General features: G+C 28.3%; 7 protein-coding genes across 9 annotated transcripts; 2 read left to right on the top strand and 5 right to left on the bottom strand.

The window, feature by feature from the left end:
• Nucleotides 1–3215: 3215 nt before the first annotated feature.
• On the top strand, nt 3216–19849 carry LOC136982115 (coiled-coil domain-containing protein 28A-like). 2 transcript variants are annotated; one of them, XM_067278538.1, is made up of 6 exons: nt 3216–3711; nt 8988–9068; nt 9154–9253; nt 10129–10189; nt 10259–10281; nt 18240–19849. In XM_067278538.1, the coding sequence occupies exons 1-6, from the start codon at nt 3393–3395 to the stop codon at nt 18283–18285; spliced, it is 630 nt and encodes a 209-aa protein (XP_067134639.1). In that variant the 5' UTR covers nt 3216–3392; the 3' UTR covers nt 18286–19849. The 2 variants fall into 2 exon arrangements, with proteins under 2 accessions (XP_067134639.1, XP_067134637.1); XM_067278536.1 differs by having other exon boundaries at nt 8922–9068; nt 18240–19846.
• Nucleotides 19850–22035: 2186 nt separating this feature from the next.
• On the bottom strand, nt 22036–25168 carry LOC136982114 (uncharacterized). 2 transcript variants are annotated; one of them, XM_067278535.1, is made up of 5 exons: nt 25015–25168; nt 24009–24076; nt 23707–23756; nt 22955–23609; nt 22036–22883 (listed from the first exon to the last, which is right to left on the bottom strand). In XM_067278535.1, the coding sequence occupies exons 2-5, from the start codon at nt 24046–24048 to the stop codon at nt 22198–22200; spliced, it is 1431 nt and encodes a 476-aa protein (XP_067134636.1). In that variant the 5' UTR covers nt 24049–24076; nt 25015–25168; the 3' UTR covers nt 22036–22197. The 2 variants fall into 2 exon arrangements, with proteins under 2 accessions (XP_067134636.1, XP_067134635.1); XM_067278534.1 differs by having other exon boundaries at nt 22931–23609.
• Nucleotides 25169–43478: 18310 nt separating this feature from the next.
• Nucleotides 43479–48287, bottom strand: LOC136982124 (uncharacterized). The gene is made up of 5 exons (XM_067278550.1): nt 48154–48287; nt 48053–48092; nt 43947–44027; nt 43656–43874; nt 43479–43579 (listed from the first exon to the last, which is right to left on the bottom strand). Exons 1-5 carry the CDS (start codon nt 48177–48179, stop codon nt 43493–43495), a joined length of 453 nt encoding a protein of 150 aa, XP_067134651.1. The 5' UTR covers nt 48180–48287; the 3' UTR covers nt 43479–43492.
• A 41-nt stretch (nt 48288–48328) lies between these two features.
• On the bottom strand, nt 48329–58012 carry LOC136982123 (sorting nexin-12-like). Its single transcript, XM_067278549.1, has 5 exons — nt 57996–58012; nt 57483–57699; nt 54092–54187; nt 53886–54010; nt 48329–48910 (listed from the first exon to the last, which is right to left on the bottom strand). Coding segments are annotated over exons 1-5 (546 nt in total). The 5' UTR covers nt 57998–58012; the 3' UTR covers nt 48329–48804.
• Nucleotides 58013–58685: 673 nt separating this feature from the next.
• LOC136982116 (myophilin-like) lies at nt 58686–60453 on the bottom strand. The gene is made up of 4 exons (XM_067278539.1): nt 60272–60453; nt 59521–59657; nt 59239–59449; nt 58686–59119 (listed from the first exon to the last, which is right to left on the bottom strand). The coding sequence occupies exons 1-4, from the start codon at nt 60323–60325 to the stop codon at nt 58949–58951; spliced, it is 573 nt and encodes a 190-aa protein (XP_067134640.1). The 5' UTR covers nt 60326–60453; the 3' UTR covers nt 58686–58948.
• Nucleotides 60454–66715: 6262 nt separating this feature from the next.
• On the top strand, nt 66716–90429 carry LOC136982125 (uncharacterized). Its single transcript, XM_067278551.1, has 4 exons — nt 66716–66841; nt 68180–68542; nt 76584–76744; nt 90146–90429. The coding sequence occupies exons 2-4, from the start codon at nt 68323–68325 to the stop codon at nt 90197–90199; spliced, it is 435 nt and encodes a 144-aa protein (XP_067134652.1). The 5' UTR covers nt 66716–66841; nt 68180–68322; the 3' UTR covers nt 90200–90429.
• On the bottom strand, nt 90425–110404 carry LOC136982126 (eukaryotic translation initiation factor 1A, X-chromosomal-like). Its single transcript, XM_067278552.1, has 6 exons — nt 110279–110404; nt 108018–108101; nt 103476–103579; nt 92554–92686; nt 92363–92451; nt 90425–91911 (listed from the first exon to the last, which is right to left on the bottom strand). Exons 1-6 carry the CDS (start codon nt 110292–110294, stop codon nt 91906–91908), a joined length of 432 nt encoding a protein of 143 aa, XP_067134653.1. The 5' UTR covers nt 110295–110404; the 3' UTR covers nt 90425–91905.
• Nucleotides 110405–118138: the final 7734 nt, after the last annotated feature.

The raw sequence follows: 118138 nt of genomic DNA on the forward strand, positions 1-118138 counted from the left end.
TTGGGGTAGTACGATGATTCTGTCAAATACACTAAATATCAAATTCAAAACTGTATTAATAATAATAAACTGTTTTTTTTTCATTAAAATTTAGTTTTATAAACAAATGGATGCATTTTTAAGTAACATAATTATGTTGTTTATCTACTAATTGAAAATGCTATGATCACAAATATTTCCATAAGTCCAACTATTTAGAACACATACAAATACGATACATTAAATAAGATATAGATTTTGATTATATTTAATACCTAATAGATTGTAATTGAATTAATTGAAAGTAATTCTTGCATTACTGAAAAGTAGGGTCCACCAGCGGCCAAGCGGTTCCGTTCTCTGAACATTGGGAGTTCGGTCGTGGGTTTGCACCTCGCCAGGACGGGCTGCCACGTGGAGTTTTTCGGGTTTTCTCCACGTCTGTAACGCCTGAACGCCAGTTACACTTAAAAAGACCTCCTGAAAGACATCGCCCAAGTGTTGCGTTGCCGTATCTTAACTAAACAACAAACATTATTTTAAAAAGGATGGTGGAGTGGATAAAACCACTGTAGTTAATTGATCGTGGGTTCGCAACTCGCCAGCGGCAACATGGAGTTTTCTTCACGTTAGTAGAACTTAAATATGGTCCAATTTCCCATAAAAGACATCCCGAAAGGCATTTCTCCTTGGTAGATTGCCTATGTGTCGCATTGCCGTATACGAATAAAACCAAAAAACCGAATAATACAATGAGAGTTTTCCTAGTTATCCCGTCACATAACGACACAGCTGATTTGAAAACGATGCAACAATGTAGTTCTCATCAGATTCTAACAAGTCAGTATCATTCTTGGAAATATGGTTGAATATATTTTTGTATTTTACAAAAACAAAAATATATATCGATTTGGATGTTTGTTTGAGGAAATGGATTGTTGAATGAACTCGATGAAGAGGGAGAGATTTGTGACAACTGCAATGTTAATGCAACAAAAAAGAGAGTGGTCGCATTCAATATACATTGGTTGATCAGTATTTGGCGAATTTCATTACCTTATGCCTCAACTTCTGACCATTGAAGAGCAATGCGATGCATAAAAGCTTCTGACGGCTGACGAAAATTAAACAGTGTGATCAGTGTGCTAACACACGTAACCCATGGCTAATGCCCTCTGTTGTCAGCATAATGTAAACGCGATAAAGATGACGAGTAGGTTTTTTCTGTAACACATTGCAACATGCAAAAGCATTTTTAACATCAGATAACGTCAGCGTAATCTGAATGCGGCCTAAGCAATGAGTGATGACTTATCTCTCATCACTTGGTCATCGAGCTTAGCATATCATGGAGGTAATGAGCTAAATGAATAGTTTTCCTAAACGAACTCGGCGATGATATCATTACATCTTAACCAATTAGCTATCGACGTGTTTCTATGAATGATTAAGAAGACTCTCAGTGACTCAAACTGACATGTGACTTGAAAATGTTTTATGAAACTACTTAGCTACTGTTCAAAAGTATTTTATTTGATTTTCATTTTCCGCGTTTTTGATTATACAAGTAATAAATTTACAATGATTAGAGACGCTAACATAGTATTTGTACTGTATAACCAATTATTAGACTAATTCCGATATTACTGATAGGAAGCTTTTTATCAATTAATTTTTGCAAATCTTAAGATTTCAAGAAGAGGATTAGTAAATCCTGTTCTCAAAAACAAAATATATATTCCGCTATATTTGATGATATTAGTGCATTAATGACGTGTAATCTTAAAATGATGGACCGCAAAGTCGACATTCTGTGATCTGTCGGATCGTCTTTTAGCGAAACAGGTCTAATGATTTTTCCAGAAAATGATTTTAGAATTTTAAAAAAGACTTTGAGACTTGTGATTTATGACTTGAAAAACAAGTCTGCAAATAACGTTTCCATTGTCATTTGCAGTTTCCTTACAATAATTAATTGGCGCTCTAAAACAAATTACACTACAACTAATAAAATTAAATACAAAATTTCAATGTTATGTGTGTAGCCTGGTGTGTAGTCCGGACCGTATCCAGGGGCGGGTCCAGGAATTTCATTTAGAGGGTGCGCTTCGTGTCGATATCGTTATACGTTGTACCGTAGTTCTATATTTTGTACTATGTACTGTACTTTGGACTACACTGTACTTTGTACTATGGAAAACTCTTTTCTACTTAAAGTTTTAAGACTTTAGGGAGTGAGTACGCACCCTCCGCACCCCATTGATCCGTCTCTGGTTTCGAATAATTTTGGCGCCTGATACAAGCACAAGAAAAAAAAACACCAATGCAGACCACTTGCACAATATTTCTATAAACATTACGACGCCTTTTTAGTATCACTTCCAATTTTGCGTGTGAGGGAGTGCCTCTTCGTCTCATCTATTAGCACGGACCCGTACATAATAGTGGGTTAATATCAGTTACTAAAATAGAAGTTACACGACAAATAAAAGGCAATTTGGATAATTAAACATTTTGCATTTTAGTAAAACTTCAGCATAATTAATTGCACTGTAAGGGATACACGGGAAACTTTTATAAGAATAGTTAATTAATGAGTACAGAAACTAGTTAATTCTTAAGCATATCACATATTAAAAGTTAAAGGTGAGATATCCCATGTATGTATGTATGCAAACAAAAAATTCGCACGTGTATCTGAATGACATGATACAGATGCAAATTTGAATATCTTCGCAATTTATTTGTCGATCGCGACTACCTTTTTTTCTGAATATGAAAAAAACATTGCCGAGAGAACAGAATTCCAGAACTCCCAAGCATAATACAATTAAGACGGACACAACTGGTTTTCATGCCAACGATGTCCGTCTTAATTGTATTGTTTGGAAGTTCTGGAATATTTAAATTGCACGTACTGTAGAACCACAGCAGAAAAATAACCAATATAGAACAAAATAAACGTTTCTAAAATCTCGTTTTCGAAAAATTATTGGAAAATTTTCTTTCTTTAGTCTGATGTCGATTCGATGAAGCCAGCGAAGACTTCTTGAAAATTATATTCTCTACAACAATACATTAACATATTACTCGTCCGTTTTCAAAATAATTAAAAATTATTTACTCGAATTTCATATATTTAAATAATATACTAAAGACGAATTTTATTTTTACACTTTACAATTTCCATAATAATTTTTTTTTTTTTTAATCTCCCTAATCCATACGAATAGTAACTCATCGGTTTCGAGATTTATTTCAGGAAGTAAACACTCGTCTGACAAGGATGCGCGAGAAAAAGTTTAAAATCGTAATCGTCATGTAAAATGATTTTAGTTAAATTTAATATATTTTGTTCGAATTCATTGAGCTAAAAGTTCCTAATATGTTATAATTAACTGGAGGTAGTAAAGATGGCTACCGATTGTTGTTCGGAGCCTGCAAAAGCCAAAGATTTCCCAACATTAGTTATTGACAAGGGAAAAAGTAGCGAAGGATCCGAAGATGAACAGCAGCATCCTCGTTCGTGTCCCGATACGTCTCTGTCAACGCCTGCCATACCTTTTAGTAATTCGACAGTAGAATTTCTCAATCCTTTGTCCGAGGGCTTTTTATCAACCTCCAGGAGTGATCAGGGACAGAGGAAAGTTAGTCCGGATGTGGAGGATCCGAAAGTGTCCAAATTTGATAGTAAATTTACTCCTAGACGAGTACCAAGAACTAATGGCAAAGGTTTGTGAGAATGTTTATGAAAGATGTGTTTAAATAATTTTATAAAAGAAGACGATACCTATGTGATGCGATTGCGGTGACCGGCCGACAGCGTTATATTGTTTCTGCTATAAAAAAGGATATAAAATAGCAGAGAAGTTTCGAGGTTATGTGGAAACTGTCGGTTGATTTAGGCGGTTCGAATGCACGTTGCTTAGGTATCGTGAGAATAAATTGCTGGAGGACGTCGGTTATTAATTTTACAAATGAATGACACTACGCAAACCCGATATGTTATAATCGTAAAGCCGACCGCTGACATATGCCTGCTTGTATGACGGCGTGTATGGTTCGACGCGTACGGCAGTGGTTGGCTTTATGATTATTAACAGTGGCATGCTGTCCGTGGAAGCTGTGGAAGAGCCACTTTCCTTGTATTCTCTAAAATATAAATACATATTGTGTGATTATTTTCATATTTTAAGGTACCTTGAATTAATTAAAATTAATATTTTATTATAACTGCATATGCGAAGATGTGGCAGAAGTTTTCGTCTCTAAAATGTGAGTGTTGAACATCGAGCACCACTATCTTGTAAGCGCTGCTCGACATTCAACGTTCATGTTTTAGAGATGAAAACTTTGGCCACAACCTCGCTATTATGTATCTTATTACAACTTTCTATATTACAGTGAAAAACAATGATAAGATTGCTATTGTATATTTGAATATAAATTCGTATTCTATATATATACATATATTCGTATTCGTATTTGTATATGTGCTGTATTGTCGAATACAGGATAGCTTCCTCGACGAAAATATCTGAATTGTGTAAAGCAGCCAGATTATATGCATTCGTGCATGCTCTTTACAGAGCACCAACCTCGCAGTTTAGCTCGTGGATGCTACACACCGAAATATCGTATAATTCTTCCGATGATTTTATCCAGGGCTGGCACAGCTTCCCTATCATCAAATGTCACTGCATGCCACTGATTATTAATTTTATATTTTTTTCAGGGAGTCAATTGTTGTTTGTAACTTCATTTTTGTCTCATTGAGAGTTTTCTTCGGCAAAATTGCTTAGATGCGAATGAGGATTAAATTGTAAAGCCATTTGCTGATGCCATCTCAGAGAAATATATGAAGATACAAATAATGCATATGCGCTTTCGATAGATTTCAAAATATATAACAATATTGAAATTAATTTCAGCAAAGAATAGATGGAGCATGATATACTTTTTCAAATTGATGATTTATTATTTATAGTATGATAGAGTAATCTATAGAAAAATATATATGTTATCAAATCCTTCAGATTTCTTTATGAAAATAAATTATATTATTATGTGTATAGTTATTGTATTTAAATTCTTTTTAATACAGAGATAAAATTATTATAAATGAAGAAACTGAACTGTATTTTAATGCATATGGAAATTTATAAATTTAAACATTTAAAATATTCTTGTTTCTAAATTTTTTTAATTATTCAATTGTTTTTGCAGTTTTCTTCAAAGAAAAAAAAATGAGATATTAATCTGAGTTTTCTTAAAATCATTTCACAATTTCATTTTTTATTTAATTCTAATTTCATTATTAATATTTGTAAGACTTTATTTTGCAAGTTGTTGTAATTTTAAGTCTATTAAAAATAATTTCACTTTAATACAATCTTGATCTACTTATTAAAGTCAGGATAACTACATGAAAATCCAAGAAAATTATGATATTTTATAGGATATAAGATGCAACTTTTAATCCAAAAAAAAAAAAAAAAAAAGGCTTAAAAATTAATTTTCTGTAGGCTAATGAATTTCCCAGATATCTTCAGTAGGCTACAGGTAACTGCTGTCTAACCCAGTCTTGAATAAAAATATTATTGTTTAATTAAACATATTATTATTATTTTTTCTATAGCTAAGCAGCTTTTCCAAGTATTTCATGTAGAATATATCAATGTAAATGACTTTTAAACTGCTTTTTTTCTTTGGAAAATAAAAGTGTGCATTTTAATTTTACTTTCTTTTTAGTAAAAAAGTTGGTACCATGTGCCAAAGTCATGACTTAAATACACTAAATACTTCTTAATACTACAATACAATATCTCAACTTTAAAAAAAAAACAGTGTTAGACCAGTGGTTTGCTCAGCCTTTCAATTATCCTTTCAACATTGATATGGAGGAAGTGCATAAACTCTTATAAACGATTATATCTTTCACTGTTATACATAATGTTAAGTTAAAGTTAATTTATTTAGGTAGTTAAAAAACTTTGTGAAAGCTAGTTTTGTATTTGACATGTCATTTTTAACATACAGGAAAACCTCTTAGAGCTATTAATTTTAATAACTTTATTTTTTATTTATTTGTATTTATAGTTTTTTTTTTTATTTTGAATAATTTTCAAAAGTATTCCAGTTTTTAATAAAGTCTTTACTGTTTAATATTTTTCAAAGTATTTGAATGCATAACAGTTAAAATCTGTTGGAAATGAGTAAACTACATTAACAGTATTTCATTTAAATTTAAGCAAATAATTGACAATCTGGTACAACAAGAAATCTAATGAAAATATATAATAAAAATAAATGACTGTAATGTGCAATTAAAAACATTTTCTATTGAAAAGATATAATAAAGAAGTTATTTAAATTTAAAATGTATAAATTATTATGGTAAATTTATCTTTTAAAATGAGAATTTCATTAATTTGATTAATTTTTGTGATGTAGAATTCTTTACAGTATAGACATCTTAAATATTTCAGTCTCATAAATTTTATAGTTTTCCATTAATAATATCAAACTCGTTTTTTCAACTAGGATATTCTTAAGGATATTATGATGATCTCTTTCATTTAAAGATTCTGATAAAGAATACAAAAAAATATTAAGAAGTTATAAAAATAGCAAAATAAAAATTACATTTATGGAAGAAACTATAAAAGTTAAAGATACTGCAAAACTGGATGAAATACATTAAAAGCACTTAAAATGAACCAATTTATTATAAGAACAAATGTTTTCAACTGTCTTCAACAGCCATCTTTAGGTCATGGAATATTACATAGAACAAAATTCAAACAAAATAGCACTTGTTAATGAGTTCTGTTTTATAAAATCTGACCTGAAGACGGCTGTTAAAGATAGTTGAAAATGTTTCTTCTTATAATAAATTGGTTTATTTTAACTGGATTACAAGTGTTAGTTGGTACTTTTAATATTATAGAAGTTATATTGTATTGCCATGTATCATCTCTTTATAGTTTAAAAGAGTTTTGATCTACCCATATAATATAATTAAAAATAATTTGCATCCACAACTTAATTTTTATGTTTTTAAATTTTAATATTTGATTTTATTCAATCTATATTATGATATTACGTACAATACGTTATAATTTGAATTTAACGTAATGTTTATGTTGAATCTTTTATTTAAGGAAGTTTATTGTGATTAATTAAGGGATAATCACTAAGTAAAGCTTTGAAAGTATCTAAATTTTTAATATTTTGTATATATTTATTATTATTAGATCTTCCATAGCACTAGAATACTGAAATGGGATATTAACTGACATAAATAGAAATCAATCACATTTAATGTGAACAATATCTTCTGCTATTTAATACATTTAATTGCATATGATTTTTATATTTTCTAATGTTTTTTTGATAAAGATTGCATATTATATCACAGAAATATTAGCTTTTATAATTAATTAAATAAATTAACTTTTAAAAATGTGTAGATATTTTTATAATCTGAATTTATATTCAATAAAACTCACTAATAAAATATGTTTTAGTAAATGTTGTGTGAACTAAAGACTTATATAATTAAAATAGCTTTGTAAAGTTACAAGGAAATATGTTTTAAAGCTTATTGATAGAAGAAGAATATTTACAAAAGTTTTTGAAATAGATTCATGATTTAAAATAACTTTTAAAATAAATTATGTAAGCTAAAATAAACTAGATAGATTGAAGGCTTAACATCAAAATTTATTTTATTCTTGAAAAGTTAAATGTATAAAGATAAAAAAAACTTTTAAAAGAAAAATATTATATATTTTGTTATAAAGTTTATATTCATAATAAATTAATTTATTCATAAATTATTCAATACTATATAAATATTTCAAACTAAGTTATACTTGAAATAGTATTAAAACATGAATTTTTAAGGAGTCAAATACGCAGCTTATTTGAAATAATGTATGCACCAACTAACTAGTTATCCTGACTTTAAAAGTATTTTTTTGTTTCAATATTGATTGATGGGCATTAAAGCAGAAAGTGACTATATTAAATTTTAATAGATTTTCCTGTTTTTTAATTTTCGTTATACACTTATTTGATTTTTTCTTTTAATTTCTTCATCTGAATAGTTCTGAACTTTTATTTTCATGATTAATGATATGATTTCATTTTTAGAAAAATTTACTTTTGAATATTAAAAAAATTGAATATTTCTTATTACATATAAATAGATATATATTTCATATGATTTATTAATTTTAGATTTTATTAATATATTGTTAATATATATATAAAAAAATTAAATTGCAAATATGATAATCCTATCTTGTTACCTAATAATATGTTGTCTCAAATGGACTATATAATATATAATGTGTATTATATACTGTATAATATGAAAAATATTTTAAAGTTTTATATTTTTAACAAAAACAAGATACCAGATAATAATATAGGATTTATCAATAATGCAATAAATAAGTTTAATAATATACATTTTTATGAAGTATTTAATATTAATGTCTTGAGATTTGAGTGATTTGAAAGCTTGTAAGATATTTATGCATGATATCAAGATTTATTTGTCTCAGTTTTTAGTTATCATTTCCAATATAAAATATTCTCACTTATATTGTGATAACTTATTTTGAATTTATAAATTTGAGAGTATGAATTTTATGCTTGTAGTATATTCATTTTGCATGATAAGCATATTCCTTGCATGATGGTTTATTTTTTTATTTTTTAATTACTATTAATGAAGGTTTTATTGAAAAGTTCAAGAAGCTTGGAAAAACAGTTTAATGTAACATCTGTTGCAGTTGAGTGTTTGCACATGTATTAAGCATGATTATTATTTTATGATTTGCATGATTTTACGTTTCCTTGTTTGAGCCACTTGTCATGCTTGTAACTTGTCACCCTTTTTGCATGTTCTGTTTTTCCTTTCCCTTTAATAGGTGCCAGTAAAATAAAGACCATAGTGCCTAGTGACAGTCCATGTCAACAACATTCCTTTCTCACAGACATTACGGATGTTCGACAAATGGAACAGGGACTCCTGCAATTACTGGATGATTTTCATTCTGGAAAACTCCAAGCATTTGGTATATATAAATTACATAAGTTTTTATTTTTCTTAATTCTTCATTTTCAAATATGTATTTACAATAATTTGTTTTAAATATTTAGGTAAAGACTGTACTTTTGAGAAGATGGAGAATGTTAGGGAACAGCAAGAACGATTGGCAAGACTTCATTTTGATTTAAATGCTCAGCAAGAAATTTATGGGTAAAAATTATTTTTGGATTCATATTATTCAGCAAAAATTTTGTCATTTAAATTAAGTAAATGTAAAACAGCTCAAAATTTTCTTAAATTCAAAATACATTGTTAATGTCTATTTGAATGATTTTAAATACAAATGAAATTCCGATGTTATAAAGAATTACCGTATATCTCAGCAGATAAAACGATAGTTGAATCATAAAAAAAGGCCTCCAAAATCCGAGATCATCTTATAGAACAGATACAAAAAATTAGATTGAAATTTATATAAATTAAAACCATCATTAAAAAATGGACAAACCGTAATTATTTACTAGTAGAGAGTAGAGTATGTGCACAAAATAGAATAGTCTATACGATGTTTTTGTGAGTAGTTAAGGTCATTACCCGAATGCCGAATCAGTGCGAATGCTTGCAACAATTGCAAGGCAGTGCTGCCAGATGCAAGAAAATAAATTTGTTCATTTGAAAAATTACAAATAGGACATAATTCTGTATACGCTATACAGTATTATTATTCAGATGATGATCGCTGATCTAAACTAAATTCATAGGCCGTTGATAGTTTGGGTCGTCTTATAGGACAGATATAAGCTAAAACTATAAAACTTTGATGAAAATTTATACCTTGTCTTATCTGAAGGTCGTCTTATCTGCCAAGATATACAGTAATTAATTAAAATTTTACAGAAAATAATTTTATTATTTTTAAGTATATGTAATTAAATTTTATCAATAAATATGAATAATTTTGTATTTTTCATTAACTTTATATGTGTAAATTATAATTATAAGGTATGTTGTTAGAAATGGATATCAATTTTAAAGTGGTCTGAATAATTCAATGAATATTATATATAATTCAAGTTATTTTTTAGGCCTCAATCAGATGAAGGAAGAAGAATGGCAAAAGAAAATCTATCAAAACTAATTGAGAATGTAAGTTCAAAAATACATTTTTTTATGTTTATTTTAAGAAACTTAAAAATATTTTAAAAAATTTTTTAGTTGCAGCAACTAAGCATGTCAATGTATCCTTTTTAGTTTTTTGACTTTTTGAAAATATAATTGTCTTTTGGTGGTATTAATAGAGTTGACTTAAGTTAAAACATGCAAAAAATAAAATGATATTTGAGTATTTTCTCATTTGTTCTTTGTCTGATAATGATGACTTTATTCTTTCTAAAATTTAATTGTAAAGTTTGGTGTACTTTCCCATATTCTAAGTATTTAGTGTTTATTGTTTATTGAAACATCAATAAGTAATTATTTTATATTGTTCAAAATTTGGCAATTCAATACATACATATATATATATATATACATTACATATACATACACATTTTTTTAGAATGAAATTTTAACAGAAAAACAATGAATTTAATTTTTTTTCTTACAATGATTAAAAAGAACTGAATTTATTGTTTAGCGTTTGCTTTTACTTTTTAAAAAATAGAGCATTTAGTAGTGATCAATTATGAAAAACAAATTATAGATCAATAGAAAATGGAATGTTTTTATAGGATATATATTGTAACAGGGAAAGTGGATTGTATTGTGAATGTGATCTATTACTACTGAAAAGGGTTTCTCATTTCCCAGTCTTTTGCTTGTCCTGGGATTCTGGGAAAAAAGTAAACTGTTTCCTGGGATCCCGGGATGTAACTAATTACTTTTAAAATATAAAAAATATCCTGAAATCGAATGATATAATTATTTTTCATTTTTAAAAGTAATTTAATACATTCTGCAACCTTCAAAATCATAATATTAATAATGCTGGTTAAAATATATATTAAAATTACCTTTGAATTATGTAGAAATTTTCACAAATAGAAAAAATTTATTAAAGTTTGTTGGAAACTGCTTACAAAACAAATGCCTTTGAATTGAGCTGAAAATTTAAAGAAAAAATGAACTTAGATCAAACTTCTAACTTAGAAGGTAATTTTCAGTTTTTAAATAAAACATAATACAAAATACAGTAGAGCATCAATTATCCAAAACAATTCGGGACTGGGGTTGTTCGGATAATCGATTTTTCAGATAACCGATTATGTATGAAAAAATATATTAACCTATTCCATGTTGAAATTCATTCAAATCCTGGCACATCCTTAAGTACCCTCTCATGGTTGTGCCAGTGCTGCCAGCTAAAACATGCACATGCACACCAACAAAAATAATATTGGAGTAGCTCAAGACATAGCTAAATATTGCAGCGCCACAGCACTAGCAGAAATTTAAATTTGCCGACTGGAATGCTTTCAGTTAACCGATGTTTCGGTTGATTGATATTCAAATAATCAATGCTCTATTGTATTGTAAATTTTTATAATAAGGTTTTGAAAACCAAAGATGGTCAATACTCCGATCACTGAATCTGGTTATTATTTTAATAATGAAAAGTCTTGCTACTGAAAATGCCCTTTCCAATTCAATGAATGTGGGTGGAATCATCTTTAATGCATTTAAGAGAAGACAAATGTTATAAATGGTATGTGTTTTTTCACCCGTAGCATCAAAGATTGCTAGTTTGTTTTTGAGACGTGTTGCAGTACTTCTTTTGCTCTCAAGCATTCTTGATTTGTCTATCTCAGCTGCGTTAATAGTGGTATCAAGCTGATAGCCTGATAATTTGGCAGTTTGTTTGGCTTTAATAATCAGGTTTATGAAGAAAAACTTCATACTTGCAGACTTCATACTCATTTTGTTCCAGAGGTGTTTGAAAGGATATAATGAAGATGTTTATAGTTTCTTCTATTTTTTTTTAGATATTAGTGTTGTTCTGACCAATGTGTTAATTAATACTTTTAAAATGTTTCAAATTAAATAATTTGCAAAACATTCCAACAGCTGCACAGAAATCTGCCATTTTGGAACTTCAGCATTGCTTTGTGTACATTGTTAAAAAAACCTTTGGTAGTGATTGCAACACTTTTTCAGTGAATGCAGCAGTACTGAATTTAACAATAACCTGATTGTATACTCTGTGTAGTGTGTTTGTTAGTTTGTTAATCTTTATGAGGTGAAAAGTAAATTTAAAATAAAATGAAAAATCCTTTTAATTGATGTTTTTATTTATGGCAGCAAGTCAAAGGGTTCTTACATTTAGAAGTATTTAGCCATTCTTTTTGCATTTACACTTCATAGCTGGACATTTCAAAGTCTAAGAACATTTGAAAATGTCTTGTCTGGTACTACAAAATTGAGAGATGCAATTATCTTTAAAGTAATAGTTTTGTTTGAGGGAACTTCACATTCAGCAATCAATTTTTTTGGGCAAGCCAAAAATTGGGTTTTTGTGACAAGTTGTTGCAAAACACCATCTCATCCTAATCAGTAGAAACTGTCTTCAGTTTGAGAACTGTAGCTAAAGCAAATTGAACATCTCCTCTTTCATGATTATCTTCAGGAACAGGGATTTTCTACACATGAAAGATGGTTATCAGAACTCTTTATTCTTTTGGTTTGAGTTGTAAGAGATGAGAATGTTGCTTCCCTTAGCTGTTTAATTTTTTGATTCATCCAAATTAGTTATCATAAAATCTTGATTTGAACTCATGCTAGTACCTGTTCTTTGAACAAAATCATTTCTGAATTTGTGAACATTTCCTATTGCATTTTCTAGATCTTTGTCAGACTGTATAAGCTTTAAGATTTCATGTAGAATGTCGGAGGAATCTAATCTACACTTAGGTGAATATTCAAACAAGGCTTCATAGGGAGTCCATTCTATACCACTGTGGAACAAGCTATTTTTCGAGAACTGAATGAACTTTAAATCTTGGCATCAGTATGAGGTATGATTTGTCTGCATCCAAGTAGTGAGCATGTTTTGTACTTCTTGGTTTCTTTTCCAATACTTCCTTGGCTCTGACTATGATTAGACTTGACATGAACTGTTTTAAAATTGAGCCAGAAATTTTTTAAACTATCCATAATTTTGTTAATGAATTCTTTACCATTGTCAGACTAGTACTGATGGTGTGCCATAAGGAGTGAAAATCTAAATGATCTTCATCTGCTATCTTTGATTTAAGCAGTATTATGAATTTGGTCAAGTGGTCTTGATGATTTAGTGTAAATCTAGTAACCATCTGGCTGTGACTGGAAGTCAATTAAGTTTATTTGACATCTAGAATTGAGTTCTTTAAACAATATTGGCTTGACAACTATATTCTTCCTTTTACTTTTCTACTTCTGCTGGCATATCAAGGAAGATTTGGACATCTCTATAAGTTTCATTTTGATATCTGTTTCACAAGTGTTTCATCATTTGTCTCACCCTCATGGCCAGTTAGTGTAGGCATCATTTAAGACATCAAAAAGTTTCTCATCATAACAAAATATTTAATAGTACTGGATTCTTTAATAGAAATTAACTTGTTGGCTTAATTCAGAATAAAGTGAACCATTTTTAAAACAAATGATATGAGCAGTCTTTTGAGATATTTATGAATATGTGTAGCTCAAAAGATTAAAGTACAGAGTATTTTAAATCACACATGTAGAGAATTAAAAACATCACTCAAATGCAGTAAGCCTCAATAACCTGCAGCTGTGCATCAGAGTTTCTAGATATTTACAGCTTTTGTAGCTGAATATTTCCTAAAAAATAGTCAAAAGTAGCCAACTCCATTGGTAAAGTTGAAAGGACAAAAATTCTTTATATAACTCAAAAGTAGCAAATTCACTAAATGCATATTTTATGCCAGACTCATAAAAGGTGCACAAGGATATTCATATTCTAGAACATACTAATGACAAGCAGTGGAAGTACACTTTTACTAGTAAATGTAAACAGATAACACTGTAGTACAGTTTTACTGATTACTTTACTGAAGGTGTACATTCACTAGTAGTAGTGTATGTTCACTGACTATCCACTTTCATTGTAACAATATATATCATATATTACATGACTTTTAGATCAACTAAAATAGATTCTTACATATAATGTTGAGAAAGTATTTTAAATAGTTTCTTGAAAATTTTATAGTATGAATTTAAATCTGCAGATAATGTGAACAATTATAGAAATTTATTTTAACAGTTTCTGACGGTAAAACACTACACTTTGTTTGTTGATCAATTCTGGCCTTTTCTGTTTGAGAATATTACTCAATTTGTTTACTCGATGGCAATACACTTTCGAATCAATTGTTAAATTGTCTGGTAAAAGCTCAAAAACAAATTTTTTTAAAATCCAACCATAGAGAGCATCTCTCTTTAATAACATGTGGAACCCATATATTGAGCTTCGAAATGAAATTAATTCGTTTTAAGTAATAATAAATGGTTCAATTTAACAGATTTAATCTCTTAGTGATTTCACGTGTTGTTATACGGCAGATTGCTTCAATCAGTACCTTTATTTTGTTTTCATTGGCTTCAAATGGCCATCCAGAATGTGGTGTATCTTTGATATTAAAATTGCCAGAATGCAATTTTAAACCAGTTTTGGCACTGTCTTTCTCTCCACACATCTTCTCCAAACATGTACCACAATTTTTTCTTGTTTGAACAGCATTTTGATTTTTTAGTTATAAAAAAGCAAAATATGCCGAAAATGATGCTTTCGATTTTCCATATTTGATGGGTCACCGAAAAAAAAAAAAAAACAATTGTACGGAATCAAACAAAATTTTTTACAAATAAGCCTTAAAATGTCAGCTGTCGAAGTATATAATGAAAATGTGGTTTAAAATAAAATTGGCTGGTAAAAATACATCTAATTGCTCTAGTAATAAAAAAACGAAATTACTTTCCGAACAACCTAATAATAAGTTATGGATTTTGACAATTATTTTTTGAATATGAATCTTTCAATTTGTTAAACAGCATTGTAAACTTTAAATAGTAAATTTCATCTTGCGTAAAGATCTACGAGAACAAATCAAGACAGTTAGATCTGTGTATTACAAAGAACCTTCTTTGTGCTGTCTCTTTATAAATATTTTTGCTTCTTTCGGATACAGGAAATCCTTGTTAATTCGAACTTGGCTAGTTCAAAATCCCGTAAGTTTGTAACTGTACTTTTGTCCCAGTCAGCAATATAGAGATTTACATGTTAAGGAATTTGGTCAGTTTGAAATACAACTACTTCGTAATTCAAAATGAAAATTCTGTCTGAACTGTGATGTGTGTATGTTAACTCATTCATTTAGATTGAAGTGCTTCCATGCAATAAGGGAACAATAGACCAAGAACAATTCTAATCTAGTCAATATAACTTTGCTTTTATAGTAACACATTTTTGAGTTAACACATATGGATTAACCTTTTTTCTCATATTTCATAAAATACAGCTGAGATTTGGGATTTCAAGATTGGGCTACAAGCCGAACCAGTTCTGATAGGTGTGCAGTGCATGCATGTACACAGATGGCCAAATTCTTAGCGTTGCTGATAGTGCACTTTGAAAAGTAACATTCAAATATAATTTAATATTATTTTAATATAGTGGTTATTGATGAAATAGATTGATGTTTGCATGACAAGTGATGATAGCTGTGCAGTTTTATGGGTATAAATATGCCAAAGCATACATATTAAATGTTTTGCTTCAGAAAACTTAAAAATGCAAGCAGCAGGTGATGGGGAATTCATCCGTTGAACCAGAGAAAAATTCATTAGTGGGAATTTCATGACCCCTACAATTGTTTCTTGTTTTAAATCACGTAAAAAGTATAAAATTTAGATTGTATAAACTTCCAAGCTTTGTCTTATTATGTTAATGTCTTATGACTAAGGTTACACTTACATGACTCATTGTGAATGGTTGCATTAAATAACATAGATACAAGATTTTACGTTTATGCTTAATTTTTATTGTGAATGGGTTTATATGTCCTTATTATTAATATTAAAATGATACTTACACCATTGTTTAATTGTTAATAGAGCCAAAAGGAAATTTAAATAAAGAAAGAGATGGATGTTATCAATTTAAATACAGTATTCATATATTGTATTTATATACTGAATAAGAAAAATTTCTTTAAATTAATTTTATTTTAATTTGCAAATTCTATTTTATGGTGGTGATAAAATATAACTTTGAAGAAAAACACCTCTCCAACTGTCCAACCATTACTCTAAAGCCAGGGCTACATAGCCTAGAAGCTTAAACCCTACGAACTCATAACCAACCAAAGACATCTGTTATTTGTTGGGTGACTTGATTTGAATAAAAATAAAATATTTATCAAATACTTTTTTGAAATTTTTTATCACTGTTAACTATAAGAAATCATCATGAAACATATCAGTAGGCTCTCGTGGATTGGGTTCGGTTATGAATTTATTTGTGATCAGCATTGATAGGTGTGACCAAATATCTATAGCACACAGGCAGCTAACAGTCTAAAACCAGCCCTGCATGCAAGTAGCAGATTGAGTTATTTATAGGGCTTCAGGCTATTACATTTGGGTGACACTACTTTTCAGTCAGTTTAAAAATAATTTGGGCTACATTTTGAGGAATTCTGCTTTATTTTTTATAAAATCTATCTAGCAACCTATGAGGTTCTCACTATGTTTACCTGCAGTTTATTTATATTATTATTGTTAATTAATGAAAATAGGATTTTGTGTAAGTAGCCATATTCCATTTGCTTAATAAATTACATCAGTTATGTGGCATATTATACAGAAATGTGTAAATTTTGGATAATTCAAAGTCATGAATATTTCATCTCCTGAATTTTGAACTAACGAGGATTTCCCGTATATAGCAACATGTTGCAGTAGTCAATGTAAATAATTGTTTTGGAAATAGAGGAATCATATCAAAATAAAAAGAAAATAAATTCAATAAAAGTTTATCTTAATAACTAACTTTTATGTTGTACCATAATTGTTAATTTTGGCATGCTAACTTTTTTAAAAAGATGAAATGTTGTCTCACTGGTGAAAATATTGCCAAAAATAATAAATATTTCTACAAGATCTCAAAGTAATATAATATAATATATATATTTGTAAACATAAATTTGTTGCACATTCTCTCAGATGGGATTCCATTTTATTTTGCAGAAGCTTTTATTTGATATAGGTCAAATTCAGTTTGATGTTCTTTGTATCTCTTCTACTCATTACTGCTCATATATTTGGGACAATTTTTTGTCACAAATATATGAGCAATAATGCCTTCTATGAAACAGACACTTATTAATTCTGAGAAGTTAGTCCATATTACAGGAAAAATCAGGCTTTTTATAATTATCAAAGTTCACGATCTGTGCCTAATCATGACAAAAAGAAATACAATCTGATGATTTTGCATTATCTAATATTGAAATTATGTTTCAATAATCTTTACCTAGTTTCTTTAGTCTCATTCATTTCACTTTCAACATAGAAAAAAATCTCTTGCTTCTTTTATAGGTAAATTGTTTAAAATTGCTCTTATGCATAGTATAAACATGAAAAATAATTCTTTCATGTTTATTTTCCTCCAGAAACTGTCACATGTAGAAAAACTCCTAATGATATTATTTGATGTATTAGCGAGGTTGAGGCCAAAGTTTCAACATGAAAATGTGTACATCAGACATTCAGCACTGCTTTAATGTAAGCCTAGAAGTTTTGTAATGGCCTTTGGAATGTCAAACATGATTCCACCGACTTTCCAAACACCATTGTCAAACTTCTAGGCTTACAGGGAAGCGGCGCTGAACGTCCGACATACACGTTTTCGCATTGAAAACTTTGGCCTCAACCTCGCTATTAAGTGCAAAATATGTCTTTTTATTTTAATTTAATTTAAATTAAAATGTTTGTGTTATGCTTTTTTATTAAGAGAAGGTGTTGTTTTGCTTTATCATCTTTCAACATATTTTTCTATTTGTTTATTCATATAATTTGCTTTTTGTAATTATCTATTTAGCAATCCTTGAATGATATAATTTGTTTTATAAAATAATTTTTGAAACTAAAATTTTTGTAAACATATATAATATATTTAACCTTAACTCATATTCAGTGAACAGTTACAATCTGGTAGCCCAAGTGTTCAGACTGATGTATGACTATGATAATTTTGCAATATGTTGGAGCCAAAAAAGAAGAAAAAGCAATTTTGTGTGCTCACGATTGCTTTATTTTCATAAGTTATTTATTAGTATATCACAAATTGAAGGACCTCAATTTTTTATATTTGTGGTTCACTATTCATTTTAACTATTTCAATTATTATGCAATAAGTTTATAGAATTTTTATAATTAATTTATATATAAACTTGAAACTTTGTATTATATTTAGAAGATTAGTGAAACTAACAGCTAGTCATTATTAGTTTTGTACAAAATAGCAGTTAATATTTGCTATTTTATAAAACTTTAGTTATATGCTTTTATTTTCTATAATCTGCACAAGTAGCAAGAAAATTTCTTGGTTGAATTATTAAAAATATTTGCAATTCACTGGGTGTATGGAAGTATTATATAATTTTTTTAATGAGTTAATAATCTCTTAAATTTATCTATAATTTTATAAAAGTCTGTTTCTTACAAGTATAAAATTTAACTTTTATGCTTAAGATGTTTTCACAATAATAATGAACTATTTTTCAAGAAAGCTTAATGCCTTTTATAGATATTAATGTACTTTAATAGTATGTTCGTACATAAAATTGTGATAAATACTGGAATTTGACTCACATATTTAAAATATGAATATATAATGTGTAAGTATTATATTTTAAATTAGATTTGGCATGAAAAATTTGTTAAAATAATTTTGAGATTTATATGATGAAAAGAGTGAGATAGTTTTTAAACAAGCGAGATATTTTTACTCATGTTATCTGGTTGATCAAATTTACATTGATCTAATTAGGAACTGTGACAGATTTTGCAGTCTTGTTTTATGTAACGTTCTTTGTATCATAGATGAAATTGGTAATTTGCTCAATATGCAGCAAGAATATATTGTACTGTTGATGATAATTTAATAGGAAATATGATATTTCAGTTTAACATACTTTCAAGAATGTTTTTGCAGTCAAATATTTCTATCTAGTATAGTATTAAATTTGATTCTATCTGCTATAACTGTTAAAACTTAGGGACCATCTCTTGTGATATTGAAACTTTAATCATTTAGCTCTTAATATTTTCACAAATAAATTTGATAAACTGTTTCTTACATGAAACTAAACTTAATCTATAACATTTAATGTTTTTCTGTTTAAATAATTAAGAGTATTATCATCACACTTATAAAAACAAAGCTGACTGACTGTGAATGATATCACACACTAATTGATTCTTTCAAGTCTCAAGGAAACTTTATATATTTCTAAAACAGTTTTTTAAGTTTCTAAGATTTGGAACATGAAAAATATTTTAAAATAATATATATCTCATCACATCAAAAAAAAAAACAAAAATGAGAGAGTACTTTTTTGGGTTTATTAAAATGCAGTCTGATTAATCTTAAGAAAAATTAGATTTTATTTTATTTGTGAAACATTGTTTTGATTGTTTTTTTACTATTTAAAAGTTAAATAGTTGAGTATTAGCAAGGTTGAGGCCATAGTTTTAAATGTGAAAACACGTACATCGGACATTCAGCACCGCTTTCCTGTAAGCCTAGAAGTTTCACAGCGGTGTTTGGAAAGTCAGTGGAATCATGCTCGACATTCCAAACACTATTGTCAAACTTCTAGGCATACAGGAAAGCGGTGCTGAATATCCGACGTACACATTTTTGCATTTAAAACTTCGGCCTCAACCTCACTATTTAGAAAAATTTGAAATAATTGGAAAGTATTTTGGATATTATTTAGAAGAAAGTTATCAAGAGCTATCTTGAATGTTTGGTTAATATTAAGCAAATGAGAATTTAAAAAATTAATTTAATTTGGTATATTTTAAAGCGAAACAAAATTAACTAAGTGCAAAAAAATTCTGCATGGTTAGATAGATATCTTTGAATAAAAACAATAGTAAATTGCTTGAATAATATTTACTTTATGGTCGAAATTTGATAAAGTACAAAATTAAAAAGTAGAAAGTTGATTCTTGAACATAGAAAGAAATAATATTTCAAAGTACACATCATGTATTGAAAATACTATTGGCATATGTTAATTACTTCATATAATTAATATATTGCATATATGTATGCATGTAAATATTACATAAATTGATTATCAATTATATCTAATAATTTAGTACAAATTGAAAGTATATTCTAAAAATTTTTAGCTGTAAATGTTACATGAACAATTTGGATGCATTTTGATTTAAGAATATTATTTCTAACATATATTGTATATTATTTAATAAAATTATTCTTTTAGCATCTTTCATGTATTTATTTTCATTCACAGTGATATGAATTCCTAATAAGATAGTTTGGTGCTATTCCATTCTTTATTCATTGACAAAGTGCAGTGTTATTGTGAAAATATTTTTAACTCCATTGTTAGGTGTAATCTACTTTTATTTATCTTGTGTAAGCTAACAAATGAATATAGTTTTGTGTGAATATTTGAATATCAACGTATGAAAATTTATAGGATTAAATTTAGTTTCTTTCAAGAAACAGTTTCTCTTAAATAAATGCTTATTGAACATCTTAATATAAATATGTAAAAACAAGAAGCATTTGTAATTTGATCTCTCTATGCTGCAATTATCATACTTTGGATAACTGTTTTCATTTCATTAGGCAGTTTATATTTTGTTCATTTTATTTTATATTCATCAGTTTTAAACTATAAATGAATTTACTTAACATCTGATTTAATTACTGAGAATAATTTGAATACAAATTATTTTATTGACATTATTAAATTATGTAAAATAAGATTAAAGACAATCTAATGTTAGTATTTCTATATTATTGTCTATATCTTACCTCATATTACATTTATTATATTTTCAGTATTTAAAAAAGAAAAAGATTCAAAACATTATTCAAAAATCTTATTTTCACAGCACAATATACATTGTTAAACACAATTATTTTTCTGATAGATATATAACACATGTCACTGTTAACTATCAAATATTCATATGCATCTGTCAAAATTTAGCATTTGATTATTTATAAACTGTAAATACATTAACACAAAAATTGTAAATATATAAATATATTCAAGATGCACAAATGTTAAACTGAGATTTTTCTCCAAAATAATTTTTTTATTCTTTTTTTGACAGTTTTCTTCTGTTAGATTATGTAAGAAAAACACATTCACAATTGTTAAATTAAGCACATGAAACTGAGTTACAATTTAAGCAATATTATCAAATGCTACGATCAAAACGCACTCGGTTGCAAAATTATTAACTTAACAAGAAGTAAAATATCTTCTTTTTATACATATATACTTATATCTGATGATGTATGTGCCTTTCTGAAATTAATAATAATTGTTTACCACGATAATTGTTGAATATTTGTAGGTTTAACTTTTTTATGTGTGTAGTAATTTCAGTTATGGCAGCAGTTCTTTATTTTTTTTCTGATAGTTTATAGTTTCAATTAAATGATGATAATTTATGCTCAACATATGATTATTATATATACTATATTCTAGAAAATAGTTTTGATAAAGGATAAATTATGTGTATTGTTATCATTGTTTTTGAAAAATTACAAAATACATAATTTGTATTGTCTTCCCTGTACAGTTCATATTGTATGAATAATGTATATTATAGATTCTATTAATAAATATAAATATATATTTACTCTGGTCAGTTTTTTTGGTATTTATAATTATTGCAATGTAAAGTTATTGCTGTTATAGAATTACAGACATTAATATAAAAAATAATCTTTATATATTCATAAAAACTTTAACAGAAATATTGAAAATATTCTTGAATAATACAAATAACACTTTTATATATATATATAGAAAAAATTATGCTTTACATATAATATTTTAAATTTAAAAGATTTTTTTTTGTTTTATACATTAATATTAATTATCAATAATCCTCATGATGGGCTTATGATAATTTAATAACTCTGGTTGATTTAACATGTCTGGTTTAAATTGAGTGATGATCCGTGTCTGCTGGATCACGTGCTGTACTCTGTTGGATTTGGGACGCAACAAGTCGAGCAGAGATTTTGGTCTGGGTGGTATTGGTTTCAATCCTTCAGGTTGATTTGGATATAAAAAAAGATATTCTGGCTCTTCTGATTTTGAAGTTTGTGGCATTCCAGTTTCGGATGGGACAAAAACAAATTCATCATCTGATGGTTTTTGCATTGGATGTACTTCCTGGGGATGATCTGGTGTTACAGTTGCAGGTTCAGTTAATGGATGTGGTAAAGGAAATGGTGGTGGTGAATTATACATGAATGGAGGAGGTGGAAGATGATAGTATGGGGCTGGATTAAACATTGGTGATGGTGGCAGAGAATGAAGTGGATGATAAGGTGGTAATGGCACAAATGGTGTTGGAGGAATGAAAAAATGGATGGGTAAATGGTGGTGGCATGAAGAAAGGTGGATGGAATGGCATAGGTGGAGGAGGTGTGGTGGTGGTGGTAAAAGTGAACTCAAAAGAAGTGGATGTGAAAGAGGACCAGAGAATGGATGTGAAAGAGGACCAGAGAATGGATGTGAAAGAGGACCAGAGAATGGATGTGAAAGAGGACCTGAGAATGCCTGTGAAAGAGGTCCGAGAATGCCTGTGAAAGAGGACCAGAGAATGCCTGTGAAAGAGGACCAGGGAATGAAGGTTCTGGGAAAGGAAGGAATATAGATGGAGGAGTAATACTTTCTTTCAAAAAGAGAAGGGGAGAAGCCACAGATGCTATCTTCTCTTCTATATTTGGTTGGTATTTATCAGTGAGTATTCTGAGCTTGGTACTCAGGATTTTTTTCAGGAAAGAAGCAGCACCAAATATATCCATAGGATTTAATTTAAAAGGACTTTCTTCACGTCTGAATGATTGTAGTAGATTTCTTACTGGAGGAAGAAATTTTGGGCGGAATCTTCCAAAAGGTGGAAAGCCTAGCTTTCTTTCTGGTTTTGTCTTGAAAGGAAATGGAAAAAGTGGAAATGGTGGTGGTGGAGGTGGTGGTGGAGGAGAGAAGAATTTCATTTCTTGTTTTGGTTGAAGATTTTGAATAGGAATTACATCATTTTTTGAAACTTTATCTTTGCCAGCATCCAACACAATTGTCATTATTTCATCCTTGTTATCTTCATTGTCAGCAAGAGGAGGAGACTTAGTTGATTCGGTTCCTGCTGCTTGAACAATTTCTTGTTGGTCATTGTTGGTATTCACCTCATCTACAGGAAATGCTAAGAAATAGGTAGAATCCTGAGAATCTGGTAAAAGTGAGGAAAGGACTTCAGATTCTCCTCCATTTCCTACCTGAATAAGAAAAAAGAAAAAAAAATTGAATTAGGCTTTCTTAAAATAAGAATAGATTCTTTCTATTTTCAATATTAAATTTTTAATAAAAACTTACAGAAGTAACTTCATCCTTTTGTTCAGTTCCAGAAGTTAAACAGAGAGAAGCTGAAATTTAAAAAGTTTAGTTAACTTTAAATATATTTTGCTTTTTATTTATGAAGAATTTTCACCAGAATAGCATTTTGACCTACATTACGACGCTTCAGGTAATGGAGGGAGGAAGAAAGACAGGATGCTTTATCACCGAAGAGGAAAAGGTGATGTTATCCAATAGAAGGTCAGTTATAACTGAATGATAAGCATTTTACTAACCAACTGATATGCATGCAACCCCTTATTTATAGAAAAAATATTTACCTATAGAACAAAGAACATATAAGGTCAAAATCCACCTCATAACTGGGTCTTGGGGTCAAATAGCTCGCCTGTAACAATCACAATAGTTATTTTTATTTATTGTTATTATAGAATTATTATTAAATGTATGATATCCATAAACAATATTTCCTATCAGGAAATATTGTTTATGGATATTAAAAGAATTCTAAAGTAATAATAAATATGATAAAACTTAGTACAATACAAAATATCAGCTAAATATTTAAAGGAAGTGTTGCAGTAAATCAGTGTGACAAGATATAAATTATCATGTAGATTTCTAAGTTATGTGTTTATCTATAAGATTCTTATTACTTATTAATATGATGTAAAATTACAGTTAACCTGCATTATCACCATCATCATCATATCTTTTTTTCTTTTTTTTTTTAAACTACAGTCTCCAGTTTGGATCCGGGTGTCAGGTTAGAGAGAGACCTCAGATGACCTAGAGTTACAGGATCTTATGTAACTGGTATGTTAGAAACTTTGTTATTTATTAGTGAATTGTTGTCAAGTGTGTGATTTTTTTTTAAACAGTAATATAATTTATAATCCAAACAAAAACATAAATAATATCCAGCTAACTAAAAAGAAATTAAAATTACTGTACTGTATTAATAATTCAATACACGAATAATTTAGTTATATAGGAACGAAAATATCAAAAATTTGAAGCTTTAAACTATTTGAGTGTTTTAGAATTAAATTAGATTCCCAGAAAAATTTTAAAAAAACTTAGAAATGTTCCACCCTTTCTGTTCAATAACAGCAGCGAAACAGTAGTAAAATATTTAATTGAAAACTAATCTAAAACTTGCGAAACGCATAAATTGAAACTGTTAAAACTATAAGCGAAACGAAATAAATAGTTCGACAAGAAAGACTAAGAAATAAATAAATAGTACAAAGCGCGAACAATATTAGAAATAGCAAATGCAGAGTGCGTATATATATGTAAAAAAAAAAAAAAAGAACTACTCACCTTGAGTAACTGTCAGGCGGCTATTGAAAAGAAGGAACGAGTCTCATCTGCAACGTCATGCCGTCTTTATAACTAGGGACGGGATGGGTAAGCGGACAATTGCGCCTTACGAGATGCGCAATAGAAGGTCATTTACACGCAGACCGGTCTGCAGCGAGGACGGAGATGCTTCCGTCTTTCAGACCTCATCCGAGACCTACTTCGATATTTTCCTGTCTTCCCCGCTTGCTAAAAATATGTTGTTTGTTAGCAATGGGGTCATCTTGCGGTGGACCGGGGGGGACCGGTTGACCCCGTTCCACCACCACGCTGCGAGGAAAACGAACGTAACTTACGAGTTACTCCGGCTTTTTTTCCAGTTCGTTCTTGCGAATAAACTGTGGTCGTTCCATCTCTTACATTTTTTATCGCAGTTTTCTTTCTTTTTTTTTTGGTAGGAATTTTCGTGTTGCTGTTGATTTTTTCAAGTTTGATTTAGAAATGCTTGATTGTTCGAGTTTTTTTGTTTTGTTTTTTTTTTCAAAGATTATTATTAATATTATTATTTTTCATAAGTGGAATATGGAACGAACATATAGAATATATAAATATGTTTAATCCAAAATGTTAAAATTTCGTGGTTTCTATCTGTTAATAGTAGTTAGACCTATAAAACAGCTGCATTGAGACTTTTCTATGGATGAAGCTTTACAGTTTTAAAAGTTTTGCGAGAATTGAAATCGCAGTTTTTATGGGATAATCTATCTGTAAATATATAGAAAATGTTTCGAATTCTAGTAATAGAAATTATAAATCCAGGTTGAAATGATGACTTTTGCGTGAGGTAATTCTGTATGAAGCACACTGTATCTAATGTGTCACGAAAGATCGTCAGTTAACTATTGTAATTTGGTAAAATTGATAATTTAATTTAAGACTATTTTTACAATAATTGTATCCTATTTTATTTTTATGAAAGTTAATATATAAATTATCAAATAGTTTCATCAAAAATGCTCTTTCCTGCCATACTAGATGTAGCTTGTCTCATCCAGAATGTTATACAAATTAGCAAGTTATCATTGCATATGTACAGTGTATACAATATTTATTTTCTCGTTAATAAAAAGAATAAACATTCGATCTATTGTGTAGAAAGCAACGGCGTAATTGAATGAAACTATCGTCATTTTCTAAGGTAATTTGATAGATTGATTCAGAGTATTTACGGTAATTTGGTTGGTTTTAATTCAATAAACTACTACAAGAAGTAGCTTTTTTTCTACGTTAAGAAACAATAAAATAAATCGAAGAGTAGAACGAAAGTAGTCTGCTTGTTTATTTTTCAAAATTTGGTTTTAATTATTTTTTGTTTGGTTTGTTTCATTGGCCTATGAGAAGTATTTAAATAAATTGCTGTTAATATTTACGAAAGACAACCTAGGAGATATTAATAATTATAAAAAAAAACTTTTTAAGGGGAAAACTTGCATAAGAAAAGGGAAACATCAAAGCACTTTTTCTTTATTTTTTTTAATTCTCTTAAAAAAAAAAGGTTTTTACTTTCTAAAACATATGCATCCTATGTTTTTGAACTGTTGACATAATTTCTTTACCGTTTTCCAATGCGTAAAAACAGACTTTAAAAATGCAAATTAGTAATTTTTTTTTTAAATTCAAGCAACGAAAGTTTTTATCACTTGATTTTTCCACAGTTGGAATTAAAAATAAATAAATAAATAGAGATATAAACCTCCTTTCTCCGATTTATTAAGCAATAAAGAGAGAATTAGTGCAAAAAAGAACAGAAAAGAGGATTTAAATATTTAAAAATGATCATTTTAATGGCAAACATCACAAGGCATTGTTTCGCTATTATACCAGGTACTGAACAACAAAGTGGAAAGAGGAAAAATGACAAAGGATCGTCCTGCAGATTAAAGTTCTAAAAACATTTTTATATTCAGTAAATAAATTTCAAAATTACGAGAAGGGAAAATTTAAAAGGTCAGATATTAACAAAAGATTGTTATTTTCCTGCATTTTATTTGTATTTAGCGCGCAGCATGTATTGTATAATTTGCTTCTATTTTAAATCATATTCTCAATTTATACGGATATTTTTTTTTACAGATAAACTTTATTCTAGTTTTAACATTGTAAAACTTTATAGCGTTTATTTATATTCTTTTTTTCAACTGGATTAATTATATATTTACAGGTTCCTATGAATTCTTCTATGTGCGCTATTCTTTATGCATTATAAGTCATAAAATTATTTTCTATGTTCTTTCCTTAGTATTGAAAATGATCTTTCGTTTGATCGCTTTCATTAATTAAGCTATTCAGAATTAATAATAATTAATTAGTTAAAATATATAAAAGTGCATTCTGTTGTTTGAAATTGTTTTTGTTTCAAGTTCAAAAAATGGTTAAATTTACAAAATCGAAGTTGACCGAAGTTTAGTTAAGTTGCGAGCTTCTTCGTTGCGCGAAATTTAACAGTTTTATTAAGATATTATGCTACATTCAGATAATTCATACTGATTTTACCTAAAATTTTAGTCTTAAATTATTTAAATTATCTGCATTTGCCCGGCATTGCTCCGGCTTTTGAGGAGTGAGTTCGAAGAGTTATAGAAACAATGGTCTTAGTAACTACAATGTACATTTGTTGACTTTAGTATTTACAATAACGAAACTGCAAACACAAAAAAATTGCTCGGGCTAAAGTTTAACGGGAGTGGGAGGACCCGACACAGACTTAACATTGTACCTTTGCCACTTCGCCACGCCTGAACCATTGCACCTTTCTCAAATCTTTCTTCAGTGGCATCATCTACAGTGTAAGCGTTCCAGATTTTGGAAAAATACTGCATTTTAGAGTCCATCTTGTGAACTTCATTATAAATTTTCTTTTGTTTTAACTAAAGCTTGTAAGATCTATGATCGATCCGCCCATCTAATTTTCATTTCGTTGAAATTTGGACATTGAAATTGTTTTGTAAACTCCCAATAGCCCAATAATTTCCAATTTTTCTCCTTTTCAACGTACCGTAATCGCATTTTCTTAAGCGAATCTTTCTGTCCTCTTTCAATTCAATTGTTCTGCGAAGGAACTCATAATCACATCCTTGTTCGACAATAAATAATTTACAAAAAAAAAGAAAATCTCAAAAAACATAAATACAAGATTTATTTATTCTTAAATTACCCAACCAAATTAGGTCATTAAACTTCGGTTAAAGCGTGTCCGTTTTAAACCGATAGGTATCTGTTACCCCCTGCAGAATTTAACACACAATTGAAGAGAGAAAACAAAATTTCGAAAGAGAACCTTACAGCATAAACTGGACACGAGTCGTAAGGTCAGAAGCATCTCCACGTAAGGAAGCTGTTGTGAAAGCTGTAATGGCACAAATACACTCGGGTCACGAACCCGTATATAGTACACAGCACCAGAAAGCATTCTTTGTTTTTTTCCAGACGACGACAATAAAGGAAGAAAGAAGAAAAACTACCGACGACATCGACCCAGATGTCAAAAGTCATTAAAAGATCAAGAAAACGCGAAAATAAAACCAGAATTAATAATTGCATAATTAGACAGGTGAGAGTTAATGCTTGGAGGATTCTCCCGTAACATCAACATTATAAAAGTAAGCCAGATGAAATTTCATCTAGATAATTCTCCATGGTAAAAGAACACTTTCCTTTTTCGGATGCATTAAAAAGTTTCGTCATTAAGTCCGCGAGAAATAATCATCTCGACCTCCGACACGCGGAACTACAGTACTACGATGGCTTTACTATTTATGTACAAACATTAGTGTATGTATTACGTCCGGGAAGGACGAGTGACAGGTGTTTTATTATTAATCTTGCGAAACAAGGAGGAGAAATGATGATGATGATACGTATTTTGAAAACATGCAATTTTGTTGTCGGATAAATAGAAAATTTTCGAAGAAATAAAGGAATAAATAGGACGACTCGCATCATTACTCATGTGGATTCTTTGGAAAAAGTGAAAAACTTGCCGTTTCTCCCGACTTTATTTTAAGTTCAATGCCAGCGCGATGTAGAGACCTATTTATAACAAGAAAAAAGGCTTCTTAAGATCGGAGCAAAGAACTCTTAACGGCATCGTTTTGCTCGTTTTGGAGAGTCTGAGTCGAGTTTGATGACATTCGGATCAACATTACTCCTGTGATTTCTCCATAATTCAAGAATCAAAAACGTAGACGTATTTAAATTGACACTAATAATGATGTATTTATTCGAACGACAGGCCCCACAATACCCGTTTTGCTATGCCAAGAGGCGTGCGTGTTTTAAAAATAGCTCTCTTTTAGTATCGAATATCATTGTAGCGGGATAATTTAAAATTCGAAACTCGAACGAATTCTTCGTCCCCCTTTAAATGTAACACTTCCACTTGTTCTCTTCTCTTCCGGAAACGTCAGCGCATAGAGTCACGACTCGCTCATCTGGGGTTGATAATCGTGCCCGCTCGGCCAATAATAATCGGTTAGGAGGTCTATGATCCCCCGTACGAGAGGTCAAAAGGTACTTTAAGAAATGTCTGCATCTCTGTTTAATTTGATGATTATCTTAAAGTGTAGTGTTCTTGTTTAGTAAGAAAATGAATTCGGTATTAAATCGTATTGACACGCGGTCGGTATGGGATCATTTAATGAAATTTCAGCTGCTACCTGTAAAATTTCAAGCGTTTGAATGAGCAGCGAAACTTATTTTCGGAGAAATTTTAATTATTTACTTATAATACCAACATCTCTCTATAGAAGTTATTTTGTAATTATCAAGTTAATTTAGCAGATTTTTATAGTCGTTCCACGAAGCGAATTAAAAAATTTTCATTAAAATTGTTGTAGCAACATCCTGTAATTAATTCCATAAAAAGATTCAGTTGCTTGTACTCGAGGATAACCGAGTAAATTAGCCGAAATCTTAATGGTTTTATCAATGAATAATTGATAATTACTAGAGAAGAGATTATTTTTAAAACTAATTCAAATGAAAGACGTTGATGACTTTTTCCCATGAAGTGAACAAAACAGAAAAATGCTTTCTTTACTTGAAAAACACTAAATATACCTTATTACCTATTGATACGTAAAATTAAATCGGAAGCAATGTATAAACATACCAAGAAACTATAAATTCAGTAATAGCTATTAAAATGTGCTACTTAGGAAAGTTGGAGCAATTTCATCCTACGTATAAGTGCTTAACCGAAAGATTATCCACACCTGACAACACGATTCACTAAGCAAGTGAACTTTGAAAGTTTTCCTACAATTTAATCTGCATACCAGATTCTATAAAATGCATAAACATCTATATTTAGAATCCATAATGTTAACATCCCAACGGACACAATAGACAATGCGCAATTAATCAGCGAGATGCGAAGAACGGTCGTACGATTTAAGTCTCAAGACATAAAATATCCATATCACGAGAAAAAAAATTAATTTAAAAATTGAATAGTTAAAAGACAATCTATTAATCTTACGTTCAAGGTTGCTGACACTATTTTTGGTCGCCAGAGAAAAATAAGAAGAAAAAAAAATATGGTCGGGGTTAATCCTCTTATAGAAAAGGGAGAAAATGTGGATAAAAGGCGTTGGTAGACATAGTTTTATTGTCTCAAACATTAATCGTTTCTAGGTTAGAAGATGTATCGGGGACAGGCCCTACAGCTATATTTAGAATTTTTCACAAAGGAACTATTTTATATAACTTATAATAGTAGCCTGTAGATACGTTAACCGATATTGTTAAATGATCTTTTTGAATGAGGAATTTTCCGTTTTTCGACAGTGAAAAAATTGATAGTTTTGAAGGACGAATTTTATGCCATTTTATTAACTCGACCTTAGATCGAACGGATGCTGTTCATTTGAACCGTGTCTGGATCCTTATGAGAGTGTGTCGAGTGTCGAAATTTCCGAAAGAGGTTAGAAAATGATGATAGGTTTGACTCTAGCAAATTTGCAGTTTTGTAAGTAGAAGGAGGCTTGAGAAATTTAATGAAGTTTAGAATCACGAAAGTCTTCGTTGCGAAGGGAAAGCTATGTATTACCCCCGGGGTAATTGCGTGATTTAGAAAACTTCCTCAAACTACATCAGACACATCTACGAATCTCGTTTTGCGCTAACAGATAGATGCTTTACAATCGAAATTTCAAAATAACTCAGAAATTTTTAAAATATAGCTCGATTCTAAACGTAAGACTTAATGGTGTTAAAGCTTTATTTCCGAAATAGCACTAATGATAAAACTCTGTTTTATACGATGCAACAAGAAAAAGCAGATAGTTGCATCTGTATTGTTCCTGTTTGGAACAGAGCAATTCGCTTACGTTCTATCGAAATTTTGAGATTATCTTTCGTGCATTTAGTCATATCTAAATTTATTTTTGTAACGTAAATTAATGGGTTAAAGTAGCCTTTCAGTAAATTTATTGTTTAGGAGTAATTTGTTTTCAATAATCATAGGTTTCAGAAGACCTTTTGCATCTTCCACAGAATTCAGAAAGGAAAAAACATCTAGAAAATACAAACGATTCAACTTACACAATGGTAATTATTTATTGGTGTATAAAACCTTGAGGAATTCTTCGAAAATATGAAGGAAAACATTTATAAATATCTGTTTACTTCTATAATTTTCCTCTTGTGCAGCAGATTTTCGTAAATTTAAAAGGAAATTCCCTCTTTCATCTCGATTGTTTCGTCTAAAAATTACATTTTCTATTTTAATAAATCATTTTTACAGTTTCACAATAGCCCTTGATTAGCATTTGATAACTTTCATTTCACCATCTTCATTTGATAAATTATTCGAATGTAAACCTAGATTAGCAGAATTTTACGCGCAAGAAAATCATATTTCCAATTAGAATATTTTAATATTAAATATGCGTGCTAATTAAACATCAGTTTTAATTAAAATAGCAATTTTGCAAACTTTTAGTTGACTTACCTTTAATTAGCATTTCCTTATATTTGATATTAAGTGGTACTATTTTATAATATATTTTTCCTTTCGTTATTATAGTTTTCCTTATTATACAATAAAATTATACCGTGTATACAAGATTCAATGAGCGAGCATGATCGGAGAGGGAAGAATTTCGGTGTGATAAAATCGAATATAATTTCCGCATTTGACATTTAAATTGTGTGATCTCAAATTGAATTCAATGTTTATAAAATTATAAAATTAGTTTCGTTCCGTTTTTTTTCGCGGATTTCGTGCATTTAGAGATGATATTTTCGGACATGGAAAATTGGGTCATTCCAGACTGGACTTTATCGTCTTTCTCACATTTTATCTTAACACTATCTTAAGTTCTTTCGTTTTATAGAAAGAAATGAAAATAAAAACTTGTAACCCCAAAAGCATCTACTTTAAACTGAAGAAGGACATAATTGTCCGAAATGCATATTTAATAAAGTAGAACAACCAAATAAGGTGGTATCTTGGTGTCAAAGTGAAAACATTCCCTAAAAGATATGATAAGCCATCAGACAAGAAGCTGATATAGAGGTTTGATAACCATAAATTTTCAAAAGGACAAGAATCAAATTTTTGAGTTGCAAAAACTTGTTTGACAAATTAAGTATTACATAATGGTTAGAATATTTAAGTGTGCAAGGAAGCTCGTTTAGACATCTTGTATGACGTTATTGTAGAAAGCTGAATTTATGGCACGTCATCTAGTAATGAAATAGGATTAGTGTATGGTTGAATTTTTTTTTATTTTTAGCTCTTCCTCGTGGGTACTTAGCCTATTCCCATGCCTATCGTGAGTTCGGCCAGATCCAGCGGGGTTTGGGATTCGCCTCGTGGCAATCACTTTGCAAACGAAGCCGGATAGTATTTGAACGTACCAAATTAATATCTAGACATTCTTTAGCAATTCATTAGTCCAACTTCATACATTAGGCCCATATACAGTAAGGAATAATTCTTTTGTGTTGCACTTATGTCAGTAACACAAACTGAAACATCACTATAGTTACAGATGTGGTTTGATCCTAATGATCTTAATATTACTCGCCTGTATCTTTTTGAATAAGTTAAGGTCCACGTAAATGGTGGTCACATCCAACAACAACTTGATCATAGTGGACTCCGTAGTTTATTGAATTGTGAAAACTACTACAATAACGATAACGAATATGATGTTTCAATTAACTCGTTGTTATTGTAAATGCAATACAATAATTAATATTTACTTTCAGACTTGTTTTTGTAATACGTATTTGTTTCATCTTGTAAATGCATTCTACGTACCTTGAATAGTTGTAACTACTAAGTTTCAAAATATTTTACACGGTTTTCGTCGTTCTTAAATTTAATATAAAACTTTTTCAAGTAAAACATTGTTTTATTTTGGTTGACTAACAAATTAAATGTTTATTGCAGTTTATATTTAACGAAATATTTTTCCTTTTTATATTTAAACAAAATGGACGACGAACAACTTTCTCAATTAATTTAAATGCAAGAAGGAAATGCTCTTAAATATCCTGTGCTAATTCCATATCGCCATCGAATTTCGGAGGCAGCTAATCTGACTCTAAGGGATTTTGGGTTAGATCCTCAAATTTTCCTGTACAGTAGAACCTCGATTATCCGGACCTCTATTATCCGGATTTTCGATTATCCGGATTGCTCAAAATAAAGATTGTACGAATTTGCTGATTTGCGACACTGTTTATGTATGTACGTGATGGAATGCATGGAACAAAATTTTGAAAAGACCATTAGTAAATTCCAGTAACACAGTAGAAAGTGGTATAGGAGACATTGCGGAAGCAGTAGCACAAATTTCAATAAGTGCTGAATGTGACGAAGAAGATGTAACCGTGTGGTTAAATTGCGATGCGAACGATCCTGGATTCCAAATTTTGAATGGTAAAATAATTAAAGAAATATCTGCCTCAGACGAACAAGATCGAGAAGACGAAGAAGAGATTTGCGAAGTAAGAGATATTGGTTCTACACATTCTGAAGCTTTTTAGTGCTTAGATGTCGCCATGAAGTGGTTTGAGAGCTAAGAAGAGTGTAACTCGGGACAACTTATATGGCTTAAAAGTATTCGCGATTTATCAGCTTCAAAAAGAACAGCTAGCTTTAAACAAAAGTCATTAATTGAATTCCTTAATAAAAAATAATTTAATATTGAAGCTATATGTAAATCTAGACAAATAAAAATTATTCATACTGTATGTACAGTACATGTCTTTCACTGTCAATTATTTTCGATTATCCGGAGTTTTCCTTATCCGGACTATCTTCATCCCCAATTAGTCCGGATAATAGAGGTTCTACTGTATAGTCTAGTGCGGACACGTTGGCCCATTCCTCATAATCCTGCCATCCCATTTCGAGAAGCGTACAGTTTATATTCAATAATTCACAGATATTGACCGAATCCACGAATTGATTTATTATAAAGGCTCTCTTGGTATTCAAAGATCAGGAAGACGAGTAATACACGATTATTATTTTTTTCAAAATTATTGTTAATTTTCACCTTCAGACATCCAATATGAACGATGAATGTGTAAAATCAATATTAATTTTGTGTTTTTAGACAATGTAAAATGATTATTTATTATTTATAATAAATATTATTTATTTATATTTTATTAAAATACCATAAACTAAGGGATTGATAATTTTATGTCTTCGTATCTTCGTATTTCAGGTAATGGAAGATAAATTCTATTATGACGACTCCTCAGAGCCAAGCAAAAATGGGATCGATAAGTACTGTATATATTAGAAAATTATTATATAGTTAATTATTCAGTTTATAATATTTCGACCAAAACATGTTTGTCAGTTTTATGGCCAAGGACTTAAACAGCTCGACGAATTGTTTAAGATAAAATACCGGAATCAGGGAGACCCCAAAAATGCTTGCAAGTTTTCGTGTGTCAAGGCAATTTTTGTTAAATTTAGTTAAAAAACTATAAGAGAAATTTTAAGTGCAAAAGTTGGTTTATTTTATAGAAACACGTTACTTCCATTTAGTTTATTATGACTAGAATATATATTATCTACCGAATTGAAAAAAAATCGGATGACGCTGTTTCTGTTCAGATACAGAAATGTTTACACTTATCCGATTGATTACAACAAAAATTATATATAGGTTATGTTTAAAGTAAATTAAATATTGCGTGTAGATCGAATGGGTGTTATTTTTTGTTTAAAATGCAAATAAACAAACATTTTTACATTGGAATTATACGCAAGAGCAGTCGTTTACTTGAATCAATTTCACATACTTTTCCGAAAAGTAAAGTTACATAATTCGTTCGACAGAAAACACTAAATAAGATCGAAAATTAATTATAATGGAAGTATGGAAAATATTTAAGAAATACAATTCTTGCTTACGATTTACTTATTGTATTATGGATTGTTACATAACTTTCTGTATTAGATATCAATTATATCAATACATAAAATGTGTGTGTTTAAGGATAGAAGTTAAAACTATTCACTTCATATAGTGCCTTTTTTAGCTCTCCGCCCCGTGGACACTAAAAGGGCCTTTTTAGCAAAAAGTCCATTATTGGTTTGGCCAGGCCCACAATTATTGGACGAATGAACCAACCTACGTAAAATTCCTGGTGTTTTTCGATCCCGAATAGCCTTTGAGGACCAAGCCATCCAGCCGTCTGGGCATCATCTAGAAAGGTTTCCCATCTGATGATAGCGCTATGTTAAACCGTAAATAAATTTAGATGAGAAACTAAGACGAATTATAATAAATTATATAAAGCAAATACTACATAGTGGAAATTCATTTATCCGAACTTAATGGGACCGGGAGGTCTCGGATAATCCAGAAACCGATTGTTTTTGTGTTTGGGTTCAAAATCAGTGCACTATGCATTTAAAGTTTCGTAAACGATCTCTTATTAAAGAAGGCATCGCCACAGTATTGTATTTCTAAAAACTACATCGAAACGACTACAGTTGGAAGTTAAGTCTGGATGTGTTTCAAATTCAACAACCGCTTCTTTGATACCGAAGACGCTTTATCATCAGCTCAGCTAGGGACTTGAATTTCTTAAAATGAATATTTTATTATAACCTCATTATGTATTATATTACAAATTTCTATACGTGTGAAAAACAATGATAAGATTGCTATTGTATATTCAAATATAAATTCGTATATGCGTAATCCCAATGGAAGCGCCGTATTATCGAATACGGGACAGCTTCCATGGCGAAAATATTTGAATGGTGTAAACACTAAAGCAGCCAGACTACAGGCATTCGCCCATACGTTTTACAGAGCACCAACCTCTGGCGGTTTAGCTGTTGGATGCTACACACCAAAATATCGTATAACGCTTCCAATGATTCCATTAGCCACTATTTGACTAAGTGCATTGTTTTAAGATTTAAAAAGTAAACAAGATTTTCTGTTATTTTTATGTACAGTACGTTTCTTTACAAAGCTATATTATAATTAATAATTTAATTATAATTATAATTGACAGATTTTCGGACATAAAATCTGTAGAAAAGATTATTACATTATAGACGATTTTACCCTTTTCACCGGGTGCAAGAATTAGGTTTACCCTCTTCCGAGACTTAGAGAATTTTTAGATGGGTCAAAAAATATCTTCGATTTCCTACAAAAAATGCAAAAAATCGCACGTAAAATAATTCAGTAGAAGCCGAGTTCTTCAGGATAATCCTTAAGAAGCTTCTTAAGAAATAAATATTCCTATAGCTAAAGAACATTTTCAAAACTAAAACATAAAAAATTCAACTATATCTTCAAATTATTCTGCCGGGTGGTGTTAGTCACGGAATATAAATTCTGTACGAAGCCACGTAACCATCGTCAAGGTTTCACCCTCCGTAAATTTTTTGTTTGTCCAGAATCGCCATTACGGGAATAACTGGAATCATCACATTTACAAATACAAATATTGTTGATATATTCGAAATCATCATGTAAATTCTGCATTCATACATTTAGAATGTTATGGAACTGGAATTGGTACACCATATCCAAATGAGAAATGCGTGATGGAAGGAATGCTTATTTTTCCATTTTCTGTCTTGTAACCATTAGGGCGCAAAGGAAAACCATGCACAAGCGAGAAGCGAGAAATAACGCTGGCGAGAGCGAATTTCTGGTTCTCGCACATATCTGACAGGTTTTGATATTTATCACGTCTCGCCTCTTCTCGCCACATATTCTCGCTCGCTGGCGTCTGCATAGTCGCAGCCTAAGCTAAAGTAGCATGGTTTTAATGTCGAGAAAGGTGTTTGTATAACATCCTAAATGGACGGTGGGCTGCCTCTCTGAGGAACAGTTTCTATCTCCAGTAGGGATACCAGTAAATATTTCGCATGGGTGATTGGTAGAAAACATCGATCACGGTCCCTCATCACTCTCCAACTCCCATTACAGGCCCAGCCAAACCCACGATGGTTACCTTCTTAATGCCCGCACGGAGGAATAGGTCTAAAGAAATTCAATTTAAAGAATTAAGTATTTTATAATTGCATTGTAGCGTGTTTAGTATGATGTATATTGAAATAATGAACTTATTAGTTTATTTCTAATTATTTTAATCTCAAAAAAATTCAACAAAAAAAAAAGCTAAGTGAAAGGAAAATTTTGAAAGTTGTGGCATAAGAATACTGGAAGCAATGTGAATAAAGTGCACATTACACAGGCTATAGGAAATTTTGGATGAAGCAGGAAAACAAGCATCGTCACAGAAAAAGGCTTCGAGCTTTACTTTGTGCCTTCAATGATGCTTCTTAAAGATGCTCTAAAGTTCAGCCAAATAAATGTACGTGCAACAACCTTAATATACTGTATTATAAATTTTAGTTCCATGTTGTTTGTAATTTATTCTTATTTTAGGCGTAATTAAGCAAATTTCGAGACGATGCCAAGAAAGAATTTTAATTCTTATTCAACAATTTCTTTTGTCATTGTTTAAAAAATCAACAATTCAAGTTTTATTAATAATCATCTTTCACAAAGTCGAGTCCACAAAAAATGTAAAGAGGAAAAAATATCAAAAGAAAGACAGAGTCGGCGCATCCCGTAAATAAAAAAAGAGTAAAGACAAAAGGGAATGAAGAAGACCAACAAAGAAAAACAGATGAAATTGCTGCACAATGTCCAGGAATTGAAATGGCAAGTTTCGAAGAAACCGAAAATAAATTAGTCAAAACGCGCGATTCTGCCGACGAAGGGACATCTTCCTCAAAGGAGAAGAACGTCACTTCAGAAAAATATGATAATGGGCCTAATGGGAGGTATTTTGCAGCAAGCGGAAACAACGTTGGAACTTATGAATCGGACGAAGAAGATAATACAAATTGCGAATACAGGTGCATTAACCGCTTATTGGCCGAAGCTCATTTAATGAGATTGCAGCGTTTGTCTGGAATTTCAAGAAAAACCTCAGAATAATCATTCATTTGAGACACTCGAAATGCTGATTTACAAAATTTCTATAAATAAAACGATCTTTTTCTGATGAGAAATTTCGTTTCTGTGTCTTGATATTTAATTTAAATTGTTAACTCTTTGGGGTTTTTTCTCACTAATAGATTATAGAATACATAAAGACAGAAATGGTCGGGGCGTAAGGAGAGTATAGGCTATGCTGCATCAAAACACACCAATTAACCAACCAATCATACGCGTAATGATAAAATACCATTAAATTTTCTATGGTAGCTGTATTATATGTTGATCTAGTAGTAGTCTCTTTAATCTGAAAAATTGACGGTAGACTGCCTCACAGCTTAACAGGTTCAAACTCCTTTATTGCCTTTTTACAAATGCATTTCGGATCAGTATTATTTTCTCTGACCCCTCTTCAGTGCTTAAATTCTTCATACACTCTTCATTATCTGCAAATGGACAAATAAAGAATGCACTACAGTTCTAAAACAAAGTCGATATGCCTTAATATGTGGTCCGATGACCGTATGAGACGACCTCCTGGACTATGGAAGGTGTAATCAGTCTTATGTCCGGGACTGGAGACACTGGATTCAGACCTTCCTGGACGATCGCCCTCTTTCCAGAGTCGATTGGGTTTTTATACCATCATTGTTGGCACTGAGCCAGTCTATTATTCAATGTTCGATGACTAATTTGCTGACTCGTGATGACTGTGACTTTTGTTTTCTCTTTCTGATCTGATCGCGATGCCTTGGATTTTTGTTTTCTTTTTCTGATCGGATCGGATGTGTAATCAACATCCGATCGATTTCCTATCGAACTTGCGGGTCATGAACCCCCTTTTAACTCTCGAATTTACGCCCTCAAAGGACTTCAAGAATTAAATTATCATGGTAATAACCAAACTTAAGTACATTCTTAACATTTATATTTGTATTACCCTATTTAAATTCATCACAAACTATATACTGATGCATTTGTAATCCATCTATAAGAATTAATATCTGAATAAATTAAATAATTTTACTCCAGTATCGATTTATAACGTTTTATACTCTTGTTATCCTGCCTTCTATAATTATGAATTACGAGGAGATTTTTATATCCATTAAAATCATATCATAAAATAATAGAATAATTATCAACATTTTCGTGACGTGATATCGAGAGCAACACAGCCTAAAAATTTGTTCAAATATATCAACTAATATTAAAATATTTTATACATATAAATTCACAAATCTTTGATATTAAATCTCTTCAATACTTTTAAATATGTTCATAATGTTTAAATAAAATATCTAAAATACTGCTTCGGTTACAGCAATGTAATAAATACGAGACGTCTTTTATTTGTAAGAATTGTACTTAATTTATTATTTTGTTAGATTTTATGCCAAACGCTACATGTAAAGCCAGAAAATCGAACGTATACAGAAATTAATCGATATATAGAAATACATCAATATTTTGGGGTAAGATGTATGACATTATCCAATTTAGAAGTATATAAACGTAATTTGCGAGTTTCGTAGCAATTAATCGAACGGCCTAGGCGTGTGTAACGAACAAACAAATAAACATCCTCATTATATATATATAAGCTATAGATAAAAACCTGGTTTTAATTTTACATACATGTGGTATCTTCTACATCAAATTCTTGCAAATATAATTTTATATTTCTTATACAGTATTTAAAAAGTAATAATAAGAAAATAACATCTACTGACATGGGCCCCCGCAGAAAATTTTCCGTGGAAGGTTTGTTTATTTAGTTAAGTTTCGTCAACGCAACACTTGGACGATCTGCCTAGAGGAAATGCCTTCCGGGAGGTCTTTGGTAACTGGCCCCTATTCAGGTGTTACAGACGTAGAGAAAACCCAGAAAACTCTACCACCTGGCGAGGCGCAAACCCACGAGTGTTTAGGGAACAAAACCGCTCGACCACTGGTGGGACTAATTCAACATCATAATTTACAAATAACGTTCTTTATTAATACTTAATTTTCTAAAATTGAGTGAATATTAATTCATTAAACAATTAGGTCTACTGTTTTTTTTTTTTTTTTTTTTTTTTTTTACATATTTTCAATTTAATGGTTAAGTTCTTAAAATATTAATTAAAAACTAGCACACGGAAAAACAAGTCTCCTATCCTTTCTGACTTCTGGAGGCTAAAAAATTCCAAGTCATTAATTCATTTACTCAAAACGGAACGTGGACTGGTATAAAAAAGCAAAAGAACAAACAGGTTAACGTTGAGAGAAAAATAGTTTTTTATTATTTTACACCATACTTAACCCTAAATGCATTTCGCCTTTATTGGCCTCCTCAGTAGGGTTTCTTACAAAAAGAATGTAATACAGGTTATCCAGCAGCAGTAGACACATCATTAACACAAGTACCATCGCGTTTACAACTATTATGTATGATCAGCTCTTCCCAGCATTCTGCGGGTATCACGCCGTTATTTAAATTCATAACATTATTTTGCATAACAATCGCGAAATGTTCTTTGAATTTTCTTTTTACTACATTTTTTTCCCTATTTAAGATCTTTATATTATTAATATCAACATGGCAAATATTCACGTGACAATGTAAAAACACTGGAGATGTATTAACTTTAAGCCTTATGTAACACTGATTCGTGACGAAGAGCAGGATTATGGTGAAATGGTTACAGATGTTTGCCGAAGTTCTCATCCCCTCATTCGTGATAAACCATAAAATTATTTAGTGAACGAGTAAATTTAATGTCAAGTAACCTTAACACCGTAATCGTTAGAAGTTCGTTCTGCAATCAGTCTAAATTCAAAATAATATCACTATTTTTCAAAATAAATGATTAAAAACCTTGCGTAAAATAACTTAATCACAGGCTAAGCTTAAAGGTTACTCCGCTACAATTATAGTATTCTCGAACGTTACGTGTACAGTTATTTGAACTATTTAAATAACTGAAATAACTCCTATCGAAATTAATTAGGATAAGTTTCACTCGATTGAGTGCATTTGAAACATCCTGGCTCTACGGCCATATTGGATTATCTGCCGAATCCGTGGCGGAACAATGTTATTTGTTTACGGCGGAGGGAGATACCACTCGGGAGGACTTTCTGTGGGAAACTGGTCCCTATTTAGGTATTTACTAACGTGAGGAAAATCTGGAAAACTCCACGTGGCCGACCCGTTGGCGAGGCGTGAACCCACAACTAACTACCAGTGCTCAGTGGTGTTACTCTCTAGAACACTAGTGGGCGATGCAATGTAAACAAGCGGGAGTGGTCTCTAGTCTTTATTTGCAACATAGTCTTAAGTGCTGCACTGCTTAGGAAATCTATCACAATTCGTAGTGCCGCCTCGTAGTTTATGGTAAATAGGTTTTCAGTCCCATTACAGACCAGCTCATAGATTTCTTAAATTAAGTAATTCTAAAATTTTTGTATTAAATTTTATACAAATTGGAGCTTAATTCTACTGTCAAATTGTGTTAATTAATCATAGCGTAAAAGTAGCATTATATTTTCGGCGATTCTTTGACAATTTCTGATTTCCGTTTTTATCACTAATTCTATCACAAAACAAACTTTATTATCGATTATTTATAAAATTTCTGTAAAATATGACAACATTTTAACGGATATTATCTTAAGTAAGGTTTCTCAAACGGGATCCCGGTTGTTTTTTTTTTAATCCGGGAAATTCTTCTCATCCCGGGAAGTCCCGCAAATTTTTCTTAAAAATTCACTGTTTTCTCATTCTGTATTAAGGTTGTGGAAATTTTGCAAATAGAAAGTATAATTAGCTCATAAACTGTCAGAGTACATTTATATTTATTAATTTTAAACTTACTTATTAGTTTTTTTTTTTTTTTTCCTCGTTATGGCATGTCATAGATTGTCAGTATCAATATGTAACTTATTTGTGGCAGGACTGAAAATTCTTTACTTGTCACAACCTGTATTATCTGGAATAATTGTGCTTAAGCTGTCTTAATTTTTAACCATTCCCAGTAACTTCAATAACTGCGTAACGCCAAATTGTGCAAATTGGGCAAGGATACAAACGAATATGAAGTCTGTTTATGAAGAAAAAACTTCATAAGTATGAAGTTTTTCTTCATAAACCTAATTATTAAAGCAGAACAAAATGCCGAATTATCGGGCTATAAGCTTGACGTTTCTATTAAAGCAGTCGAGATAGACAAATCAAGAATACTAGAGAGCAAAAGAAGTACTACAATCTCGAAAACGAACTAGAAATCTTCCAGGCTACGGGTGAAAAACACAACATGTTTTCTCTTAAATGTATTAAAGCAATAAACCAATATATCTTACACAGCATTAATATGATTTTGGAGGTTGCAGAACGTACTAAATTACTTTAAAAAATGAAAAATAATTATTTCATTTGATTTAAAGATATTTTGTATATCTTAAGAATAATTAATTCTATCCCGGGAAACTGTTCACATTTATCCCGAAATTCCGGGACATGCAAAAGACCGGGAAATGAGAAACCCTAATCTTAAGCGAACAACTTCTTCGGTCCTAAGAATATCCGCTAAACACATATTCTGTTATATACCAATATACTTATATAAGCTAAGTATGAAAAATTTTAACTTTTCATTAAAAATTGTATTAGCGAGGTTGAGGCCGAAGTTTTAAACGCGAAAACGTGTACGTCGGACGTTGAGCGCCGCTTTCCTGTAAGCCCAGAAGTTTGATAATGGAGTTTGGAATGTCGAGCACGATTCCACTGACTTTCCAAACGCCATTGCCAAACTTCTAGGCTTACAAAAAGCGGCGCTCGACGTCCGACGTACACGTTTTCGCGTTTAAAACTTCGGCCTCAATCTCTCTATTATCTTTTGTGAAAGTAACGACAGTAAAAATTAATATGGAAAGAGTCTACAAAAGCACAATTGAGAATATTGTTAAATTTATTTTTCTACTTTTTTCCCCAGCATTTTATACTAATTATTTTCATTTACTACTACTGAATTATCATCGCTGTTAAGATCATCGGATTCTTCATCGATTTGAACGTTTATTACATTGTTCTGTGAATAAACATTTCTCTGATAAGTTTTATATGATGTATATGTATATACGAAATAATAAGTGTAATAAACTAACATCATCATTATTGATGTTATAAGAAAAAATGGTTGGCGACTCGATTTCCGAATTTTTCAATCTGTCCATAATAATGTCCATGCTGTCTCTGTATCTGCCAATTGATGGAATTTTTTCATTGTATGAATTCGTGTTCATATTTTCTAAATTTTTGGCAAGTGAAAAAAAATTATAATCTGTTTCTGTAGCAGAATCTTTTAATTCTACTTTATTCAGCAACTGGAAAGTTCTTAAATTTATTAGAAAGAATAGTCTATCAAGGTTTATTTATTTAAAAATAATACTATTTACAATGTTCTGTGGTGGTCCTTCGCTAATTTCTTCGAGTTCTTGACTTCCTTCGCTATTTCTCCTCCCAAGGTTTTTTCTATTCTAAATGAGAAAATCTTTGTTATGAACTACCTTTCGGTTTGAAACTGCATTGCATTTTTAACACAAGTGGATACCAATTTTAATTTGTACCAAGTAAATGGGCATTCATTAAATTATAATTCTCAAAATTGTATTAATTGACAAGAGTTATGCACCTAATACAGTTATGTCTCAGACACATATGTCAATGACTACAGTTGTGGTCCGATTAATCACGATGCTAGTAGAAATTGTGGCATAAAATTTATCCCTCGTATTTTTTGTGTTATTTGAAAAAGAAACTCGCGAATGACTGTCACGTTATCTTGAAATCATTAAATAGTTTAGGTGTACCGTACATTGATAATTGGAGATCTGAGGATTATAACTAGGCTTAGTGTTTTTTTCTAAAATTTTGCAAGAGAAGCGAAAGAAGATCGCCAAAATCCGTAATTTTTTATGCCAGTATATTTATTATCGTAAAGCCTTATCAAAATGTAAGTCCATTTATAGTATTCTGTGAATCATCATTCTTTCATATTACAAACCTCTCCCACAGGATTATACGTGAGTTTATGGGCAAAATCATGGCGGATTCTGATTCTATGCCCTGAAAAACATACAAAAAACGTTCGTAATTTTGCCCAACAAACCCTAAACCTTGTTATAATCCTCGGGGCTTCAATTATGTTGTTGTCAATTATGAACGTAAAGAAACTATTTCAAAATATAACAAATTGCGAATTGAATTAACCGATATTTCAAATGAGCAAATATCAGAAGCCATTCGATAGCTGAGAAAAAGACTTGGCAATGATTTAACTGAAGACAGGCTATTCCGAAAGTGACAATATTATATTATTATATTGACTTTTAACCTTAGTTAACACGAAACTTAGATTATTTTATGTAAAAAAATGATTATATGTAATTTAAAGCATTTAACATGATCTCGTGGAGTCTATAATTTTACAATATACAGTATATAGAATGGCTGAATGGCCTAGTGGATAGGGTGTCAGCTTACTGCTGTAGGGCTCTGAAACGAATCCGGACGGATGAAAAATCCCAGGAATTTTTAGGTGGATGCCCCTAGGCCAGTTTTGTTTATAATGCGTCAGGGCCTAGAGATGCCACATAAATATATACACACTATAAATAAATTTATTAGAGTTTGCATCTCGAAAGATTTTCGATATGTAGAGAACTAACAAATGCAAAATACTGAAATCAGTGATTGTATTATAAAAAAAACTTATTGATTTCCTAAATAACTTGATAGCAGGAATCAATTTCGATAGAAATAAAACTAGTCAACCGATAATTAAGGTTTAGCGGCTTTGATTATAGGTATTTGCTAGACGTAGAAATTGATTCTTTCGAAAGAATAACTATAATCAATACTTTTTTCAACATTACTTCGAGAAATCTTGTTTATTTTTAAAACTACTAACCGGTAGAAGGAAATTATGAATAAATATCTGCAATTTTCTAAAGACGACTATTCAATTAGTGCAAGTGAAACTAGCCTTCTTTTTAGGAATTTATTTCTTGAAAGCTTACGTTCACATAGGCTTATTTAGTTGTACCATTAATTTTCATCTTTTGTTCAAAGCAAAGTCAAAGCAAGCTTTTGTGTTATACAAAGGAATTCTTAAAATATGACAAAGGCTCTTGCTTTGACTTTCCAGCCACTCTAATAGGAATTAAGGGGACCAATTTGATAAGTTTCAGTTATACTTAGATATAAAATTTAAGTCATAACAAAAGCTTAAAAGGCTTAAGTTTGTTGAATAACGATAAAAATAGCCCAGTTAAAATTGACTGGGGTGCCGCCTGTTACGAGATAATAATATAAAAGTTATTAATTATTATTAGGCAAAAAAGGCTTAATTTTGAGATTAGTGATGAGTTTTTAAAATGTTTTAAATGTCACTAACCAATACAATTTTTTATTTAAGTCTGACCCCACTCGATATGATACACGATCCCTTGTCCCTCCTCTATCTCTCCTGTTACTCCAAAATTTATGACATTAATGCCCTTATATACAAGTTACCATGCCAAATTCTGTTTCTTAATCTTTATCCCATCCTGAGATATAACACGTTTATGGCATTTTCTCAGATTTTGAAATATTTTTTTTGATATCAAACTAAGTATTTCACTTTCAATTTACACTGCTGGCCATTAAAATTGCTACACCAGAAAGGAAGGCAAATAGCAGAATCATATTTATAATACACATATAGTATATTGGAAGGAAGACATGATTCAATTGACAGGTAATCTTGATGTACGAAGCAACCAGCATGTTGTACTTTTCATGATAATTTCACATTTGTTGCCTGCTGCTTTCATGGTGTCGCAATTTTAATGGCCAGCAATGTATTTTTAAGATTGTTCAATTAAAAAGATAGCGTGAAAATGATAATTATCCATATCAGATGAACACTAAGGAGTGAGTTACTAAACATGTAAACCCATAACATTGAAGAAAAACTTAAATGATTAAACCATATTTGATTTTGTAATGGATATTTATAGTCAAACCATAGTCACATGTTTATCATTGTATATACTGATTTATCATATAAATCTTAATTCACGAATATTTAGAAATAGGAAAATATATTAATCTAATATTAAATAAATCGTTTAGTTAATAAACTTGTAAAAAATTTCATATTTATTTGTTTTAACTCTAATTTTGTATCTTCCCCACAAAAATTTTAAATAGTTTTGGTTTGGAAGAGCTTGCAGACCTTACAGTAATTTAGAAAATTGCTGAAAGTTCTCTGATTCATGAAGGAATAGATTAGAATTTCTGTACATTATACAAGATGTCCACTTAAACATCTATCCAGGGCAAGAGATCTTACTGACTTTGGTTAGATTACATTATATTGTGGACCACGGCATACACAAATATACTGGATGTTACATTGCCATGACATGCACCCATTCTGTTGCTATCTTCAATCAACAGAGATGATGCCACGAAAAGATTCAAGTGGTGCAATATCATGTTCAATTTATAGCATAATGAACTGCAACTCCTTTAGCACATTTTATGAGGCAGTTTTTCCAGAATAGTGTGTATAGTTTTCACAACATTCATCACTGAACACAGCATGAACCATGATGCATGTAACATATGCAACACAGTGTGTTTTATCCCCATGTTTCTCAATCTTTTTGAAGTTGGGGAACACTAAACTTTGACATTTTTTCCACAGAATACTTAAAATACACCAGCTTTAAAGCAGGGGTGGCAAACCTTTTTGAAATCAAGAGTGCACTCGGTCTGGTATATGACGTCACTGGCTGGCACTTGCTGATTACATTCCCATACAAAAATTGTTTTGCATTGTATTGATTTTTCTTTTGCAACAATTTTTTATTGTATATTTCATTTTTTCACAGAACACTTGAAGTGGCTTCACGGAGCACTCGTGTTCTGCGGACCATGGATTGAGAACCACAGTTTTATCCTAAATGTCTAGTGTGGAATTTGAGTTGAGCAGTTTCTTGATTCTGTATATGTTTTTAGCACTCTGAAGAGTGACTGATATCTGAACATCCTAAACAGAATAGTGGATGAATGGCTTGATAACTTTCCATTGGTGCAACTACAGCAGGTTAGGTATCGATATGATAGTACCTAAATCATTCCCAGTATGCATCAGTAACTTATAGGACATGTTCCCAGCAGTGCCAAGTATTACTGACAAACCAGAGAAACATGTACAAGAGGACTGTTAAACAATGACACCAGAATGCTGTACCATCTGGAACATCAATGCTCCGTTGTTTACATCTTTGTATATCCATTGAAGACAGTTTTGAACATGTTTTCTAACAAAATAAGTTCACTTTTTTTCTATCAATTTATACAATATTGTCTTAGAATGCACCAAATGCACATAATCATGCAATGCTGGAAAGATCTCTCTTGCTCCTGGATAAATGCTTAGCTGAACATCTTATAAATTATATATGTAAAATTTTACTTCTACTATATATGTTTAATTGGTTTATCCTACCTTTTTGAGACTTATTTGATTTCTTTTGTTAAATATTTCACTATCGAAATAAAGTATATTAATGGAGAAATTTGTATTTTAAATTATTTCTTAATTATTACCTGATTCCTTTAAAACAATTTCCCATTTTATTTCAATTCACTTTTCACTAAAAGAAATCAAAATTATGAAAAAAGCATTGTTAACAATAAAGATTGATTTGTACCTTATTGTTGCATCTATAATGTCAACAATTTGTAATTTTATATCACTTGAAATAAACAATATAACCTAGAATTAACAGAATACATTTTATTGTATATTCTAATGGGAATTTCACAAACAGTTGAGTTTTTTTACATTTTTTTTGCATTTTTTTTTATAAGTATAAAAGAAAACACTCCAAACTGTTAGCTTAAGTATATTTTCAATAAATTTTATCAAACAAAAAATTTATTAAATATTATATCTAGTGAGAATATGTATAATAGAAAATGAGTATAAAGAATTTTTAGGTTTAGAATAATAAATTAGGATACAGGGAAGCACAATACAATAAAACTATACAGTAATTAAAAAAACTTCTAAATAAATTATAAAATACTAATATACAATTTTTTAAAAAGTGCATATATAACTATTTCATCTTTTCTTTTTGAAACAGACTGCAATAACCAGTTGCATGGAAATATGATCAGGAGTAACAAACTATCACTTTTTGGTGTTGCCGGAAAAAATCACAAAAAATCTGAATTTAGTAAAAGTAAACAAAATCACGTATTCCTGATTTTTCCTGGTACATAATTTTTGTCTATGACAGGTTCTTGGAGAAACATGTGGAGACACCTCTCGTTCTGTGCTAAAGGATGACCTGCAACCCTGAAATTTTTATAAAAGAAAACACGATAAAATTCCAAAATACTAAAATTAAGATAAACAATATTATAATATGAACAGCAAAGAGTCAAACAAATTATTTAACATTATTTTCTTCTTTATTAAATATAATCCAAAATCAATTTTTGTTTTTATGCCTTTATGTATAAATAGAAATATATAGGCATTGTCCTTGCCAAAAAATCTTAATTGAGAGAGAGACAGTTTTATCCACAATACAAGATATTGTATTGTCCATAAAACTGCATCTCTCTTAATTGCGCATTTATATAATACGATACACTTAACAGACTTCAAAAAATTTGTTTCAAAATGATTGGCTGTTTTTACTCATCAACTACTACTACAATAAAAATTGTTCCTAACTGAAATAAAGACTAATTATTCCAGTACATTCTAAAATCTAAACTAGTCAAAACAAAATACTTATACAGTGGGTGATCAGTTAATGAACAGTTTGAACTATGAACAAATAGAATAACAAACACTTTTGCGAAAGCTTTTATGTTCGGATAACAAACATCTCACAGAACAAGCACAAGAAGAAGCAACATAAAATAATGAATACCAATTGGTCTTTCTTCCCTTGTCTTCGGGCAACAATTTGAATCTTTTTGGAGCGCAGGAGATGTCGATGTCGATGCTCAACCCAGTATATACTGATCGGATAGTATTCCTCTGAACTTTGAAACTCTCCCTTGTAATTCCAGCCTTTTATTTTTCTGACAAAAAATTTTTTTATAGTATTCACAAGACTGTCAAGCAGGCACTCGTTAAGTTTTGCATCGGTTTTTATTTTCGAAAGGTGAGAGTACAATAGCAAAGGTAGAGAGTGGGTTGATGTTGCTGGGCAGTATGGCTTGAACAGGTCTATAGTAGGCCACAGTTCAATCTCATCTAAGAAAGATACAGTATAATCAAGAAGATTCAAGCAGCTAAAGGAGTAACAAAAATCACATCTGAGAAATAAAGAACATTGAAGAGCTCATAACAGAACCTGAAACTGATCTGACGACAGAAGAACACCAATAACTCTTGAATGAAGAACATCAAGAAACTTGGTGAGATATGTTTTCTTCTGAAAACATATCTCACCAACAGAAAAAGACATGACTGATAAAAATGCAAGACAGTGTATGTGTGCATTTTTATTATTACATATAAATAAACATAGTAAGAAAGTATATAATTTTTTATTTTTGGGGGTCTCCAGAATGGATTAATTAAATTCCCATAAAAATCCATGATCGGTTAACGAACAATTTGGATAGTGAACACAGTCTTGGAATGGATTATGTTCGTTAACCAATCACCCACTATATTTGTTAGTGTATAATAGATGCGATCTAATTTTTCATATCTATGTAATCTTAGGAATAAACTCATAACAGAAAAATTAAATAAACCAAAAATATATTTAAAACATTCTATATTTAAGTTTTCGTGGTTATTAACATTGAAGTATTTTAATTCTATGAAATTCCTTTTAATTGTCATCTACTGTTAATATTTATCAAACAATTTCAATAATAAAACTAATAACTGTATTTCTATGATTCTAAAGATATGAGTTTAAAATCTAAATTTATGGTTATTTAATGAAGGAAAACATTTTAAAATAATCATGTTTTGTTAACTATTGTTATGTAACAAGCTAGTAAAACAATAAAAGTGCCTCAAAATGTTTGTGGTATTTTTTATTTTTATTTTAAGCTGTAGTTTCTTTATCTTCTGCATATACAACTGTTTTTTAATGCTGAATCATAATACATAATGCATAACATGCATAATAAATGTTAAAAAAGTTTAAATTAAATGCTTGTTAACAGCAAAGCTCACTTGAAAGTAATGTAACCATTTACTAATGTAATACATGGTCAACTTACAACATTATCAATTATTAGGTTTTGGACTGCAAAAACTGTGGGCACTAAAAGAGCTTTTTTCAGGCCCATCATGGGTTTGGCCATATCTACAATGGGTAAGATTGGTGAGAAATGGAACCCTTTATATCTGGGACAGTCCTCCTGAAATATTCCTGGGATTTGATCCCAGAATATTAAGTTTCCTGTTAAGGCAACAGCCTATGCTACTGATTCTAAGATGTATCTCTATTTCATAAGAAATATAGTTGTATATTTCAATATTAATATTTACAAATGATTTCATTTTATTTCATATTTAACTTTACTAAGAAAGTAAAAGATAACATAAAATTTAATCTAAACAATTCTAAACAAACACTACATATTGAATAAAATAAGTTGTACTCACTTGTTACACAAGATGCATTGTGCAGCAATTAAAAACAGATGATGATAGTAGTGGTTGTTTGTTAATTATAGAATGCTTAATTTTTTTATAATAAAAGAAACAAAGCCTTGTGATATAAAGTTCATAAGGTTGTCATCATAAATAAGTTCAAAATACAGGACAATTGTAGTTTATATACGGATTGTGTTCTTTACGTGCACACAAAAATTTGCAAAATTATTGCATAGAAATATATGAAAATTCAAAAACATGACACAGAAATCAACAATAATCTACTGGCAAAATAAATATATAAAGATATTTAGTACATTTCTAACAACATAGAAAGTAATAAAAATGTGAATATGTTAGTCAATTAGTAAGTTGAAGAAAATCTTTATAAATGAGTTAAATACTTGATGCTCAGAATATTATGACATATATATCTTATTCTTGATAATACTAGTATTCATCACTATTTATTTGCCATTCTTTGCATCTGAGATAATATACATTGTTAACAAATTCATTAAACTGATAAATCAATAAATACACTCACAACAGCCGTAAATAAATGGGTTAAATTTGGTACAAGAGCTAGGCGTTAGGCGCCATGATGGCGCCTAACGCCTAGCTCTTGTACCAAATTTAACCCATTCATTTACGGCTGTTGTGAGTGTATTTACTTATATTATCGGGTTTTGTTGATGTATATTTGATAAATAAATCTTCCAAATATTTCAATTCAACAAAGAATACGTATCATTGAATAATTTTGATTTTCCCCCATTTTTTTTATCATCTATAAAATAAATTTTCACTCATCATAAGCAAACAATAAAATGCATTTCCAAACCCTGTTTATAAGCCAACAACATTTGTTTTCCATAAACTGTCTTAATTTCTTTCTTTTCAATAAAATAATTTTCTCTTTCTTCATATTATTGAAGTAGTTCTTGGATGTAGGTCAATACTGTACTTGCACTTCATAATATTCCAAAATTCATTTATTAAACATGAATTTAAGAAGTATTGAAAAACACTGACACAATCATTATTACATGTAAAAATGTTTAAAAATCTATTTAAAACCATTAACTGTTTCATTAATTAATGGGTCTACTTTTTACTGTTCATGTTTAATTACCTTCAGATGCTAAAGGAAGAGAAAAATTTAATATTTCTAAAATTCAACATTAATAAAACTGTTAATTTTGTGAAGTTATTGATAATTCCTGTTTTTATGAAATTTTTCATAGAGAATTTCTTCTATTTATATCAACTAAAACTGTTTAATAATTTGATTTGTGGCATCATCTCTATACTGCTAAATTAATTAGTAGCACAACTAAATATTGAAGTTCAGAAATTAATTTCTATCAATTTTAACATTTTTGATGATAAAAATATTGAAGTTAAAAATACAGTCTTTAATTTTATTCTAAAATAAAATCATTTTAATTTCACAATGTAATTCAAATATTATCCAAACGATATTTTTCTAGTTTACTATAATCTTGTGTTTATGTAAAACAAGTTTTCACAATAGTCCAACTGTACTTTTTATATGAAAATACAACTGTTTGACTCATTTATTAATGTGTAATACAAACAATGAAAAACTACAATGATAATGTAAATTATAAAGTTAATAAATCTAAATTTTTTTTAATAAGACGCTACAAATAAGAACCAGAAGTTATTGAATTTGAATAATCTAAACAACATTCTGATAAAGTATTCAACTATTTGCAATATCAGGCCATATTCTAACCTTTGTAGGTTAAATCTCACTAATTTAGCATAGATATTTTCCGAATTTTGTTTCTATTTTAAAAACCTATAGCTGAGAAATTGTATAAACTATAATAAAACAGTATAATTAACTTCACTCATTTAAATATAATGCATTTATATCATATGATTATAAATTTATAAGTGTATTTAATTATTTAATATATTAATCCTTTTTTTAATTAATATATTAATAACTATATATACTTTAGTAAAAAAATAATTGTCATCAAATATATACAATGAAATTTTTTTTACATCAATCAAACTATTGTTGAGGTCATCATAAAACAATTGGCAAAATGCAATAAATATAATAAAATACTGTTGTTTCTGACTAATCCAGCAGCATATACAACAAATGAAATTTTTTCTCTTCTGGATAACAATGAAACAGAAAATTATCATTATATAATTTAATAATTTATACTCAGATAATCATATAAAATTCTTGATAACTTATTCATTTAATGCAACTTAAAAAAGCCAGATTATTTTTGAAAACTGGAAACTTTTCATTTTTAATTGATAATTAAATAAATGTATTCTATAATTCTTATTTCAGAAAAGCAATTCTTAACTTATGTAACTGACGTGTTAATGATAAGTTATTCAATCTACATAAATGATTATTATAGTAATGAATTACATAAGTATAATTTAGATATTGAGATATTTGATCATATACAATACATACTTTTTTATAGCATTAAAGTATTTTTCTTCATGATCATATTTGAAATTGTTTAGTCATCAAAATAAATTATATTCGTTTGATCTGTAACTTTGAAAGACTGAATTTTAATGAAGTTATTGCTGATGAAGTGTTTTTCTTTCAAAATATATCATGAGAACAAATGCATAAGTCAAAATTTGTTTTACAACATGCAACAATAATAAATTTTCTTACTTATTTATAAATAATTCAAGCCCTTTCCTCCTCTCTTCAATAAACTCTTCATCAAAAATTCCATCATCTGATCTGAATGGTAACTGCCGTTTCCATGCCTTTCCTGGCAAAGGTGGAACCACAATCTTCAAAGAAAAATAAAATCAAATTATAAACTGAAAACAAATAAAAGAAAATTAAAAAAAGAAAATTCCAGAGATATTTACTTTGCTGTCCCTTTCCAATTCATTTCTTAGCCATTCAAAATCACTGTAACGTCTTCTTGCTGTTGATTCTTTCAACTTAAACACTGGAAGATTTGTCTATTTAAAAAATAGTTATTAAACATAATTATTAGTCTGTTAGATACAAAAGATTTAATTACATTTTATCAACAACTCTTTTTAATGAAGATAAAATCATCCCTCTAATCAAATACTAATATACTTTCTTCTGAGTATGTTTAGTTATAAAGTGTAGCCTCACTTTAACAGACGTCAGATTTAACGAACAAAAAATCTGTCCTATAAAAAAAATTTAAAACTATTAGAGCACGCTAAAAAGTCTGATCAACGTTATAATCAGTATAAATTACTCAATGTACACTCTATTATTATTTTATTCATACTTATACTTTGTAACATTTTAACCGAACTTACAAAGTTCATTATTAATATGTTTTTAAAACACATTCAATTTAACAGATTTTTACAATAGCACATTTCTCTTCATCCAATTAGTCTGTTAAATCAATAATCTACTGTAATAATTAATAATGTAATTAAATATTAAAACATATACTGTAACAATAATGTCATTACATTAGTTTTATCAAATTTGATCCATTTGAATTGGTGGCAAACTCAAATATTTATACCGATAAGATAAAAATAAATTCACACTAGTTATCTTAACCATACAACAGACATAATTCTTACAATAAAAGTCAAATAGAATCTAATTTATCTGCTTTTACATTATAAATATTGTATATATATATATATATATATATTATATATAATAAGTTCTTCATTTTCCTATTATAAAAAATGGTTTAGTTTATTTGCTATAATTTTGAGGCACTAAAATTAAGTCTGAATATAGATGTAGCATTCTTAAATATATCATTTTATTCTAAAATATAGAAAATAATTTAACAGTTAAAATAGTTAATACTTGAATATTCTTCCAAAAAAACAAAAAACCAAAGTGGAACCAGGTTAACTCAAATCGGTCAGGGAATAAATTTGGACTTTGAGTTATCCAGGTATGAGTTAACGAGGTTCCGTTGTATTACTAAACAGAAATCTTACATTCTGTTATACAAGTGTTAGCTTAAGTTTACTTCATTGTAAATGACTTTGCACATACACATACATTCTTATATATATAAATTCTCAACAATACGAATAGCAAATAATTTTCTAGAATCTGATTTAAAATCATAACTTCCCCTTGAATAGCATTAATATGAAATTAGTTAATGACGACGATGTGCCAGTTATTTGAAAAATATCTTTGTTAGTTTATGCAAATGGCCATTGAAATTGTATCTGGCATAAAGTGAAAGTTACATTCATTATGAAAGACAACTATGTTTTAGAATGTCAATTTCTCCTATACAATTTTTCTAACAATAGCAAGGTTGAGGCCGAAGTTTTAAACACGAAAACGTGTATGTCGGACGTTCAGTGCCTCTTTCCTGTAAGCCTAGAAGTTTGACAATGGCATTTGGAATGTCGAGCATGATTCCACTGACATTCCAAATGCCATTGTCAAACTTCTAGGCTTACAGGAAAGAGATGCTGAACGTCAAATGTACACATTTTCACATTTAAAACTTCGGCCTCAACCTCGCTAATAATATTTACAGATAATTTGAATACTATAATTTTATACATCATAACGTAAGATAATTTTAAATGTTTTATATTTAGTAAAATACTTTCTCAAAATAAGGGCCATCAAAATATTAAATTTTCATATAAATTATAGCCTAATGAAAATAACCATAAGATTCTAATGGAATGAAAATTTTATAATACACATATAATTATGAATTTACTTTTTAGAACACTCATGTTAATTGAATTTGTCGAAATGTTTTCTCAAAATTTTTTAAGAAATTATGCCAATTCTTTTAATATGTATATATATATAAGCACATATGCCTGTATGTATAAATAGTGTTACTTATAAGCAATAAAATGCATAAAATGTTTATATGCAGTTAGATATGATAAAACAATTGTACATTAACAAACTTCTTAAAATTATTTATTGCAGAAAAAATATATAATTGATCTAATATTTGTATCAAGTGATCAATTGAGAAAAATTAAATAAATAAGAGAATTTTATATTTCACAAAACAATTTACAATATATAATGAATATTAATGCAACCATTACTTAAAGTACTATTTAATAAATGTGAATAGTACTTTAATATGTTGTATACGTCAAACACTGATTGTAGTATTTACTTTGTAAAACTAAATATAAAATGGCATTCTAAATGTAATTGAAGTTTTTAACAAGGAGAGAGAAATGTTCTGTTTTAGTTAGTGTTGTATTTTTCAATATAGGGTTATAAACCCCAAAAATATTTACGATTGCTTATACGGAAAAGACCAGCAATCTCAACGCGGACTGAGAAGGCAAAAAGTTACCAAAAACAACAAGTTTTATAAATAGCGATATTGCCAGTCTAAATAGTAGAATTTTCGTAAACGTGTTTTATGTGAAAATTCGTATATGTATTAACTGAATATCAATAGTAAATATTTATATTTTTAGTTAAATTTTAATTTAAAAATATATACATTGGCTGCTTTCAAGTTAATGGTATTCGTATCACAAGGTTGCAGAGGCACCTCGGAAAAAGGGGGTTATATTCTTTGCCAACACTCTAAATCGACGACATTATCAAGCGTCGCCAGCAATGGACGATAACTTACTCAATCCTAGTGTTAAAATTATAGCAGTAAAAATTAGATTACACATTTTTATCTTTTGAACCACACGAGTTTTGTTTTACGGAATGTCAAGCTCCAGGACCCTACCGTAATTATGTATAACACTTATTTTTTTTGTATGGAGTTAACAGGAAATTTTAGATGAATGTTTATGTAAAGCATATCTTTAAAACTGAACAAAAATATTACACATCAACTAGTAGTTGTTTTCCAACCAAAATATCGTATAAAACGGGAAACAAAGATGCAATTTAAAACAGGAAACTATTCAATTGAAGTTCGTTAAACAATCAGCTGATAAATTTCTTTGCTACTTGAATATAACGATTAAACAATGGAAGGATGAAACCAATTGCCCATAACAAAGATATAGAGGGGGAGAAAATGGATATTTTATATAAACGGCTGCAAATACCTTTCGAGTTTACAAACTGAATCAGAGATTAATGTGCTCTTTCGGTACAATAACAATGTTAAAATGCTGTCTCCGTGTTCGAGGAGTTAATTGCCGAGGTGTTTAATTCGTTGTCTTGTTTTCGCTTTATGATTATTTAAGGTGAGGTTTCGAGCAGAATTAAAAAATGCAAATGCCAAGACTGCGTCATTTAAAATTGAAAACAGAACATTCTCCATCGACTTACTCTCATGTGCACTTCGTAATCGGTATATCTCTTTCTGGCTAATCCGTGTGTTATGGGGCTTCCTACGTCAATCTCGAGAAAGTTAGCCGGCGCGGCGTAAGCATCGTCTAAAGTTTGTTTCTTTGTTTGAAGACGTTTCGTCGCATCAAATGGTTGATGAGGGATATCTGTCGCCATGACACTACGATGATGTATAATCCGATCTTTCTCTAACTGCCTGTAGATGGCGTTATTAATTGCATTATTTATAAGCAAATTTTAAATATGATGTAATAAAATTAAATATCTAACTTAAAATAAATAATTATGCATTTATTAAATTAAGTTAATAAACAAATACCAAGTTAATAAATTAAAGTAGAATTGGAAAAGTTTGCAAATTTATATTTTTTTAATTATTAAAATTATATTTGTTTTTATCGTGCATTAATGTGGCATATTTACGATAAAGTAATTTTAACGAATTTATTGATTTATACTTTTTAAAATTTTAAAATATATTTTAATCTTTACATTTTTGATTATAGATGTCGCTAATTTCCGACAAGAGGAAGACGTTGCTATTTTACCTCTGCTGCCATCTAGGAGTGTTCTCCTAAAGCTTAGAGAAAATTCGTTTAAGGCTTTTCTTCTTCCTGATTTTAATTAATATATAAATGAAAAATAGACGAAAATACTATTTTCGAATGACTCAATTTAAAAAAAAAGTTTAAATTGCCAAACAGTTTGTAATACAACGAACCAACTTTTTTTTTTACATAAATCAATGAAATTTTATCCACCAATATTTTGCTTAGAAATTTTTTTGTAAACTGATAACCTGTTTGCAGGTTTCGTATTTCGTTTCAATTCTGATTCATAAGCGAAACACTAACGGCAACTATTTTGTACACACTCAAAACAATGCTCTTGTCTGAAAGCAGCTGTTTGGATTTTCAGAAACATCTGCAGAACCTCAACGATTCGATTTTAACGTGACGCGACTATGACACTAGACATCGTAATTCATCGCATCAATAACAGAGCGAAGAAAGATATAAAGCCGATCAATCCATTATGACTTACTCAGAACCGAATTAAATAAACTATTGATAGTTCAACTATTTTGGATCGTTAATGTCAAATATATTTAAACGTCACTCTTACTCTCTGCTGACCTCTAAAATTAAAAATTAATATTTAAAAAAACACATCAAGCCAAGATAGTAAAAAAATTATTTAATTTACTAAATTCGAACCAGATTAAGACAGTTTAAAACTCATTAACAATTTTGAAATTTCAAGTATTTTTGTAAATATTACTAATAAAATTTCAAAATCTTCATAACAATTACAAAACTAAGTCACGTTAATTTGTACAGATAACATGAAACTGCAGAAAGTACAAAAACATGTAAAAAATTCATTTGTTTAAAAAAAAATAGAATATAAATATAGATTTTTAGGAATACATTCTTCGAGAAGCTTTACATATGACGAGTATTTCCGAAATTAATTCCGCTTTGGGTTGCGCCTTTGTTCGATCCGTACTGAAGCCCAATGATTGTATTTCCAGCTTTCAGCTGTTCGTCCGAAAACTGACGAACGTTGCTGTCAGCTTCTTTAGGACCGATACTCTTCAAACCATATTTGGAAGCCTGGAAGAATAAAAAAAAAAAAAAATTATTTGATAAACGACTACTAGGAAATTTGTGATTAGAGAAGAAGATTGAACAACATTTAATTAAGTCGAATTTTATACAAAAACTTAATTTACCTTTCTAGCTAATGATTGAAGGCAAATACAAACTGAAGGAAGATTTTGTTTTTCCCATAAATCTACTGTCTGGAAAGTTTCTTCCGCAGGTACACCTAATCTGCGAGCATGTTCTAAGAAGTTATTAATGTTCTCCATGCATTTGAACGCCATTTTTGTATTGTTGATTTTTTTCTCGGGAATACTACCAGGTTGGAAGATGTTGATCAACCTAAATTAAAAAAAAAAAAAAAATTAGAACCCCTACATACAAAAAGCAACTTGAAAGGCTCGAATACTCACCTGCATAGAACTTGTCCATCTTTTAAGATGGCATAGAGATTATCCGGATTGCCATCGGTATCAATGTCTATGTCCATAACATCTTTTAACCATCTTAACAATTCGCCGGCTAATTCTACATCATATTTAGCTTGAATCTTAAAAGTAAAGATATATTAATATACACAATTGTTTTTTTTTAAATAAAAAGTTATGTATTCATTCGATTTAAGCCTTTCTCGGAAACCGCAATTTTCATGTTATTAATTTTGTCAACCCACTCAATAACCGAAAAAACTTGAAATTGTGTTTAAAGTAAGATTATGACAGATGGGAAGGGCGGTTTACACTACGTCTACCTTATCTCCACTCCCATTTCCTTCTGAAAGAACTGGTAGTTCCTTTTAGTCGTGACAGTTCGAGTCAGATAAAAATTTCAAAGTTCAAATATCAACTTATGAATCATCCGTTTCGCAATTTATTTAAAAAAAAAAAAAAAATTCTCAGACATGAATATTTACTTAATGCACTTAACTTTGCATATTTCGAGGAAGAAAAATAAGAAAACGAAGCTGATAAATCCACACTTAAAAACGTTAGCGTTGTGTAAACACGCTAAATTACTTAAGAATTTAATTAATTATATTAGCAAAAATTATAAATAAACTAAATAAAACTTTTAGCTTAATTTTTTATTTAAGTTTGCCGACTTTAAAAGTAAATAATAATATTTTAAAAAATAAGTCAAAAAAGGTATTTAAGTAATACTTACTTTGCTATGAGCTTCGGCTGCTAAACCAGATTTAGTAGCTCTGTTTTCCGCCATCTTTATTATTTTTTTTTTAATAAAATACTTGTTTAGACAAAAATCAGGGAGCGTCAAAGAGACAACAACTTCAACTTCTTTCTTCCAACGTTTACTTTGCTTTTGGCTCTGTGGATAACTTCTACTTCAAATGGCACGTGACGCCAGCTTAAAAGTCTAATTGGTCAGAGCTCTTACGTCATCGGGACTGTTACGTGTAACTAGGACACGTGCAGATAACGTAATTCACGCGAGCGTTTTTGACTATATATGGTAAACCACCCACTGTCCTAATTTTTTACTAAACTTTCGATAATTATTTGATACGAATTGAAAAAAAAATTAAAATATCGATCAAGGATGGATAACACAAATTTTAATTTTCTTATCGGGGAAAAAAAATTAAAGAAGATAACAATAACCATTTTAAAATGTTAAAATTTAACTTTTATTAATACTTAATAAAAATATTATATTTTCAGGGAATAAAATTTTACGTTTTATTAAAAAATTTTCTAGTAAAATAATATTAAATAAATGTATTTTATTTTTTAATGCCAATTATTAATAACAGATGGCGCGTTGAACTTGTTTTTTTTTAAATTTAAATTTCATTTTTTAAAAACTTGCTATCCATTCTTGCTTCTTAAAATCAATTTTAAAAAATATTATTAATTATCGCGTATTTTAATGAATTGATTCCTAATTTGGAAGTGAGAACTTCGCTGACGTCATCATCATTACGAATAATAAAAGAAAAAAAAATATCATTATCGATTTATTTATACCGATGTCGCTCCTGTATATTCAGAATAACAGTAAAATAAGGTGTAAATAATAAGTTTAGTGGGTCGTATCAATCACTAATTTTGAATATACAGTAGATAAGGTCACTGCAATGAGGTCAAAAATTCGTATTTAGTTAGCAAAAATGTAAATTTTTCTCCCCTTAAAATGGTCTGGCGCCAGACGTTTTAAAGGGGAGTTTATGTCCATGTTAACTGCGAGTTATCTATAAAGTAAGAGTCTGTTGATCACATTCTTGACTAGGGTTGCATTACTTTATATTTACTGTGTCAACACAGTTTTGCCCAATATGGCTGGGTTAAATAGATATGAGTCAGTAAAATAGGGTGAATTCACAATTGACTCCAAAGAAATGTAATTCATCATCTTTATATGAAAATTTAACGTTTCTTTATAAAAAATCACTTGTAGATTAAATTGTATTTGTGTTAAATTAAGCCCATTGCTAAAAAAAACGAAAGATTTATAATATTAATTTATAAAATATCTTAAAAATTCATACGAATTAATTTAAATAACAAAAAAAAACATGTATTTTTATCTTGATAAAACACTACATCCTGCATTTTCTGGTGTGCTGTTACGTTAGATAAAAGTTCTATTAACTATTATTATTAATATTATAATTTTTTATTTAATGAACGGAAAAAAAATCTAGAATTCAATTTTAAAATTCATGATAAAAAAATAATAATTTATAAATATAGAAAATCCTTTATATGGAAGTTAAACAAGACTGATGAGGTCACGGCATTGACAGATTACGTTAATTGTGACGACAGTATTGATAGGGATTACGTCACGGAATTTGACACCAACATAAGCTCTTCTATTCACCTAATATCTTTAATATTAATGCGCGGAATGAGGTTGGGTGAAGGAAAAATATCAAGTTTTGTAAATAATCCTCTTTATATTTTTATTTTTATATTTTTGATTAATAATAAATGACAACTTCAAAAATTGGATATTTCATAATTTCATATTTTACTATGTTATAGAAATGAAAATAAGAAATGAATTAAATGAAAAATAAAATAGAATAATTCAGCATTTATAAAATAATAAATCATAAAAAGGCTTCAACTTGAACTATTTTCCATTATATTATATTATATAAAAACCACAACTAAAACGGATGTTAGATAGTAAAATTGCTTGTTAAATTAACTTTAAAGGATATATTTTATTATAAATTGTTCGCATATAAAATATTCGTAACGATTTAAAAATTTATTTAATTTTTTAAATAGAAAGTCATCTGTGGTTTCTACAAGTCAAAGTACTATTACTGCATAATAGTATCCTTACAATACTAAACAGATAAAAATAATTTAATACTCAAATAGTTAAATATTTAATTATAAAATGAAAAAAAATTCATCTAATTTTATTTTTAAAAACTAGTTTATAAATTTACGTATAAAGTAATTGCTCAAAAATACTTCCACAGAATCGAACTGATAATAAAAAAAAAAAGTTATCAGAGATTAACACATAACACAGGCTTATCAACATATTTTAATACTTATTAAAGGTATTTAACATTCAACATTTTTTTAAGCATAAGATAAAGGATTTTATATAAATTTTTATTGTACTTCCGAATAAAAACGCCCATAAAAGGCAAAGTTATTGCCTTCTATGGGCTTCTATGTTAAGGGTGGATGGTGAAAAATATCAATAAGTTTGTAATAGTAAGATGCAGGCCTTTTTTGAATATGATACGCGAATTTTACTGAAATTAAATATTCTTTTTTTATTTACATTCTATTTTTAGAATGCGATTGAAAAATAAAATCATAGAAATATAAAATGTCAATATATCGTAAAAGATGAAATTTCATATTCTTCGTACGTAAACATGAAATTTATCTTTTATTATATGGAATTAATGCTGAATAATAAATTCCTTCCGTCTATCCTAAAGAATATAAAAGAAAATATTCTATAATATAAATCGATTAGTAATAATATTAAATAGGAAAATGATATGTACATAAATATTATCGAGAATTTAAAATTAGACAATAGAACTATTGTTCGATGATGATAATAATAATAATATAGGCCTATAACTTTGAAGAAGAATATAAAATAACGATTGAAAGTTTGGACAACTCGGGAAATTTATTTTGGAAAAAAATATAGATAAATAATTAAATTATAACGGTTAAAAATTTATAAAATTATTGCCATAATATACAGAAATTTAAAAAAATAAAATAAAATAAAATAAATATTCATCTGTAGTCATTAAAATTAAATCCTGTTACTAATCAAAATTATTCAAGTACATATCTTATCAAAGGAAAAAACTATTTTATTTAAAATATTTATAGATAAAATGCCAACATTTAAGCGTTGAGCAATACGATATCGATATAAAAATAACAATAAAATCGTTACATACAAAAATTTTTTGGTATGGAAACTTTATTTGAATAAAATTCCGACTGAATTTTTATTTATTTATTTAATTATTTTATCGTTTTCATATCAAAAATTTCTATATTTAATTTTTGTGACGTAATTCGTGTCCCAACAGAACGCGATTAGACAATCGCCTTTCCTCGTGACGTCATATAACGTTATATGTATGTATATAAAGGGATTTGACGTGTTGTCAACTTGATTTTCAATTTAAATGAACGTTTATTTCTTCAAACAATACTTTAAAAAATTAAAAAAAAATATGGAATACTTAAATTTTTAATCATATATTTATTTTTATTTTAAATTTTAATAATTAAATTTCATATTTAAAATAAAACTATTATTGTTATTATTATTATTATTAAGGCGTAAGGTATTTACAAATTTAATTCTTTATTTAAGTTTTCTTAATTCAATATGGCGTTAGTAAAAAATAAAAAAATTTGAGGAATTTATAATTATTCATTTAAAAGCTGAAGGCGTTTTATTTAAAATGTGATTAGGTTAGTTATTAAGATAATCTTAAACAAACAGGAAGCAAGATAGAGTATAAATTACTCGAATCCATTATTTTTCATTGTTAAATGACATAGCGAAAAGTTAAAGTTGGCTTGAATAATTAAATAAGGGTCAATATCTTCCCCCATCGAGTCGTTGATGTCAAAACTAAACATTCATTTCCGTTTGTCTCCCGAGAATCTGTCCAACTCTTGAAAGATCAAAGTTCATCTTATGTTCTAATTTAAACCATTTTAATGGATAGAAAGAATATCTTACCTTTTCTATTAAAATGATCCTCTTTAAGTTGAAATAACGTCCAATTTTTCAGAATAAAAATAGTATACAGCGAAGTAGAGTTTTCTGTTTATGTGACTTCTGCTAGCATTCTGATATGAAGATTTTTAAAAATTATTTTTTAATATTGAAATATAAATTTACATTTAACTGTCACTGTGATTTATATTTTGTAAAATTTATAATCTATACATGAAAATCCAAAAATGTTTGTAAAGTTTTAATAACATATTCCCTTCCTTTACAGACTTATGAAATAAATTCCCTATGTGTATTTATTTATAAATTTATTAAATAAATTACCTTATATGTTGTTATTTAAAAGTTTATGAAAATAGTTTATATTGATATGTCTTTTTCACAGATCTATAAATAAGTCTTATTTAAATAAATCTACTCATATTTACAAATTTATAAAGAAATCTTATATTTGTCTGTCATTTCTACATTTATAAATATCTTATTTCCATATTTTTGTTTATAAAAATTTGAAAATTCTTTCATATCGTCCTCCGCATCTTTATCAGGATCTTGATTTTTATTCATCTTCTTTAGAGCTTTATAAATAAGACTTAGTATTTCCCTTTCTTACTGAATACTTTAATAAAACTAAAGAGAACTTTTTTTTCTTTACAAAGTTTATATCTGTTGTAAAAATAAACCAGTAAAGATAAGTCATACTATATAAACAGGTGGTTATACTCTCAGTTTATGGACTTAAAAGGACCCACTCAACTTAAAAACTCCGTCTTTCTAACTTACTAAAAGAGGTTTCCTTCAAGTAGAATGGCCCATTCTCCTTTTGTGGACCTCTAAAGAAAATATAGGATTCACAGAATGTGTTTCCAATATAAAAAAAAAATGCCATAGTAAAATCTCAGTTATACTATTTTTACACTCCCTTCCTGTATAAAGTTTAAGTCCAGAAGATCCATGCTCAATCATACCAGCCTATTGATGCGTTATTTAAAAAACAAAAAAGAATACGTTCAATTGTTGTTTTCGTATATATATAAAAAGTAAATCTGAATTATTGATTGATCTATTTTATAGTTACAGCTCTCAAGAGAGAATAAAAAGCCATCAAATAGAGTAAATAATTAAGAAGAAGCGCTCTAAAAATGTTTATGTAACAAAAACAACACAACTAACGCCATCTCGTAGCAATAATAAAATTAAAACAATACAAAATACAATACAAAGTTGAATTTAAAAATAACAATAATTTATTTTTTAAAAAAAACTATATTAATAAATCGTATGAATATCGATTTTTAATCAGAATTTTAAGTGTGTGTATTTTATTATTATTATTATTATTATTTATTTTTAAAAGTAACTACCAAATCTTGTCTTAACGAAATTTATTCTTTCAGTTATTTATTATTATTATTATTATTATTCAAGTGAATAATAAATTCACACGTGTGTAAATACAAATTTACATATAATCATCAAAGCCTCTTGCAAGTATAGAATGTTAATTACACGGCTTAATCGAACATGTATACAGTTTATTTATTTTCGGGATGATATTTTCTCAAAATAAAAAATTAAAAAAATATATTCATTCTTTTATTTATTACAATGTTTACAATTAAAAGAATAATTTTAAAATATTCTTACGTAAATAATAAATATTAAAATAATTTTAATTTATATATATATATACTGTATATATTATTCATTAAAAAAGTAAGAAAGTTATAGATTTTAATTAAGTTCATTTATATCAATAAAATTATTTATAGATTTAACTTACTATTTTAAGCATATCAAATTATTTTATATTATAATTATATTTATTACTTTATTTTAAATTTATAGAATTTAGGAATATTTAATAGAATATAATCGAATTTAATTTCTGTAATGTGTTTATCGCTTCATATTGATTTTTTTACTCTATTTTTTAATGCATGCTTTATAATGTAAAGAATATAATATAAAAAACTAAATATTAAATTACATATAAATCAATTTAAATATATACTTTTAAAAATAAGAGAATTATTCATTAATTAATAAGAAACATTAAAAACAATGAAAGGTTTGCATGTAAAGCACTATTAAAACATGTATTTTTAATATAAATTTTACTGGTTTTAAGCTAAAATCTTCCATTCAATTTTAACTTTAGAATGTATTTACTCATATATTTGAACTGGAGTATAGAGTTAAACGTGTACAAATCGTAGATTTGTATGTTAATTTTACGCTGTTCATCGTAAATAAGTTATTAATATTTTATATTGAGTTTGATTTCAGTTTTATGTACGTTTATATGTATTTACTTTATATTAGAAAAATTAAGTTTCAGCCTAAACATTTCAATTTATTAATATCAATAATGTATATACTGTATTCTACCCTAGAAGAAGTAGTAGTAGTAGTAATAGAAGGAGATGAAGAAGTAGAAGAGCTTTACTCAAAGATAAACTTGGAGAAAAGAAGAAGGAGAGGAAGAATGAAGTGGAAAAGGGATGAGATAGGAGTAAGGTAAAGAGAAAATGGAGAGAAAGACGATTATGAGGGTCGCTGAGCTACTGAGTCCACCCATTCCTGCACAGATCTGCCCGCAAAATTTCTGGATTCATCTTAAAATCGCTCGATTTTTTACTTAATAATAATATTAATAATATTAAAAACGTAAAGAAGAGATTAGATACATTTGGTATTTTTAGAATTTGTTTTTATATAGGAATTTAAGTGCATTATTTGGATAAGTAAAGACGTAAGCAAAACAGTTTCTAAATTAAGAAAAGTTAAATGTTAATGTATAAATTACAATATCATTTTTGATACTTTACATATAAAATTATAAGAGCCGTAATTTTAATACGCAAGTTACTAATTCGGGCTTTAATTTTACAGGCAAAGATTAATTTTATGTGAAAATAACCAAGAGGCTTAGTTTTAATATGTAAATTGTATGCTGGATTTTAATGTAACCTGAAAATTTAACGTATTAGTTTCGAAATTTTAATTACAGATTTGTTTATCTGTAAATTACTGCTCGATTTTAACTTTGGAGTAAATTACATCTGTTTGGTATGTGAGTTACAAAACGAGTAATTTTATGTATAAATTGTTAATTCCGACTTTTAATACTTACCGTAACTTAATGACGGCTTAGTTTATACGTATGAAATATATATTTATGTATGAATAAATCAACTTTTTAACTTTATAAGCGTTATAAATTGGCTTCAGTTCTATGGAATAAGAATTATAAAAAGGTATTTTTAAATTTTTATATTCTAAAAATTAAACAAATACTTTTTTTATTTGTGAATAGAAGCAAAAATATTTTTAATTAATAAAATATGTATTACAACTTTCCTCACTTTACTAGCTAAAATTTATTGTTAACATTAATAAACAGGTAAGTGTTTTATATTGTAAACTGTTTAATTTATCGTATATTTTGTTTTTATTACTATTATATTTCATTTATTTAGGCGAAATAATTATAATTTATAGGAGAAAAAAAAATTAAAATTTTTATTGAATTTCCGTAAGAGATATATTGTTTCACAAATAAATAAATAAATAAAAAATAACTGTAAAAAAGAGAAAATATAAAAAGTATCGATTATTCTAAAGTATATAATAATAAATAATATAATTAGATATATTTATATTAATTAGGAGTTACTAAATAAACAAAATTCTACCTGTACATTTCTTGTTATGCTTTTATACTCCAAAGTTAAATATAGACACATCATAATTTGATTTTATGATAAATCCTGATGTTAATATGACAATATAAGGTAAACAATAAAGGTTAATTTGAAGTTATTATAGTATTTATTGTTCTTTTTTTCTTGTCAGAACCTCTAACTGAATTTAACAACCGTGTATGCGTGGGTGGACCTAGCTCTATCAGCTGATTCATTCAGTATCGACCGAACCAATAGAAGGTATAGTAGCTAAGGTGTACAGTTATGTTAAGTTGACCTTAGAGTCTGATCATCATGTATTTACACGTATCATCATATCTACTACTTACTATGACCTTCTGTTGTGGAAGATCGGTGCGCTTATTTTTGGATAAAAACTCTGACGAAGATATGATACCGGCTATTCTATCTGAGTTTAATAAACATATAAGGATGGTTACATTCAGCAGACAACCGAGAAGAATTAATTCTAATCATGAAAGTAACTCCTCAAATTACGACATACCGGTAATAGGTAAGTGCAAGTTACAATTTTATATTACAGTATATTTATATTCTTGTTTCGTGATCCTCAACAGGTGTATCATTCAGCCTTTTCTTATCGGCTAACAATTAGAATGTAAGTGATGCTTTTTTAATACGTGCAGATCGATTATGAAACCTCATAAACGTAGAAAAAAATAGAAAGAAAAGTAGATAAATTCTGTTTCTGATAGGAAAAACAAGTGAAGACAACAAACCTCTTCATTTCTTTTTGTGTTATCCCTCCTACTTAAGATTTATAGCTTTAAATTTTAAATCGGTGTAAGGTGGGAAGTACTTAGGAGATTTGAAAGATGATTTTATAAAGAAATATTATGCTATTTTACACCTCATCTTTCAAAATAAACCGTAAAACATTCTCTCTATTGTTAGCAGACTATTAAATAAATAAAAGAGAATGATGTAGTAACCCTATAATTAACCTGATTCATAATTTACCTAATATTTTTTGCTTCTTATCTCGACTTCAATTCACTGCTGCTGTTATAATTCATTTAACAATTATTTTACTTATTTCAATATTTTAATAACTACAAATTTAGAAGTAAATTAAAGTATTGTCGTGGAGCTAAAAACAAATATTATAAAATAATTAATAAAAGATCGAATCGATCTTTTTTTACTTTCATCACTTCTAACATCCTAAATTTCGATTAACATTAATAAACTCGAAATAATATTTAAGATTTTAAGAATATCGTTAGAAAGTTCTAATTATTTATTATTTTTAATATTTTCCTCTCTTTTCCCTTCATTAAAGTTCATTTTATAACTTGTTTAAACAACAAACATTTTAAAATAAAAGTGTTCAACTACATAAGAATAACAATTGTGTTATAAGTCTCATTTGCAAGTCGCAAAGAGACTCATTAATAAAGTAGTAAAGAGTATAGTTATTCGAGATGTGAGTTTTTTAAATAGTAATTTTTTTTCAGTTTTAAATAGCTGCGTGTAAGAGAAAGAAGAGAAAATTTTTAATTAAAATATAATGACTTTTATAAGCTATTTACTTCGAAAAGGGGAGTATAAAGTCATAAGAGCAAGACTCGTCACTAAAATTATAAATTTTTGTTAAATCTTTATTATTATTATCGTTTTTAAACACTATCAATGCTGATGAGGATAATACTTTCTAAATATTAAGGTTATCTAAGGCTGAATTACAATTTAGCACTTATATAAACTTAAATAAATATAATTTAAATTAAATATATATATTTATATTGTTTTTTTGAAAACACTATACTCTGGGAAATATAAAGTAATAATAGAGATTGATTAAATAAAAATAACTTCGATTTTCCGGATTGAAATGTTTTATACATTGTATTTAAAGAAAAAAAAAGAAGGATGAGAAAAATCGAATTGTTTACCAATAACATGTTTTCTAAAAGAAACAACAGTGGGCAATAACAATAAAAAAGAAGATAAGATTGAATCTTCAGTAGAATTTACCTTTTCAACCTTTACTTAAAGCAATAATTTAGCTTTTATAACATTCATAATTTATGTGAGTTAAAAGAAATATTTATCGGTATATTTATGAAAATTCAAGTCGAATAATTCGTAAATACCAATGTTTTACATAGAATTAATTATAAGGTTATATTGTATTAATATATTCTAAATATATATAGTAAAAAGTCTTACGAAAATATAATTTAAAAAGGAATCTTTTAAAGTTATTTTTTAAGTTAAATAAATGAATATAAAATTTTTAATAAGTGAACGTTCGGTTAATTTATAAAAATTGTTATTTTAAATAATAAAAAGAAGTGATTTATTTATTCTAAACAATTTATAACCGTTGATGAATAAAGGTTAAATTGATTTGAGTGTTTATGGGATTCTAATCCCGACCAAATCTCTATGGCATTACAGAGTATTTATTTATTCTAAATTTTCTATTTTATTGTCTAAGAAATTTTAAATTGATTTGAAATATTTAGAAAATCATACAGTGAGGTCGAATCACTTTAAAGATTAATCCATTTTCTAAAGAATTTGTATTTATCGATAAACGAATATCAAATGAATACTTGTTAAGAGTTTAATTGAAACTGAAAGTGAACTGTTTAATTTTACACGTTATATGAAATATTATCGAATAAATATTAAATTATTCGAATATTTTTAGAATTTTCTAAACCAAACCAAAACTATATGTCAATTAAAAATGTTCTATTCATTTTTAATTAATTAAATTTATATTCCAAGTTAATATATTAAAAATACAACCCAGTTCTAGAAAACGAACGATTATTGTTATATTTTAGATAATGTATCTCATAACTATTAATACATTAACTTTATATTAAAACTATAGAAATTCCGGAAAATATTCTAGAGTATAAACAAACCCATTTATTCTAAATAGCACGCAGAATATTAATAAATAAACATTACATTTTGTTGAATGATTGTCAAATTGTAAATCCAATCTATGGCGTTAGTAAACCGCTGTTTGTTATGGATAATCTATTTTAGATTATTTAGAATAAAGACACTTCGACTGAATTGAAGTATTCATAAATTTACTTTCCAGTCATATTGGGATTTTCAAGATATTAAAATAGATTCAAATCCGTTTTCCAGGATAAATACATCTTCGGGTAATGGAAGCTTATAGATTAAATTATTCCAGACGATTTAACTCACTTATTTTCCTTTAACAAGTTATAAATTATTGATAAACTAAACGTTGAATCGTTTTGAGAATTATAACAATTGCATCGAAATTGGACTTATTTTTTTCAAAGAAAAAGAAAGGTTTATACATTTAAAAAAATTAAAAACAAATTAAATTTTCATAATAATTAAAATTATACAGTTAAATAAATAAATTAGAATTAGAATTTAATTTCTAAAAAAGAACTTAAATTGAATTTACAGACGTGAATAATTACGAAAATATCATTCGATTTAAAGTTTTATTAAAAGATACTTACAATGATAATAATTTTAGTCTGAAATGAATTTCTAGTTCTTTAAAAACGTATAAATGAATTTAAAATTAATAAATATTTATAAAAATATTCACGAATAACCGCCTTTATGAGTATTTTAAAAGTATTATGAAGCTTATATGATATTTAAAACCGCTGTAAATCTTAAATTTTGGAAATTATTGTAACGTGTCATTACATAGTTAAGAAATCATCGTTAATATAATCCACTAGTGTGTTTACCATTACCATTTTCGTAAGCTAATCAGTATATTTTAACTGGTATTTTATGTTAAATTTTTACAGAAAACTTTAAACTATTATTATTAAATACTAGTTAAAGAATTTCTATTTGTATTTTGTAACATAAAATACAATTCACATTCATTATTTTATACAATAACAAGTGTTCGAACAGTTATTATATTATGCTATAGCCTAAGGCTTATAGCCTTGCTTAGATATTCTATAATTATAATGACCATTGCTTAAAATATTATAATTGAATTGAAATTTTGTAATTTGAATCGAATTATAATTTTATAAAATTTTAAAATTATTTATGTAAATTTATGTAGGTTTCTATTTATGAATTTGTGACTATGAAATTAATATGCAAATAAAGTCAATTTAATAATTAAAATTACATATGTCTATATTTATTCTAAGAATATACTTTATTAGTATGAATTAATTTATTATTATTTATTATTATTAAGTTATTATTATTAGATTTCCAAATTAATTATTAATCAAATTAATATTTAGTATGAATCTTTCCATAGAATAAGAATTGATTCTACTTATTCTTGATTCACTAAAAGTGTCGATAACTGTTGACAAAATTTATACGGAAACTGAATAACAATAGATAACAGAACATACACTAATCTCGGTTATTTATTTTATTATAAAATAAAAATTAGTTTATCTATTTATGAAATTAATAATGAAATTATATCTTTCTAGAGAATAAGTTCGAATCAAATATTACAGACAATCCATAGCTACTAATGAATAAATATTGAATTGCTTCGAGTGTTTATGATATTAATACCAAAATCAAGTTTATGTAGAGAATAAAAAAAATATCATTTCTTTTCTTTTTTATAATTTACAATAGTTAATCTCTGACAAAATTTTTGTAATTAGCCGTCAAACTATACATTCTATAGAATAAAATGAATTTATTTATAAACTGCTGAAGGGTACACGACAGACTTGTTGAAGTATTTATAAAATTAATTAAAAATCGAATCTTTTTAAAAAGTAGGGGGAAAAAAAGGAAAAATCTATTATTCCGAACAATGTCTAACCGCCGCGAATAAAACTTAGTTTGATATGAGTGTTTATAAATTCAATAATCATTCAAATCTTCATAAAAATAATCTATTTATTCAGAAAAGTTTTGAAAACCACCTTAAGTGTTTAGAAAATTCATTTCTTATATTAAATCTCTCTATCTTTAATTAAACTATTCTTAATTATTCTATTTACGAATATTCTTTATAGTTGAAGGATTTTCCTTTATAAATTATCAATTAAACATAGCCTATATACTACAAGGAAATGAATTTAATCGTTAATTTAAAAAAATCGATTAACTCGCTTGAATGTAAAATATTTGTAGACGATGTTTATGAATCTATTAGAAAAATTCGTGAATGGTTTGCTGACAGAAATATCTTATATCTGACTACGAATTACGAAATCGTTTTAGATATTTTGAAAAGATCCAGATCATAAAACTTCCTTCGGATAGCTTACGGATACTCAAACTTTCAAAAAACAATGATTTATGAATTCATAAATTTTCAACATCTTCTTTAAGTGATTTACTATTTATAAAAAGAATGAAGTTTTTAAGGGTTATTTAATTGGATATTTGCATTAGGAACCGGACAGATTACCAATCTTTTTCAAAAGAACAGACATTGAAAATTTTTAAATAAATCTTTGAATTTAATAAATCCCTACGCTCTTGCGTTTTCTCTAAGCGATTTTTTTAAAAAAAAACTAAAATTCTATTGTTTACAAGCTTATTACGTAAACTTTAATAGAATATTTTAAATAAAATTTTAAGAATTTACATCCTAAATTAATTTACAAATCAATTCTAATGTATGTAAATAAGAAAATAAAATACGAAAAAAAAAATATAATAAATCAATAATATTGAACGATTTCGTTGTTATTTGCTCTTAGAAAGTTTGTTTTTAGATAATTGTAATCTATAGAGAAAACTGATAAGATGATTAAGAAAAACGGATTAAGAAAAGGTTTCTAGATTAGTATAAAAGAATTATTAAGAGAAAAAATCATCATTCTACTAGACAAGAAGAAAAAAGTAATAAAAAACAATGCTTGATAATTTCAAATGTAAAGTTTTATGGCCATAAGCAACTGGAAGCATCTTATTTATAGTTAATATATTTAAATATTCCTATAGTGTCATAGAAAAAATATTTATAAAACGTTAAGGGAATATAGAAGAGAATAAACAGATAAAAAGCAAAGATGGTAGGAACAACAACAATTTTTCATCATTCATCATTTGTAGTATATTCTGGATAAATGACAGAGAAAAATTTTTAAGTATATCTTGAAGAATATTTAATAAAATTTAATTAAAAATAAACTTTACAAGAAAAATGTTTATTTTATAATTCGTAAAATAACTGTAAAAAATCAATTACAGAAAAAATTTAAATAAAGTAAAAATTTGACCGCTTACTTTTTTTTTAATTTTAGATAATTTTATTTAATATCTTGAATTTATGACATATGATATTGCATAAAATATAATGGATTATTTTTTTAAATCTAATTTTTTTTAAATAATCAAAAATATAATTAAATTTAGACAAAATTTTCTTTCTTTTTTTAAAAAAATAAGAATAAAAAAATGCGTGTCTACTTTTTCAAATTTGAAATATTGACGTTGTATAATTTAGTTGTAGTGTTTCGTATCTAAATGAAATTAATGAAAATATCGATTTAAATGTAATGTAGAAAATGATTAATCCTTTATAATCCTAGATAATAAGAGGTGTTCTATAATCATATTTAATTAAGTTAAAATTGATAAAATAGTTTATAAGATTTAATACAGACTTGTTTAATTAAATTAAGGTAATTTATTAATAATGTATTAATATCAACGTCTTCGACTAGTTGAATAACTAATATACTGTTAAATTTGCGAATGAATAAGCAAAAAAATAATAATAAAATATATTTAAGTTTAGCACATTAGTAGTTTATTTAAACACTCATTTATGTAAATTGTGCCATCAATCGTTAAATTTCAGAATTAATTGATTTAAAATAACTCTACTGCCATTGTAAAATGAAATTCTTTCATTGCTGAACATCAGAGAAATTTATTTTAATACAGATTTTAAATTTAATATCTTTTATTATGCACAGTTAATGTAATATAAGAGAAATTGTTTTTAGTTTTTACTGTTGAATTTTGAGCTATTAGATAGGATAGGAATTAGGATTTTTCGAATCTTTGAAAATATTTAAGAATTTCTTTGAAGTCTTTCCATCCTAAAGGCTCTATCAAGCTCCTTTCACAGACAGATATCGATGGTTAAGATTACTTACAAAACAAACCAACTCCGAACAATATATCAATAAGTCATTTTTAAAAAATATATATATACAGTATATACGGAATTGATACAATCTATTTTGGGAATAACTTATTGATATATATTGTTCAGAGTTACCTTTCTTTCATATATATATATATTATATATATAATTTTTCCAAAACAAATTCCGCCCACATTAATTTCCTTTCTAGTTTCTGAGAAAATTTATCTTTATCTTTACTCCCACGCACAAGTCTTTTTATAATGGACGATGGGAACACCTGCTTTTTTATATCTGGTAGATGTTTCCATAAATTATTCACTGTATCTTAATTAAGAATAAAAATTAATATTAATAGTTAAGAATAGTGCTAATTTATGTTAAATTTGGCACAACTTCAACTCTGTTTCAACCACGCCCTTCGTTATGGGGCCTTACCTCTATATGATATCAATGGGTTAGAATTTTATAGCCAGTTCTATTTAAATGAGTGTGGCGACAGTTCCTACTTTATACTTCCTTTTACTAGTCAGTTTTTTTTTTTTTTTTTTTAATGTTTCTTCGCAACAGATGCAAATTTTACTCTTTTTACGACCGAAATGGGATTTAAATGAATATTTAAATCCCATTCATCTATTATTAGAATATGTTTTATTTCTTTAAAGCGAATGTGCGTTGTTGTCTACGTCAAATGTTTTTACAATACACTTTCCCCCCCTTTATTATACTCAATTTTTGATTTTAAAAAATTCGAAAATTATTAGATATTTTAAATAAAAAATAAAATTTTGCGTCATTTATAAATTCTCCAGCGTAATTGGCTATTTTTAAAAACTAAATTGACACAGTAGAAGTAATTCCGAAGCTAATTTGCCATCTTTCAAAGGTCAAATGGATTTTAAAGTATATTGTCATTTATTAACCAATAAACGGCAAACATACTTTTGAATGATAGCAAATCAGATTCGAAATCGCTTAAGATGTCAGTTTCAATTTTGAAAATAGCCAATCACACACGCGAATTATATTTTGAAATGTATTATAAAGCCATTTTGAAATATTTAGTGATACAAATAAACTTATAGCGTTTGTTAGAAATTTTTAAAAAAAATTATTTAAATTTCTTCATTTAAAATATGTTATTTATAATTTTACGTTATGGTAATGCTATAATTTTTATATTAAACTAAAATTTGAGCGCTATTGGTTTATTTTTAAAAATACCGTGACGTAAAAGGGATTGATAATCAATCATACAGCGGGAGTCGCGACGTCATATTTTCTCTAGATAGAAGGATAATTATAAATTTATAAATCTCCTGTTTGGAAAATTTGATATCTCCATTAATAATTCATGCGATTAATATATAAAAGAAATAAACGATTACTTTCTGTTTACAGAAACTAGATTAGATCATATAATAAAAATTAAAACTATATAATTTATATATGATTTATGTAACAGAATGCCCACCCGCTCCAGACGGAATGCAGAAAATTCCATGTCCGAAACCGAATAAAAATGGACGTTATATCTGCGTGGATAATCGTGTAATATGCGATGGATTTGTCGATTGTCCCAATGCTGACGATGAAGATAGAATGTCCTGCATGTTTTATAAAACGGTAATTTTATTATATTTAAATGTCTATTAAAGTTTCACGCAAATCTTCTAAAAGAGCGTTTTAAATAGAAATTTATTTAAAAGTTGCTAGAAGGAGAATACCAGACTTGTATTTACCATCGCCATTTTTAAATTTTATTAATTATTTTATAATTTAATTCCCGAATTGTCTATTTCTGGAATCATATTAAATTCTTTATCGAGTACAATTAAAACTTAATTAAAATGAATTTTTTTTTGTATAATTTGTTACTATTAGCCTAATTTTATATTAAATAAAATACAGTACAAAAAATATTAACCTTTTAAAAGAATTTTAACTGAAAATATTAACAATTTTTGATTTATAGAATGTTATATAAACTTAATAGTAAGCTTAGTTCATAACAAAAGTTTTGTAAAGTGTAATTACTATTAACATCAATGAATTACTTGCTCTACAACAGAACTTCCATTAGTGTATATTTAATGGATACAAGTGAACAGCAAATAATTTAACATCATTATAGCTATTATTGACCGTTACAGGAACATTTTATAATTTTGTGATTTTTTTTAATACGAGTTAGTTTTTTTTCCTATACAAAATATTTTTTTAAAGAGTAATTATATCTAAATTGAAAGCTTGGATTTTTTAAGAAATGAATTGACTATATCATGTTAATAATGATTTAGGGACATCAACGGAAAGAATTAAACAAAAAAGGTATCAAATTTTGACCTTGATAGTCGGGTATTATTAGATAAATAAATGGTTACCCGCTGTGATTAAAAGATTGCATTCCCTACGTGATGTAGCTTGATCAAATTACATCAAGACAAAAGCAGCTTTATGAGAATGCTGTTGACGTTACACTTGTATGGAAGAACCCCTCTTCTTCAATATCGTGTTCTGAAATAGTGTAAGAAAGAATGATTGAGATTTGCCTGCGAATAGATAACATTTTCTCGTGTATAAAAGATATTTGTGGATTATAATAATATTGAAAGTTTCTAATAGATTTTTCATATTGAAATAAACTGTAAATAGGTTACTCTATATAAAATTTTCTTATCGACATCGTAATAACTAGATCTACTTGGGTTAGTGTGTCGAGGTCTTATTGAAGTCAACTAAATAAATTTCATAATTTATGTAAATAGGATTTAAAATTACGAAAATTGAATTTTGAAAATATTACATCAAATAATTCATCTTTAATTTATGTATATACATTTAATTTTTAATGATAAATTACCTCTATTCATTTATTCCTAAAAAATTTCTATGTTAAAGATTTTTATTGTTATGATTCGTGGAAATGAATTATCATGCTAATGGCATTATTAGGCATAAAAATCTAAAAATATGCCTGTGTGTACTTCCTAAAATCAAAAATTTATGCATCGAAGCAATAAGTAAAAGCCTTATAAATTTATTTTATGTTATATTTGTTCTTAATAGTTATATTAATTTGGCAACATGCCTCCTTTTTTAAATGAAACCTCGATTCATCCGTACGTTATATTTTCATTTTTTTTAAAGTAAAAATAACTAAAATTACAGTTTTATACTCCAAAATAAGTAAGGATTTAAAATTGTTTATTTTAAAAGAATATTTTTAATAAAATTTACAATATTTTTAGTGCAATAAAATATTGTTCTTTAGCCGTGACCTGATTAATGTATCGTGACAACTGGCAGTTAGATCTTCTCTTTACTTTTAATGCAAGATGTGTAAAAACTCATAATCGTATACGCTACTTGAATATTCTACTAATTACGTTAAATGGCCCACAATCTTAATTATCTTATAGTTTATGAAAGCTTTCCGGGTAATGACGCTAATGCTTAATTTTACATAATATAAAATACTTTTCTCCAAATAATTTATAATTTAAATTGGAGTTTTTTGTACTGTATATTAAAGATAAAATTATAACGCGAATATATATATATAATATATAGGTTATTTCAGTTGATAACGTAAAATAAATGATTAAAATACTACTTATTTAATATTGTTGAGTAATCGTTTACTTTATATAATAATTAAATATTCGATCTTTTAAAATGTAGATAACTGCATCGTATTTTAGTTAAAAATTAATTAAAATTATAGTTTTAATGAAATTACAATTAACTGAATAAAATTGAATATCTGTTAAACCATTAATAATTTTCCATTTTACGAAAGTTTTTAACGTATTTGCATATTTAAATAGCAAGAATTTATCGATTAAAATTTATTTTGATAAACAGCGTGATTTATTGGTTTGTTTATTAAATGAGTTAAAATTTAATTAATTTTTGTAATAAAACATTTTACATAATCACAAATTCCTGTTTAAATAAATAACTTTTTCTGTTTCCTTTTCAGTTCCAAATGTGTTTTTGACCCAACGTATATTGTCTATTTTTAATTCTTTTGTATAGGTTTTTAATCAATTAAAATATTAATTTCGATTTTTCTTGTAGTTTACTCTACTGAACGGAATAGTTTAAGAAGATATCTCACAAAATTATTTTGAATTGTTATGCAAAGAATTTTACACCCTTATCATACCCTTAATATTATACTATCGTACATATAATATTTTATTAGATCACAATTAATTACAGTAAGTTATAGTGAAAGAAGTAATCATACACTGGCTAAAAATGAAAGTGGAACAGCTTGAAAGATTATCCATTCGTGTTGAAATTTTGTGAGTTTATAGTGTTTATGCAAATTGGCGTTTTAACTTGATAGGAAAAAAATTTATTCGGTATATAGGATGGACACTGTGTGACATTAGCTGATTAAAATCGAGTGTTTGAGTACAAGTCCTGATTCTGTTATAAATTACGTTCTAGGAAAGTCAATTGATGTAGTTGTCATCCAATCATGATCCATACGTGCTCAATAGGAAACATGTCTGATGATCTTACAGATCATGGAAGGACATTTATATTCCGAAGAGTTTGTCTAGTGAGGTTGGCTAGGTGAGTGTAAAGCATTGCCTTGTTTATGTTTGTCAAAAATAGAGAATAACTGGATTTATAATATTACTGGACAGTAAAAATGAGCCTTCAAGAATACAAGAAAATATTTTGGGTCATATCGTATGTCATAAGCTGGGGTGTGCAATTTATACAATGTTCGCTCGCTCGCTCTCTTGGGTGTCTTCTAATTTTAATTCGTCTTTCATTACACCCCAGAAAGAAATGACTTTCATTACTGAACACTATTGACTACTATTTCTCTTTCTAGTTAAACTTGTCATAGAACTTCTAATGACATTCATGACGATAGGTTGCACGCAGGTCAATGGGACACGTGATCTTAAAAGAAATAAACACTTTTAATCCTACTAATAATGTACAAGCTACAGAATTTCTTATCTACATTGCAGTTAATATTTTTCTTATAATTTCATTCATCGAATCTTATTATTTTACCATCTGTCTGTTTGTCATATGGTCCAGAATCTGATGATGGGAAGCAAACTCTTCTTTCATTAGCTGGCACTAGCAACAAAGCGCTGTCGAAACTTCCCTGCAACTTGGCGGCAAAGAATTTCTTGGAATGACATTCCTCTTCATGTAACCTAATAATCTATCCACACTCTCAATTCAGAGAAATACGTGCACAGTATGGTCTCAGTTTAAAAGATCCCAATTTAGCGGACATAAAATTTCTATTCTAAAAGAGAAATTTAAAACTTTTATTCGCGAATAGAGTACTCTAAAAGGTTGAGTCAATGCATTAACATCAGTGGAATGGAAACATTCTATTAGTTACATTGTATAGTTTTTTTTTGATGTATTTAATTAAAATGAAGTTTATTTCCTGTCATGAATTTATTTTTAAATTTTTAACAGATGTTTTACTGGCGTGCTTAAATTATTCAATGTACATTACAATAATATTTTATTCATTTTATTCATACTTTATTCACACATTATAATAAATTCTGTACATTGTAAATTCGTCATTAATATATAGACCTATATATTTGTTTAAAATACATTCGATTTAATGGATATTCGCAATAGACGATAGGCCCGTAGCTAGACAGGGCCAAGGTGGCTCAATCATCCCTGTTCATTGTTCCAAATGACGAAATTCTATTTATAAATTTTTAATGTTTAAATTTCGAATATTTTTACAACATTTTTGTATACACATTATTTAATAGTATTATATCATGAAAACAGAACCCATTAATTATTCTTTCTGCTGAGAATTACTAAACACTTTTGGCTGTTAAGTGTTTAGTGTAATATTTAAAGTTTAATGTTCTATATTCTGTACATAATGTATTCTATTTCAGAACAGTTTTTAACTGATGTTCCAAAAATCAGTCACCTGAGGATAGCCTATACGTTAGGCTGTATAATTAATGTATAAGCAAATAAATGTTTCTCAGCAACCAAAGGTGTTTAGTGATGAAGTATTATATTTCAAAGATTTTCTGGGAGAAGGCCTAAATCTTCTTTCTCTGAGGCACGTGAATGAGAGACTTCCAGTAAGGCCATCTCAAAATTTGCTAGGGCCATCCCTACTATAATCGATCTAACTATGCCTTCGTAGACAATATTACTTTCCTCATCAATCCGTTAAATCGAGGACCTACTGCAATGGCGCACTCAAAATTTAATCTTGGGGATACGAGTTGAACAGATAAAAAAGTTTTTAATGCTAATTCAATAAAATTTCCAAGTCATGCGGTCGCTGATTCATAAGTAATAAAAAAACACAAATAAAATAATTTTATTTAAGAAAAAACTTTGCCAGAGAGGTGCCAAAGCCCCTTGGCCCCCTGTGAGTGAGCCACCGGCCTAATGTATAAAGAAATTCTGGTATATTCTAGCTGTGTGTATATTTAATATATTGTACGGAAGAACTAAAGTAACGTTTTTAAAATTTTGTAAAACTAATAGTAAATCTGAAAAATATACTATTTACTCATAAATAAGACTGTTTCATAAACTGTTAAGTGCTGCTGAAGATTTATTCTTATCAGATCTCTTAACATTATCACCAAGTATGGTTAAAATTGATCCATCTCATGATGTTCGCCTTCAATTTATGCTAGTGTATTTATTATGCCTCGTAAAGATAACATTACAACAATTCATTACAACGGTGGAATAATATAAGTTGAGGAAGAATCGTAAGGATTTGACATTGCGTGATATTTTCGCATTCAAATTCATCGTATGTTTCATTAGTTTGTTTATTTTAAAGTATAAAATAATTCAAAACGAAAAACCATAACCGGAATATGCTGCTTTTTGTCTTTATATGTCTTATTATTGTTGTAAGTAAGTTTGATTTTAATTTATATTTGATTGTTTTCTCTCTTTCGACTTGATACAGCATAACTTCATGGTTTGATCTCACTGGGGATCCGGGATCGAATCCGTGCGAGCAACTTCCCAGGAATATATAGGTTCTGTCCCTCACTTCCCAGTCGCCCCTATTGTGGGCCTAGTTGAACCTCAATGGGTATGGAAGAAGGCCCTCTTAGTATCCAAAGGGCTGAAAAAGTTTTTAAAAAATCATATATGGTTCAAAATGCCTTACCGTCCTTACTTCTGATTTATTTTTAATTGTCTACTTGGACGTTACTCATTAGTAGTACTTTATACTGGTGTTTAAAATTTGACACAATAATGAGAGTTAGTTTAGAAAAAAACAAATTTTCTTTATTATATCACCTGTAATAGTAATTTTTTCTGTACACTTATACGTGTTTCGGGCTAACATACCTTGTACAAGGTATTAGGATACGTTTTCACTGTAAGTTTTGTTTTAAAAAAGTGTTTTATTGTCGGGTATTTATTATACACAATATCTTATTTATTTAATTATTTTTAGTGGTTTGTGGTAATACTGCTGATGAGGGGCAGGTTGGCCCGAAACACGTATAAGTGTATAGAAAAAATTACTACTACAGGTGATATAATAAAGAAAATTTGTTTTTTCCGAACTAACTCTCATTATTGTGTCAAATTCTAAACACCAGTATAAAGTCCTACTAATGAGTAATGTCCAAGTAGACAATTAAAAATAAATTAATATACATTATTTTATAAAAATTAGTTAAAAGATTATTAACCTAAACTGTGCTATTAATTGTAGATGCGAATTTAAATTTATAAGATGTTTACTATTATTGGCCTGCGATTTTAAACTTGCACACCTATAAATTCCCACTAGCATGGGTCTACTGTTTGTCCTTCCTTAATCTCGAGAACGGAGTTAAATGAACTAGATGAAATTCGAGACCAGATAGGGAAAGCTTAGGACCCCGTGGCCGCGATTAAATATATACGAACTTAGACCGGAAGTCACGTTATTTCAATTAAAAAAATTTTTTTAGAACAGTTAGATAGATTCAGGCATGACTCTCTTCTTTACTGGAAAAGTATGTTATACAGGGGCAAGACACTACTAAAATCAAGATCATTGTGCATCGAGATCTAAAAATGTGGAGTCCGGCGTTATGACGATGTCACAATAAATAATTGTTCGTTTTATATAAGGAAACAAATGAACTAAAATTGTTTCTTAAAGATTAGAAACTTGGAAAAGATTAAAAATAACGTTAACAATACTAAACTGCAGGAATTTGCTGATTACCAATGTTCTCGATAAAAGAAAATTAAATCAAGATATAATATAATTAAATAATTATTTTGTTTAACCAAATTAATGTGTAATTAATGTAATTTTATAATTATATTATTATTCAAAATAAATATCAATGATGCTAAGGTAAACTGAAAAATCATATAAAGCAAAGAAAAAAGTTTCGTCTAATTTTTTCATTTGTTTTTTTGTCTTGTATTTTCAAATGATAGGGAATTTTAATAGAAATCAATACTTTTAAATTATATTTTAAGATTTATAATAAAAAACAAAGAATGAATCTGGGTAGATTTGGTTGAACCTTTGATATTTTATAGTTTTAATAGTCTTGATCAAAAGTTTCCGTAGACACAAGATACAAAAACAATATAATTCGCGTATTTGTTATGAATATTACAACAGGAAATCCTCGTTAGTTCGAAATTCAAGGGACGAAATATTCGCGATTTCGAATCGTCCGAAATTTACATATTACAGAATGCTATTTTCGTTAATTAATAATAATAATACTAATAATATAGGTAAATAGCATGTGTCCGGTGAGAAGCTCACAGGTCGCCAGATAGATTTTTATAAAAAGTAAAGCGGAATTCCTCTAAATGTAGCCTAAATTTCTTTTAAAGAGGCTGAAAACGTAGTAAGTCGTCCAAAAATAGTAGCTAGAGTCCTGCAGGTATCTCAATCTGCTACTCGTAGCCCAATCTTGCAACCCCGTAACTTAGCTGTATTTTATGAAATAAGAGAAAAAAAGGATAGTCCATATGTAAAGTGATACCCGAAAATGTTTTAATATGAAAACAAAGCCATATTGACCAGATTAGAATTGTTCGTGTCTATTGTTCTCTTATTGCATGGAGACACTTCGATCTAAACGAACGAGTTTTTTATCAAAAATTTTAAATTCTTTTTTATTTAACAGAAAATAAATTATTGTTATATTAAGCATCAAAAAATTGAATTCGGCTTTCATTAAATGAGCAATAATATCCTTTTTTAGCTACACTTGCAGTCAATGAACTGTAGCGAATTTCTTGCGAGAGGAAACAGAAATCTTGACTCGCATAAATAACCAGTAAAAATATCCATAAATAACCAGTAAATATCAATATGTAACCAGTTCAAACACCGTTATTCTCTAGGAATTATCACATCCAGAGATTACAAAAATTCTAGCCTATCGACAACTTTATTTTACCCAGATGCATTTCGGAATAACGACAAGGACCATGCGGAATGCGTATGGTTAAAGAAAATAACACAGGAAGAAACTATTTTATTATGAAAATAGGGGGAAAAAACAATTGGAATATTAAAATATTGTGTAAGAGTATCAAAAAAGTGTTTGTGCTTCGTTTGGCTTGTTTGAAAGAAACCCACTGAGGAGGGAAATATTGTAATTTCCGAAATGTAACCTGTCATCGAAAATGTACATTAATTTTATTGTAATGTGTAATTTGTTACAAATTGTCGATATAATCTTTAGAAGGTGAAATATCGTCCATATTGAAGGGATGAACTTTCTACTCCCACATAAGATTGATTTTTCAGAATCAAATTTATTACAAATATACCGAAGGTAGCAACATGAATTCTGATTATTCGAATCTCTTTGATCTTATGATTTGATTTTTTTCTAATCTAAAAGCTTTACTAACATTCAAACGACTATTTTAATCGTTGTCTTTCCTTATAAGCTATGGCAATTGATAGAAATAACACTATTTTTCCAAATTGAAACGTTTTCTTCAGGTATGTAATGTCCCTTATCTCGGCCGAACTCATGGTGCGTAGGATTAAAAAGGACCTCTCAGTGCCCACGGTATAGAAAGTCAACAATGAAAAAAAGAACATATAATGACAGACTAAATTTAAAATATATTGAAAGAACTTAAGGACAATATTAAGAATTACCAGAGATAAATTTGAACAAAATAAAAACAAGAGAGTAAATTAAATACTTCACATATATTTTTTTATAAGTTTTTATGAATATTTTATCTTTAGAAGCAGTGGGCGCAAATTAATTAGTAACTTAATTATACAAACTGAATATTATTTTAAAATACTAAAGAAAAAATGTCTAACTTATTATTATTATTATTAAAGTTCGTTGTATGTTTATTTTTAATTTGCTATTTAAATGTCACACAAAGCATCTCGAATTTTAAGTGAAAATTTTGCAAAGATTTAGATTTCGTTAGAAAAATCCCAAGTAGCACTTATAAGACACCAACGGAGATTTGAGAGGAGCGTGGGAACATTGATCATCGCCCAATTCCCATATAATAAGGATAATAGTAATATAGAGTTTCGAGAATAAACATAGTACATATGCTGTGTTGTAAGTTACATGTAAGCTAAGGCCTGTATATATATATATATATTTTACAATCAAACTTCGATTTTAGCGATACCATTTGTTTGCTTCCGAAATCGGCACACTAAATCGTGTGCTGAAATACTTCAAACAATAAGAATTATTTATATAATACCGAAATGTATACACAATGTCGAGTTCGTGAGTTTGAAAATTTATCGTTGCGATATAAAATCGTACATTTAACAATTCATAAATGCTTAATGGTTCTATACTTTATAATTAGTTATTGGGAAGATCCGTTCTACAAAGATAACGTCATTTAGGAAGGTGTTTTATCGAGGGTTTAACTGTATATATATATCCTCTGATTCAATTTGAGATATCTAGACGAGAACTCTTGCAGTAATTTGGAAGTAATTAAATATTAAAATATTTAATGGAATATTCATATTTTATAAACTTGAGCTTCTGACTGACGATGCGGTACCATTGATTACGATCAAAGCTTTGGATATCAGGCAATCATCAACTTTTTCCGACAAATAGCGAAGACTCAAATTCAATTACAATATACGGCAGACAATAAAATAATGTTTGTCTTGCCTTCATTGTAATCTAAATAAGAAAAACAGGTCCTTATTTTTCCTCTAGCATATCCAATTTAGACAGCGAAGACAGAAATACAACAGCCACGTCATTCAATGTCATCGCAATTAGTTGTAATGGTTAAAATGTGACTAAAATATCGATATAACGATGCGTGCGAATATTGTGAATCTCTGTTGTAGCTTATATAATAAATTAATTTCATAAGCTAAACATATTTATTAATTTTATATTATTATTTAACACATGGAGAATACCATGATTTTTTTAATGTTGACAGTAGTAATACAGCATTTATAATCAATATTTAGAGTGAATGAATCATTTACTTAAGAAATGATTATTGAATCAATCGATAGAGAATTGAAAATTAGACTGTCTTTAAAGATAATTTAAGTAAATTTTATTCTAATTATAGTTTTATTACATTCCCAGAGTGATTGAAAACGATCTCTAATATCAATCAGTTCGGGAAGTGATAGGCCTATAGAACTGTAAATTGAATTTTTAATAATTATACTCTTTAATTTTTAATTTTCTTGAATAAATTAACGATCGAATTAAAATAATTAAATCTTTTAAATACGAATAAAAATATCTCATATTTTCTAATTAAAATTTTAATTTAATCTACCATCGATGTTATTTTTAATGGAAATGTAAGACAGAAAAATGTAAGTATTTTTTCTTAATAAAACTAAGAAATTTGTCAAAGAAAAAGAAATAATGTCATATTTAAAAGAAGAAGAAAAAATCTTTTCGCTAGATTAATGATATAATTACATGTTATCGATCCGATAAAATTTATTGAAACGTATTCCAAGAAAATGAGTTCTTTCCTCATTCCATTCAATAATGAGATCTTAATGAGTATAACAAAGTATATTTAATTTATATATATTTATTACTCCACAAATTCGATTAATTTTCTGGGAAAGTGCTGATTGGAAAATAATCGATTTTCTCAAGACCTTTATTTATGTTTTTTAATCATATTATTTCATAAAAACGAGTAACATTTAGAATTTGAGAAAGATATTTTCAACATATCCTACTTATAGTAATTTGTATTAAATGACAACATTTGTTGGCCTGCAATTTGAAAAAAATTGTAGACCTATAAATTCCCATTCTCCTCCGTCCGTCCGTCTGTCTGTCCTTCCTTAATCTCGTGAACATAAATATGGAAACCGTTTATCTTTATTTTTTAAAAAGGATCTCTAATGCTGTGTGTTATTTGTGTGTGGTATCGTAAATGTTATGTTTATGATATGGCATGAAGATTGTAAATGTTAATGCATAAAGAAACTTAATGCTTTGTTTTATGATCAACAAGTATGCATTGTATATCTTTATATAATAGTCTGTAACTTTTATATAGACGTTGTATTGTGTTTCCATTTAAAATAATGAGAAATAGGCTCCCGGTTAACGTTCTCACAGAACGTCTGATTTTCAGAAACGGATTATGACACAGTGGCGTAGCGAGGGGGGTGCAAGAGGGTGTTTGTCTTGGTGACCACCGGGCGCCACTCGCAGAGAGGCGCCCAAATGGTCTCCAAGACAAACTATATGTTTCTGGAGGGGAGGGGCGCCCAAATGGTCTCCAAGACAAACTATATGTGTTTCTGGAGGGGGAAGGGGCGCCAATAAAGTGTCATGCACCGGGCGCCAGTTATGTTCGCTACGCCACTGTTACGACAATGTCTATATTTTTCCATTATAAAATAAAACATTGAAAAAGATTGAATTTGTATACTGTTTTATTATTATTTTTTTAAATCAGACCCTTTCTTTAGTATTCTCTTCTTTTATGATTTGGTTATCGAAACCCAAGATATACCAATCTGAATTATGTTATCGGATTACGATGTTATATTTCTATATATATTTTGATACATTATAATAATAGATATTGCAATCCTCCTTGCATTAAATCGGTATTAATGTAATGCTTTTAGAAACAGTTTATTGGGTGGCAATTACTGGTTGAACTCGATTTTCGTAATATAAATAATGAATAAAAATATTGTAACCTGAAAAAATTAAATCAAGCTTGTAAACTTCAGCGACAAATTAATGCAATGAATGATATAAAACATTTTTCAATCCAGAAAATGACTCATTATTTCCTCTTGATGGTAATTAATAGGTTGTAAATGATCTAGTATTACAGATGCTTTAATTGGGGCTTTTTATGTGATAAATCATCTTAAGGATTTAAATATAATGAATCGATTAGTTTCGTAGACAAATGATTAAAAGAACACTGAGTAGAGTTATACATTTGTATATTATTTAAAATATTAGTAACTTCTTACTAAACTAATAAAATATATTGCCCAAATAAGACCCGCATAATATATATACATAGCAGTGATTAGTGACTAGATGAAAGTATGACTTAAGTAAGGCCTATCTAGGAGCACTGTTCAAAATAAAGTCCGCTATTGAAATTCAATGGCTTATTAATTCTTGCTGTACTTTAGGCGAATAAATATCCAACGTCTTTAGGCTGATAACCAATGCATTCATCGTAAACCCATTCTTGATTTTCATTAAAGGAAGTTTGTATATTGTTGATTTTGGAAACACAGTGGCTATGTGTTTTGGGAATCGGGGATTCCAATGTGTGAAAAACTTGGAATTCGTTGTACCAACTCCTATTCCTGACGTTCCTCCCCTTTCTTGCCTGTTCTACTTGTCTTTAAATAGTTCCCTAAAGTTCTGTGAGGAATGTTAAACCTGCTAACTACATTTCCTGACTTTTTTATTTTCACAGCATCAGTTCCTTGGCCATATCTAACGGAGAGGAATCTAGTTCCTTCCCCGTTTTTTCCTGTAGCAGGTATAGTTAACTCTGAAAAAACAAATTTGTCGTGACAATTTTTCAAAGTTTATATTGTTCTAAATAAAGTCCTCCGTTATTGCGGTAGGCCTTATTAGGAACATCCAGTTCCGTAAATAACAGTAATACAGTAGTGTCTCAATACTTCGAATTTAATTCATTCCAGGAAACCGTTCGAACTCTGAATCAATTTTTTCCCATTAGAAACAAGGGAAACAGAATTAATCCATTCCTAGACCCTAAACAATACTCATTTCAATAAAGTTAAAACAACAAATACACGTAATTTAAAGTAAAACTAACGCAATTAATTGCCCTAATAATAAACTTATGGATTTAATAGGAAAAGGTTATATTTATTGGGTTGAACAGAAAGCGTTTGTGTATTTTTAACAGGTCTCGTAACTTAAATTATTGATAAATCACACATCTACGTTAAGTTGTGAAATTTAACAAATTAGACACAAATATACTAGAAATTATTTTCCAGACAGATAGTTATGAAAGCCCGCGCAGACTTATTTTCATAAACTTTGAACATAGACAATCGCCTGTTCCTCGAATGATAAAACTTACACACAGCAACCCATTTGTGACGAGTGAAGGTATCATCTGTTGGCTTCAAGCAGTGTAGCATGTAAATACTTCATTGAGTCTTATTAGGGCAACCTACCTTATGTGCTGTATATTATTATTATTTGTGGTAGTATTGCTTTTAATAAAGATAAGAAAATTTAGAATTAAAGAAGTATTTTGTTATCAGACTATTTTTTAAATTATAAATACTTTCTATTATCAGCTTATTTGTTGTACAATTTCCCAAGCGTTTAGATCATTTGAGGTATTAAGCGTTTGATTTGATGTCAAAATTAACGTTTCCTTCTAGCATCAGTAAAAGGAAACATTTTTAAGATAATGCGTTAATCCGTTAAGTGGCTTCTTGACTAGTCTATTTAATTCAATTTTAAATACTTAATTAAGCTTATCTTCACGTTTTTCTATTTGCAGATCACATTTCATTTGGATGTATTGGCACATGCCATGTTAAGATGGGAATGGTAGTTCGAAAAATTTTACTTTTCTGCTTCTGTGTTACTAAAAAGTTACATCAACTCATTTATTATATCAAAAATCAGCATTATTAACTAATCTCCATAATTCAATTTCAGAAATTTCTCTCTACATTTTCCCCCATCTTGTTTTAATTTTAACGAGAAATAAAATTTAAATTATACTGATTTGCTTGTCTAATTATGTATATACATGAAATTACACAATAAATTTGAATTTCCAATCTCAAATTTCGTTCTTGTTTTATTTAATACGCATTTAACTTCATTTGTTCTTCAATTATTACAACAAACACACTTTACAATTAAAATTTTATTTCTTAAAAACAACAATTGACATAACTCTAAAATACAATTTTTAAAATATCATCATGAGATTTTCCATATATATTTTTATTTTTTTATAATTAAAAAAAAAAGTCTTTTTACAAAATTAGATATAAATTTGTTAACATACAGGCAATAAAATAAATTAAAGTTTAGTACTTAATAATAAAATAAATTACAAACTGATAAAACACATTAGCAATATATTTTAAATAAGGATGCAAATATAGCAATTTTATAAGAAATAGCAAACGGTAGTTAAATCAACTATCACTTTTGAGACTAAATCTGAGGAAAACTAATATCTATAGATAATATTTATAATATTCAAACAATTCATGTGAAAACAACACTTTTTACATAACATCACAACTTTGCAAGATATTGAGTCCTAATTTTTTCAAAATAGATAATAAAAATAGGAATTTTGTTCCTCCAAATAAATTTTCTTTAAAGATATTTACAATAAAACAGCTTAAAAGAAATAATAAATTAACAATACTTCAAGTGAAAATAAATTTGTAATATATTAAAAATTGGTTTTTAAACCAAAATGAGTATAACGTCTTTTGAAATGGTGCTTATAAAATATCAAAGTCCAATGCCAAAGAAACTGAAATTTAACCTTTACAAAAATCACAAATTAATTTTTAATCTGTGCTTAAAACTCAATTAAGAACACAACACACAAAACAACAGAATAAGAAATGTAAGCATTTCTCCTCCCCAGAAATGGCATTTATTTTCAGAAATGTTTTCAAGTTTGATATGACTTACCATTTCAATGTAGAGTATATATAATAAAGAATTCATAAAAATTAAATATCTATTGTTTTTTTTTCTTATTAATTCTACATTACTTAAGATATTTAAAAATCAAACAAATAAAGAATTTGCACTTCCTTAGCAGTATTCACCGTGAACCAAAAATTTTATTATTATTATTATTATTATTTCAGAATATGCATAAAAATGGATTTAGTTCCTCCTTTTTAATAATTCTTTTTAAATAATTTCATATAAAAATATAAATTTGTTTTGAAAACTTGCAAATTTCTTTATAAAATTTATAACAAGTACGAATTATAACTGTTTGTATTATATTTTTATATATATATACAAGAGTTTCTTGTTAGAAACAGTATTATTTTAATCTCTTGATGAATTAAAAAAAATGTTAATTATACTATTAATGACAAAATATGACATCATTTATCACACACATTTGTTAGCAGTCTCTAAACATGTGGAAGATTACATTTACAGAGTGCTTGAAAATTTATGAGTTATTGCTAAAGTCCTTATTGGGTAATATAAAATTTCTATACTCTAGATTTATTAAAAACTGTTCCTATGAGGAAGACGAAGATTCTAAATCTGTAAGAAAAAATGAATAATGATTTTAGTGAAACATAAAATTTGAATTAATACAAATTCTGAGAATGATCAGGATAATATATTGATAAATTATATCTGATAGCATAATCCAACTGCATTATATATGCAAATTTCTATTCAACTAAGAATTCTACATTGTGAATTAATCTGAAACAACAAGATTAATTGTGAAGACTAATCCACGGAATTTAAGTTTAGTCGAATTGAAGTTTGCATAAATTTTTAATTCTTATGATAAATATAACTTCACAATAAAAAATTATTTTGAAAAATCAATAAAGGATGTTTCTGTGTAATATAGTCTTATTGAGATATTGACAATTTTATAATTTATGAAGACAACTTCTTATGACATTTTAAAATAATAAATAAATCAATAAGCTTTCTCTTACATTACATTAGTAATTTTTTGAAGGTTCTGTCTACTTACATTTTCAATATCCTCTTCACCATCGACTTCATCAAATTCAATGATATCATCTTCAACATCATCTCCAAATACAGTATCATTAATTTTGGCTATGAATATTTTAAATTATAATTATTATTAAATATTAAAAAAACATTAATTTGATAATTTAAAAAACTTATCATGCTATTATAAATTGAAATGCTGCTCACCATAATCTGGTAATTCACCATAAGATTTCAAGTTCCTAGCTTCATCTGGATTATATTTGAGGATAACATCAGCTTTAGCATCTTGATAATCTCTTAAACCCACAAGGATAATATCACCTTGATTAATCCACACCTGAAAAAATAAAACAAAATTTTTTTTATATATTAAATTACATGAATATTTAACAGAAATTTGGTTTAACAACAATTATAAAACTTTTTATCAAGTCACCAGTGTACATATTAGGTTGTAAAGGTGAAATTTAGACATTTCAATTTTTTTCTAGAAATGACTGGAAAAAACTGTTCTGACATTCTATGAGGATATATAAGTGGAGTATCAGGACACATATTTCAATGGAAATAAACATATCAGCAATGTCTGAAAATATGAAAATTTTGAAAAAACACATTTGCTTGTTGTTCTATCGCTTCAAAAGTGGCCACAATTCAACAAATGCTCATGATCCATCTACAAAGCATTTGGTGAGGACACAGTCAACAGGCAGACCTGCTAAAATTGGTTTAAGAAATTCAAGGATGGAGATTTCTTGCTTCAAGATGAGCTCCATCCAAGCTGCAATACTACCATGTATATCAAAATTCCATTAATCAAATATAATGGTACCTCGGTACTCAACCAAACAATCACTACCCACTAGAACAAATTTTTGATTAATAAAAAAATATTTTAATCTTAATTTTGTCATTAGTAAAAAACTTTTCTGTGATAAAAATGAATAACTAATTTAAAAATAAAATGAAACCTTAGGTTTGTCATTGGGTTGTCCTTTTCTTAATCCCAAAGGAACTCCCTTGGGATTAAGAAAAGGGCAACCTGATGACAAAGGGGGCAAATGCTGCAATGTACAGATGGCCCCTGGTGCAACTGAATACCATATCACCCTACAGTACCATATTGACGATATACAGTTTAATGACGATACCCATGTGAGAAAATGCTCCAGATTTTCTTCAAAGAGAACCCCAGTCATTCTATGCTTGTAAGATTGAAAGTTTGCAGAAAAATTGGTGAGATGTGATTGATATTGATGGTTCTTACATACATAACTGAACTGTAATCATTCTTGAGTTAACTATCAATAAAGTTTTTTTACAAATGTCTAAATTTCACATTTACAATCTGATAAATATCATGTTCTTTGATAGAATGTAGATAGCCTGTAGAACCCAATTTATAATCCAACCTTTCCATAATACATGCATTGTATATATTTATTACTTAGTAAATTCAAAAACAATGCATTGTAGTTACACAGAGTGAGTGCAAACTGTGTGATGTTGTCTGTGTAACATGGGTTTTAAAATCCTGCCATCCACATAAGAAGCCATTTCTAATGAGTAAAATGCTTAGACTGTAGCTTATCTGGACAGAATGCAGACTGAAGTGTTGACCATCGGGATTTTGTTGATTTTGAATGCAAATTAAATCTGCAAGGGTCTGATGGCAAAGATACTGTGTTAGGCACAGAAAAGGTAAGGCCTATAATATATGGCTAATATCAGCAATATTTGCAGGATACAATCTCTTCTTTTTGTAACCATCACAAAGGGGTTTGTAGGCAAATAAACAAATTTATGACCTTCAAATCTGACATTCACCAGAGGACAAGAACCACTCAGATGTCCTGTGAATTAAAATTGTCTTCTGAGTGGTTCTTGACCTATGGTGAATGTCACATTGGAAGGTCATAACAAATTTGTTTATTTGCCTATATGCAAACAGTAAAGTTTCTGGTGAGTCAAAGACTTCATTTTATAAGTGTGAATAGATTTCTACATAAAAATCTTATCTGTCAAGCTAATCTCAACAATCAAAAAACAATTTTGTAACATGAAACTGCATCTTTCAGGATGACACTGCATCAAGATGGTGGGTAAAGTAGAATGTGTCCTTTTTCTACAATTTGTTAGCATTATTGTTATGATTACTTAAATTGACACACAGATTGCTATTTAGGTAAAAAAAAATTCCTACAAGTGACCCAGATCAGATGGTTCACCAGGTTAAAGTCCTGATCTTAACCCTATTGAAAACTGCTGACATATTATGAACATGAAAATTGCAAAAAAAAAAAAGTTAGAAAATACATGTAAATAGCAACTGCATAAATCTGTTAGAAAAGTTATACATCACAAGCTAGTACAGAATATTTGAAGGAACTCATTTACTCTATGCCAGTGTGCAGCAAAGCTATTAATAAGTATTCAGATTCCATTCAATAAGAAATAGTCAATCAGGTTATACTTTAAAGCATACTTATACCCTTTTCTTATTTCTATAACTATGAATGACAAGTGCTCATTAACAGTATTTGCAAAGCCATAGTTAAAAAACAACTTAAGTTCAATGAAGTATTTTATGTAATAAAATGCACTTTTTAGTTTATTCCTCTTGGTTTCTTCTCTGTACAACGTATGTTAACATTACAAATTGCAATTATAAATTAGTTTCTTCGCTCTTGTATATCATATGTGATCCAATTCTATTTTATGTAAATTATTTATTATTGAACTTTATAATTTGTCTAACATACTGTAGCAGCCTCACATATGTTAGAAAAATGAATAAAAATCAATAATAATTTAAAACAAAAAAGTAATATAATTCAGTAGTGTCCAAATTTCCATAACAACTCTTGATTTCATTTAATTTAAATATCTCATCTGTTATTTCTTGTTTATTGAAATAAATTATTATTTTTTTTTAACTAAATTTATTGTTCTTGTATCCAAATATTGGATTGGTACCGAAAGACTGAAAAGTGTGCAAAAATATTATTGTTAAAAACATTTCAACTTATAAATGCCTTTCAAATTATTCTTGGCAAAAAATAAGCAAAGTAATATTGAAATTTAAACATTCAATTCTGATGCATGATAAAAATAAAATGAAACTTTAACATTTCTATCAAGTCTAAATATTTTTTAACTTCTTTCCTTGTATTAGTAATTTCCTGACAGTCCAGGAATTATTTTAAATTTATTTTAAAATATATTATTAACACTTATATTTTAAATTACTTTCATAAATTATTATATATAATATATTTTGAACTCGGTGAAATTAATTTATTTCAATCACACTTTTCTTTGCTTTTTGAAAAACTATGATATTAAACTCAATTAATAGAAATCAGTGCTTCTCAATCAATACTACAAAAATGAATTTCTACATAATATAATATTCCAACATACTAAAAGGATTTTCAGTAAAAATATTAGAAAATAGTAATATAAGTTAAACTGAAATTATCAGAAATTTAAGAATACCGGTAATCATTTTAATTACTAGTTTTTGATATTAAGTTCGAGCATACTAGTGAATTATGTAACATTGGAGCGCATAAAAACAGGTTTGACTGTATTTTATTATGATTTCTAACAAAGATATTTATTAAATATTCAAAAGCACTATATTATTTATTGTAATTTGGTCTCAATGTATCTACATTTTATTTTATTTCATCAGTTGTATTAATTATACAATATGTAAATGATGATTTTGTCAGAATTTAAAAAAAAAAATTATCTAGAGTTATTATTTCTTATTTTATTCCATTTCATTTTGAAAGTATTATCCTAAACACTTAACAAACAAATATACATCAGGTTATTGGGATGTTGATATATTTATAATAAACAAATTTTGCAAAAAATATTGAATAAAATTTGGATAAGTATATTTTTTAATTTCAAAATTAAAGTTTAATAAATTAATTAGGTTTTTATCCATACAGTATTATCCACATTTTGAAATTTATTTGTCAATTTTCAATATTTAATCATTTATTTTTAAATATGTTAACATTGTTCTCTCTCTTTCACTCACTATTTTTTATCATATAAAGAGAGATAAAATAGTCTCTCTCTCCTCTAGGAGTATCAAGAGACTAAAAAAATATCAGATGGGTATTTATTAAACCCTAAGAGTGAGTTTGTGACTTTAATTTAAATCCTTAAATAAAGATTACAGATCTTTCTTGTGTATTTTACTTTTGTTATATATGTATAAGGAATTATTTTAACTTATTTCATTTACACATTTCAAAAATTGTCATTCATGAAAAACTGTCATGAATGACAATTTTTAGAATTATATTTTTGTATGCTTTAGTTAACCATACACTCAACTTATCACTAAAAAGAAGTCTTGAAAAACAGAAATTTATCCAATTTAAAACTGCCTTAATTTCTTAAGAGTCAATTCAAAATAAATTAAGCAGTCAAATCTAAACGAAACAAAAGACAATTACTCAATTACTAATAAAAATAATTTATTTTCAAATGTAATCAAGTATCAAATTAAATGATGGTCTTTTGTTACAAATTGTCCTGTATTTTCTATTATGATCAAATTACTAAAATAAATTTTACTTTAAACTATTAGCAATAAATATAATAGTAAAATATCTAAAGAGCAAAATACATGCAGTAATGCTTTAATGATATTTTTTAATATGAAAAGTATATTACTATGTCAATGGTAATATAAGTTTTACACAAAGAACATACCATTGATGAGGAATCAAATATGAAAGGGTGATTTGATTTAGGTAGAAATTAGTTCACTAATGAAAGTATATACATTCCATAATAAACAAGTATGTACCATGCATATTATTTCAGATTTTACCTATGTAAAAATTATTACAATTATGTGGAAAATAGCATATACCAGCATGGCTAACAAGTCAATCACTGTATTATTTTTAAATTATTGCAGATAATTTGGCTCATTAAAACAGAAAAAACATTTATAATTTTAATAGGAATATTAAATCCATATTTTTATATATACAGAGAAATCTTTAAACAATTTCTATAGGTTGGTAATGCTGTGCTTTATGAGATGAATCAAAAGAAATGTCCTTTCTGTCGACGATCATTGCTAGCTAGATATTCTGTTATTTTAGAAAGTGTTTTATTGTACCATAACAGTTGAAGACAAACAAAACTTATAATTTGTGCAATAGAAATAAATATTTAATTTTTTTCTGTGGTGAAAAGTAAATGGTGTCTGTTAATTTATACTTAGTGATTTTACTAAAGAGAGATAACCTGAAACATTAATTACTGTACATATATAAATATAACTATGTTTTGTAAAATAATTTCATTAGAGTGGATTAAAAATAGAATATAGAGTAAAAGTATATTGTACCATATATAATAGATAACATTTTATGTAATACTAATCTATAGAAAAAAAATTACAGAAAATAAGTCCTTACATATTATTCTAACAACAAAAGGAAAATCCTCCAAATTATTTTTACAAAATAACTTTAAAAAGCATCAACAATTATTTCCATTTAATATTATAATAATAGATAATAAATTTTTCTATTCACTTCAAAAAAGAAATTACATTTAACTATCTTGAAATTGATCAAGTTATGCCATTCCTTCTTTAACAATATAAATTTATTTTACTTTTAAAGTTTCTTCTATCTTCATACAGCATCCTTATCCAACTAATTCTAATTTCATTCTAATGTCACTTCCATTTAAGACTTATTTAACAGATCATAAAGAATTGTAATATTTTAAGACTTGTTTTGGATTTATCTTTGTAATGATATCTACATATTATTTATACAATCTTTAAAAAAATATACAAAAAATCTTATAAATATAAAATACTTTCAGCATATTTGCAAAGTATTAACATTTACAATTTTTATCATAGATATAAAAAATTTTTGCTTAAATTATCAATGTAATTAAATACTATAAACAATTAATAATTATATATATATATGGTAAACATAGTTCAATAAAACACAATACAAATATAAAAGTTTATATAGTCCGTGAAAGGGCAAAGGGATTTATCCCTGTTTTTGGACTGTTATGTTGATTAGTCTGAAATTACTATGGCAATTTATCTGCCTTATATAAATTAAGGAAAAAAATTATAGAGGTAGTACATTTGTTGCTTACTTAGATTATTTATGTGATTTCTGTAACTGTTTTCAATATTAACATTAAATATTAAGTCTAATTGAAACCTTCTTCAGAGACCAACCAAAGCATTAGCCTACATTCACTGATAAAATGAAATGCAGATTCAAAATAACTATTCAGTAATTGACATCTTTATGTTAGAAAATTTTAAACAATTATTGATAGTTTTCTAATATTCGTTTACTGAAATGAGTAATCTTAATTGCTAGACTAATTGATATACTAATATATAAAATCACAAAAAATTTCCAATATGTGTTCGTACCATTTATGCAATTTTGACATATTTATAGCTACTTGATCTGTTAGTATATAATTTGGAAAAGCTGACTTCATTAATAATGTATATGTATAACTGAGTTGTTCTAGACCAATGTTTTCCAAAGTAGTTTCTACAGACTCCTGGGGGTCCATGGCAAATTAAAATTAATTTAGGGGTGTGTGGACAATGTCAGGGGATCTGCGAAAGGTGTAATAAAAAGTAAAATAATTGTGACCCATTTTCATTATTATGGAAATTAAAAATAAATAGTAATAAATAAATTGGTAGTCATTTTTACAACAGGACATATCATCCCATCAGGTTCACCCATCTCATTAGTAATTTTATTTTAAAATATATATATGTATTCACACACACATACACATAAAGAACTTGTAAATTTCTAATTTAATTTTAACCTTTCAAAAAATTGAAAATTAAAAAATTCTCATATTATCAAAAAATGATATTAAAAGTAGAAAAAAAACCTGTTAATTGTGTTTTACTTAAAATTTACACATCAATCAAGTACTTAATAGTTATTTTTAAGTTATAAATGTAATTTTTTAATTTTAACTATATTAAATTTAAATATAGAACAAAGTACTTTTTAATTAAAATATTTAGTTCATTTTATACCATTTTATTATTTATTTTATTTTATAATCATTTATAGTATTTAATATATGAATCATTTTATAATCATTAGAAATAAATTTAAACAAATCAATTTAACAAATATACAATTCATTTACTTTTTAATTCAATTTATTAATATACTACCTAAAGCTTGCCCAGTTTGAAAATGGGCGCTGTGCTTCATTTCTTGCACACATTATGACATTTTAAATTTATTTTGTTTGTTTATAGAACTTTATAGATTTTTCTTTTGAAAACAGTAATAATTATTGGTTGTTTTTCATAATTATAAAAAACTATTTAATGACTAGAAATATATAAATAATTCATTTATTTTGATCAAAAATATGTTTTTCTATAAAAATTTAATAGATAAAATAAGAAAGCTTATTAATTTTTGTAATGTAATTTATAACCCAATTAAAAATAAATTATACATTTTTTTCTGTTTTCACTATATTATATTCAGTTTTCAAAAACGAACAAACTAGCTAGTAATTTCAATAAAAATTACTTTAAATATCAAAATGTTTTATTTATATTTTATTTTTATATCACCATTCAAGACATCAAAGTTAAATTTGTAATTTTACTATTATGTAGTTGTAGAGTTTCACTTGGGGGTTCATGGTCAGATTTTTGCTATGAGAAGGGATCCATGGGCATAATAAGTTTGGGAACCATTGTTCTAGACTAATATCAAACAATCTAGATATTCATAATGAGTTCAACATTTGATTAAAGATTTTACCCAACAGTTTATGGAAATTTTTTGTTTACCTAGTGTTTTCATTTTATTTAGTATAATTTGTATATTAGTTTCATGTTTTTATGACCCAACAGTAAAATTTTATTAATCTTTTTGATTGGATAAATTCAAAATATGTAAAACGTATTTTGTCTTGAACTATATTACTCTGATTTTTATCAATTTTTTCCTCAATTTTAAGCCATTAACTTTAATAGTCATTATTTTTTCTCTCATTTCTTTTATTACTTAAAACTACAAGCCGGCCAATGTCATCGGGTTAGATATTGACGACATACGGCATTGGTTGGCTTGTAGTTTATAATGTATCAGATTTTAATGTTGTTGTTTGTTAATTACAGTACTTAAAACTCTAAGAAATTACAAAACTTATATAGTTTTTTCTTTTTTATCAAGTCAAATGATCTTGACAAAATTATAGGGCTATTTTTAGGCTACTCAATTAATTATTTCAACTAGAGGCAGGCTGTCATCTCATATTAAACTTAATATGAGATAGAAACTTAATTAATTTTTTTTTAATTATAATAATTATACAGTAATTAAAAAAGATTTAGTTAAAAGTCTTTTCAATTATAATAAATTTCTTTATCATCTTCATTTAGTTTAATTGTAATCAAATGACAGTTCTATTGAACAATGTTTTAGATAATTTAAAATCATATTAATTTGTATCTATCAAATATATGATTTATCATAAATTTATTTTAAATTATATTATTTATATCATAACCATGATTTACAACATATGATATTTTATTAAATTTAATTAACTTTAATGATTCTTATCAGTATTTTATTGACAAATAAATATTTATATCTACATTTGGAAATGTCTAAAAGACAGTTGATTTCTGCCCTTAAATAATAAACCCAAATAAAATAATAAACATTAATAAATAACAACAAGGTAAAAATAACACAAGAAGGAAAAAATAACAAATGCATTATATATTATAAAGAATGAATTTACATTTGGTTTCATAAAAATTAAAACCACAATACAAATACTGTTTGACTGAGGACACATTTGAGGCTATGCAATAAGGGAAAAAATCTATGGGATAGTGAAAAGCGATGAAAAGGGGTGAAAAAACAGGAAATATTGTGAGTTCTTGTGGCAGGTATGCGAAGACTTAGGCAGTATTTGAAATTTTACCATTAAAATATTTGTAACAAAGTATGAGATCAAAATATATTATCAGTAAATACATTATTACTTCAGGATAATTTGATAAATGATTAATATTTGGTTAATAATATCCAAATTATCTTATCTTAACATTCTATTGTAAATGAACAAATCATCTACATATTGAATTTTCATAAAAATGTTACCATTACAAATGTTACCACTTTTACCAAAAATAAAAATTCATAAAGTTTTATAACAAAAAATATTTTCAAGCTTTTTGCATCATTTCTAGAAAAACAGAGAGATATATTTAATAGAATATACAATCAAATATATTTCTAAACATTAAAACATAAAAAAAGCCAAGTGTCTAATTTTAAACTAAATCTTGTATAAATAATAACCCTATTAAATAACTAAAAACAATCTAATGTTCTTCACGTATGCATTATGCCGAAGTGGGAATCCAACTATTTTAAAAATTTAAATAAATCAAAGAAATTATTAATTTCTTTTATTTATTTATTTTATTAATAATAATAATAGTAATAATAATAAGCATTAATAATTTAAATTATTAAATTATTAATGTTTGAATAATCTTTTAACTCTTAAATTTTACATTTCCAAAGTTTTCATAAAACATTTTCTTTTTAATATAATAGTTTAGTATTACATTTTTATCTGCTGTCATCACTATCAAATCATTTTGATTTCTATCATCTGTAAACTCTTATAATAGAAAAAAGAATCATTATTAACTTTTTTAAAATATCTAACATAATTTATGTACTATCAATTTTTTAATACTTTTCAAATTTATTTGAGTAATAATTCTTAGAATAAAAATTATTTGCATTTTTTTCCAAATTAATTGCCTAAGGAATAATTGCTTAAGGAATATTTGAGTAATAATAATAATTCATTTCAATTCTATTAACTCCTCCTGTTCCAGACATGTAGTTTACCTGCATATGTTTTTCTAATCCTGGTCGAAATACTATAAACATATATGTGTACATCTAGAGAAAATATTTATTAGCCAATTCGGCTTTGGCAAGGTATTATTGTACAAATGTCAAAACTGTTGCCTGGTAATGTAGACTTAAGTATTTGTCAATCACCAGAGCACAGTAGTAGTTGGTGTATATGGAAATAGAAAATTATTTATTGCTTTTGAAAGCTCATGTTTATGAGTCATTCCTTTGTTTTGTCTAACTTTTTGACAATATAGGTGAATTATTTCATGAAAGTACCAAAACTAAACTAAGCAATTCTTCAGTTACTTTTAGTGGATGCAAAGGTGCTGAGCTAATAAACTGTTACTAATTAAATGAATTAATAGCTTTATATGTTATGTAATAATTATGCAATGAAAATAACATTATATGTAAAATAAATCCTATTTTATAACATGGTGTTTATGTTAGTCTGTATTAAATTCGTAGTAATAATCAAACAGATTTTTAAGCTCAGATGTCTATTATTACTGATAATTGTAGCTAATGCAAATCTGCAGTAGAAGCAGTTAGGTTAATTAATAATATAAATAAACATCACTAAGCCTAATGAATATATAATGAAATACCAATGATCGCCTTAAAAATTGGGCTATAAATTGGCTAATTAAATGATTGGTATAAAGTAATTTGTTACTAGGGGTAGACGTTAGGCGCCATCTCTTATCTAAGTTAATAATTATAATTTAAGTAAATATTAAATAAATTTAGAACCTTATGGAATAAAAAACCAGCCAGTACCGTATTTAACCAAGTAAGGTTATATCCAAATTAATACACTTCTGGAAGTGAAGACTCACTTGGGGTCCGGGTGGCGTAAGTATCAAGCGCACCGCACGGCAAGCGGAGGTTGCAGGTTCAAGCTCCACTCCGGGTCAGTTCTTTTATTCCAGCAGGTTCTAAATTTATTTATTATTTACTTAAATTATAATTAACTTAGATTAATGGCACCCTAATGTCTACCTCTAGTAACAAATTACTTTATATCAATCATTTAATTAGCCAATTTATAGCCCAATTTTTAAGGCAATCATTGGTATTTCATTAATTAATAATATTTGGCAAAATAACAGCCAGTTGAAAAATATTAAAAGCAAAAGAACTGACCTTTTTTCTCAGTTTCCCTCTGATATGGCAAAGTCTTTTAATGCCATCAAAGCACATGGCTTCTAATCTACCATTTCCAAGCATTTTTACAACTTGGGCATATTCTGAAATTATAATATTGTCATTAGAATGAGTAAATAGATTTAATATATTCAAAATCAAATCAACTATTATATCAAATTAAATTTCTATAAATATCTATCTATTATAAATAAATGATACAGAGAAATATAGATATATTAGCAGATAAATCTGGTGTTGCTTGGGCAAAAAGTAACAATAGTGAAGATTAAGATTATTACATTATAGCCAATCTTACCCATTTTCACTGGGTGCAAGAATTAGGTTCTCTCCTCTTCCGAGAGTTAGAGAATTTTTAGATGGGTCTAAAAATATATTCGATTTTCCACAAAAACACAAAAAACAGCATCTAAAATAGTATAGTAAAACGGAGTTCTTCAGGATAATCCTTAACCCTCTTCCTCTCCCTCACTGGGAGGAATTTCCAAAAACCCCTTCTTAGTGTGCATTCTCATGGCATAACCTAACTGTGTACCAAATTTCAACTTTTAACTGCTAACCATTTGGACTTTGCACTTATTATTATTATTAACCCATCTAGATTATATTATAACACCTGTATGTAGATATATATAGAAATTCCATTTTATGTTATTGTTCTTATAAAGCAAGAACAAATAAAATGAAAAGCCCTTATACAAATATAACAACTTTATTTAATATTATTAATTTTACTGTTTTAAACTTATATGCTGTATCAAAACTTCCATACATTATATAAGATGAATATAAAAGGAGACAAACTTTTATTGAAATACATTACTATTTGTTTTATTAGAAAAGTCTATTTACAGAAACTTACAACAAACACATGTGAAAACACAATAACTGAGCTGAGCAAGAAAAATTCATTTTTTATACTCAAATATCCTGAGGAATATTGAAAAACTGTCATAGATATAAGATGAGATTTTGAAAATTCGTGTGCAGCAGTTCAGTTCTGTTTACAAGCATAAACAAACATGTGCCACTCAAATTTTGCTTGACATTTTTTGAGTTTTAAAGAATTTAACATGACAACTTATTCTTAACTTTGGCTTAACAGCTAAGATATTTGTACATTTGTAAACATCACTAACTGGAAACATGAATAAGCTCAAAAGCTCTATTACATAGTCTGAAAAGTAGTTCTGATCTGAAATATGATCTTTCAAAGTTTGAAAGGAATAAAGTTTCCAAAATTAGATATCAATGTTTCTATTTTTAAATACTACATAAACTTTAGATTAAGCATAAATCATGCTCAGCTCAATTCACAAGCATTGAAAACAATGTGATCCTAGTAATATGGGGAACAATACAATTTCATTATTCTAAATCAATATTTAAAACTAATTATTATAGGTCTATAAATCCTTAATATAGCAGGTAAGTATAATCTATATATCTAAACATGAACAAAGTAATTTAGTTTACACCCTTCCCATTAATCAAATTCAGCAAAACATCAAATTAACTTCATGATTCTAGATGTGCAAAAAACTATAAAAATTTGAATATATTTTGACTTGATAAAATTATTAATTATTTTAACTATTTTTGTTTGAGAATGTGATCAATGGTATTGTCACATAGTCTGTTATTAGTAATGCTGGCAACAAAACTGAACAATTAATGAAAGTGGTATGGTATTATGCCAGGTATGGGCATATGCAGCTCCGAGAGCTGCATGCGGATCTTTTTGAGTTACATGTGGCTCTTGCTGAAAGTGCTATCTTTCCCAGCCTTACCATACCATCTGTCACGACAGTACAGAACTGCAGCTCCTATGCATTTTGCAAAATCTACATTTCAGCTCCCACTAAACTCTTGCTTGCCCACCTCTGTATTATGCTATTTTATTTATATGCCTTTTTTGACTTTAGTTGGAAGTAAAGTATGTTTGGATTTATGATGATTCTACATAACTGATGTTACACTAAAATTTTCTGGTAGAACATTACAATTTGTGCACTACATCAATCGACCATCCTTGACTTTTTTGAAATGATGCCATGCATTGTTCATATCTAAATTTGGAAATTGAATTAACACAAAACCAACAGGATGTATTCTTAAAACAAAAAAGTTTTCAAATTCTATTTGTTAAATGCTTAGACTCTGATGTTTATGAACAATAAAGAAACACTGACCTCTTTTTGCTGGAAATGAAACATTATACAGGCATATTTGTGAATTTTGTCTAATAATATTTATAATAAAATTTTAATACAGTAGATTCCCTTTAATTGAAATTCAGAGAGATGCCTTAAACAGCTTGAATTAAAAGACCATTTCTGGATGATAAAGAACAAAGAAAAAAATGGTTTTAGCAAGACATTAACACTATATTGCAAACAGAATAATGTTTAATCAATGAAAAATGCCAAATAAAGGTTCTGTATTGTCCGTAAGAAACCACAATGAGCAACTGCTTCAGGGCACCTGTAAATCATCATGTGTCAAATGATTTAAAATGTTTTTAAATTTAAATTTATTATTTTATTTTTAAATTAATTTATTAATTTTAATTTTATCTTTGAATTTCAAAAAGATGTTAATTTTGTAACACATGCTACTGATTTGAATAAACAGAAGGCGGTGCAATCGAGTTCAAATTACCAGGAGAATTTTACATTGATTTAAATAGGAATCAGATGGAGACTAGTGACCAGTTTAAATTAAGAAAAAATTTGAATTATACCAGTTTGAATTAATGATTCTAATAAAATAATAAAACATTAATCCTACTGAATTCAAACTAGTTTTGAAACTAGCACCTGATATTTTGAATCAAAATTTTGTTAATGGTTTAGCATTATTATTATAAAAGTTATTTATTTATATAAAACTTTAAAAATTTATAGAGACTGATAATTTCAACTGTAAGCAATAAGGATTCCTTTCACAACAAGATTTACCATTTTATTCAGGCATAATTTGAAAAACATTAAGATAGGTATGTTATGCTCTGTTGGTATTGGTGAATAATATTAGACAATAAAGGAAATGTAAGTAATTTTACCTTTATCTTAAATATTATTGTCAGGTGTAATATTGTTTTTAAAAAAGTTTTTATAAAATTGTTATATAATGTTGTAAGCCTAGTAAAGAGAGGCATTTATGTCTAAAACACACAGAGTGTACAGATAAAAATAAAGATATTTTGTTTTAACTTTTGACTAAGAGCTCCTCTCTTTGCTAATCAAAAACTACACCAGTATAATAAGTCCTATTAATAAACAAGGTAGTACAGTATATACACAAGACAGTCCACAGTCCAAGTAGACAGTATATACACATAAATGTAAAACAGTAAGGACATAGACATAAAAAGAATTAATATTTTCCATTATAGTGTTTATGAAACCGTGCCGGTGCTTATTCTGTAACTTGAACACAAACTATATGGTGTATTTTCTCGGACACATGGCAAATTTCATCACTAAATTTCATCAACTGAGGAAAACTTAGTGATGAAATTTGCCATGTGTCCGAGAAAATACACCATATAGTTTGTGTTCAAGTTACAGAATTTTCCATTATATTCAAATGCACCTATGCATCCTTTAGAACCAGTTGTCAAATGTTACTTATGTTTCTTGTGTTAGCTGGGCACATTCTTCATCCCATGAGATGGGCACATTCATTCTTGACTAATGAGGTATTCATAAGAATACCTCATTAGTCAAGAATTTCTGTCCTTTTAGTTGATTTTTCTTGTGAGGAAACAAGGAAAAGTCACACAGTGAAAGATGAGGGCTGTAAGGAATTTTCAAGAACACTCAAGCTAGTCATGGCCAAATAGATTGCACACATGTTGGCCCAATGTGGAGGAGCATTATTATGGTGCAAGAACAAAATATGACCCATGACCTTGGGCACAGACTTTTTAGTGCCTGCATAATACATGATAGATACTATGGTTTTAGTGTACCTCTTGATAGTGACCATCTACTGAATCTACAGTACCATAAACTCTATGACTCCCATAACTGTGAATAATACAATAATCATTTTTTTTTTTACTGACTATAATTTTCTAAATGTTAATGGGGATGATTCATCTTGTTTTTGGATATAGTAGGGTATCATAGTATTAAAGCAAAGTTTTGTCACCTGTCACGATACTGTTCACATAATAAGCGGTTCTGTTCTGAAACTTTTCAGCATCTTCAAATAACAAGGTGCATGTTTGGTGTCATCTTGTGACACCAAACAATGTACTGTACCTTGTCATTTGCTTTTGTTGTTAAGGTATGGGGCACCAAACAGAGCACACTTTTATCACTTTGATGTGGTTATGCAGAATAACATGTATTGCAGGTACTGGAATGCCCAAAGTCTCCTCTATCTGATAGCAGGTCACATGTCTATCCTGCTCCAGCATTTTCTGTATAACAATGTTCTTTTCAATAATGGAAAAAATTATTTGTTATAAAATAGTATTAAAATATTAAAAATTTAATAATTTATATATACCCTGTCCATCTTCTTTAAATACAAGTTCACGTTTTTCAGCTTCATTTTCATTTTTTCCTCTTCTTCTATTCTTTCCTCCCTTACCTAAAAAATTACTATAAAACTTAAACTTTGATTTTATATTTGGTAATTTATATTTTTGTATTTTGAAACATAATATAAATATATATAATAATAAATAAATTTATGATGTTGATACAAGAGATATAATAAAATTCAATGTTAAAAAAATCAATTTAGGGTAATATGACATGTATAAAAAATGCTATTTTATTCTTTACTGTTTACTATTTAAAATATAATATATACCATATATTTCCACAGATAAGACGACCTTCAGATAAAACGAGGTATAAATTTTCGTCAAAGTTTTATAGTTTTAGTATATATCTGTCCTATAAGACGACCCCCAAACTATCAACAGCCTATGAATTTAGTTTAGATCAACGATCATCATTTGGATAATAATACTGTATAGCATATATGGAATTATGTCCTATTCGTAATTTTTCGACTTAACAAATTTTATTTTCTTGCATCTGGCAGCACTGCCTTGCGATTGTTGCAAACATTTGCACTGATTTGGGCATTCAGGTAATGACCTTAACTATTCACAAAAATGTCGTATGGGCTATTCTATTTTATGGACATACCCTACTCTCTGCTAGTAAATAATTAGTTTGTCCGTTTTTTTATAATGGTTTTAATTTATATAAATTTCAATCTAATTTTTTTTTGTATCTGTCGTATAAGATGACCCCGGATTTTGGGGTGTTTTTTTATGATTGAACTATTGTCTTATCTGTGGAAATATATGGTAAATGGAATTATGATTCGTTATGTTAAGTAAATATTAAGTGAAATTCTATTAATAAATAAATCTTTCAACATTATGTTGTTATTAAAACTGTTATACAATTATATTGAAGTTAGTTTTTGAAATCTTAAAACAATCTGTAAAATAGTAGCTATTTGAAATCAAACTTTTAGACAGACATTTCATAGCTTATCCAATATTATAAACAAAGATTTGTTGAAAAATATATATACACAATATATTACTAACAAATTAACATATCCAGTATCTCGAAATTTTATAGTGATATTGCTCCATCAGTGTCTTATTCGAGACTACATAAATTAAACGTATAATTATTTATACTCGCTTCAATGAATTTTTATTACAAAAACACTCAATTATAAGACTTTTCTTAATAACAATTCAATGACTTCAAGTAAAATTTACAAACTTATATTTCAATATAAATGTAAATAAATCAAAAACTTTTAACAATTTTTTTACTTTCATACTTATGAATTTGGACTCCGTACAGAGATTATTATATTTACTGTATTTGTGTTTGTGTTATTGGACAACAGGTTTGTTTGTTCGATATTATTTTACTTTAACCCAGTACAAACAGTAAAAACCTTCATACTAGATAAATAAATAATGATTTTTATAAATTTTTTTTATTTGTATGAACTATAACACTAACTATAGACTCAAGTCTTCCATAAAAAAAACAATATCATTTCCATAAAAATGCTATATGAAATTATATAATGACAGTTTAGTTAAATTTACTTTTCCTATTATGGTTATAAAAGATCTAAAGCATTCTATAAATTCATGCCAGAATTTCATTACCCTAAAGATAAGGCATAGTTATTGACAATTAATTCTTATTTCAATTCCATTTCTTATGAATGGAAAGAAGATTAACTGATATTTACTTGAGATGTGTAATAATATAAAAATTTGTTGAAAATATGAGCTTATAGATACAAATTTGTATGAAAATTGGGTTAATGTAACCTGTGGTGCCAAGATGGTGGCTAGTCTCTGATTCCAGCAAGAAAACAGTGGGACGCACGTTCTAACCTAACCTATTCTAATAATTTGGTTGCTAATAATTATGGTAATTTATTAGAATAGGTTAGGTTAGGTTAGAATGTGCGTCCCACTGTTTCCTTGCTGGAATCAGAGACGAGCCGCCATCTTGGCACCAAAGGTTACATTAACCGAAAAGGGATTAATTGGAGATCCAGAAGCCCTCAGTTCTCACCATTAAACAAAGAGGTTATTTAAAAGTCTTAGAACTTTAAAAATGTCCTATCCTAATATTACTTTTACTAATTCAGTACACCAAAAATGGTAGAGGAGTTTGTCCAATTTAATTTTTTTTTATTTCGATATCATCCAGTAGGTAGTATAAGATACAGATTTTAGTTTTATAGTTTATATATTATAGAATTACCTTTATTTTTCGGCATTTATGTAAAGAAGTTCAACAGATATTCGATACGTATATCACAAATAACAGATGTCAAATCAACACAAATATCCTCACTCTTCTCAATTACGCACTTCGTAAAGATGCCCCCTTGCGTATGAAAGTAACATTAATTAAAGAAAATATTTTCTTCAATAGTTTTCAAAATTAAGTTTAAAACATTTGTTCTTTATATTTAATGAAAGATTTTAATTTTAACATATATTGAAAAATTTCAATTTTGATAAATTTATAACTAATTTCCGATTGCTATCAATTTATATTGATTTCTATGACAATTTTTTATTTTGATCTTCACTACGAATATTCAACGTGCACGTGCTTGTTTTAAATGTTTCTCGACGTTTTTGTCGGTTGTGAAGTTGGACGTGCCCGTCCCTCCCCGAAGCATCGGGTCTTAAACTGCTTTAGTGACAACGTTAGAAACATGTCACCACATTTGTGTTTTTTTGTGTGAAGCCGAAACTGAAAAACCTACGCCGCGAAGTCCGTCTTTGTTTTTCTAGAAAATACCTAGTTTTCGTTATTTATAAATATGGTAGTTGAAAGGCCGGTTAGCCAAAGCGTCAGCTGCCGCTCTTTGGGATCCTGATTCGATTACAAGTCGAAAACTTGAGAAATTTCTTGATATCTATCTCGGATATGTCGGGCCTCATCCTCGCATTATGGGTCTGGTCGAATTCCTGATTAAAAAGATCCTCTTGGGAACTGTTTAATCACACTCTTTATAAATTTGGCGGAAGAGTAAAAACATAACTAATATGACAGTTGCGTTCTAATGCTTTATGAAAATTTATTCTTTCTTGTTAGAACTGTAATTTAATTTCTGTTTGAGAGGTTATTTTCTTTCATAGATACATTTTTTTTATATATTTGCAGCTTTTATGGGTATTAAACAGCAAATCAGTGTAGTGATAAATCACTATAGTAGTTATATGTACAGTACTGTACATATATATATATATAGGAGTTCCGTTTTCCGTATCGGAAGTCTAGATGTCGCGCGTGTTAATTGTTTTCGCGTTGTCATACCACCCTTTTGCCGGGTGCGTGTAAGTACAGTTAGGATTGGTCGGTGCTTACCACGTGACGTAGCTGTAACCCGGATGGCGGGCAATATAAATGGCGACGCTCCATGTGTGGAGCCATCTTTTTTTCCGCTGACCGGATCAACGACTGGATGGAAGGACCGGTGGATTTGTCCGAGGAATTCATCGAGGAGTACTTTGTAGCTTAACGTCGTTTGTACCTATTGTATATATTTTTTCACGCGTAGTTCTAGATTCATTTACAATTGTCGGGTATATGCTTGTTATAAGATTTGATTCACCTAGTTTATGTCGCGAAACAAAAAAAACGTAATTGTATAAATGTAGATATTGTGATCCTAAGTTTTATAAAGAATATATAGTTATCGAAAATTCGTCGTGTGCTTATATTTGTGAGATCCTTTACACACTTGCCATTTTTATACGTCGGGAACAATTCGTTGGTCCTCGATACTACATCAGAAATAAAGCTGAATTCATTTATTTTACGTGGAACTGAAGATAGTTTAACATAAATTTAAGATCGTTGTACTTTTATAAATACATATTGAAATTGAATAAATTCAAAATTCGATTTTTAACGCTATTGGTTATTTTGGTAACTATCTAAAATGCTATAATTATAACTACTTAAAACTATAGTAAAATAATTTTTTAAATTTTTAAATCTTAACATTTGTATAACTATTTGCAACATAATTGCAATATAGTAAAATACATATATATAGTAAAATTTATATTTTTCATGGATGGCAATTTATATCGATTGAGTGTTAATTTTTAATGCAAATACAATACCGTATTTTACGGACTATAAGACGCACCTTAATTTTTAAGCATTTTTTTAAAAAAAATACCTATAGGCTGCTACGGACTATAAGACGCTCCTGAATTTTGACGGCAATTTTTCAAAGAAAAAAGTGCGTCTTATAGTCCGTAAAATACGGTATATACAATTATATTATGTCACAATTTCGCCCATTAAGGCAGCTGATTAACATTTATATGAAGTAGTTTCTACTTTATATAAATTTAAAAGATGGTATTGTAATACAAGGCTTGAAAAGTCTGCCACTGTATTTTTTATTCCAAAATAACGAATGTTAAAGGAAACGAATGTAAAATTAAAGAATTTAAAGGTCATCTACCAAGGTATGTGATGTTCGTATACAAATCCGGGGTTTTGAGATCAAGGAATTCCAAAATAGCAGGTGTAGTTGAGTTGTCAAGGGCATACGACTAGGGCTGATTGGCTGATCATTTAGATTAGCCAAACAGGGACCGGCTTGTGAGAGACGAGAGACCAGAGACGGTGACCAGAATACGGCCCCAGTTCTCTGCGGCACGTGACATCCGAAGCCGCCTGTCGCTGTCAACGGGTACATCTGTGACTACCTAAACCATTCGCAACAAGCTGCATGAAGTCAGGCTCCACGCACGACAACCAGCAACAGGAGTGCCACTAGTCGCGCAATACAGGACTGTACGCCTGGCATGGTGTTCGATCAGCGGCAGCCATGGTGCACATTTCCGGTTGTCTGACAGCGGACCAGTACGTCACACTAATTGTAGAGCCCGTGGTTCGGCCACTGGTGCAGGCGTGCACCTGACACGATGTTCCAGCAAGATAATCGTAGCATGGAGAACTCTCACCAGCCTGAATGGAATTCACATCTTTTCTTGGCCAGCAACCTTGCAGATCTCTCTCCCATCGAACACCTGTGGGAGCTCGTCCGACATGAGATGCATCGGAAACCACTGCGACATTCCGTTGACGACATGCGGATTGTGGCGGTTTTCAATGGTTTATCCATATGTTTCAGTGGTTCAGACCATATAGAGTTATATCGGTTGTCTTTACGTTTATAATTATCACTTAAATAGGGGCCGGTTTCCCGTAGAAAGACATTCCGCGAGATATCTTCCCTCGGTAAATCGTCCACATGTCGCGTTGCCGTGTACAGGTAACCCCCGTATAAGGGCTGTTTCACACTGTCACCGACTGGTCCGACCGGTCCGACCCGACCGATCCTATAATCGGACCGACTAGTAGTAAAAGAATTCACACTGAGTACGATTATGTCGGTGGCCGACTCGTAAGGACCAATCGGAACGCGTCTTACAGGTCAGAACACTAGCCAATCGTGGTAAGTTTTTCAATTTAAACAGAAAACATGGCCGTCATTGAAAGGTTGTTTTGTGTACGCGTGTTCGCGGGCTAACGACACCATTTTAGCATTTTTAATGTCGCTTTCTCGTAAATGAAATGTATTATGGTGAATTAAAGTAATTCGTTTTGTTAATATCGATGAGTGCCTGCGTATTTCTTAATAAAGTTGTTCTTAAACGAAGCAAATAGACGGAAATAAAAAATCGTTCGGAACTTTTAAACGGTTGATCGTAAGTAATTTTTTTTAATACCAATCGATTCAGCGTATCAAATTACATTTAGATATGTCTACGTCTATTCGTTAATATGAAGTTTAAGACTATTTTTTAGCTGGATACCTTTCGCTTTACTCTAACCAATTATTTTTTTCAATGTCGCCTTTATAATCGGCTCGCCGAATATCATAAAGCCATGGATATTTTCTGGCTTCGTTTATTAAAGCTTCCGAGAAAACTTTACCTTCCGCCATTTTCTAACTTCGGATAACTTGTTGGTTATAGCTTCGAAGCTCTCATTGGCTGTAGCTCACCGACTGCTCCGACGCGACTACAAATATTTAACTTTTTAAATCTGTCCGACTGGAACGACCAGTCGGTCAACCGACTGCTGTTGCCATGGCAATACGACTAGGAGTCGGACCGGTCGGCCCAGTCGGTCATAGTGTGAAACAGCCCTAACACGGGAGTTACGTTCCAAAAAATTGCCGTGTTATGCGAATCCGTGTTGTACGAAACAAAGAACTAGTGTGAAAAGGGGGTTAGGTTCCAAGAATTAAAAAACACGCTGTTAAATTCTTCTTTAAATCGGATTTATTATTCACAAGTTGAAAGGCCCAATGACAGGCATCGGGGCATACAAAATTACAAATAAAAATAACAATATACTGAATATTACACTGTAAAAATATAAAATAAATATAAAATAATTTGTATTGTTAATTTAAATTAATTTAAATACTTGCTAATGGCGCCCCTAGTGGCCATTTTTGGCATAATTAATAGAATCCGGTTTTTCAGCTTTATGTAGATTTTTTCATGAGTAAAATACTTATTTATAATTTAAGTAAATATTTTACCAGAGGATTATTCATCCTATATGATGATCTCAACTTGAGCATCATCAACTGGTAAGTTATTACATTTCATATTGTACGAGGGTTTTACCTAATTCCCGAACCATGTTAGAACCCGTGCCATAGAAGTACCGTGTTATACGGGGGTTACCTGTACATCATCACCACCAACAACAACCGACTGTAGCGCCATCTATGAAAAAAAACCATCTTGTAACCCCTTCGAAGTTTAACATTTTTCGTTAATTAAAGGAGTTTTTGTAGGATGTATATTTTTCGAGTTATTCCAGCGGATTGATTAAAAGTTGACCACTCTGATAATATTACTTTTTAACGGTTACTGCAATTTTTCAGGAAAAGCTGATCCCTCTATATGCACTGGTTTAAAAGTTGCTGTTTCCAATTCTCAGAAAGCTTAAACGATATTTACTGCCCCGAGCGGTAAGTGGCTCTCAAAGAAAATCACAAGATTGTGTTTTGTTTGGTAAAGAGACTTTAATACAACTGGATAAACAAGCCAATGACATAGCCCCTTTTACTTGAAATGGACTTCCATTGTCTTGTTTTACCAGGAAAGAAGAACCTGTGACCTCTGGTCCGTACGTTTCATTTGTAGAAGAACCATAAGCAGACTGTGACACCGTAATTTTTAGAAAAAAAGATTTGAAAATTGGGCCAATCAAAAATTTGCTATTTTATCTAATTGTTTGGAAAATTATATATCTGCTTAAGGTGGCAAATAGAACGCGTTGAATGTAAAAGACAGGACCGATCAAAGGCTGATTGGGCCAATTTTACCACATCGGCTTCGAACTTGAAGATTTGCCGTATGATTTTTAATCGCGGAAAAATACCTTTAATAAAATTTTTCTCAGTAAGGACTAAAAACCCTTTTTAGAGAATGCATGTCTCTTTTTTTACGATGAAGGTGGGCTGGGGGAGGGAGAGAGACCCAGAGTGAAGTTGATCCGCCGCATATAAAATTTATAATTTGATATGTATCTGCTTCTAGGTTAGTATATATACTAGGATATACTGTATATACTAACCTAAGATATAAAAAGTTATAAGTACTGGTGTAAAGTAATTTCAAATCATAATTTATCAAATTAATTAGGAAATAAAAAAAAACCTTAATTTTGAATAACATTTTATAAAGACATTTTAATCTTCCTCATTTAAACAATTGAAATTTTAAGTTATTTGTTACAATGAGGAATTCTACAGATTAATTCGATCAAAATAACGAAGACGTGATAGATTTACATAGATTATATAACGAAAACAATATTGTTACATTTAACACATAATCATTTCACATTGTTTAATAATAATCTTTTAAATTATACCGGCTTCAAATATTTTAAAAATCTATTAAATCTGAAAATAAATTCTATTTATAAAAATCTCTTCTTTGAAATGAAATCCATGATGTGAGCAAGAATAATACAACTTTTTGAAAACAATAGACTATATTAAGCTTGAAGGATAACCACTACTGTATATTGAATACAAAAAATGTAAAATCATTTCATACTAAAATAAATTACTGTAATAAAGTAAAGAACATCCAAGAGTAAGTTTATAACTTTATAACTTGATTAAATCATTTTATATTAATTCTTAAAATTATTATTGAACTAGAAATAATGATAAATTAATTAATTATTCAGAAAAACCACATATTAATAAGATAGTTAAGAATTTATACGGTATTTATAGAAGTTAGCTTGTTGCTTAGAATACAAATATACAATATATATATATATATATATATATATATATATATTTCCTATTTAGTAACGTCGTGCCAAAACTTTTAGTAAATTATATAATATTTAAGTGATTAGAGTTCATTAATAAAGTTCTATTCGTTCGAAAAATTATTAATAAAAGTCAAATATTCTACAAAAAGCATTTTATTTAGTACAGTAATTATTCGTGCAAGCATTGTTCTACGAAGTGATACAATCCCATTTTCCCTTTATGTGACCTTCAGATGTAATTGTTAAAAGATTTTACTTTATATAATAAGTAATCAGAGAAAAATTATTTTAAAATTAATTATTTTACTGTTAAACTTAAGCATTATAAATTATTTATTACATTTCGTAGTATAAATGATTAATAAAAAGAATTTAATTGGTTTACGTGCATATAAAATTAAATTATATTAATTTACTTATAACGTATTAATTAGGAAATAATTGATAGGTTAAGTTTATTGAATTGTTTGATAATATTATGGGAATTTTTAATGAGAAAGAAGTGATAACAGACATTTGAACGCCATAATTTAGTTGCTAATATTGATGACAGACACATCGCTTTGATTTCCGCAAAATGAGAAATATATTATATTAATATATTGTTAGAATTCCAGGAAGTTAAGGATAATGCACAAATATAAAAAGTAGTTTTTCTTTCCTACCAAGCGACGTCATATAATTTTTAATATTATATATTAACATTATATCACTTTATCTTGAAATTTCAAAGGTAGATCAGTTTTCGTTCGTTTTGTTATTTGGCATTGTTTATTGTATTAATTTATAAGTATTTAATTTAAAAACAATATAATTTAAGAGTTTCGATTTTTATTATATAATGTTCCAATATATTAAACTCTTAAAAAACACATTTTGGTTAAGGATTTAAAATATTTTATGCTTAATTCAAAATTATAAAACGGCAATTTTCGATTTTTAATATAGTTTGATTACTGTAAAATAAATGAGTTTGCAAAAATTTTAAATGAATCTGATTACATTTAGTAATAAATGTATTGCTTACAACAGATATATTATTAAATAAATGATAGAAAAGTGCTATATACCAAAATGTGCACGTAATAGGCCTATATCGTAGTCACTTATATAATCTTAAATATAGGCATAATTCAAGTTTGTATTCCTTATATAGGTCTAATGTATAAACACGAAAACAGTTATTTAAAATTAAGTATCAAAAATAATGTTTATTTATATATATATTAAAGGAAACTCGAGCAGAAGAATTACAGACTATATTTATCTTAATTGTTGTCTCTGAGGAAAAGTTACTAGAACTTCAAATTTTGGGCCACAGAAAACGCGGCAATAAAGGCTTTATCCTGTGAATTTCTGGTCTTTTCGAGGCCTTTCTGAATACTACTAACCTATTTTCAATATTTTGTACTTTAATATATGATTGTATACTTTGTTTCCCAGTCTTTGCCTCCATCTTGACAAAATCGACTTGGATCTCCATGCTGTTGCATAGTCTGCATATATGGTAACTCTGGCATTGATTATTAGTGTATTAGTGGGGGAGGGGGTTGTTAGAAGTCTTGGAGAATGTTTTACAAATTTTTCTTTGTTTTTGTAAGATTTTAATTTTATCATACAAATTTATCTTCGATAAAACTGGAATCTAGAAAATAATTAACCAGAATAAATGGATAAACAGATGAAAAACCAGAATAAATTTTTAAAAATAGCTTATAAATATTATAGAAAAAAATATTTATTATATTCTTTTTCTATAATATTTAT

This window comes from Centruroides vittatus, unplaced genomic scaffold (genome assembly GCF_030686945.1).
Source record: "Centruroides vittatus isolate TY-2023 unplaced genomic scaffold, ASM3068694v2 contig_808, whole genome shotgun sequence".
Classification (NCBI taxonomy): domain Eukaryota; kingdom Metazoa; phylum Arthropoda; class Arachnida; order Scorpiones; family Buthidae; genus Centruroides; species Centruroides vittatus.

Excerpts from the sequence above, each read along its gene's own strand:
- LOC136982115 (XM_067278536.1), top strand. The coding sequence starts at position 3,393 with ATGGCTACCGATTGTTGTTCGGAGCCTGCAAAAGCCAAAGATTTCCCA. Across the intron at positions 3,712-8,921 it reads ACCAAGAACTAATGGCAAAG|GTGCCAGTAAAATAAAGACC; the intron begins GTTTGTGAGAAT and ends TCCCTTTAATAG. Across the intron at positions 9,254-10,128 it reads GCTCAGCAAGAAATTTATGG|GCCTCAATCAGATGAAGGAA; the intron begins GTAAAAATTATT and ends GTTATTTTTTAG.
- LOC136982114 (XM_067278534.1), bottom strand. The coding sequence starts at position 24,048 with ATGAGGTGGATTTTGACCTTATATGTTCTTTGTTCTATAG. Across the intron at positions 23,757-24,008 it reads ATATGTTCTTTGTTCTATAG|CTTCTCTCTGTTTAACTTCT; the intron begins GTAAATATTTTT and ends TTTAAATTTCAG. Across the intron at positions 22,884-22,930 it reads TCTTTCACAGGCATTCTCTG|GTCCTCTTTCACATCCATTC; the intron begins GTCCTCTTTCAC and ends AGGCATTCTCAG.
- LOC136982124 (XM_067278550.1), bottom strand. The coding sequence starts at position 48,179 with ATGGGAAATTGTTTTAAAGGAATCAG. Across the intron at positions 48,093-48,153 it reads AATTGTTTTAAAGGAATCAG|TGAAATATTTAACAAAAGAA; the intron begins GTAATAATTAAG and ends TTATTTCGATAG. Across the intron at positions 43,875-43,946 it reads AAGGACCACCACAGAACATT|TTGCTGAATAAAGTAGAATT; the intron begins GTAAATAGTATT and ends AGAACTTTCCAG.
- LOC136982123 (XM_067278549.1), bottom strand. Across the intron at positions 54,188-57,482 it reads ATTACGAAGTGCACATGAGA|ACAAATCTTCCAGTGTTTAA; the intron begins GTAAGTCGATGG and ends TTTTTTAAATAG. Across the intron at positions 48,911-53,885 it reads CTTGAATTATTTATAAATAA|GGTTGCAGGTCATCCTTTAG; the intron begins GTAAGAAAATTT and ends TAAAAATTTCAG.
- LOC136982116 (XM_067278539.1), bottom strand. The coding sequence starts at position 60,325 with ATGGCGGAAAACAGAGCTACTAAATCTGGTTTAGCAGCCGAAGCTCAT. Across the intron at positions 59,450-59,520 it reads GATGGACAAGTTCTATGCAG|GTTGATCAACATCTTCCAAC; the intron begins GTGAGTATTCGA and ends TTTTTAATTTAG. Across the intron at positions 59,120-59,238 it reads TTCAATCATTAGCTAGAAAG|GCTTCCAAATATGGTTTGAA; the intron begins GTAAATTAAGTT and ends TTATTCTTCCAG.
- LOC136982125 (XM_067278551.1), top strand. The coding sequence starts at position 68,323 with ATGTATTTACACGTATCATCATATCTACTACTTACTATGACCTTCTGT. Across the intron at positions 68,543-76,583 it reads TTACGACATACCGGTAATAG|AATGCCCACCCGCTCCAGAC; the intron begins GTAAGTGCAAGT and ends TTTATGTAACAG. Across the intron at positions 76,745-90,145 it reads CCTGCATGTTTTATAAAACG|ATCACATTTCATTTGGATGT; the intron begins GTAATTTTATTA and ends TTCTATTTGCAG.
- LOC136982126 (XM_067278552.1), bottom strand. Across the intron at positions 103,580-108,017 it reads ATTTAAAGAAGATGGACAGG|AATATGCCCAAGTTGTAAAA; the intron begins GTATATATAAAT and ends TTATAATTTCAG. Across the intron at positions 92,687-103,475 it reads GAGGGAAACTGAGAAAAAAG|GTGTGGATTAATCAAGGTGA; the intron begins GTCAGTTCTTTT and ends TTATTTTTTCAG.